Genomic DNA, 144,179 nt, shown 5'->3' with positions numbered 1-144,179 from the left:
GCCCTGAAGCCCCTACGATTTTTTGGGGGATGGCGCACAGTCATTTAACACCGTGGGCTGCAAGTGTGTCAAAGGAGAGTCTCTCTCTCTCATATAATGCTAGCCTGGGGGAGAGGGACCCAATGAAATCGAGGGGCAGTAGATGCAGAATAAGGAAATTTGGACACAGTATGGCATTTTTTTGTAGATTGCAAAAAGCATGATCTCACCAGAGACAAATGGATCACAATATACATTCAGACGTGGGGACCTGCCCTAAAACAAGATATAGTTGCAAAGTTATTGGCTGATACTGATCCAAATGTAACCCTCGCTGTGGCAACATTTTATCTATGGTTTTTAATGATACCTCCTTTTAACTGTACTGTTTAGATATTACATTTTTGTTTGTTTGGTTATTTATGTATTATGGAATGCACTGAATTTGTTTTGCTCATGACCTGTTGGTCCACGAACATAAAGGATGGAATGAAGGAAAGGCTAGATGCAGAAAAGACAAAAAGAGTATACTTTTTCACACAGCTCACCATTAACCTACTTAACAGGTTCTATACAGGCATAGTATAAAGGGTTCAGGAAGGCCCTTTGTGTGCTCTATATTATCAATTTGTTGGGTTTATAATCCTGCAGTTATTGCATTGTTTTGTACTTTTTATTTACTTGCTTCATTTATACCCCCTCAATTTTATCCTCACAATAACCCTGTGAGGTAGATTAGGCTGACAGTATGTGACTTGCCCAAGGTCTCCCAGTGAGCTTCCGTGACATAGTGAGGGTTTGGATCTGGGTCCCTCATATCCCAGTCCAACACTCTAATGACTACATCATGCTGGCTCTCATTTTCTTCCCTGTTTGGCATATCATGCCTGATACTTTTTTTTTGCCTTGTTTCTAATTTTTGTGACCCTAGTCCTATTGCATTGCTTATTAGATCTCTTATGTGATTTACTTACATTGTTTTATACCACGTAGTCTGCCTCGTGGACCAACGAGAAAGGGGGCATTATAAATACATAAATAAATAACTTGTGGAATTCACTGCTAAGCGATGTGGGGGATGGCCAGTGGTTTAGCTGGCTATGGGAAAGGATTCGTGGAGGAGAAGGGCTCTTTCAATAGCTGTTAGCCATGATAGCTAAATAGAGCCTTGAGATTCAGAGGCAGTATACCTGTGAATGTTAGATGCTTGGGGCCTAAACAGAAGTAGAGAGTTGTTCCCTATGTCTCCTGCTTGTGGACATCCCAGGGGAATCTGGCTGACCAGAGTCGGAAACCAGAAGCTGGCCTTGATGGACATTTGGTCTGACCCAGCAGGGCTCTTGTGTTCTTACCAGCTTTGAGATGTAAATGAAACCTTCAGGTTCAGAGGCAGTATACCTTGGAAGGTCAGATGCTAGGCACTCATCAGCACCTTCAGATTCTGTAAGTGAGCTTCCAGAGATATTTGGCTGACCACTGTTGGATACAGGATGCTGGACTAAATGGCCCTTTGGGCTCTTCTGATGTTCTTATTAGCCGTGATAAATGTTCAAAGGCTCTCTGTATGTTCTTAGCAATCAAACTTTGCTGAAAGTCATTCCAACAAGCCAGGGGAAAGCTTTATTGCTATCACTGAAAGGAAGAATTTGGTGGTTTCAGTTTTATTCAGTGGTCAAAAGGCACTCTGCTCATGCTCAGAGTCACTGTTATTGTTTCACACCCCTTGGGACAACCATCTGCTTTGGTTGGAGAGAACCTCTTTATCTAGGGGTAGTGTGTTGTCATGTTTGTTGGTACTGGACTGTCCTGCTTTTGCAGTTGTACATATCCTAGGAAAACAAATAGACTGTTCCAGCTCCAAGGTCTTGGTTAAGATCTGCAGAAGGCAGAAATCCTTTGTGACACCGTTAAACCTTCTGGGGTTCCCAAGCTGTCCAGAACTCGTGGCTGTGTCTCCCGACCACTTAGATATACTGACAGCTGATGCAGAGATGCTGGTAGGAGACTGAAACTCACATCTCTATTTCTGCCTGCGAGGCACCTTTCCTTTCCCCCTTCTTCCTGCAGCTTGGCTTTCTTTCTTGAGCTACCTGGAGCAATTTGCTCCACAAGTTACCTTGAGGAGGAGGATACCCTACCTCTGTCTGGGGACCCCTGCTAGAAGAGACAAGGCCGATTTCCGTCACACTCTCTGGCTGATTTCTCTGCTACTGGGTGGCCTTGGCCACGTCACTTAGCCTGACCTACCTTGCAGGGATAACGCGAGATAAGAACACGCAGCACCCTGCCCAGCGCCCTCAGGACAGGGTGGGAAAAGAATACTCGCTGCAAAGGTTCCAGATCATCTTCCCTGAAGGGGTTTTTGTTGCAGTTTCTTTCTGGAGTTTGCAGTGTGCAGGTTGTCATTCCTTCCCTCCAGCCTCTGTGTTTTTCTCCCTCCTCTGCAGGGACATGCTCCCTCCCAAGGGAAGCGTCTTCCCTGCCGTGCTGGAATGTTCCCATGAGGGAACCAACCTCAGAGTTGCGTGCCCAGGAGAGATGCTGCTGTGTGTTGTGTTCCGTGGCGATGCTATCTTCCTGAGCTGGCTGGGTTTCAGACACTTCCTGAGTTTCCTTGCTTTCCGTTTTGCCACTGTTGACATTCCAGTGAGCAAAAGCAGATGGCATCTTACCCACTGAACATACGAAACTACCCACAGCTAGGCGAGCCCACTGCCCATCTACCCAGGGTTATTTATTCTAACTGGCAGGGGTCCTCTCCAAGATCCTTTTAAGCAGGAGATGTTTGGTGTTGCAAGTTGGACTTCCATAAGAACATAAGAAAGGCCCTGCTGGATCAGCCCAAGGCCCATCAAGTCTAGGAGTCTGTTCACACAACGGCCAACCAGGTGCCTCTAGGAAGCCCACAAACAAGATGATTGTAGCAGCATTATCCTGCCTGTGTTCCACAGTTCCTAATATAAGGGGCATGCTCCTCTGATACTGGAGCGAATATGGATGCCTCATGACTAGTATTAATTTGGACTAGAAGCCATGGATAGCCCTCTCCTCCATAAACATGTCCACTTCCCTCTTAAAGCCATCCAAGTTGGCAGCCATCACAACATCCTGGAGCAGGGAGTTCCACCATTTAACTAAGTGTTGTGTGAAGAAGCACTTCCTTTTATCTGTTTTGAATCTCTCACCCTTCAGCTTCAGTGGATGACCCCATGTTCTAGTATTATGAGAGAGGGAGAAAAGTTTCTGCCTGTCCACTCTCTCCACACCATGCATAATTTTATAGACCTCTATCACATCTCCCCTTAACTGCCTTCTTTCTAAGCTAAGCAGGCCTAAGCGTTTTAACTGCTCCTCATAGGGCAGTTGCTCTAGCCCCCTGATCATTTTGGTTATTCTTTTCTGCACCTTCTCAAGCTCTGCAATATCCTTTTGTAGGTGTGGTGACCAGAACTGTACACAGTATTCCAAGTGTGGTCTCACCATAGATTTGTACAAGGGCTGTATGATAGCAGCAATTTTATTCTCTATTCCTCGTCTAATTATGGCCAGCATGGAATTTGCCTTTTTCACAGCAGTCGCACACTGGGTTGGCCTCTTGTGTCTTGCAAAGTCAACTCTCTACTTCTGAATGATGGGACCTCTCCTCAGGTGGGCGTCCAAAGATACCTGACAGATCACTGCCCAATGCTGTTACCTGCTCATGTCCTCTTCCATGACTTGAAATGGGTTCAGCATAATAGTCTTCCCGCATCCCTTAGTTACCAAAGGGAACAGTGTAGATCATTTTCTCGAAAGACTGTCTTACTTAAGGTTGCCACGTCCCCACTTTCCTTGAGATGGAGCTTCTTATGGCCGGGGCTGGGTGGAGGGATTCCTACGCGCTCCCGATTCCACTTCCGGTTTCCTAGCCCTGCTGTGCGCTCACTCCATAGAGTGCACACACAGCAAGTCTAGGAGGAAGGCTCCAGCCTCCCTTTCATTGCTGCAATCTTGATTGGGAATGATCGGGCTTGCAGCGAGGAACGGGAGGCTGGAGCGTTCCCGGGAGTGCATGGGGGGGATCGCTCCCTCCTTTCTGCTTCCGCCCGCCGACCATCAGCTGGTCAGTGGGCAACCCGGTTGATGGGTGGGCAGTTGCCTGCCACAACTGGGCAGTTGGCAGCCCTAGTCTTGCTGAGACAGGCAAAAGGTCCATTTACTGTAGCATTCTGTGGCTGACAGTGGCCAACTGAGGCCATTTACTCATGAGAGGTTTTGCCTTGGATTTGCTGCTCTCTAGATGCACATTTTTCCCATTCAGATTCTCAAAACTCTGCATGGGGGCTTATGGTTGAGTTCTGAGAATTTGGATGGGGACAATGTACTGTACATCTAGAAAGCAGTAAATCCCAAGCATAACCTCCTATGCATGAATGGCCTTTGATGACTCTAGAAGTAGGGCAAGAAGGCAATTCTGTGTTCAGTGCTTCTGAACACAGAGGCTCCATTTAGCTTTTATGGCTAACAGCTGTGCACCGATCTTGCCACCTCTGCAATCGATCTAATCCTTTAAAAACATACCATCTTTAGCCAATGGCCATTCCATGGCCACATTTTTGTGGCCCTGAATTCTATCCTTTAATTATGCTCTAGGTGAGGAAGCGCCAGGTGAGGAAGCACTTCCTGCAGCCTGTCCTGAATCTCCTGCCAACCATTTGCCCGGACAACTAATATTAGGAAACAGGGGAAAGAACTCATCTCTCTCCCAGACGTTGCTGCTAGTAAGAGGGGGCTACAGGGTCCAGTTCTGCGCAAGGCAGCTCCATGTGTTCCTATGCACCCCGGCCTCTGTTGCGCACTTGCCGGCTGCTTGAACAGCTCCCATTTGGGTGGTTGTGCTGATTAATTTTATTACGTTTGCCCTGTGGGCACTCCACTCACAAACATGCAGGGAGATCAGGGTAAGTGGTTCACGTTTTGCTGACATACGGAAGGCTTCTTTGGGAGCCAGTGGAACCTGTTTGGCTCTTATTTCCCCGCCCCCCGTTTCTTTAATTCCTTTCCGTTTTGTTTTTGCTTTTCACACCTCTTCCACCCCCTACCAGTAGCTGGCAGTCCAAAATGACATTTATGTGCCCAGCTACTAGACACTCTGCATCCAGAACCTTCTTGGAGTAGGAATACATTACTGGTTTTCCCTGATGCCAGTTATCTAAAACCTAAATCCTATAATCAGAGGGAGGAAAATCTCTTTCTGCCTACAACTGCACCTGTTTTTCTATACTTGTTTTCAGTAAATTGTTGTCTCTAGTTTTTACCTCGGGAGGATGCTTAGTTGATAGTGGAAAGTCACTCTTCAGGGTTCAGCTCCCTCCCCAGGGTCTCTAAAAGTTAAATCACCAAGTGGGGAATCGATGCACCCTGAGTCTAGAACTCATGTGTGTCATTGCTCATGCATGAACGCTAAAGCGCTGTGCAATGCACACCCTGCCATTTCACCCCTGGCAGCTGCAAAAATATATTTTTTTCATTCGTTGAGAGCATATTGTAGGCAATGAGATTTTTCTACTACATCACAACCAAGTAGGAATGCTCAAACACTTTCCTGTTTGGCTCACACCGTTTGCAGGTTGTGGATAGGGAACCAGTTTTTCGACGGACTGTTCGTCTGTTCGTCAATCCATTCGGGCTTTCAAGAGGATGCTTCATCCTGTTCCTTCCTAATTGTGCAGTACAGCACAATCGGCTTTTTGAGCATGCATATACTTACACAGCCCAGAAAAGAGCAAGAGTCCAGTAGCACCTTAAAGACTAACAAAATTTCTGGCAGGGTACGAGCTTTCGTGAGTCACAGCTCACTTCTTCAGGTGTGTGCTGTGACTCCCGGAAGCTCATACCCTGCCAGAAATTTTGTTAGTCCTTAAGGTGCTACTGGACTCTTGCTCTTTTCTACTGCTACAGACAAACGCAGCTACCCATCATGATCTATCTTACCCAGCTTAATTTGAGTTCTGCGCCTTCCACCCTTTCTATGCTGCCATTCTGCTTGCAGACAATTGTTTTAACAGGTGGTTAAATCAGTCACAAATCAAAGAAATCAATCATAAATAAATGCTGTGGTGGGTTTTTTTTGATAAGAATCTTAGGCCATTTTTGCATGGTCAATTTTGACGCTCGCTCAAAGCTCTTTTTAAAAAATGTGACTTTAAAAATGCCTTTTCACTGTCCTGACGCAAAAGAAAAAGTTCCACTCCCCCCACTCGCCTGCTCCTTTGTTCCTGTTTGCATAGCCATTAGCATATGCATAGCCAACGCGCCTCTGTTGTTTTGCATTGTCCTTGAGGGGGATTCTTCCAGGCAAGCACCAAAGGTAGGGTTAAATGGGCTCTTTAGTAATGCAAAGCAGGTATGCTCCGGCTTCGCAGTCACTTCCAGAATGACGGGTCAGCATGCAAAATTCAAAAAAATATGCGGGGCAATTCAGCCTGGAACGCGCTGCTAATTACCATGCAAAAATGGCCTTACTGTTCAGTGTTCATCTAAGTAGTCCTTAGCGATCAATTTTAAGGGATTCCAGTCTGTTCGGATTGGAAGCTGTTTTGCACATGCAGAATTTTGAAAAAACCTGATACAAATCTTTTTGGCAGTCATTCGAGTAGTTTGGTGCCGTGCCAAACAAACCCGCTGATTAGCTCACATCTGATCACCGCAGTCACAGGCGGTAAATTCAACTGTCTAATATGTTCCGTGTGAAATTCATGGCATCCCTATTGATCGCTTGACTTCATTTATCCCCCTGCCTTTCTCCCCAATAGGAACCCTACAATCATTCTCCTCTCCTCCATTTTATCCTCACAACAACCCTGTGAGGTAGGCTGGGCTGAGTATAATGACTGGCCCAAGGTCACCCAGCGATCTTCCATGGCAGAGTAGGAATTTGAACCTGGATGTCCCAGATCCTAGTTAAACACTCTGACCAGTACACCTCACTGGCTCTGTTATCAAGGGTAGCTTCCTGACTTTTAAATTCTTGGAGGACAGGTTATTGCAGAGCAACTGAATACAAAAGGCAGGATACTGCCTTCAGCAATATGTAATGGGGGTATAATGATAGGGAATAGGGTAGCAATCCTTGGTATGAACCTTAGAATTATAGAATCATAGAGTTGGAAGGGACCACCAGGGTCATCTAGTCCAACCCCCTGCACAATGCAGGAAATTCACAACTACCTTTCCCACATACCCCCAGCGACCCCTACTCCATGCCCAGAAGATGGCCAAGATGCCCTCCCTCTCATCATCAGCTTAAAGTCATAGAATCAGCATTGCTGACAGATGGCCGCCTAGCCTCTGCTTCAAAACCTCCAGGGAAGGAGAGCTCACCACTTCCCGAGGAAGCCTGTTCCACCGAGGAACTGCTCTAACTGTTAGGGGTAAATCAAACGTCCCTCATTTCTTCTGTCAAACGTATTAATTTCTTCATTTTTGCACTGGAACTTATATTAAGTATATAAATATAAATAACAAGTATATCAATGTTTGAGGAGGACCCTGCGGCCTTAAACCAGTTTTTCTCGTCGACTTGTCCTGGATCCCATGAATAATACTTAGCATTTTTACAGCATTTTCAAAAAGCTTCAATGTGTTATAATCTTTAAAGTCAGCTGATATTATGATCTCCATATGAGAAATGAGGTGCTGAAATAGACAGTAGTTTGGAAAATATTTATACTCCAATTGTCTTCTCAAATGGGGACTCCAAGTAGCTTACAACATTGTCCTTCCTCCATTTATCCTCACCAAAACCCTGTGAGGTAGGCTAGGCCGAGAGACAGCAAGCGGCTCAAGGTCTCCCAGCAAACTTCCATAGCAGAGGGGGCATTCAAACTTGGGTCTTCCAGACCCTAGAGACACATCAGGTTTCCTAAGGCTGACTTGGGGCAAGATTTGGTCAAGGAACCTCCTAGATCGCAGCTCAGTCTCTCAGCCACTATGGTCTACCAGATCTCAGTGATCTGCCACACTTTGCATTCTGCCAAGGACACACATGCATTATGAAGCACTTTGCAAATTAAAAGGGCAGTGTTGACGATAAAAAAGGTGGGGCAGAATGCATGGGGAGACCATTCCGTGAGCAGAGTTAATTCCCCTTAAGACTGGCATGACATTTGCCAGAAGGTATTGGGGTATGTGTGTGTGTCAGCCCTCCTCCCAGCTCCTATTGTTCCAGCCCGTGCATTTTTTAAAAACCACTCAAGATATTTGTGTGTGCGTGTGCGTGCGTGTGTGGGTGTGGGTGTGGGGGAGGCTTTCAGAAAGGGAAGTATTTGTGGAATCCCTTCCTGATATGGGTGCATTTAACTGTTCTTTGGATGGTGAGGCAGAGAGGATGCTGGGTAGGGTTGCCAACCCCCAGGTACTAACTGGAGTTCCCCTGCTATTACAACTGATCTCCAGCCCATAGAGATCAGTTCACCTGGAGAAAATGGCCGCTTTGGCAATTGGACTCTATGGCATGGAAGTAGGGTTGCCAGGTCCTACCTCTCCTCCGGCGGGAGACTTTTAAGGCACAGCTTGGAATCGCGCGGCAACGCGTGGACGCGCCGACGCGTGGGCTCTTCACTTCCGGTTGCCTAACCTTCCACTTGTTGCTATCTGTTTATTTTCTCTATCAAGGCAAATAACAACTAGGGGTGTATGTGTGTTATATAGGCAGGGAAATCAACCCAGGAGGAAAAATTTAAAAGTATGGTCCCAGTCCAATTCCGGAGTGGGTAGGGTTGCCAACTTCGGGTTCATAGAATCATAGAATCATAGTGTTGGAAGGGACAACCAGGGTCATCTAGTCCAACCCCCTGCACAATGCAGGAAATTCACAACTACCTCCTCCCCCACCCCCAGTGACCCCCAGGAATTCCTGGGGTACAACCTGGAGAGGACCAGGTTTGGGAAGGGGAGGGACCTCAGCAGGGTATAATGCCATAGAGTCTACGCTCCAAAACAACCACTTTCTCCAGAGGAGCTGATCTCTGGAATCTGGCGATTATTTGTAATTCTGGGGGACCTCCAGGCCCCGACTGGAGGCTGGCAACCCTACGGGTCTGCGATGGCTTTTAACTTTGAAATGCAGAACAGAAAATCCAGTTACAGATATCCCGCCATCTCATCTAGCTTTGTTCTTGGCCAGATCTCAGTCTTCTCATCTGCAATATGGGGATATGAGAAGAAGAAGAAGAAGAGTTGATTATTCAGGTATCCAGGATCACATCCAGGCTCTTGACAGTGGGGGTAGATGTTAATTGCACACCGTCAAGGGCCGGGAGGTGGGGCACCACCAATGGATTTAATGTTAGCCGGCTCTGTCTCAGCCAACCAGACATGGCCTCCAAGCACCTGGCCAGTGTGTCTGGGGCGGAGTTCAGATGGCCACCCATCAAGAGATAAGGCTGGGTGTCATCAGTGTACTGGTGACAACCCAACCCGAAACTCCGGACGAGCTGAGTGAGGGGGCGCATGTAGATGTTAAATAACGTAGGGGAGAGGATCGCTCCTTCTGGGACCCCACACACCAAAGGGTGCAGCTGCAATACCTCTTCCCCTAGTGCCACCCTCTGTCCCTGAACATGGAGAAAGGAGCGCAGCCATTGAAGGGCTTTGCTCCGAATTCCAGCATCGGTGTGATATGATTCTCTATGGCCATTTATGCAGCGTGTTGCAGGCTGAATTGCCCCGCATATTTATTTATTTTTTGTTTTTCACGCTGAACCGTCATTCAGGAAGTGACTGCAAAGCCGGTGCATACCTGCTTCACATTTCTTAAGAGCCCCTTAATGCGACCTTTTGTGTTTGCGCCGCCCCTGCTGCGAAGAATCCACTCAAGGAACCATGCAAAATCACAGCAGTGCGTTAGCTATGCACACGGCGGCTGCTAATGGCTATGCAAACAGGATCAAAGGAGCAGGCAAGTGGGGTGTGTGTGGAATGTCTCCTTTTGCATCAGGACCGTGAATAGCTATTTTAAAGGTCACATTTTTAAAAAGATCTTTGAGCGAGCATCAAAATTGACCCTGCATAAATGGCCTATGAGGTATCATTCTCTATGTGATATGATTCTCTAAAGGTGCTTTCCGGGGTACTGGGGAATATGTTACTTCTAACAGAATATTTTCTTAAAAGTGTTTAAAATTACCATCACTGGATCATATGGGATTCATAGGGTTGCCACACTCCAGGTGGGAGCTGGAGATCTCCTGGAATTACAATACATTTCCAGATTACGGAGATGAGTTCCCCTGGAGAAAATGGCTGCTTTGGAGGGTGGACTCTATGGCGTTATACTCTTCTGAGGCCCCTCCCCACAAAACCCCGCCCTGCTCAGCCTTCTCCCACCGAGGCTCCAGGAACTTCCCAACCCAGAGTCGGCAACTCCAGGGGAAAGACTATCGCTTCTGTCCTCCTGACCACCCTACTGTGCAATCTGCTGGCAACACAGCCCAGATGTCTGCACCACCACCCCACCAATCGTCTTGTGTTCCCCCTCCCCAGGATTTGGGGCAGGGGGAGGCAGGGGAAATGGCGAGCTCGGTTGAGAAAACCGATGAGTTCATTCTGAACCGCCCACCACCCACTGCGCCAACACCGGCTTTGTGCCCTCTGATGAGTCAATGCAATGGGGGATTTAGAGACTTAAGCCTCATAATTAATGTAAACTTTGCCTCAAACAGTTGGCGGCTAATGGGTCCCCTCCCCCAGGTATTTTATCTGTGTCGTATTGTTCTTTGGGCCTCCCCCCCCCCTTATTTTTCCACTCAAGGGCTCAGTGGGGGTGATATCAAAAGTACCTTTTCCTTTACCTTTTTAATGGCAGCTTTTCAGCCTCCGTGCTCTTCTGATTCCTGCTAGGCATGGAGACGTTGAACCCTGAGAAGCTTACAGCATACTCTCTGCCCGCACCTTAATACTATAGCGACAGTTAGGGTTGCCAACCTCCAGGTGGTGGCAGGAGATCTCCTGCCATTATGACTGATTTCCAGCCGATAGAGATCAGGTCATCTGGAGAAAATAGCCGCTTTGGCAATTGGACTCTATGGCATTGAAGTCCCTCCTCTCTCCAAACCCTGCCCTCCTCAGGCTCTGCCCCCAAAACCTCCTGTCGGTTATGAAGAGGGACCTGGCAACCCTAGCGACAGTCTTTCTTTTGTGGGGGTACCACTGCTATTTGGGGCGGCACTACTTCCTAGTAAATCACTGTGCCTGTTTTTGCCATTTGAGGATGTTTTAAGGTTGAGTGAGATTCTAGAGCCGGTATAATATAGGGCAAGGGTGTCAAACATGAGGCCTGCAGGTAAGGTTGCCAGGTGGGTGGTGCCGATCTACCCAGCCGCTCTGGAGCGGCAATCTTTTCCAGGGCCTTGAGAGGGTGGATGAACAGTAAGGCCTGCATTATACATTAGGTTGAGGATTCGTGATCGGCTCTCTCCTGATGGTTAGTTCAGAGGTAAAAAGCTGGCACAGGGAGATATATTTGGAATAAGGCTCTGGCAGAGGACCAGCAGATTTAACCTCCCCCCGCCCTGACATTTCCCACATAACCTCCCTCCAGCTACTATAATTCCTACTTGGGGGAAAAGACAGGTTCGTCTTGAATCTGCCTTTCCCCCCTACTAATTAATAGCAGCTAATCAGAGGGGATTTTCGATGGGTAAGCAGGCAAGAGGAACAAGTTAGGGTTGCCAACTCTGGGTTGGGGAAATTCCTGGAGATTTGGGGGTGGAGCCTGGGGGGAGGGAAGGGTATCAGGAGAGGAGAGACCTCAGCAGGGTATAAGGCCAAGGAATACACCAACCAAAGCATCCACAGCTCCGTAGTCTGGAGACCAGTGGGAATTCTGGGACTCCTCCAGGCCCCACCTGGATCTCTGTACCATCGCATTGATCCACCACCTACTGCCACGCAGCTGCTTTCTACCATTAAAGTAAACATCAGGTCTTGAGGATGGGCACAGAAAGATGCCCTGGCTTTGACTGTTCTGCGAGGACTTTACCGTCGTGTCGAGGCAAAGGTACTCGCTTGCTTTCACCCACTGCGGTTGCTGGATCCCCAATGTGATGTCTGGGATCAGCTAAACCCTTAAAACGACCAGCTTAGTTCTGGCAGGCCTAAGAAGCGCTGGCTAAGTCCAGGGATTTAGGCCCTGCAGGTAATGGCAGGTGCCGACTGCAACTTGCGTCTCTTTCCGCAGCCTGGTGGGTTTTCCCCCAGCACTGTGGTGAGCTTTGGCGGGTGCAAACAGGGGTGAGGAAGCGCGTCACCCTGTGGCTCTCGTATTCAGGTCTCCAGATGTCTATTCGAGCTGCAAAAAGCAGCTGCAAGGGGACCAGATGTGGATTGGGGCTATGGTGCTAGGGAAGAGGGCTACCTCATTGTCCCATACTGCTTTGCTGTTAGGAAACATCCTCTCCCAGGGTGCTTTAAGCCCCAGGAGGTGAACAAAAATACAAAATTGGTACTTGTATGTTTTCCCTTCCTGGGCAGCCCTGGGGAGACATTTCCCATCCAGAAAACAGCAGGGAAAGGAAGATGTACCCCCATTTCCCTTGTCCTGTGGCCCCGATCTGTATTGGGTCTCTCTATAGATACATTTTGCACTTCGGTTACTCATCTGGGGATCTTATACATCCCCAACATCATGTCTATGCTGGTGGTGGGGAGTGGTGTCAAGTTACTGTGGAACACAGGCAGGATGGTGCTGCTGCAGTTGTCTTGTTTGTGGGCTTCCTAGAGGCACCTGGTTGGCCACTGTGTGAACAGACCGCTGGACTTGATGGATACAGTTGCCAACCTCCAGGTACTGGCAATACAAGTAATCAGCTTGCTGTAATGTTGGTTATACTATATGAACACAGCAGTATTAGACCAAAATAGCGTTTCAAAAAAGTGCTATAATATATTTACAGTGAACAATTTAACACAAACAATTCTTATATACTATATTACTTATCTAAACAAACCAAAAACTTCAAACGTTTGGAATCATTGTTCATATATATTCAATTCAAAGTTATGAGTAATTCAACGCCTTGTTGTTAGATGTATACGTGGAACTGTATCCCGTTTGTTGCACTGTCTTGTCATACAAAGTTGGGATCTCTTGAACTATCCAGTCCGGGTGTATATTAAAGTTTGGGTCTCTCGAACTATCCAGTCTGGAGCGTATATTTACAGGGGTCCGGTTTCTCGCCCTGTTTCGACCCTTTGTCTTCATCAGAACGTGTCCAAGGCAGTTAGTATATCTGCTCTTGCAAAAGGAGGAACCCAGTGTTCTCCCCTGCTACAATTATCTTCATACCCCATATTGCTAGGGTTGCCAACTTCCAGGTACTAGCTGGAGAGCTCCTGCTACTACAACTGATCTCCAGCCGATAGAGATCAGTTGACCTGGAGAAAATGGCAGCTCTATGGCATTAAAGTCCCTCCCCTCCCCTCCTCAAACCCCACCCTCCTCAGGCTCCACCCCAGAAATCCCTCAAGGTACCCTGCGAGGTACCCCAAAATGCTTTTCTCCAAAGCGTTAGAAACAATATCCAACCCTTAATAACGCTGAACGCTGAAAAGGATTTCTGCTGGCCCTTTGCTACAGGGGCGGTCTTAGGTATGTGGCACCCACCAAGTATTTTTAGGAAGTGGGTGGGGCAAGGTAGGGTTTTTGCCCAGCAAGGCTTCTGATTGGCTATTGGATATTTGATCGGCTGTGCAGATTTTCTAAAATGTTGCTTTGGCACCAGCTGCCACCACAGCCCAAGGATCTACACTGTGTTACCAAAGTTAAGCTGTGGCAATCATTTTGTGGCCGGCTTCGCCTCCTGCAGCACCCATTTCGTGGTGGCCGTTTTGAGCCCTGCTTTTACATTACCAAACCAGCACACAAACACTAATGAAACACTGCACCAAAGCAATCTAGATGTTATGATTTTATGCAGATTTTTTGTATATGGTGGTATACTAATGCACACATGTCTCTCCAGTGCCTTAGTAAAAACCCCAAACCACAGAATTTTGATATGTAGACATGGATATGGATAATTGCATCAGGGTTGCGTTTTTGCAATGTTTTATCAATGCACATCAGGAATGTGTGTGGAAGGGACACAGGAAGGGACTGAAAGCTGTGGCAAGCATGCATGCTTTGTGACTTGTACAAAATTCAGTGAGAAAACAGAACTGAAAAATGGAAGATTCCTAATGCATCAGATCTACTTCAGAAACAAAGCCCAGGTAATCCAGAACACCAAAATGCAGTGCGAAATTCAGATTGGCAAGATTTGACAAGCGTCCCTAGTGGAGACATGGCAGCTAGCTAGACCAGGGGTGTCTAACTCAATTTTTATGAGGGCCAGATATGACATAAATGTCACTTGGTCGGATCAGGCTGGGCCATGCCTTGCCAGCCCAGATTGAGAGGCGGGGCGGGGGGGCTGCCTTGTCTGGCTTGCGGGGCCTTTTTGGATGATAGGTGTTGGGTTTTTGGATGATAGGTGTTGGGTTTTTTAACACATAGTTGCTATATAGTGGTTACATAGTTTCTCAGATATATTTTTTAAAATATATATTGAGTGCATATTATTGAGCCGATTTGCTGGTCATTCTCTTGTTATTACCTGGAGGTTGGTAACACTAGCCACGGCACCCAAGGACACCATGCTGGGGACCCCTGATGTAGAGGGAGGGGAAAGCTGAAAGTTAATTGGGGAGAAAGGACCATTCAGGAAGAGTGAAAAGGAATGCAGAGTGAAATCCTGGGATGATAAAGGCAAGGAATGGCAGGAATTGTTTCCCTCGCCGTGTTTCGTGGCAGCGAGTTCTGCAAGTCGATAATGCACTGCATAAAGCAGAAGGAGAAGGGGACATCGCCCTCCCCTTTGACCTCCCCATCGTTCTCCTGCATCTTCTGCCTGCATCCTCGGAGCCGCCGCAGCCCGGCGGAGCACCCTGCCCTGCCACCGCCTCTACGCACTGCATTCCCAAAGCCCTCGCCCCTTCCCTGCAGGGACGGCAAGCCGGTTTGGCTGGTGCCGCTAGTTCTTGGGCAATTTGTTATGAATCTGTCAGAAAGCTCAAAAACTGCCGAGTTGCTGATACTGGGCGTGTGTGCGAGACAGAGACAGCCAGTGTGTGTACCTGTATGTCTGCATGCAGCAGCCCAGGATGGTATGTGAGACACAGCGAGGTGTGTGTGTCTGGGGGTAAAACCCGACAGCAGGGGTAGCGGAGGTGTGTGCTTGAATTTATCACACGCTACAGTATGACAGGGTTCAGGGCGAGAGATAATAAGGGGGTGAACTAATAATAGCGTCAGATGAAAGGAGAGTATTCGTTTTTTGAAAAATGTAGGAATGTGAAAACGGCAGAAAGGGAGAGAAACTGAGAGAGGCGTCCAAGGTACAGTTGCCAGCCTCCAGAGGAGGGTCGATCAAACAAATAATTCCCCAGTGCTGTATATCGGCGATGCAACAAAAAGAAATCAGCACTGAGTTAAACCTCTCAACGTGTATTGTATAACGTCAATTATAAGGTGCAATAACGTGCAAACTACAAACATACTATACACATAAGTAGACCCACTCTTGCAGCAATATAAAACCGAAGAAATAAGTCCATATAAATCCTCTGGTTCCATAAACGTGAAAGACTTGCATTTCGTCAAGGTCACAATGGTAACAAATCAATTCTTTTGCTGACAAAGTACCGTAGCAGAGGATTTGTATGGACTTATTTCTTCAGCCTTTTATTGCTGTAAGAGTGGGTCTACTTATGTGTATAGCATGTTTATAGTTTGCACGTTGTAAGTTATTGCGCATTATAACTGAAGTTATAAAAGTTGAGAGGTTTAATTTAGTGCTGATTTATTTTTGTGGCATAACCTCCAGATAGGGTTGCCAGGTCCCTCTCTGTAACCGGCGGAGGGAGGTTTTTAGGGTGGAGCCTGAGGAGGGCGGGGTTTGAGGAGGGGAGGGACTTCAATGCCATAGAGTCCAATTGGCAAAGTGGCCATTTTCTCCAGGGGAACTGATCTCTGTTAGCTGGAGATCAGTTGTAATAGCAGGAGATCTCCAGCTACTACCTGGAGGTTGGCAACCTTACCTCCAGATGAGGCCTGGAGCTCTCCCAGAGTTAAAACTCAGGTCCAGAAGACAGAGATCAGTGCCCCTGGAGAAAATGGCTGCTTTGTAGGGCCTTATAACCCAGCTAAGGTCCCTCCCCTCCTCAAACCCTGCTAGGGTTGCCATGACCCTGGCCACCAGCACGGGAAGAGGGGTTGAAGTTGCCAGATCCAGGCTGGGAAATTCCTGGAGATTTGGGGATGGGGCTCAAGGAAGACAGGGACCTCAGTAGGGTACAGTGACACAGAGTCCACCCTCCAAAGCATCCATTTTCTCTAGGGGAACTGATGTCTGTCGTCTGGAGCGGAGGTGTAATTCCGTGGGATCCCCAGGTCCCAACTGGAAGCTGGCATCCCTAAACCCCGCCCTCCTCAGGCTCCACCACCAAATCTCCAGGAATTTCCCAACCTAGAGTTGGCAACCCTAACAAAGTGTTGTACCTGAGAGGAAAATTAGATGATAAATTATGGTGAATTGGAGGGAGTGGGACGGAGGAACGAGAAAACTTGGAGGAATGAAGTTTAAATGGGGCCGGGCAGTTTAAATGGGGAGAATCAGGTAGCCTCAAAGACAGCCCAAGAACAGCGAGGCCTGCGAGGCCCACAGGCAGGAGAGAATGGAAGCCTTGCCTATCAGACGGGCTTTGTTTTTGGGTTGCCAACCTCCAGGGGGTGGCTGGCGATCTCCCGCTATTACAACTGATCTCCAGGTGACAGAGATCAGTTCCCCTGGAGAAAATGGCTGCTTTGAAAGGTGAATCTATGGCGCTATGCCCCATTGAAGTCTCTTCCCTCCCCAAACCCTGCCCTGCTCAGGCTCCACCCCACAAATCTCCAGGTATTTCCCAACCCAGAGCTGGCAACCCTACTTGTTTTTGACCTCTGTAATACAAGGGAGAAACACTGGCTACAGTCCAAAATACACTGAAGTACACTTAAGTCTCCTGGAATCAAGCGAGATTTTATTGAGCTTAACGGCGCTGGATTGTGGCCTCGGCGTATATAGTCAAACAAGGGGCAGACAATGTAGGCAGAGGTTAGGGTCTATAGGGGTAATTCGTTTGATCTTGACAATGTACAAAAAATCCTGTTAAGGCAAGAGATGCGCTTTATTCACCTGTTCAAATCTTACTTCCCATTTGGGTTAAATAATGAAATAGATCTATCTTTCTTTTTATAATATTTTTTAATTTTTTTTATTAAGTTTACCCTTTAAGAGAAATAAACAGCTGTGGGGCATCAACCAGCTTGACATTCCTACTGAAGTAAGATAAATTACCTACACCTGTAGCTTAGATCCAAGCACTTGACAGCAGCACAGCCATACAGGCGCAATGTAAGATGGCAATTTGAAAAAGAATTTTTCTTCTTCTCTTAGGTATAGCATTGTTGTTTTGATTTATTGTTAAGTTTATTCCTTAATTAATTGAAAGAGACACATGCTTTGGAGACTAGAATGTTTATTGTGATTTATAGGAGCTTTGACTCTTGTGAGAACGAACGGCTGATGAAGCTGCCCTAGTGGGCGGTGAAAACGCTTTGGACATCCGGACCGCGTTCCGACCTTCTGTACGTTCGCTCAACTTGCAAAGAGAGACATACAAAAAAAAAAGACTTTGATCATTATAGAATTTATACTTACCTTGCAACCTCGCTGCTTTGTAGAATCTTGTAGCGTTTTTACAGCTACGTTTTGAAGCTTTGTATGTTGTACATAATTTTATAGTTATAAGTTTCATTTTGTCACTTTGTATGCTGTACAGCAATTTTCACTTGGTCACTTGTAGAATATAAGTTTCATATTGTAATTTTCAGAGCTTGGTATTATTTCTTTATACAACCTCCAGGTACTAGATGGACAGGGTTGCCAGGTGCCCGCTGGTGGCGGGCAAACCCCCAGTAATGTGCCCCTCTGTCCGCCGACCAGCTGAGTGCACGATTGCCCACTGGCCCTCAGCTGGTCGGCGGACAGAGGGGCACATTACTGGGGTTTACAACTGGTTTACAACCGGAAGTGCCATCTCGCGAAGAGCCTTAGACCAGTGGTCTAAGGCTCCTTGCGAGGCGACACGCGCGCACACAAGATCGGCACAGAAACCTCCCGCCGAAGGTGAGTGTGGCCTTGGCAACCCTATAGCTGGAGATCTCCTGCTATTACAACTGATCTCCAGCCGATAGAGATCAGTTCACCTGGAGAAAATTGCCGCTTGGGCAATTGGACTCTATGGCATTGAAGTCCCTCCCCAAACCCCGCCCTCCCCAGGCTCTGCCCCCAAAACCTCCCTCCGGCGGTGAAGAGGGACCTGGCAACCCTGTGAATGGTTCCAGGGAAATTATTCACAGTTACATTTTTGCACAGGTGTGACAGAGAAAAAGCCGTGGGGCCAGGGGCCCTGGCAGCAGGAAGCAGCCTGAGAACGGGGGCGTGCGGATGCTGTTCCCGCCCACTCCCTTGCCTGCTGCTGCCGCCGCTGTGGCCAGGGTGTGATTTCACTCCTGGGATCAGTCATCTCTGAATTAACGCAGTTCTTAATCAGCATTCTGGCCCCTATTTGCATTTTTGTCAACTGAGACTTCCAAATGAGACTGATTTTTTCAAAAAGAAAGTTAATTCCTAAGTCGCCATTGGCGTTGCGTTAATATGCTGGATCTCCGTTTTTAATTCACTATGTGGCTCGACGACGTGTTTACGAGTCCATGAATTTCCTCATTCCTTTGCCATGTGCTAAAGAAGGCGCTCGGGGAAGGCGTCTTGCAGCTGGAGTTCTGTGCGCTTTCTAATGCATGCTTGGTGCTCCTTTGGGCACTGACCGCCCATTTACTGTGGAGAGAGCTGATCTCACAGATATATAGGAATGCATGTTCAAAGCACCGTCCGCCAGACAATCCAGAACTCTAAAACAACCACATCTGTTAACAGCAGCTACATCAGAGTCCCTCCATTAAACTTCCCCTTTGGAACAGATAGATTCAGTTTTAGACCAAAGAGCACCAGCACAGATACGACTCCCCTGATCTCTTGGGCATATGTGTGTGTTAAGTGCCATCAAGTCATTTCTGACTCATGGCGACCCTATGAATCAATGTCCTCCAAAATGTCCTATCTTTGACAGCCTTGTTCAGTTCTTGCAAATTGAGGGTCGTGGTTTCCTTTATTGAGTCAATCCATCTCTTGTTGGGTCTTCCTCTTTTCCTTCTGACTTCAACTTATCCTAGCATGACTGTCTTTTCTAGTGACTCTTGTCTTCTCATAATGTAACCAAAATACAATAGCCTCAGTTTAGTCATTTTAGCTTCTACGGTCAGTTCAGGCTTGATTTGATCTATAACCCACTGATTAGTTTTGTTTTTTTTGCAGTCCGCAGTATCCACAACTCTTTCCTCCAACACCACATTTCAAAGGAATCTATTTTCTTCCTATCAGCTGTCTTCATTGTCCAGCTTTTACACCCATACGTAGTAATAGGGAATACGATAGCATGAATTAGCTTGATCTTGGTGGCCAGTGACGCATGTGTAATGCACCTTGAAACACTTGCAAATAAGCAAGATTAAGCACAATGTTCTCATTTCACCACCAGTGAGAAATTTCAAAGCAGAATTCAGAAGGGTTATGATGGTGAGACATGAGTACTTTTAGACTCCTTGGCATCTCCTTAATTACAGTTTTGGCAGGTCTTCAAGAATGATGTCTTAGCATACGTCAGCTGGACAAATGCGAATGACTGTTGCATATTTTTAAATTGAATATTGTAAGTTTTAGTATTGTGGGTGTCGGTTATTTATTGATCTGATATTTTTATAATCCTGCCTTTCCATCACTTGTGGCCAAGGCAAGTGAAAAAAAAATCAATTTTTTTTAAAAACCCAACCAAATTATAGTATAGGAATGAGCCAGTGAAAGGCCATTTATCCTACTAAAAGACTTGACATAAATGTACTCTTGGTCAACATCCCCTTTCATCTCTTTCTGTTGTGATGTGGTAGACAACAGGTCCTGTCCTGGTCAATGGCCTTTAATAGTGGGTAGCTATTGTAAGCTACTGGAATTTATCTCATAAACCCCCAGTGAATAAGAGTTGGCAGAAACAGTCATTGCAGCAGGAGGAAGCTGATTCTTCTAGGCAAAAGTTCATAAACATGTGAACCTTGCAAGTCTGACCAGCTGTCCACCTGGCATTTCTCTGAGGGTCTCAGGCAGAGAAAGTTCGGCCGCTTCCTGAGATCCTGTAACTGGAGATGTCAGGATCTGAACCTGAGGACTCCAGTATTCAAACCAGTGCTCTGCCAATGAACTAAAACCCTTCTCAGGGATTTGGCTGGCAGAAGTAGCCCCTAGCATATGGGGCAGTGCTGGATTTACGTATAAGTTAAACAAGCTATAGCTTAGGGCCGCACTCTCTTGCCCCCCACAAAATTGTGTTTCTAAAGTTTTTGCCAAATGCCAGCGTGTTTGCATTAAGTTTGTTATGAATAAAAATCATTTTAAGTCAGAGCTTAATAATTATTTCACTATTAATATACTTCTTCTTAATTGTATTTCAGTTCAACAATTACTTTGATAAAATACATATTTTGTTATGTGCAAGTGGCTTTAGATACCTATTAGGTCCATAAATTACCATATAGCATATATTCAACACAAAAAACAGCGACAATTTGTTGTTGACAAAGGACAGCTGGACATATAAAGGGCCCCATTACCTTCAATAGCTTAGGGCCTCATCAAACCTAAATCCGGCCCTGATATGGGGACACTGAACGTGGAATCGCATAGCTTTGAATCAAATACTGCCTGGTTGCCTAGTTGCTTTCTAGCCACCCAATATGTACATTTGCCTACCCTATGACATTTCCCAGATGAAAATGGGGGGAGGCTTCTAATCCTCCTTCTTTAAGAAAGATGTAGACAAGCTGGAACGTGTCCAGAGAAGGGCAACAAAGATGGTGAGGGGTCTGGAGACCAAGTCCTATGAGGAAAGGTTGAAGGAGCTGGGTATGTTTAGCCTGAAGAGGAGAAGACTGAGAGGGGATATGATAACCATGGTCAAGTACATGAAGGGCTGTCATATAGAGGAGGGTGCCGAGTTGTTTTCTGTTGCTCAAGCAGGTCGGACCAGAACCAACGGGTTGAAATTAAATCAAAAGAGCTTCCGTCTAGACGTTAGGAAGAATTTTCTAACAGTTAGAGCGGTTCCTCAGTGGAACAGGTTTCCTCGGGCAGATGATGAGAGGGAGGGCATCTTGGCCATCTTCTGGTCACTAGGGGTGTGTGTGGAGGGAAGGTAGTTGTGAATTTCCTGCATTGTGCAGGGGGTTGGACTTGATGGCCCTGGTGGTCCCTTCCAACTCTATGATTCTATGATTCTATATTAAGACTCAGTGACCGAAACCCACATTTCCCTTTACTATTCCCTCCATCTTTTCTGCTTCCGGAATGTTCTCATTCTAGTCGGTGGTTTTCCCTTGCCCATTTTATCCTCCCAACACCTCCGTGATGTAGATGAGCTGAGAGAGACTGGCTGGGCCAAGATCACCCACTGAGCTTCATGGCGGAGTGGAATTAAAAAAAAAAAAATCTCCATAGTCCTAGTCCAGCGCTCTAACCACTACATCTTACTAACCGTATTTATTCACTCTGCAATGACCTTTCCTCCAGTGATTTAAAAGGCAAGAAAGTGATTCTGATAATGATATGTTAAAAAGACATAATTGCTCTGCCATATATCATCAAGAGTTCCACAGGGCCCTTACTGCTCATGTGCAGGCATTTATATGGATGTGCACTAGAGACAAGATGAATCCATTTGCCACTAAGATTTTAACTTCTGCAGGCTTTGGGTTGGGAACGGAGTCCCGAAGGTTGGCAATGCTAGCAGCTCATACTAACAGAATGTACATGACGTCTTTAAAAAGGCAAAGAGAGGGACAGTAATTTACCAAGAGGGAACATAAGAAAGGCCATGCTGGATCAGACCAAGGCCTTTCAAGTCCAGCAGTCTGATCATACAGTGGCCAACCAGGTGCCTCTAAGAAGCCCACAAACAAGACGACTGCAGCAGCAGCCGCATCCTGCATGTATTCCACAGCACCTAATATATTATGCATGCTCCTCTGATCCTGGAGAGAATAGGTATGCATCATGACTAGTATCCATTTTTACTAGTAGCCATGAATAGCCCTCTCCTCCATGAACATGTCCACTGCCCTCTTAAAGCCTTCCAAGTTGGCAGCCATCACCGCATCCTGGGGAGGGAGTTCCACAAGTTAACTATGCATTGTGTGAAGAAATACTTCCTTTTATCTGTTTTGAATCTCTCACCCTCCAGCTTTAGCAGATGACCCCATGTTCTAGTATTATGAGAGAGGGAGAAAAGCTTTCCCCGTCCACTCTCTCCATACCATGCATAATTTTATAGACCTCTATCACTTTTCCTCTTAACCACCTTCTTTCCAAGCTAAACAGCCCTAAGCGTTTTAACCATTCCTCATAGGGCAGTTGCTCTAGCCCCCTGATCATTTTGGTTGGTCGTTTTGGTTGCTCTTTTCTGCACCTCTCAAGCTCTGGGAGCAGCAGCTACCAGCAAATCTAGGCTCCTCCTCTTGAGGATGCAAATAGTTTTATTACAAAAACACCATAAAACCTCAATATTCTTTCTTTACAAGGAAACAGATCCTGTCAAGGCTGTGTGTTTCTGATTGCTCGGGGAAGACTGTATGTTTCAAGTCCTCTCCTCGCCTTGTGTGGCTGTGGGTTGCCACAGAGGTTGGGCAACGCCACCAGGCGACCCTGCCTGCCCAGGTTTTCCAGTTTTAATCCCCACACCAGTGGCACCAGCGTTCCGGGCCTGTTGTTCTGTTTACAGAGGCTGTTGCTGCAGCAACAGCCCTGTAGGCTTCTTAGCAAGTGACACAGACAAATGCATCTCGATTTGCAACAGTAGCTGCAACCTGGAAAAAAAAAAAAAAGAATAATCCCGAAGCTGAGTTGCTTGTTGTGGGTTGGGCACACCCTTGGCTCCAGGCGCAGCTCCCCAGCCAGCTGGTACAAACTTGGAATCTTCCCGGTTCATTTTCCTGCTCATTACAGTGGGGAGACCGGACTAGGGTTGCCAACCTCCAGGTACTAGCTGGAGATCTCCTGCTATTACAACTGATCTCCAGCCGATAGAGATCAGTTCGCCTGAAGAAAAGGGCCGCTTTGTCAATTGGGCTCTAGGGCATTGATGTCCCTCCCCTCCCCAAACCCCGCCCTCTTCAGGCTCCATCCCAAAAACCTCCCGCCGGTGGCGAAGAGGGACCTGGCAACCCTAGACCAGACCCAGGGAGCATTTATCATGTCTGAGGAAAGCAAAATGAGGGTGAATGTAAAGGTAGTCCCCTGTGCAAGCACCGAGTCATTCCTGACCCATGGGGTGACGTCACATCACGACGTTTACTAGGCAGGCTATGTTTAGGGGGTGGTTTGCCAGTGCCTTCCCCAGTCATCTTCCCTTTACCCCCAGCAAGCTGGGTACTCGTTTTACCAACCTCGGAAGGATGGAAGGCTGAGTCAACCTTGAGCCGGCTACCTGAAACCGATGTCCGTCAGGATCAAACTCAGGTTGTGAGCAGAGCTTTTGACTGCAGTGCTGCAGCTTACAACTCTGCGCCAAGCCTTTAGCAAAGGGTTGCTTGGATCCCTCGATGTCCTCACCGTGGCTGGAGGCATATGCACGCCCATGTGGTGGTAGCAGATTGTGTATGTGTGCGTGTGACATTATGCATGGCTGTCCCCTGCAGGGCAGAAAGGGCCGGGCTGCTTGACAGCAAATAGGGAAGCAATTGGGGCGTCTGCGCACAATTTTATACCCAGTGTCCTTGTCATTCACTCATGCAACCAGGCTGCTGCCTGCTGTGCCGGTCTTTGCTCCCAAGGAGCCAGCATCTGTCTCAAAACCTGTTGACACAAAGCTGCCGAACCGCCAGCAAGAATTCGAGTGCCCTGCACAACCTTGCTGGTTTCTGAACCTCTTTGTGCATAAAGAACCTAAAAGTTGAACTGAAAATTCTAGCAAAATAGTGATATTATTTATTATGCAGTGTACACTAAATTAAAAACCCTGGGCCTTAAATGTACAGGCTGATCAATTAAAATAATATATAAAATAGTTTTTAATTTTCCAACATAGATGATGATAAAAAAAAATCAATGTAAATAACCAATCATTTATTGGTCATGTACATTGATTTTTTTTTTTAATCATCAGCTATGTTGGAAAATTAGCAACTGTTTTATATATTCTTTTAATTGATCAGCCTGTACATTTAAGGCCCAGTGTTTTTAATTTAGTGTACACTGCATAAGAAATAATATCAGCAATTTGTTATAAATTTCAGCTCAACTTTTAGGTTCTTTGTCTAGTTAAGGTTGAGGTTTTTTTTTTGTTCTTCCCTTTTCATTAACTCCCCCTTTTGTGCATGCCAGAATTTCAACTTCTAAGTGCCACTGTTTATTTTTATTTTTGATATCTATACCCTGTTTTCCCTCCCCAATGGGGACCTGTTCCGAAGCACCTTCCTATGGCATTCTTCCCTCATAACAACCCTGTGCGGGAGGTTAGGCTGAGACAGAATGACTGGCCCGAGGTCACCCAGACTTCTTCCTCTGCAGACTTGTGATCCGAACCTGAGTGATTGTTTAGCCAGCATCCAGAAAACACAGGGGGGAAATGCACGGAAATGTGTAGGGAGAGTGAGGCGATCTCTGAAGGTTGGGAAATGCGCGCATAATCGACACAAAGCCCCAAAACCGTCAGGAGTGTGTGTGAAAGGGATACAGCCATGCATAAATGGTCAATGTGTTGGAAATGTTGAGTAGCATTGAGCATATTTGATAAAGCATCCATTTGTTCTTTGCCCTGCATAGGATAATGAAGAAGGCTCTTCGCAACTTTGAGGTTTTCTTATTTCCCCCCATAGTTTGCACAATATCTGGCATTGCTCAGCCAGAATGTGGGAGGGAGGGGAGGGGAGGACTCAAAATTTAGGTGTGCAGTTTTAAATACGGATGTGATTTTGAAATGGTATCTTTGCATTTTGCGTCAAGCCGGTGCGGTGTAGTGGTTAGAGTGCCGAACTAGGACCTGGGAGGCCCAGGTTCCAATCCCTGCTCTGCCATGGAAGCTTGCTGAGTAACCTTGGGCAAGCCACACACTCTCAGCCTAACCTACCTCACAGGGTTGTTGTTAGGGTTGCCAGGTGAGTAGTTCCCGTGGGCAATTGCCCACCAACCCACACAGCTGCTCTGGAGCGGGGATCACCCACGTGGCTGCGAGTGACACAGTTACGTCACTTCCGGGTTTACTCCTGGAAGCGCCGCGTTAGCACTCAAACTCGTGGCGAAGCGGTGCTTCCAGGGGTAAACCCTGAATATCGCCCCAGCCCCGCCCCCTAAAACCTCCCGCCGATGGAGAGGGGAGACCTGGCAACCCTAGTTGTTCAGAGGACAAGGTGGAGGAGAGGAGAACAATGTAATCAGCTTTGGGTCCACCACCCAGGAAGAAAGGCGGGATGTAAATTAAGTAAATACATAAATTTTATGTGCTCAGAAAGTATGTAGGGGTCCAGTGGGGCCTCATAATGTGCCATGTTACTGGGACAGTTTCAGAAACAAAACCCTGATTATAGAAGGGCATGGGTAGCATAGGACTCAGCTGTGGGACCACATCAGCATCTAGAAAGTGGGGTTGAGGGTGGTGGTCTATCAACTAGGAACGGATGCTGTTGTCTGTGGATGCCCACCAGGGAAACAGGGAGGCTTCTGAAATTCTCCTCCAATTGTGCCCCGAAACAGGCACAAGGAAAAAGGCAACAGGAGGGACAAGGGTGAGAAATCGGTTGCTAACCTTCAGGTGGTGGCTGGAGCTCTCCTGGGATTACAACTGATCTCGAGATGACAGAGATCAATTCCCCTGGAGAAAATGGCCGCTTTGGGAGGTGGACTCTATGCTATTATACCCCATGTAAGTCCCTCCCCTCCCCAAACCCCACCCTCCTCAAGCTCCATCCCCAAAATCTCCAGGTCTTTCTCAACCTGAAGCTGGCAACCCTAGCCCCCATTATTGTTATACCGGAACAGCCCTGCTGCATTAAACTAAAGGTCCACTTATTCTAGTATCCCTCTTCCTCTGGTGTTGATAGATGCTGATGGTTCCATCAAGTTCCATCAAGTTGCAGCTGACTTAGGGAGATCCCACATGGTTTTCAAGGCAAGAGGCATACAGAGGTGGTTTGCTATTGTCTGCCTCTGCTCAGCAACCCTGGACTTCCTTGGTGGTCTCTCATCCATGTACTAACCCATCCAAGTACTAACCCTGCTTAGCTTCTGAGATCTGATCAGGTCAGGCTAGCCTGGGCCATCCAGGTCAGGGAGATGCTGATAGGCGATAGTTTTCCTCCACTGCTGCCCACCCCCCCAACAACAACTGATGCTGAGCTATACATAACCTCGGAGCATGGAAATTTCAGTAAGCCATCATGGCTAGTAGCTGCTCTCTGCTCCTCCATGAAAAGCACTCTAAGATAACTAATGACTGCCACTATATCCTGTGGCATTAGTTAATTGTGCACTGGGAGAATAGGTACTTTCTTTTGTTAGTCTTGAAGCTACTATCAATTTAATTGTAGTTTTTATAGCTCAGTTGGGTAGACTTTTGTTCCCTCCTCCCATGTATTTGCTTAAATTAGGGTTTTTGGTAAGCTGCTTTGGGTGCCCATCGGAGAGAAAGGGGGAGTTAAAAAGTGCCCAAATAAGTAAATAATTGGGTGTGGCTAAGTTCTTGTCAAGAGGCCACAGTTTTATAAACCTCTACCATGCCCCACTTTAGTTGTCTTTTCTCTGAACAAAAAAAGAAACAAAAAGAACATTAAAACATAAGAGGTGCCCTGCTGGATCAGAAAGTGGTCCATCTAATCCTGTATCCTGTTTCACATGGTGGCCAATCAGATGCCCTGGAGGGCTGACAAACTGGACATGACTAGGCCTCCCCCTGATGTTGCTTCCCAACTTGGTTATAGGTGCCGTTTGTGTGCATACTGCAAAACGCGAGTCTATCTACCCACGCCTCTACATGCCCCCATTCTTGTTTCCCCCTCTAATTCTCCCTCCAGCTGGACTGCAGAAAACCCCCTCAAATCCCAGGGAGCCATCTTGGGGTTTCTCCTATTTCCACCATTTTGTTCCATTTTGTTCCAATTTTCCTCCTCACCTGTCCTTTGTCCCCTTTTTCATTCCCCCATATTTATTGATAAATTGAAAAGTTGGCAATTGAATTAGCATGTCCATTGTCGCTTCTGCTGTCCCACCCCCACTCCAGCCAGGTTTCCACCAACCCCCCACCCAGGCCTGGAAACCATCTTCTGTCGCTTGGGGTTTCTCCATTTCCCCCCTTTTGGTTCCATTTGTCCTCCTCAGTGGGCCCGCTTCACCATTTTCATTATTATCATTATCATTATTATTATTGATGATGATGATGATAATAATAATATGAAACGTTGTGAATTGAATTGGTGTGTCTCGTTCTAATTTCACCTGCTTCGCGGCCGAGGTTGTTTTCGGAAGTGGATGGGTGCGGAGGTGGGGTGCTTATCCAGAACTGCTCCAAGAACATGGTAATTTGTGCTTGAGCAGCATGCATGATGTGTCCTGGTGAGAGCATTTTACCGGCATGTTGGTTTGTCTCCCCCCTTTTTTCGCAGTGCATTACTGTGCTATGCTAGTGGGGGATTAATGGGTGGATCGAAATAGTTCTGATGCCACTCTTCGGTTCTGCCATCTTCGATTGAGGAAAATTGAACAAACGGCTGTGGAATTTCTCGTGCAAAGTAAGAGAACTTTGACCGCCAACCACAATGCCTGAGAAAGGTTCATGGCTGTGGTCATTCTTACAAATTCTATGACCAGCTTGTGAATCTCCACTCTGCTCAGCTAGTAATAAAAATGGCTACTCAGGCAAGATCAAATTAAAGATTCCCACCATGGGGTTTGTGGGGGTGGCTTGTGATTGGCTTCCAACAACACAGTACAGCCAATCAAAACTAGCATTCAATGGGGGCAGGGCCAATTTACTGCCGAGGCACCAAAGGGTTTTTTTTTTTTGAAACTTAGAATCCATCCACTGTATGTTGAAATTAACTTTTTTCATAATGTTTTATCGTTCTGTCGATAAAATTGCACCATAAAACAACAATGAAAAAATAAATGGGTGGTCAGCTTAGCCCAAATTGAATTAAAGAATTGCCACAAAGGAGAACATCAGCCAATCACAAAGAGGTGTAAGGTGATTGGAAAGCACGCGTGCGCCGACGCAAAGAGGGTGTGTGTTGCGTGATATACAGGACAACGCACCTGACCACTCCCCCACTAGCTCGCATTTTCGCGAGGGCAGTATGCATGGGCAAATTTCTCAGTGATCATACACTGGATTTACATGGGGCAATAAGCCCACATGCATATCGTTTTGAGAATTCAGATTAGAAAAGTGTGAGCCAAGAGAGGGTTGAACCTGGGGCATACTTCCCAATACATAAATTGCCCAAGTTACTCTACATTCAGGCTAGCCCCCCGCCCTTATGCTGTTGTCTCCGATGAACAGCTAACCAGTTGCACCAGATTGTGATTCTATATGAGATCCTGGAGAGCCACTGCCAGTCTGAGTAGACAATACTGACTTTGATGGACCAAGGGTATCATTCAGTATGAGACAGCTTCATGTGTTCATGTATATTATTGGAAACAATACATTTCTCTCTTAACACCAGTCAGTGTTTTGTCTTACAAATAAAAAATGCACAGAAGAAATTGGTCGGCCAAGCACGATGGGTAGCATTAGATAGTGTGGCCTAGTGGTTAGCGTGTGGGACGAGGGAGATTAGGGTTCAAATCTCCCTTCTATCATGAGTCTCATTGAACTTCTAATACTCATTTGGAAACCATCATTCTCTGTTATTGTTTGTGGACTCCAAGAGGAATCTGTCTTTATAGTAAAACCCTTTGCTCTGGAAAAGCGAAGAGAACTGGCGTGTTCCAAGCAAGTCTTTTTAGAAATCTATGTGCAATGGAAAAGTATGCTGCTGGTGTCATATACTGTGATTGATTTTACTCTTAAACCCCTTCGAGAGCCAATCTGGCTGAAAAGTGGGGTATATATTACCTAGCGTGGTGTGGTGGTTAAGAGCGGTGGTTTGGAGCGGTGGGCTCTAATCTGGAGAACCGGGTTTGATTCCCCACTCCTCCTCATGAGTGGCGGAAGAGAATCTGGTGAACCGGGTTGGTTTCCTCACTCCTGTACATGCAGCCAGCTGGGTGACCGTGGGTCACACTCTCTTAGCCCCACCTCCCCCACAGGAAGGGGAAGGGAAGGTTGTGGGGAGGGGAAGGGAAGGTGATTGTAAGCTGGTTTGATTCTTCCTTAAGTGGTAGAGAAAGTCGGTATATAAAAAACCAACTCTTCGTTTTCTTCTAACATTGCAAAAATCCCATCCTTCTTGCAAGGAGTTCAAGGCAATGCCAGTGGTTCTGCAACAACCCTGTGAGGTAGGTTAGGTGCAGAGAGAAAGACTAGCCCAAGGTTAGCTTCTAAGCAAAGGAAGAAATTTGTTGAAAATCAGACCCCGAAGTTGACACAGAAAGAATAATTTAGGAGAACTATAACATTCAATCAATATGTATATATGTGGCTGTCTGTAACATTTTAAAATTGTTATTCATGTAACCCTGGGTGTTGTGGGTTATACATTTTGCATGGTTTTAATCTGAACATTGTTAAGGTCTGTGACTAAAACATTAATACACTGAGAATTGAGACTAGCCCAAGGTGTGCCTCATGGTGAGCGGGGATCTGAACCAGTCTTAGTCCAGCACTGTAACCACTTTGCCACGCTGCATTAAATTAATAATCGTGACAGGGACCCGGAACCGTTCCGAAACGTGGAGACTGAAATCTGTGAGTTTGCTCAAGCAGCCTTCCTTATCTGTCTCCGAGATGCAGGGCGTGACTCGCACAAAGGCTTCCTCCTTTCCTCTTTCTCTCTCTCCTCCCCTTCCATCTTTTTTGGCTCAGTCCCCTCAGGGAGCAGGTTTGACAAGGATGGGCCGGGTAGGCAGCACAGCTGATGAAGGGAGGGGAGATTAAGAGCAAAAAGAAATATGACCCAGGAAGAAATCCTGTTCTGCCGGCTTGGTGCCTTCCTTTCTCACACATACTCCTACTTGGAGGTGAGTTTCCGGAGCCGTTTTTCTTTCTCTGCCCCCCCCCCCCGGTTTTGGTGGAGACACCTCAAGGCCACGGGGCAGAGAGGGGAACCCGCTGGAAGGGTTGGTTTAACACCTGCCTGCACGCACAGGGGAGGGCTCTTCTCACAGAAGCACGGCGATTAGGAGAAGATTGATTGTTACAGGAACTGATGCTGTTGCCTGTGGATGCCCACCAGGGAAACAGTCTCATAGAAACCATCCTTCCTTGGCTGGTGGGGCTGCCACATTTCCAGGTGGGACTTCAAACAAATGAAAAAAATATTGAGGCTTCCTGATAATCAACAGACATGTCTGCAACCTAATTCCAAGCACAAGGATTTCTGTGATTTTAGTATCTATGAAATGGAAGTTAGATAAGATTGCTTATGCTCCAGAGCTTTTGCCTACTATAACACACATCATTTTGCATATCTATCTATCTATCTATCTATCTATCTATCTATCTATCTATCTATCTATCTATCTATCTATCTATCTATCTATCTATCTATCTGCAGATATATATCTATATCTATATATGCAGATATATCTATATATATCTAAATATGCAGATATATCTATCTGTCTGTCTGTCTGTCTGTCTGTCTGTCTGTCTATCTATCTATCTATCTATCTATCTATCTATCTATCTATCTATCTATCTATCTATCTATATCTGAATTCAAAATAATCATTTAAAGATCTCTCTCTCTCTCTCTCTCTCTCTCTCTCTCTCTCTCTCTCTCTCTGAATTCAAAATAATCATTTAACGTGTTAAGCAGAAAAAGAAGGGAAAGGGGGGGAAAACCCAACCACACAGGTATCCCAGTATAGTAGGGTTGCCAACCTCCAGGTACTATCTGGAGATCTGCTATTACGACTGATCTCCAGCCGATAGAGATCAGTTCCCCTGGAGAAAATGGCCGCTTTGGCAATTGGACTCTATGGCACTGAAGTCCCTCCCCTCCCCAAACCCCACCCTCCTCAGGCTCCGCCCCAAAACCTCCCGCCGGTAGCGAAGAGGGACAGGGCAACCCTACAGTATAGTGGTCCCCAATCTTTTTGAGCCTGTGGGCTCCTTGGGAGTTCTGGCACCCAGCAGTGGGCGCCATCACAAAATGGCTGCTGCAGGAGGTGGAGCCAGTCACAAAATGTCAGGAAGTGAGGTTCTATATGATTCGAATAGTAGCTCTTTCAACATCTCAGGCTAGGGATGCCAGTTCCGGGTTGGGAAGTATCTGGAGATTTTGGAGGTGGAGCTTGAGGAGGGCGGGATTGGGGGAGGGGAAGGACTGCAATGGGTTATAATACCATAGAGTCCACCTTGCAAAGTGGACATTTTCTCCCGGTGAACTGATCTCTGTTGCCTGATCAGATGTAATAGCAGGAGATCTCCAGGCACAACCTGGAGGTTGGCAACCCTAGCTTGGGCAGATGTTCTGTTTAATAGCGTACATTTTCATCTGCACAGACAATCACAAGCTCTGCTGGTCAAAAGCCCCACCTAGCCCCGCCCACTTTCTGAAAGCACTTGGTTGGCGCCAGAAAACATGTTGGTGGGCGCCGTGGTGCCCATGGGCAAAACGTTGGGGAAACCTTAGGACAGGTTTCTCCACTAGAAGTCCAGGGATAGTAATGTACACATACACGCAAAAGCACAATGATATGGATCAATCAAATCAACAAATGTTGATTTGCTAATAATCAAAGAACGCTTGCAGAGGGCTGTGGTTTCTTGACATCTCCATCCCAGATGGATAAGTTCAGTTAATTTTGTATGTTGTGTTACTGCCATACCCTGCAAATGTAAGATTTAATGAGTTTCTTGCACTCTTTCACTATTTAACAAAGAAAATCTTTGCTGCCACAAACAAATCAAGTGTCATGGTTTTATGGACTGTTGAGACAGATTCTCCTAACAGACTAAGCAAACAACGCTTTGGTTCCTGTGGTATTTCATAACCTGTCATATGCGGTATAGCAAGTAATTCTGTACACCTTTTGCCTACTTCCATTGAACACCTTCTTCAAATAAATAAAAACTTCCTTAAGTTGCTCTTTTATGTACCTTGCTGTGCTTGCAGGTAGCTAAGCAGAGTGTGGGGTGTTTCTCCAGGATAATTTAAGCATAGTAAGAATGGAACTGCTGGGTGGAGATACTGTATAGGCAGAGTGTTGAATGACTGGTATGGTTAGGGTGGCTGGCACCCAGTAGAAGATGGGGGGACGGGACATGACACCCAGTAGAAGATGGGGGGGAAACATGGGGCACCAAAGCTCCTGTTTGGGAATAAATTGGGTGTGAATAAATAAAGCCCCTGCTATGGGGGGAACACCCTGACCTGGATGGCCCAGGCTAGCCTGATCTCATCAGATCTCAGAAGCTAAGCAGGGTCAGCCCTGGTTAGTATTTGGATGGGAGACCACCAAGGAATACCAGGGTTGCTGTGCAGAGGAAGGAACTGGCAAACCACCTCTATTAGTCTCTTGCCATGAAAACCCCAAAAAAGGGGTCGCCATAAGTCTGGTGCGACTTGACGGCACTTTACACACACACACATGGGGGGGAGGAACATACAAATAGGCATTGTGTCAATGCTGCACCTTCTCTTCTGGTGTAAACCTGGAAGCAATGGCATTGTGTAGGGGTGATGTTCTAGGATTCCCTCAAAACTCTATAGCTTTACCACAGAGTTTCAGGGGATTCCTAGAGTGTCACGATAATGTCCCTTCCAGGATCACTCTGGAAGTGATATCATGGCATTGGTGCAATAACTTTTTGTCCCCAGTTTCCCCCCGCCAATCTACACAGTGGCAGTAAGTAATTAGGACTGCCAGCTGGGAGGTGTCCAAGAGACCTGGCACCCCTAGGATGGATAGACAGACAGACAGAGTCCAGATTTATGATGTCCTATAAACCTGGCAGGAGTAGATCTGTAGCCAGTCTGACTTGGAGGAAGATTTTCCCTAGACGTAAACCATACTAATTATATTTCTGTCTGAATCTTAATTTGAAATTGTCCTTTGACATTCATTAATCGGTAAACATTCCAGTCCACAAAAATCCATATATCAAATTGAAAAGTTCAAATGCATTCCAGTGGATGATGTGTTTAATTAAAAGTAGGTGGAAGGAATCATAAAATGAAATTTGAAATGAAAGTAGGTCGTAAAATGTAATTAGGGCAGGCCTGAATCACAGAGAATGAGGATGCCTATCTAATTGATAATTTGATGCATTTTCAATATGCAAATTTGCACTAATATTTATTCTCATTAAATGAAATATGGCATAACCCTACCTAAGTGAGTTGCTCGGGGGAAGATGAGCATTGAATTTTTTTTTTTATTCTCAGCTTCCAATTAAGACTTCTGGTTATGATGCCAGGGGGGTGAAACCCTGGACAGAGTCGTTTTAGATATTCCATCGAGATGTCTTCTGTACTAGCAGGAGTAACTATTTTATCAGTGTCTGTACAAGCAGTACAACAGGCAGACCAGACAGCAAAATTTTTCCCTTATGTAGAAGTGACGTCCTTAGGGCCAAACTGCATGATACATCCCCAACATGTGTCGGGTAACAGGTGTGCAACTACACTCGTGGTCAAATGTACATCAGGAGAACTCACCTTGGTATGTGGTCTTTCTTCAACCTTGTTTGAAGGGACAATGAGTGGGAGTAGTGATAATCTACTAAGAGCTGTTCTCCTTCTGTAGTGTAGGCAGTGGCTGATCTTGATGGTATGTTTCATGCGTTGAGCTCCAAGGAAAGATTAGGAATCTTACTAGTTGTACCATCCACCTATTTTGCCAGGGTGTGCCATGGCTGAGCTGGTGGAAAAGGTGGCCTTGAGCCTGGTGTTGGAGACCCTTTGGCTGATAGTCCTGGAGGATTTCAGTATCCATGCCTCCTTGTCTGGTCATGCTCAGGAATGATATCATAGCCTTCATTCCAACTGCAAAATTGTCCCTGGTTGTTTTGGTCCTACAAATGAAAAGCAATATACATTGAACATCTATTTGTCTAGTGCATTTTTATTTTGTCCTTCCTCCGAGGAACAGCCTACGTAGCCCACGCTAGGCCAGTCTCATTAGAGTTTGGAAGCTAAGCAGGGTCAGTCATCTTCTGTCCTTACAACAACCAGGTGAGATAGATTATACTGAAGGAAGGAGAGTGGCACAAGGTCACCCAGTGAGTATCAGGACAGAGTTGGTCATTTGCTTTCTACTGTTTTGTACCGAGCAGGTTTCTGGTGATCTGTTTAAGGAGCTGGATGTAAAGGCTTTGTCATGGTTAGATGAGAGCCAGTGTGGTGTAATGGTTAAGAGCGGTGGTTTGGAGAGGTGGACGCTGATCTGGAGAACCCGGTCCGATTCCCCACTCCTCCACATGAGCAGCGGTTTCTAATCTGGTGAACCGGGTTGGTTTCCCCACTCCTACACATGAAGCCAGCTGGGTGACCTTGGGCTAGTCACAGTTCTCTTAAGAGCTCTCTCAGCCCCACCTACCTCACAGGGAGTCTGTTGTGGGGAGGGGAAGGTGATTGTAAGCCGGTTTGATTCTGCCTTAAGTGGTAGAGAAAGTCGGCATATAATAACCAACCCTTCTTCTTCTCATGATCTGTTGACCTTCCATTCTTCAAGGGAAGCAGACTTATTAAACTGGTCTGCCCTTGGAGAGCCATGCATCTTAGCTGTTTTCCAGAAAGCTCTGGAGGATATGGGGAGTCTTAATGATGACTTTTTTGAGTCCTGTAGCAGAATATTGAACTGGCTGGGGCAATAGACCGGTCCTGTCCACTGCACTCTCCCTGCTCATCTTGTAGGGCCTTTGTTCTGTGATATTATAGGGAGCCTGTGCATCTGAAACAGGTTGGATGATGACTGTTGCATCATTGGCAGAAGATTTGTGCTGAACATGCCATGCAGCCCATTGAAAGGTGGTGGCAGCAATGGTGGTGATGCAGCATTCTTTTCTGTGACCTTTGTAGCATCTCATCCACCTATAGGCTTACCAGGTCCCTCTTCTTCTTCGGCGGGAGGTTTTTGGAGTGGAGGGGGGGGTCACGCACTCTCAACAGTGCTTCAGCACTTCTGGTTTTTGGGGTGGAGCCTGAGGAGGGAGGGGTTTGGGGAGGGACTTCAATGCCATAGAGTCTAATTGCCAAAGCGGCCATTTTCTCCAGGCAAACAGATCTCTACGGGCTGGAGATTAGTTGTAACAGCAGGAGATCTCCAGCTAGTACCTGGAGGTTGGCATCCCTAGCAGCAAAATCAGTCTGTAGCAGCAAAATGAAAGAGGCCCAGTGGCACCCTAAGTGTTACAACATTTCTTACCACAATTTATAAAAGTCACTGGACTCCTGTTAATTATCTTTATCTGATCCAGTAAAGAGTTTGGGAGTGCTCCAGGACCCAGCCTTGCTCTTTGAAACTCCAGGCTGGAGTATTTACCAGGAGTACTATCAACTATTAACATCTAATTAGGAAGCTTTCTCCCCATCTAGATTCAGTTGACCTGGCCACACTGATCCATGCTGCAGTTACCTCAAGGCTGGACTACTGTCGTACATTCTATGTGGAGCTGCCCTTGGAGCTAACTCAGAAAATTCAGTTGGGGCAAGGCAGTGTTAAGTGTGGGCTGCAGTGAGCACATACTGCCTACTTTGCACCAACCTATTTGTACCAAGGCACAGTTTAAGGTGCTGCTTCTTACTGATAAAACCCTTCATGACCTGGGAGCCGCCTCTCGGAAGGACTCTTCCTATATAAACTTATAAGCTTCTTTCTGTGCCCTCTGCCTAACAGGTACGAACATCCTCATTTAGACTAATTCCCTGTTATAACTCCTTCCCTTTGGAATGGGCTACCTCAAGAGGCTTACAATGAAATCTCTTTATTATCCTTCCACAAGCAAAATAAAAATCATTTCCTTTGGTCTGGCATATATGCCTTTTGGCCTGAGGCCAAACTTAGGACCATTGACAGTAAGTGGCTGAATCTGTTATCTTTTTAACAGTTTTTTTTAACAATTGCAGTTTTTATTTCTTTTATTTTGAATTGTTGGTTACCTGTAGTGTTCCCAGCTCTGGCTTGGGAAATACCTGGAGATTGGGGGGGGGTGGAGCCTGGGGAGGGCAGGGGTTAGGGAGGAGTGGGACCTCTGCAGGGCATAATGCCATAGAGTCCAGCCTCCAAAGCAGCCATTTTCTCCAGGGGAACTATCTTGGTCATCTGGAGATCAATTGTAAAAGCGGGAGATCTCCAGCCACCACCTGGAGGCTTTTCGCAGGATATGTTATCAGATCTTGGGAAAACTGAAGCTTTTGCCAAAATTAAAAAGCGCATTAAAGAGCTCGATTATAACAGCACTACTTTTCGTGCTCGTCGTGTCTGTTCATCCCAGTTCTTCGGAATACCCCCTCCACGTGGTCTGCCTGCCTATACATATTATCTAACAACTCCTCGTCCCTGTAGAGCTTTTTGCTTGGCTAGATTGAATGCTAACCCTTCTATGGTAATGCAGGGCAGAATTCTGAATATACCATACTCAGACAGGATCTGCCCTTGCTCTTCTGGCTCTATTGACTCATTAGCCCTTTTGGAATGCCACTTTTACAAGGAACTTCGATCGCACTATATTTCCCCACTTTTAACATACAAATCCAATGCCTCTGTGACTGACATAATGCCTTTTTTAATAAGTGATAGGGACCCTAAGGCTACATTGTCAGTGGCAAGATTTGTTTCAGTCCTTATATCCCTCCAACACTAGATATATGCTGCTCAAGATCAATTGATCAAGGAGCTTCTAAGGGATAAAAGGAAGGAAGGAAGGCTGGCAACCGTAGTTTTCTGCTTCAAAGGTCTAAGGAGGGATGGCAGCATTTGGATAAATAAGGATATTGGGTGCTGGGAAAGATTTTTCTCTGCCTGAGACCCTGGAGACCCACTGCCAGCCAGGGTAGACAATACTGAGCTTTATGCCAATAAAGGTCTATGAATGAATGAATGACAATACTGAGCTAGGTGGACCATTGCTCTGATTCAATAGAAAGCAGCAGCATATCTTCATGTCACTGCTTCTTCCCCAGTGGGATTCAAGTGCAGTCCTTCACAAAATTACACCATGCTGTCCATTGAAGTCAATGGGCTTAGAAGTGTGTTACCGTTTAGGACTGCACTGTAAATTTGGGTAACGGCTGAGCCCCACAATTTGTTTCCAGTCCTCAGATAGAGTCCTGGCACACAGTCAGAACTGGGACAGCCTCTTGTGCGCATACAGAGAGCCAGTGTGGTGTAGTGGTTAAGAGCGGTGGTTTGCAGCAGTGGACTCTGATCTGGAGAACCGGGTTTGATTCCCCACTCCTCCACATGAGCGGCGGCGGCTAACCTGGTGAACTGGATTTGTTTCCCCAATCCTACACACGAAGCCAGCTGGGTGACTTTGGGCAAGTTGCAGCTCTGTTAGAGCTCTCTCAGCCCCACCTACCTCACAGGGTGTCTGTTGTGGGGAGGGGAAGGGAAAGTAATTGTAAGCCAGTTTGAGTTTCCCTTAAGTGGTAGAGAAAGTCAGCATATAAAAACCAACTCTTCTTCTTCTTTCCCTCACCCTTAAGCATAGGGTTGCCAGGTCACTTGGATTAGCAGGCAATCGGCCAGTTCAGGAGAGGGGATTGCATGCGACGTATGTCACTTCTGATTTACACCTGGAAGCGCTGCATCGCGACTGGCTGCTTTACCACTCAAACCCCCAAAACGCTGGGGGAGGTTGAGTGGTAAAGCGGCCCGCCATGATGCACTGTTTCCGGGTGATCCCCGCCCCAGCTCCGCCAAAAAACACCTCCCACTGTAGGAAAGGGGGGACCTGGCAACCCTACTTAAACAACTGTATAACTGCAGCAGCTTGGCAGTAAGGTGTACAATGCCCACATGTATGTAATGCACACATGAAGGAGAATGGTGGCAGAGCTCTCAAGAGGTAGAATGGCTTGCAGCACTTCAGGTCGCAGCTTCCAGCTCTGATTATTCACCTGTATTTAAAAAAAAACCCTCCATGCAAGCAGAAAAGTAGCCCAGCAAGAAGAAGGATAATAGTTCCTCTCTTTGCTTGCGGGACGTTTTAAAACTCTTCTGCCCACAGTCCATTCTACTCTCTCAACATTTTGACACCTTCTTCTCCTGCATGTGAGGTGCCTATTGGTCCACCTAGGTCAGTAAGTGTCTCCTCAGACTGGCCATGGCTCTCCTTAAAAGGCTACAGCAGAAAGTCCCTTCCCTGTAGTTTAGATAAAAGACCACTAAGGGGGGGGGGGCATGAAAGAGGTTTCTAAAATTATGCCTGGGTTGGCAAATGTGGTTAAAGAGAGCTTCTCCCTCTCCCATAATACTTGTACATGCAAGCACCTAGTGAAGATTATGGGCAGGCTATATGGTTGCCAGACTGTTCTTTATTGTTCCAGAGGATATCTGCTCTGTGCTGAGTTCCTTTCCGCCTTGTAACTGCTAAAACTATTACCAGAGTTGCCGCCTGTCCAGCTTGCCACAGTTTCTGATGAGCACATGCACACCGGTGAAACACTGCATTCTTGATGTGACTGTTGGTAGGATTGCGTGGTGTTTCGCCAATGCGCACGCCCCACTCTTCTCGCGTACTAGTAAAGCACCACACAAAAAGAACCTTAACACTCTGTTTGCACTAGCAGTTGCGGCAATTGTATAATTACATGTCTAGCAGCGTTGCTCCATGTTTTATTAGTACATTCAGAGCTGGAAAAACAGATACGGTGAATACTCAACAGTGTGGTTTCAAAGTTCAGACTGAAAAGAAAACACTGCTAATTTTGACAAGGTGGGTTTTTTTTCTCAGAAAACACTGAGATTGATGAATAGTCACTTTTTTAAAATGTAACATTACACATGAACACATGAAGCTGCCCTATACTGAACCAGACCCTCGGTCCATCCAAGTCAGTATTGTCTACTCAGACCAGCAGTGTCTCTCCAGAGTCTCAGGCAGAGGTCTTTCACATCATCTCCTTGCCTAGTCCCTTTAACTGGAGATGCCGGGGATTGAACCTGGGACCTTCTGCATGCCAAGCAGATGCTCTACCACTGAGCCACAGCCCCTCCCCTCAGTGTTTTTTTCTTGGGTGCTCCAATTTCCCCACAGGATCTGATCCCTCTTTTTAAAGAGCCTTATTGCAACCACAGTACAATCAAGATAGGGGTGGATAACCCCCACTGCACTAGCCTCAAGCCACTGCAACGGCAATTTTGGGTATCTGGTAGCATTGCTTTAGTTCTATTACTGTGTTTGTGCCTGTGTTAAGTGCAGTCAAGTCGCTTACGGCTTATGGCAACCCTATGAATTAATGACCTCCAAAATGTGCTATTATTAACAGCCTTGCTCAGGTCTTGCAAACTGAGGGCCGTGGCTTCCTTGATTGAGTCAACCCATCTCATGCTGGGCCTTCCTCTTTTCCTGCTGCCTTCAATTTTTACTAGCATTATTGGCTTTTCCAGTGACTCCAGTCTTCTCATGGTGTGACCAAAGTACGATGGCCTCAGTTTAGTCATTTTAGCTTCTAGGGAGAGTTCAGGCTTGATTTGATCTAGAACCCACTGGTTTGTCTTTTTGGTGGTCTGTAAAGCTCTTCTTCAGCACCACATTTCAAATGAATCAATTTTTTTCCCTGTCAGCTTTCTTCATTTTCCAGCTTTCCCACCCATACATAGTAATGGGGGATACTATGGTATGAATTGTCTTGATCTTGGTCTCCAGCAACACATCTTTACACTTTTCTATCTCCTTCATGGCTGCCCTTTCCGGGCTCAGCCTCCTTCTGGTTTCTTGGTTGCAGTCAGAGCTGGAAAACAGAACTTGTGTTAGATGTCTTCAGAGGTGTTTCCAGCCGCTCAGAAAGAGTCAGGGGACAAGATGTTATCATGATGCCACATATGCTGTGATGACATCACTGAATGTCAGGAAATAAACTCACAACCCATCTGATTTGGGTGGGGTCACTGAGGGCAAATGAGGGCAATGGAGAGTGAGGGCTAATGTTTTCATATATTTTTAAAGTTTGAGTTTCTAATTATATATATATATGTTTTGTTGTGAGCTACCTTAGGTACAAGGTATCAAATATTAAATATTTTAAATATATTAGGAATAACAATGAATAACAAAATGCATGAATAAGGGATCTGTGAATAAGGAAACTGTTTCATGAATGAAATATTACTGAAAATGGGGTGCTTGAACATATGAAGGTTCCTTATACTTTTGGTCCATCGAAATCAAACTTATTGATTCTGACTGCCAGCAGTTCTCCAGGGTCTCAGACAGAGTTCTTTCACAACGCCTAATACTTGATCTTTTTAAGGGGAGATGCTCGTGATTGAACCTGGGACCAGATGCACTGCCACTGAGCCATGGCTTTCAATGGCTCCAACTCCCTTTTTTCTCTTTACCATAGCTGTGGAGGACTCAAAATTTGACTGTAGTAACAGTGAGATGGATGCTTACCCCTTTCCTCAAGGGCTATTGGTCTGGTAAGAATCACACCCTTCCCCAATTGTTTTCACACTGTGGGGGGAAATGGACAAGGTAGCCTTAGACCAAGTACGCTTTTTCAGTTTCAGCTCTACAACAGGGCTTTTCAGACATTACAGTAACCCATACTGGGAATCCACCAGCTGCACATATACTTCCCCATGATTCTCCATATACATGTGGTCACTGAGTTGTGTGAATAGGGGCAACGTGTGTATTTAATCTGCATGTACAGCTCAGTGGGAGTAACAGCAAACCCTGAAAAATCGAGCAATGAGTTAGCACAAACCGAAGCTGTTCGCATATAGTAAATAGTTGCATTGAATCACAGAATCATAGAGTTGGAAGTGACCACCAGGGTCATCTAGTCCAACCCCCTGCACAATGCAGGAAATTCACAGCTCTCTCCCCCCACACACACACACCCAGTGACCCCTACTCCATGCCCAGAAGATGGCCAAGATGCCCTCCCTCTCATCATCTGCTTAAGGTCATAGAATCAGCATTGCTGACAGACGGCCATCCAGCCTCTTCTTAAAAACCTCCAGGGAAGGAGAGCTTACCACCTCCCGAGGAAGCCTGTTCCACTGAGGAACCGCTTTAACTGTTAGAAAATTCTTCTTAATGTCTAGACGGAAACTCTTTTGATTTAATTTCAACCCGTTGGTTCTGGTCCGACCTTCAGGGACAACAGAAAACCACTCGGCACCATCCTCTATATGACAGCCCTTCAAGTACCTGAAGATGGTTATCATATTGCTCATGTTCACATAACATATCAGATGGGAGGAATAGGGGAAGCCTGCACTCCTATTGTTTGTGGTTATACAGTTCCCATTAACATCTCAAAAGGTTTAATATGGGGGTGAAAACCGCTGTCCCACCTTGCAAGGTGGTTGTTGTAAAGATCACAAGAAGTTAATAGACAGTACACATTTTCAACATTCCAGAGCATATGTGCTAAGAATTGTTAAGATGAGCCACCCATAAAAATGACAAACCTTTCATACCTGGTTCTGACAAAGTTCAAAGTCATGAATGTCAAAAACTAATTCCCAACTCAGATTTATGGAGTGATATAATGACTGATTTAGGGCTGGGAAATATTATTTTTTTTGCCTAGCTGTTTATTAAGTGGCTACTGAGCCTTGGGACTGAGCCTTGTAGGAGTTTTCCCACATTCTTTTTTCATGCCATAGTGTGGCTTGGCACAGCGTGTTCTGGGCCCTCCTGGTTAGAATGACAAGTGTATAATTTTGAATATCCTTTTTTTTTTTAAGTAGCAATCAGGATCGACTTAGCTGCATGCTCTGGCGTTATGCAATAATGATGCGTTTTGTACCGGAAAAGATCCCTTCAAATGGAAATAGGATCTATTTTTAGCACCCTGATTCACATGCCAAAGGTCACTGCCCAAGCCAACCCTCTGTCACGCATTGGTGAAAGCACTGGCCCATTTGATGCATCCTACAATAGTTTATCCTGCTGTTGCCTGTTCTCCGTTGATTTATAAGCGGAAATGGTGCTTGTACTTTTGTTGAAAGATAGATCAGAAAATTGGACTTCTCTGATGAGATACTGGTCATGGGAGTTTTACCTGGGGTTTGTTGCTTGCTGGACCCACACTTTTCTTTTGCGAATCCAAAATTTGTTATGCACCAGCAGCCACCAAGCTCTGGGTCCCCTCCCCTTGAAACGCTGCTTTGTAATTGGCTGTAGTGCTTACTGTGCTTACTGTGAGAGAAACGTCCAGCAGGAAGCATCTGCGTCCTGCCCCTTTAAACTCTGCTTTGTAATTGGCTGTGGTGCATGCTGGGAGAAAAACATCACACACACCCAGCTTCCCTGTCGCGTGATTGGGCTTATGCACGGACATTTCACCCGGGCTGATCTCAAGACAGATCGGAGAGTCAGGTTATAAGAGGGATAGGAAGATCCGAGATTTGCTGAGTGTAAGGTCATCTCGAATGGACAGAAAACTCTTGCATAACTCCAAGAAACAACCGAGACAGCCCGGGATGAATGTGGGTGGAAGTACTCATGCATAAATGGCCACTATCATCGTTCAGAAGAAATCTCAGTTTCTGCAGGGTATGAAATTGCAGCCTGCACACTGTATGGAGCCTTACCGTTCATGTGTATGCATTCATTAAGGCATGTATACATATGCACGTGAGTGTCATCAAGTTACAACCAACTTACGGTGACCCCAGCAAGAGACTTTCAAGGCGGGTGAGAAGCAGAGTTGGTTTGCCATTGCCTTCCTCTGCAGAGCCTTCCTTGGTGGTTTCCCCTCCAAGTACCAACCACCCTACTCAGCTGTCAAGATCTGATGAGATCGGGCTTTACCATGCCACCTTCCCTCCCCAAGGCATGCATACCCAAAGACAAAATTCTTAGAGATTTAACTTTTGAAGGTGCCATGGAAGGAGATGGATCTTAAAGAAGGGGATCACACTAACAAAATTTAAATAACCCCCCAAAGCAATTAATGGGACAAAATTAGAACAGGGGAGCTCTTTTATGCAAGGCTGTTTCACTCAACTGTCACTCCTCCAAGACCTCAGGTCTTCATTTTGATTATGCATGCCGTTTCCAACCGTCAGAAGTCGCCTTACTCCCCCCTGCGTTTCCCCGCGTTTTGCCTGCGATTTCAGAGACCTGTTTTATCTCGAATTTGAAAACACGGGCAAAATGCGGGTTGGAGGGGTGACTGCGTTGGAAACGGCCATGCATAAAAGGCCGGATTAATCAAGAAAAAAAAGTCAGGAAATAGGGGCAGCTGGAGCATATGAATCCTAAACCTGAGTTCTGTTTGTTTTTGTTGTCTGTCGTGGAGGCAGTCCTCTGTGGCAAGGACTGTGCTTTGAGCTAGAAGACTGACCCTTGTAACTCAGTGCGTGGAGAAGCAAGGTTTAGGGTCTAAACTAAGGTCCAACTGTGTGGGAAATTCCTGGAGATTTTAGAGTGGAGCCTGGGGAGGCGGCGTTTAGAGGAGGGGTGGGACCTCCGCAGGGTATAACACCCTGAGTCTGCCCCCTAAAGCTGCCATTTATTTCGGGGAAACTGATCTCCGTTGTCAGTTGTAATTCTGGGAGATCTCCTGGAGGTTGGCAACCCTAGTCCAAGCCATGGAAGATGGGACTGCCTTGAGGCATCAGGCCCCGTTCTGATGACCCCACACTCTGCTTGTGATTTCTGATATTTCTGGATTATGACAGAAGCTCGGAAATGTATAAGGGCCAGGGATCACTGGAAGTTTATTTATGAAAATGATCCAAGATGTGTTTGTTATTTCAAACGAATATGTGAAATTCTACTCCATCCTTTACTGCTTGTAGGTTTGTAAACTGAGATTCAATGAGGCAGGGCAGACAACAGAGTGCTTATGGCAATAAGGTGAGATACAAGAGCTACGTTCTTAGAAGTTAGTCTGTTTGGTAGGAGAAAAATCTGTTCAGTGATTAGAAGAAGAAGAGAAGAGTTGGTTTTTATACCTTGATTTTATCTACCTTTTAAGGAGTCTCAAGCTGGCTTACAATCGCCTTCCCTTCTTCACCCCGCAATAGACTTGTGAGGTAGGTGGGACTGAGAGTTCTGAGAGAAATGTGACTAGCTCAAGGTCACCCAGCAGGCTTCATGTGGAGGAGTGGGCAAACCAACCTGGTTCACCAGATTAGAGTCCACCGCTCTTGATTACTATACCATGCTGGCTCTCTGGTGGGACTCTGGTGAGACTCTGGTGAACTTAGTGACTAGCTTACAAAGGAGCCTGCCTGGTGTCTCTCTGCATGGTTTACTGTTCTGGCCTTTTCCTAGTATCCCTCTGTATGTAATTTTGCTGTATCTCTGCACTGGTTGACCCTTGTCCGACAGCAGTGCAATATTTGTCAAGATGCCAGTGTACACCCTCCTTGGTCAATGGAGTGTCAGACTCTATGACTCCGTTGCATCTCAGGAATAATAAACTTCACTCCAGGCGTTTGCAGAGAGTTTGAAAACTTTATTCAGAATGCAACTAGTACACTTACTCACCGGACGTGTAATCGCATCTTTTTCTTACAAAGTGACAAGTCAGGGCTCGTACAGCAAAGATGTCATGGTCACAAATCATTTTCAGGTGTACATGCCATAGATAATTCCTTGTTCTCACAGAGGAGATAAAGCCTGTGTCTGGGTTGAACTGCTTTAGACTGAAAGTGGGGAGCTCATAAAATGGAATGTTTTCTGTTCAAAATTGGCCCCTGAATGCTGAAATGCTGCTCCTGTAGATGGATGACCCCAAATTAGAGGTCTCCTGTGGAAAGGAGGAATCAACAAATGTCACGCATTCCTCGCACCCAAATCCTAGGCAGGATCCAAACCTTAGTGACAAGGCCTCAATCTGGAAGTCAAACAATAGTATTCAACTAGCCAACCGTTCGTTCATTCATTTATTCAGTCATTCATTCATGCTCCATTTTTCTCCCCAATGAGGACCCAAAGCAGTGTACACTGTTCTCCTCTTCTCCATTTTATCCTCACAACAACCCTATGAGGTAGGTTAGGCTGAGAGTGTGTGACTAGCCCAAAGTCACCCAGTGAGCTTCCATGGCTGTAGTCGGGATTTGAACCTGGGTCTTCCAGATACTCGTCCAACACTCTTAACCACTACATCACACTGGCTCTCCAAATAACTGGGGGCATGTCTCTGTAACCACATCATTGTACTTGCTATTAATTACTACAGCACCTCCTTCCATGCTCACAAACATTAATGTGGATTAAAATCTTCATCTTGTTCAGAAATAACATGAGGCTCAAACAGACAAGATGAAGATCACATGTCTTGGTCCATCCCTGAAACGCAAGTTTTAGGTGTATGCAGCCTCAATTTACCACAAGGCTATTCAGGCCTCAGCAGAGGAGCTCTGCGTGTGCACAGACAATGTTCCTCTGTTGGGGAGAGGGGAGTTTAATTCCTCAAGCTGTTAAAAAGTTTTCATATTTTCCTGAAAACTTTGGGGATTCCCCAAGTTTGTAAAAAAAGCTTGCTTATCTCTACCTGGCCCCAGTCTTCAGATTTAAGTATCTGCAAAGGGGGCGACGTTGAAAATTAGCTATATTGACTCTCACTGTTCTTAAACTCTGAAACAAAGGCATTTTTCTGTAAAAGTCCGTAACATAACAACAAAAATGAGTGCTGCTCCAAGTTTATGTCTGTTATTGCGGCCCAAAGAATTGTTTCCCCTCATATAAAGTCTGATGGAAGGCTTTTGGCTAGAGTGTTGGGCCAGGATCTGGGAGACCCCAGTTCGAATGGAAACATGCTGGGTGAACCTGGGCCAGTCACCCATTCTTAACCTAGCCAACCTCGCAGTGTTGTTGTGAGGATCAAATGGAGGAGAGGAGAATGATGTCAGCCACTTGGGGTCCTCATTGGGGAGAAAGGCGGGGTATAAATTAGTTAAATAAATAAATAAACTGTTTTGGAAATGCCAGTTGTACGCTCTGGTTTGACTTCCAGACTGAGGCCTTATCACAACATGAAGTAAATATAAAACAAAATGTAAATATATTGCTTCTCACTGGAATGGTCAACTTATGCCTAGGTTGTTCAACTTCATACCACAGGTGTGTGTGTGCGTGTGTAAGGGGTCTCACATGATTAAATGCTCCTTGATACCAACACATTTTCTATACCCAGAAAGCTAACATGTCAGGAAGACGATTGCTTCTAGTCAGGGCTCGTTCCTGACATGGTACTTTCCTTTGTTCAAGAAATATGTATGGAGTGTTTCGTCATGTAAGCCCCCCGCCTGAAAAGGTGCAGCCCACCAAAGCTTACTGCTTCAGTGAGAACGACTCCTGCGGCTATACATGCTCAGATGTCAAATTTTAAGGGTTGGAGATGAGTTCCATTGTGTTCGGAGTTGACTTTAATGCATACAAATTCCATGAGCATGGAATGCATTGTGCTCGAAGCAAGCCTGTTACCAGCCCTGGTCATCCAGAGGTGAGGGAGAAGGAATGTTTTACTCCTGAAATGAGAAAATGTAATGAGCAATTTGGCTGGCCAGTTTCTTGTACTGTCAAGTCGCCTCCAACTCATGGCGACCCTATGAATCAAAGTCCTCCAAAATGTCCTATCTTTGACAGCCTTGCTCAGATCTTGCAAACTGAGGGCTGTGGCTTCCTTTATAGAGTCAATCCATCTCTTGTTGGGTCTTCCTCTTTTCCTGGTGCCTTCAACTTTTCCTAGCATGATTGTCTTTTCCAGTGACTCTTGTCTTCTCATAATGTGACCAAAATACGACACCCTCAGTTTAATCATTTTAGCTTCTAGGGTCAGTTCAGGCTTGATTTGCACAAATTCAGCCCATAAAGCTTTCCCCCTGTTGATGCCCTGACAGGAACAGCTTTGCTTGCAGTTTTAAAGGTATATTTTGTTTGGTTTTTTTGCTGTCAAGTCACAGCTGACTTATGGCAACCCAGGAGGGTCTTCAAGGCAAGAGATGTCCAGAGGTGGTTTGCTATTGCCTGCCTCTGCGTCACGACCCTGGTATTCCTTGGAGGTCTCCCATCCAAAAACTAGCTGGGGTCAGGGCTGAGAGAGTGTGACCGGCCCAAGGTCAACCAGCAAGCTTTCATGACGCAAGTGGGGATTTAAACCTGGGTTCCTCAGGTCCTAGTCCAACACCTTAACCACTATACCATGCCAGCTCTCTTTCAAAGTATGTGTGTGGGTTAAGTGCCGTCAAGTCGCTTCTGACTCATGGCGACCCTATGAAGCAATGTCCTCCAAAACGTCCTATCTTTGACAGCCTTACTCAGATCTTGCAAATTTAGAGCTGTGGCTTCCTTTATAGAGTCAATCCATCTCTTGTTGGGTCTTCCTCTTTTCCTGCTGCCCTCAACTTTTACTAGCATGATAGTCTTTTCCAGTTACTCTTGTCTTCTCATAATGTGACCAAAATACAACACCCTCAGTTTAATCATTTTAGCTTCTAGGGTCAGTTCAGGCTTGATTTGATCTATAACGCACTGATTTGGTTTTTTTGGCTGCCCAACCTTTTTAAGTCTGTGGGCACATTTGGAATTCTGTCACGGTGTGATGGGCGCAGCAACAAAATGGCTGCCACAAAATGGCTGCCGCAGGAGGCAGAGCCAGCCACAAAATGACCACTGAAATTCAGTAATGCGTATATCCTTGTGCTGTGCTGACAGCTGCTGTCAAAGCAACATTTTTAAAAATCTGCACTGCCAGTCAAATCTCCAATCGTCCATCAGAAGCCTTGCTGGATAAAAGCCCTACATGGCTCCACCAGCTTCCTAAAAATACTTGGTGGCAACCAGAAAAGGTGCCAGTGGGTGCCATGGCACCCATAGGCACCATGCTGGGGACTCCTGCAGTAGCACCTTAGAGACCAACAAGAGTTTCAGGGTTTAAGCTTTCAACTTGAGTCAAAGCTTCCCTTGCCAGATTATGAGTTGTGTTTCAGGGCAATGAGGGTGTGTTCAAATATTCTCCACCACAGCTGGTCATATCAGTCTCCACCCTTGTTCTCTTTTGGACATCCAGCATGCCTCCCTTTCCTGCCAATCTGTCCGGTCCTGTCCAAGAGGTGACGGAGAAGGCCAAACGACATGACACGGTTAAAAGTCACCACTCGCCGTTGCCACTTTTTGGTGTGGTGATACCTCCTCTCGTGACCAATGCCTCATGTTTGAGACCACCCCCAACTGCGGCACATCTTGGAGCATTCATAAGATGTGGCTCATCACAGGTGTGCAGCAGAGGTCACAAGATGAGACACCACCCTGCCCAAAAAGGTCACCCTAGTTGTTTATGCATGGGAGTTTTACCTAGGGTTCGATGCTCGCTCGACCCACACTTTTCTCTAGTGAATTCAAAAATTGCTATGTACCAGCAAAGGTCACCAAGCTCAAATCTGGAAGTGTCTCCTCGCCCCTTGAGAATGCTTCTTTGTAACTGGCTGTAGCGCTTACTATGAGAAAAACACCCAGTTTCCCCCCCTCCCGCCATGGAAACTCAAGTGCCGTGGTAAAACCCATTTCACAAAAGGAGCTCTTTTAAAGGAACAGAATGGGGGGGGGGAAGAAACCCAAGCCTAGTTTTTAAACCCATTTTTATGTGACAAAGAACTTCGGCTGGGAGACAAAAAACCCAGGGAGCATTTGAGTCCCCACCCCCTGAAACACTGCTTTGTAATTGGCAGTAGTGCTTACTGTCAAATGTAGGATCTGGGAGACCCAGATTCGAATCTCCCCTCTACCATGGAAGCTTGCTTCATGGCCTTGGGCCAGTCACACGCTCTCAGCCTAACCTACCTCACTGGGTTGTTGTGAGGAGAAAATGGAAGGGAGGAAAACTATGTAAGCCACTTTGGGTCCCCACTGGAGAGAAAGGCAGCGTATAAATGAAGAAAATAAATAAATACTATGGAATCCTTATGTTACTACTGTGTCAAAAGGTATTGTTAGATAGGGTTGTCAGATCAAGACTGGGAAACTCCTGGAGATTTGGGGATGGAGCCTGGGGAGGACAGGAACCTCAGCGGGGGACAATGCCATAGAGTCCACTCTCCAAAGCATCCAATTTCCCCAGGGGAACTGATTTCCGTAATCTGGAGAGGAGCTGTAATTCTGGGGGACCCCCAGGTCCTACCTGGAGGTTGACATCTCTATTGCTAGACCAACCAGTAAGTCCTCCTACCTAGTTGGCTTTGATGGAGTGACAAGGTCTTTGTTTCTCAATGGAGTTTAGGTTTCCCTTAGCTCCAACCAGTAGGCATGCTGGTTGTGGCAGCCCCCATGTTGGTGGTTCTACATCCATTTCAGTCGGGCTTCCGCCCTGGCCATGAGTCGGAGACGGCTCTGGTCGCCCTCACGGACAACCTCCTTCGACAGCTGGATTGAGGCGGGTCAGGGCTGCTTATACTTTGAGATCTCTCGGCAGCCTTCAACATGGTTGACCACAACCTCTTAGACCACCACCTTGCCAACATTGGGATTCGGGGTTCAGCCCTCCAGTGGCTGCGCTCCTTAATCCAGGGTCAGGGACAGTGTATGGCACTGAAGGAGGAATTATCGCTGTGGAGCCCTTTGGTGTGTGGGGTGCCGCAAGGAGCGATTCTCTCCCCTATGTTGTTCAACATCTATATGCGCCCTCTCGCTCAGCTCGTACGGCGTTTCGGGATGGGTTGTCATCAGTACACTGATGATACCCAGCTTTATCTGTTGATGGACGGCCATCTGAACTCTACCCTGGACACAATGGCCAGGTGCTTGGATGCTGTGACTGAATGGTTAAGTCAAAGCCAGCTGAAATTGAATCCATCGAAGACGGAGGTCCTGTGGTTCAGCCGGGGTGGCTCTGTGGTGGGGTACCGGCTCCTGGCTCTTGACGGCATGCAGTTAACATCTGTGCCCGCTGTCAAGAGCCTGGGTGTGCCCTGTAATGCCTCCTTATCAATGGAGGCACAGGTCACAGCAGCGGACTGGACAGCTTTCTACCATCTCTGTCGGGTCCGGCAGTTGGTGCTTTACCTCTCCAGCCCCAACTTAGCCACAGTGATCCACGGTGATCTGGTCACCTCCAGATTAGATTACTGCAACTCACTCTGCATAGGGCTGCCCTCAAAACTGATCCGGAAACTCCGGCTGGTCCAGAATACTGCGGCGAGGCTCCTTACGGGGACCCCGCTGAGGCCCCATATTAAGCCAGTGCTCTGCCATCTGCACTGGCCCCAGCTGGAATACCGGATCAGGTTTAAGCTGATGGTTATGACCTTTAAAGCATTACACGGTCTGGGACCCTCGTATCTGTGGGACTGCCTCTCCTGGTATACTCTCCAGAGAAGGTTAAGATGATCCAATACCAACTTAATGGTGGTCCTTGGCCCGAAGAGTGTCTTGCTGGCCTCGACCAGGGCCAGGGCCTTTTCTGCCCTGGCCCCGGCCTGGTGGAATAGTCTTTCCAGTGAGACCAGGGCCCTGTGGGACCTTATGGAGTTCCACAGGGCCTGTAAAACAGAACTGTTCCACCAGGCCTATGGCTGAGGTCAGCTACGGTTTTCCTGTAAATGCTGGCCTCCCTACCTTACTCCACCATTGCCAAGTGCTATTTTAGTGCAGGCTATATGTTTGTTTAGAACTGCCTGCTGGCCATACTATGGCCTTATATCACAACTTTATGCACCATTTAGTAAATGTGATTTTAATCTGTTAGTAGGGTTGCCAACCTCCAGGTAATAGCTGGAGATCTGCTATTACAACTGATCTCCAGCTGATAGAGATCAGTTTACCTGGAGAAAACGGCTGCTTTGGCAATTGGACTCTATGGCATTGAAGTCCCCTCCCCAAACCCAGCCCCCCTCAGGCTCGGCCACAAAAATCTCCAGGTATTTCCCAACCTGGAGCTCGCAACCCTATCTGTTAGGGCTGTTTTAACCTATTGTTTTATGTGGTTTTATAGCTTTATTGTATTTTTTTCTGGTTAATGGGAGCTGCTCTGAGCCCAGCTTTGCTGGGGTAGAGTGGGTTATAAGAACGTTAAAATAAATAAATAATGTTGTTTACCGCCCAGGTATCTCTTGGCAAGCTGCCCGTTCCTTGGGTGTGAGGCCTGATTCAGAAAGGTGGCATGGGAAGGAACGGGAAGCAAAATTCTGTCTCGGATGCAGTTGGGTTGCAAAGGCGGCTTTGCTCCTTCACAATGGTGTTTTCTTTACCAACTGAGTGCGGAACCCTAAGCAAACACAGTTTACCGACACCACCTAATAAGCACATATCAGGTTTGTTACGTGGCTCCTGGTGAGGCGGCACTTGGACTTAAAGAAAAGGCCCGGTGATTGGCACAAAGTCCTGTCTCCTCTCCCTGTGCCATGGTTTCCTCTTCTATGCAAACAAGATGGTGCTAGAAAGGCTGTTTTGATTGAGGGTTGCCAGGTCTCAAGGTCTGACCCGTTTGAGGGGTTAGATTCCTTCCCAGGGTTTCTGAGGCAAAACGTTAGCATTTCATGATGAAGTGAATCTAGCTCTTTCCACACAAGTGTGGTTTTTTCTCTCTGCATGGAGAACAAGAAGCCGCTGTATTTAAGAGGAACTTCCCCATGGGCTAAAGAAGCATCTGGAAAACAAAGGCATAACAGGCAGAAATGCGCAGGGAGAGCGAGGCGACCTCTGATGGGCGGGAAAGGCATACTTAATCAAAAGGAAGCCCCAAAGCCGTTGGTGGGGGTGACCACAGGGAAATTTCCCTGCATAAATGGCCAAAGTAAAATTGCTTCCATTCCATGAGTATTTCTAAAACAAACAAAGAAGGAACGGTTCCTTGAAATAAACTGATTAAGCATCAGGAAAAGATCCCTATTTTGAGCTGACATTGGAAAGTATAATTGATTAGATAGGGAGAATAAAGTGATCCTAGGATTTTCTAGGTCTAAAATTGGGGAATGCAATATTCAGAAGTCTTTATTATAGTTCCAGGGTAGCAGAATCTGGAGCAGTTCCCTGGGCAATCTGCTATGAAGGACTCTGGTGGATCTTACTCCCATTTCCATCAGCTTATTCTGGATAAAGTTCTGCTTTGTTCACCTGAGACCCTCTCTGCACATGAACACATGAACCTGCCTTATACTGAGTCAGACCCAGTTGGGGTCCGTATTGTCTACTGTTACTGCCAGCGGTTCTCTAGGATCTCAGGCGGAGGTCTTTCGCATCTCCCGCTACCTGAACCTTTTAGCTGGAGATGCCGGGGATTGAACCTGGGAACTTTCCGCATGCAAAGCAGATGCTCTGCCATGGATCCATGGCCTCTCTCCACGGCTCCTGCATATTCTTGAGTGACAACATCTTACAGGGAGGGACAGGGAGAAAAAACAAAACAAATTCTACCGGACCTACATGTAAATTCAAATCAATCAATATTCTTCTGCTTCCTGGAAATCTGCAGTGGAGTTCATTTGCCTATGAGTAATACAATGGAAAGTCTGGAGGGAGGAGATGGAATCATAACTGAAATAAGGAAAAATAGTTCAAGTCTAGTAATGACTACAGGAGAATTACATAACTTTAAGGTTGACAATGAGGAAATTGAAATTGTTCAAGACTTTCTATTCCTTGGCTCCACCATCAACCAAAAGGGAGACTGCAGCCAAGAAATCAGAAGGAGATTGAGACTAGGAAGGGCAGCCATGAAGGAGCTAGAAAAGATTTTGAAGTGTAAGGATGTGTCACTGGCCACCAAGACTAGATTAATTCATGCCATCGTGTTCCCTATTACTATGTATGGGTGTGAAAGCTGGACAGTGAAAAAAGCTAACAGGAAGAAAATAGATTCCTTTGAAATGTGATGTTGGAGGAGAGTGTTACGGATTCCGTGGACTGCCCAAAAAAACAAATCAGTAGGTTGTAGATCAAATCAAGCCTGAACTGACCCTAGAAGCTAAAATGACTAAACTGAGGCTATCGTATTTTGGTCACACCCGCCATGAGACGACAAAAGTCACTGGAAAAGACAGTCATGCTAGGAAAAGTTGAGGGCAGCAGGAAAAGAGGAAGACCCAACAAGAGATGGATTGACTCAATAAAGGAAGCCACGCCCTTCAATTTGCAAGATCTGAGCAAGGCTGTCAAAGATAGGACATTTTGGAGGACTTTGATTCATAGGGTCGCCATGAGTCGGAAGCGACTTGACGGCATTTAACACACACACACACACACACACAGTTTAAGGTTGGTCCAAGTGCAGGAGTAAGCCAAACAGTTGTTTATATTGGCAATATTTTCAATATTGTACCAATGCACAGTCGCATAGTCTGAAAGAATCTCAGTCATGGTGGATTGTTTATTTTATACCTCAGCTTTTGATCAAGTGTTCTTCAAGGCAGCTTATAGTGCATTAAAGCAATAAACAAATGGTTTCAGGTTGAGTGGGACTCCAGTCTTAGTGGCAGCGTGGTTAAAATTTTTTTTTTTTTTTTAAGATCATGCATCTCGGTTCACCTGCAGCCTCAATTTGTCTCGGGCTGCACAGGAAAAGGAGAGAGGCTTTAAGCCTTCAATCTGCATTCGTTTTGCTGTTCAAATCCCAACTCCCTGCTGTCATTAGCATTTTTTAAAGGAGGTATGTTTTTAAACACATGCCTATTCTTCTTTAAATTCCTAACAGCAGGATACATTTTATGGATAGAATCAGAACATAAGAACATCAGAGGAGCTGCTGGATCAGACCAGTGGTCCATCAAGTCCAGCATTCTGTTTCACCTAGTGGTCAGCCAGTTGCCCCTGGAGGGCCAACCAACAGAGCCGAGGCCTAGGGCTTCCCCTGATGCTGCCTCCTAGCAGTGATATTAAGAGGATTACTTCCTCTGCATCTGGAGGCTCCCTTCAGTAACTCTGGCTAGTGGCCATTGATGGACTTATCCTCCATGAATCTGTCTAATCCCCTCTGTGCTTGTGGCCATCGTTATGTCCACTGGCAGTGAGTTCTACAATTTAATTACTTATTTAGTAAAGACGTATTTCCTTTTCTGTGTCCTAAATCAATTGTCCATCAGTTTCATTGGGTGCCCTCGAGTTTAGTATTATGGGAGAAGGAGAAAAAGCTTTCTCTATCTACTTTCTTCAACCCGTCCATAATTTTATAAACCTCTGTCATGTCCCCACTTAGCCTTAAAAATCCAAAAGACCTAGATTCTCCAGCCTTTCCTCATAGGAAACAAAATCCGGGTCCAGTAGCACCATAAAAACCAACACAATTTCCCAAGACTTTGTTGTATCTGACAAAGTGAATTTTCACTCATGAAAGCTTATATCATGGAAAATTTCGTTTTGGAAAATTTCGTTTCGGAAATTTAGAAATCCGTTGAAAATTGGATGGAAATTTGTTCTGCTACAACAGACTAACATGGCTACCCACCTGAAATTATCCTCATATGGAAGACACCACTACCCCTTAATCATCTTGGTTGCCTTTTATTGTACTTTTTCTTTCTTGTTCTGCTATACCTTTTTGGAGTTAAGGCAATCACAGTATTCCAAATGTGGACATACCATATATAGATCTCTACAGGGGCATTACAATATTGGTTGTGTTATTTTCAATCATTTTCCTAATAATCCCTGGCATGGAATTTGCCTGTTTCACTTCTGCTGTACATTGAGTCGACATTTTCATTGAGCTGTCCACTACAACCCCAAGATCTCTTTCTATCTCAGTCAGTTCATACCCAATCAGCATATATTTAGTTAGAATTTTTTTTCTTTCAACACGTATCACCTTACACTTACCAACACTGAACTTCATTTGCCACACTGTTGCTGATGTCACCAGGTTAAGAACTTTCCCAGAGAAGAAACCCTGTGCATCAAAAACATTTTGCTTACAGGGCGGCATTGGAGAAGATACGCAGAGTGCTTGAAGCCTGCTCGTCATCTGATTTATGAAGGGCAGATTCTTGCACTATCCTCCCCCCTCTCTCTGCTAACACGCAATGTTACCGTCAGCATCTTCAGGACTGGGAGGGAATCTTTTCGCAAGGCTATGGGGCCAGGATGCCTGTTTTCTCTCCCTGCATGTAAAAGAGCCCTTTGTTAAATAATGAGGTAGCAACGCTGTTTGCAGGAGCCTCCCCGTTCCCATCCCTGCCTCCACCTGCTCTTCTGAGAGCTTGCAAATATTCTTGGCCATAGCTCCATAGCAGAAGGCATGCTTTGTTTGTATGCAGAAGGTCCTAGATGCAAAACCCAGCATCAGGTCTAGGAAAGACCTGGGGGGTCACTGCTAGTCAAAGTAGGAGGTATTGTACGAGATTAACCAAGGTCTCGTGCTGGTATAAACTGTGACGTCTTGGGAGGGGATGCAGCTCAGCGGTAGAGCATCTGCTTTGCATGCAGAATTTCTCAGTTTCAGTTCTCAGCTTCTCCAGTTAAAGGATCTCAAGTGGCAGATGCTAAGGAAAAGGGGGAAAGGATCTCAAGTGGCAGAAGTTAAGGACACGTGTCCACCAAGTGGACTTAGAGTCAAATGTGCTATATGTGGTTCGTGCTGGGAGCCAGGCATGAGCAGTCCCCATTCAGATTGGGACCATGGAACACAAGAAGAAGGGCTTCATCCTCCCTCCCACTGCCATTTTCCCAACCTGAAACAGCCCCAGGGAGCTGCTGCTTGCCCTGTAGGGGAAAAGGTATATGAAGAAGAATTGGTTTTTATATGCCGACGTTGGCAACCCTAATTACCAGGTTGCTGCTCCAAGGTGGGTAGTGGCAGACTTGCATTTTTGGGACCCTGAAGCTTGAACTGTTATGGGGGCCCCTTTGCAACCAGCAACAATAGGGCAACATCCAACAAGGTCCAAAGGGCCTTGCTGCCTTTGCAAGGATCTCGAGGCCCAAATGGCGGAGAACAGGGTGGTGGGGTGGAGTCCCTGAAAATGGGCCATACAATGAACCTCTTCCCACTAGCAACAAGGTCAGAGTAACCACTGTTATCTTCTTCAATAGGGTTGTTCTATGGCTAGGGTTGCCAACCTCCAGGTACTAGCTGGAGATCTCCTGATATTACAACTGATCTCCAGCCAATAGAGATTTGTTCACCTGGAGAAAATGGCCACTTTGGCAATTGGATTCTATGGCACTGAAGCCCCTCCCCTCCCCAAACCCACCCTCCTCAGGCTCTGCCCTAAAAACCTCCCGCCGGTGGCAAAGAGGGACCTGGCAACTCTATCTATGGCAGATATATTGGTTCATTCTCTAATAGAGAGGTAGAAGGTAATCAGAGAGGGCTCGTTAGGATAAAAAGGTAAAAATCTGATTTTTGGTGTTGAAATACACGTGAGAAAAGTGCAGCCTGAATTGAGAATTCAGATGTCTCTTTATGTTTCTGATTGATTGTAGCCTAAGGGTTGAGCTTAGGGTTCCCAGGTCCCTCTTAGCCACCGGCAGGAGATTTTTGGAGTGTAGCCTGAGGGAGGCGGGGTTTGGGGAGGGGAGGGACTTCAATGCCATAGAGTTCAATTGCCAAAGTGGCCATTTTTCTTCAGGTGATCTGATCTCTATCGGCTGGAGATCAGTTGAATTAGCAGGAGATCTCCTGCTACTACCTGGCAGTTGGCAACCCTAGTTGAGCTATAGAACTATTAACCGCGCACCAACAAAGGATTCTAGGTACCAATACTGATATTAATGGCGCCATTGGATTTCTGGTCTTAGTTTGTTAAATTGTGAGGATTTAATATAGGTTTTAATGGAATTTTAGTGATATGACATTTGTACTTTGTATTTTAATTGAATGTTATTTTGCTCAGATGTAAGCCACTTTCCCTTAGTCGGGAAAGGGCAGGATAAAAATCTAATTAAAAAAATAGATAAAATAAACTAAATAAATACAAGAAAAAGAAGAGTTGGTTTTCATATGCCGATTCTCTCTACCTTTTATGGAGAATTAAACTGGCTTACAATCTCCTTCCCTTCCTATCCCCACAACAGACACCTTGTGAGGTAGGTGGGGCTGAGAGAGTTCGGAGAAAACTGACTGGCCCAAGGTCACCTGGCAGGCTTCATGTGGAGGAGTGGGGAAACCAACCCAGTTCACCAGATTAGAGTCCACCACTACTAACCGTTACACCACACTGGCTCTCTATAACAGCAGCGGACAGGAAAAACCTGTGACTGCTCTCCTATTGATGTTAGGCCTACCCAGGGGGCACTGGCCAGGGGGCAACTGCCCCCCCTTGCCCTATGGATACTAAACCATTGCTCCCCTCCTTCGACCTACTGCTCCACTCAAATTTTCAGATTGCATTGTTTCAGCAATAAAAAATAAATAGCCTCAGATGTTCTCCATGCATCTCAAGTAAGCTGTCGTTTGTTATATTTTTACCCAGCTTTTCACACACACACCTCAAACTGGTGCCCAAAGTACAGCATTTACAAATACTAATATTATTTATAATATTGATGTTGCCTCCCTGGCAACACATCTGAGGCATCTTGCAAGAGTTCAAGCCAACGCAAAGTCAAATACGACTTTAAAAAGAAAACAATTTGAAAATAACTATCACAATGACTGGGACAGAGAAATCCCAATTTAAATAGCAGCTGATCCCTTGATAACCATAGCAAGAATGATTTTACAAAATGCTGTCCAAACAGCAAATGCACAAAGCATCTTTTTAAAAAAGTTTTTCTAACACTAACTCTTAGCAGCAGTTGATAAAGCACAATTATTTCAGGAAGCCATCAAAGGAAAATATCCAAACATCAGCAAAAACATTTTTGAAATGAAAATGTCTTCAGCAGTTGGCAAAAGACCATCACTTGACATGCCTCGCTTCCCCAGTGATCCCCACACACCGCCCCACCTTGCACAAGGGACATACGACAGGGCGATTTGCGAGCGGAGGGAGGGAGGGAGTGGATCTCTTGCAAGCCATGGCAAAGCCCAGGTATCTGTGCCGGCAGGTTTATCTGGACTCTCTGGCCCAGCCGCTTCCTCCAGAGACAGGAGCGTTCCTCAGCCGGCAGCCCAAGCTGCAAAAGAGGCCGGGGAGGATTGTGAAGCGGAACGCAAAATTGGAAAGGCAGGGTGTGTGCCGAGTGTGGTTGCCAACCTCCAGAATTACGACTCCTCTCTAGACTACAGCAATCAGCTCCCATGGAGGAAATGGCAGCTTTGGAGAGTGGACTCTAATGAGTTTAGGGTTGCCAACCTTCAGCTGGTGGCTGGAGATCGGCTATTACAATTGATCTCCGGCCGACAGAGATCAGTTCACCTGGAGAAAATGGCCACTTTGGAAAGTGGACTCTATGGCATTATGCTCCATTGAAGCCCCTCCCCTCCCCAAACCCTGCCCCCCTCAGGCTCCACCCCTAAAGTCTCCAGGTATTTCCCATCCCGGAGCTGGTAACCCTAAATGAGTTCCCTCCCCTCCCCAAACTCTACCCTCCCTGGCTCCACCCCAAAATTTCCAGGAATATCCCATCTGAGAGTTGGCGATGTTACATTGCTGAGAGGAAAGAGGGATAGAGAGATGTTCTTTTGACACGCCTGAAAAAATGAAGTCAGACGAAACTTCCGTAGAGCAATAGCTATCTGGTCAAACCCAGCATGGTCCGTTTCTTAGGAGACTTCCACACAGGTTATTTGCCTCAAGTCTGATGCTGTTGGGAAGTGTTTTTCCACCCTGCTTCCCACAGGGCCATACTTGTATCCCATTGGGAACCTGTTGACATCACTGCTGCAGAATGTTGAACTGAAATAGACTATTTTTCTATGTAATTGATTTACTACAAAATGGATGATATACTATGGGGCTGAAAAAACTTATGTGAAATGGGCGTCCCCCATTTTCTTGGATTTATACCTATATTGGATATCCTTTGGAACTGATTACCTTTGAAATTCAGAAGAGGACTTTTACCTCCAAATGTATACCACAAGACTTTTCCATACTTCCCTGTAAATTTGTATATATTTAGCTACTTAGTTGTTAAGTTTTCATGTTGTACACTTGTCTTGTCCTTTCTAGCTTCATCACTTATTATACATTTGCTGTTTTGCAACCTGTTTATGTGCATTTTTGTACCAAATTCCCGTGCTAAGTACCTGGAGGTAGGCAACCCTACTCCTAGGTAACCCTGGCAGTTGATGGGGGAAATGTACTGGCAGCTGGGGAGGCCTACACCTGTGTCTCAGCACAACTGTAGTAATGCCATCGCGTCGCCAGCAACACAGGGCCACTGGTATTTGGGCAAAATCTTTATGGCAGAAGCCATTTTTTTTACCATGGAGTTTTTGCTAAAATACCAGAGTGTCCCCACATTGCTGGCAATATGATGATGTCACTTCCGGTGCATGCTTAAAGTGACATCGCTGCGTTGCCGGTAATGACGCTTAGATACTGGTGTAGGCCTCCCCTGCTGCTGATGTTCCCTCACTGGCCAGCTGATTAGGTAGGTACGGTGGCCAACCTCCAGGTGGTGGCTAGAGATCTCCTGCTATTACAACTGATCAGTTCACCTGGAGAAAATGGCTGCTTTGGCCATTGGACTCTATGGCATCGAAGTCCCTCCCCTCCCCAAACCCTGCCCTCCTCAGGCTCCGCCCCAAAAACCTCCTACTGGTGGCGAAGAGGGACCTGGCAACCCTATAGATAGGGGATGGCCTTCTGCATAGCAGCCATTTTTCCCCCAACGGTTATTTCCTCCTTCCCGCCACCAGAGGTGGTTTTTGTTTTCTTAATCAGCAGTTGAATATTGTTATATTGATATATTGAGGCAGCAGACCTGTAAGAGTTAAAAATTGAGAAATATTATTAAAAAGCTCCAAAATTAGAGGGCCTCTAGCCTTGCAGTTTGGCTCCCGCCAGCAGCCTGGGTTGCCTGCTGCTGCTTGGTAGAATGGCAGAGGAAAAAATGGGGGAAATACACCGTGTTCCAAAACCAATAAAGTTTTTAAGAATCCTAGAGTGTCATGATGAAGCTATGATGTCTCTTCCAGGTAGGGTTGCCAGGTCCCTCTTCACCACTGGTGGGAGGTTTTTTTGGCGGAGCCTGAGTAGGGTGGGGTTTGGGGAGGGGAGGGACTTCAATGCCATAGAGCAGGGGTCGGCAAACTCATTAGTCAAAAGAGCCAAATATCAATAGTACAACGATTGAGATTTCTTTTGAGAGCCAAATTTCTTAAACTTAAACTATATAGGTAGGTACACTGTTTATTAACTTAATAATCTTTAATTAAAGTTTTAAGTCTTAATTAAACTATAGGTACACTGAATAAAACTTGATATCATACTTAATAGTGATCTTATTTATTGATAAAAATTAAATTGTAAGTCTCTGCCATTTCCCCCTCCCCGTCTGCAGTCCTCGTCTGGAGGTCTGGTCTACCGCCATAAAAGCCTATTGGTAGACCTGGCCTCCGGCTGAGTCCCATTGGGAGGCCAGGTGTACCCATTGGCTTTCTTGGCAGTAGACCTGGCCTCCGGAGGCCCATAAAAGCCAATTGGTAGACCTGGCCTCTGAAGGGGGACTTTTTCCCCTCCTCGGAGTCCAGGTCTACTGCCAAGAAAGCCAGTGTGTTGACATGGCCTCCCAATGGGACTCGGAGGCCAGGTCTACCAAAGGAAGCCCGCCCCGCCCAACAGCTGATAGGTGGGGGGGCAGGAACCACCGAGCTGCCCGCCCAGCAATCGCGAGGCTAGAGGGGAGGGGAGGCTTTAGCCTCCCAACCATTGAGGGCAAGGGAAAGGGGGACCTGGCCATTCTCCATGGCGGGGGCGGGGGGAGAGACAGCGCACCCGCTCGCATGCTCTCTCTCTCTCGCTCGCTCGCTTTCTCTCTCAGGCGCGCCGGCTCCGCAGCCCGGCTGCCGGCGTGAGCAGGTGCGAGAGCAGGGGCTCCGAACCAAGTTCGGAGAGCCGCACTCAACGGGCCAAAGAGCTGCATGCAGCTCAGGAGCCACAGTTTGCAGACCCCTGCCATAGAGTCCAGTTGCCAAAGCGGCCATTTTCTCCAGGGGAACTTATTGGCTGGAGATCAGTTGTAATAGCAAGTAATCTCAAGCTAGTACCTGGAGGTTGGCAACCCTACTTCCAGGGTTGTGATATTGGACCACCGTGTATTTATATGCCCCTGCCCCTGTCCACCTGCCAGTTGCCAGCCCTTGGTTGACAACCTTATATAGCAGGAAGCTTCAGAATGAATTTGGTAGACAAACAAAAAACCAATGGGAAGTGTTTCAGTGTTTTTGCTTGCCTCCCCCCCTCTCTCTCTGTCATTGCTCTGCAAGCAGGCTAGGACGGTTCCATCAGCTGAGAAAAAATATGTCCCTCCTGTGCTGCTTTTAATTAATTGTACTTTTGAATTGTTGTGCCTCTATTTTCATTGTTTTTTATGCATTTGCGTCTAAGCTTTCAGCATACACCACTTGGGGAATATTTGCTGGAAAGTGCCATATAATGTCCATAAATAAGCAGAATAAAATATTCAAGCTGGAACAAAGGATAGCATAGTCTGGAAGGGAACAATCATGTTTAAAAATTTACTACATGTGTGTACATGGCTGAGGGCATATCTGCACTGCAAACAGAAACCAGCTTCTCCTTTCTCCCCAAGGTGCACTGGAAACTGCACTTAATGAAAATGCGCAACAACAGAAAAGTGCAAACATGGATAGCTGTCTGTTGTATCTCAGGGATTGCACAGGCTTTGACCATCCCTGTTTACCAGGGCAGGCTCTATTTTTTGGCATAACCTCTATTAATTCACTGTCCCAAGTTTTGCCTTTGAGGAATGCCTTATTAAAATTGTTTTAGTGTGGGTTGCTAGCACCATCCTTGATAGATCAGCTCTAGGCTTGCCTGCGGCAGGCAAGCCTTCATCCCCACCCTCTATCCCCCCACCCTTGAGAGTTTGAGGAGCAGAAGAAAAAGGGGGGTTGGCGGCATTGATGGTGACACTCTAAGCACTTTTCCGAGTCTCTGTGGTCTTTACCATAGAGGTTAGCGGAACTTCCTAGAGCATCACCTGAGATGCCATAATTTCTACTCTCCCCAGGCACCACTCCCAAAATCTCCAAGTATGCCTGGTACAGAGCTGGAAACCCTAACCAGGTCCTTTCCGAAGATCTCTAGAAGTAAAATCTGTTGTTGGAGGTATAAATGCTTCTTGTCTGTAGAGTGCATGCACTATGCAGTTCACAGCTTGCCATATCCTGCCCTGTGCAGAGATAGATCTTGATTTCATTTCTATATTTATCTGTTAAACGTTTTACATCCTGCCTTTTCCACTTTCCACACGGGCTCATAGTAGTTTATGAAAGCCAGCTAAGCAAGGTGCAAAGACATTAAAACCACAGAATGTGTAAGAATAAACCACCAGTGTACGTTTTACAGCATAAAAACCTCACTGCTTTTAGTCACTCCCCAAAAGTTCATCTGAACAAATAATACAGCTTTAAATTGTTTACAGAACCAAGCCAGTAACTTGGGTCCCTCTTTCTTTATTTCCTCAAGGACAGCATTCTGAAGGTCCAGGAGCACTGCCCCCCTCCCCAAATAATAAACCCTAGCATTGGCTGACAGGATAACTTTAAGAAAGATTTGGGAGGAAGAGGAAGAGTTGGTTTTTATATGCTGACTTTCTCTACCACTTAAGGGGGAATCAAACCGGCTTACAATCACCTTTCCTTCCCCTCCCCACAACAGACACCCTGTGAGGTAGGTGGGGATGAGAGAGCTCTAAAAGAGCTGTGACGTGCCCAAGCTCACCCAGCTGGCTTCGTGTGTAGGAGGGGGGGAACCAATCCAGTTCACCAGATTAGCCTCCGCCGCTCATGTGGAGGAGTGGGGGAATCAAACCCGGTTCTCCAGATCAGAGGCCACTGCTCCAAACCACCACTCTTAACCACCACTCCATGCTGGCTCTGAATTGGAAGCTAATGACGCATTTCTTACGTATCGTCAACCAAAAGAGTAAATACGTTCTGGCTTTTATGTCTCAGGCAATTGCGGAGTTCTTATTTAAATAGTTATACCTTGCTTTCCTCCTAATTAGGGACCCGAAGTGACTTAAATTTATCCTTACTACTACTACAACCCTGTGAGGTAGGATAGACTGACTGGCCCAAGGTCACTGAGTAGGTTGCCAGCACCGGGTTGGGAAATACTTGGAGATTTTGGAGGTGGAGCCTGAGGAAGGTGGGGTTTGAGGAGGGGCGGGACCTCAGTGGGGTTTAATGCCATAGAATCCAATTTCTAAAGCGGGTGTTTTTGTAATAGTGGGAGATCTCCAGCTGTCACCAGGGGGTTGTGTAAGGTCTGAGTTCACCTGTCTGAGTTCACCTCCCAAGCATGGCTCTCGCAGGTTGGCAACCCTATCACCGAGTGAGCTTCCAAGACATAGCGGGGATCATGAACCTGGATCTCCCAAATACTAATCTGACATGTTAACTACTACACCTTAAATGCGGTATTTAGGACACAGTAAGAGCTTTCGACAGTGTTACAATAGTTGGCGGAGTCATCCCTGAAGAATTAATTGTTGTTGGTATTCCAAGCATGTCTTTTGATCTAGGTGACACTGGAGTTTATGCGATTGGCATTTGGTTGCCAGGTCTGGGTTAGGAATTCCTGGAATTTGTGGGGGGTGGAACCTGGGGAGGGCGGGATTTGGGGAGGGACCTCACCAGGGTATAATGCCCTACAGTCCACCCTCCACAGCAGCCATTTGCTTCAGGAGAACTGAACTATGTCATTTGGAGATCAGTTGTAATTTGGGGAGATCTCTAGGCTCCACCAGGAAGTTATATAGACTATCCAAAATACACAGCAACTATGGCCAAGCTACCATATTCATACAAGAATAAAGATTAGCCTGAAGAGGAGAAGGCTGAGAGGGAATATGATAACCATCTTCAAGTACTTGAAGGGTTGTCATATAGAGGAGGGTGCTGAGTTGTTTTCTGTTGCTCCAGAAGGTCGGACCAGAACCAATGGGTTGAAATTAAATCAAAAGAGTTTCCATCTAGACATTAGGAAGAATTTTCTAACAATTAGAGCTGTTCCTCAGTGGAACAGGCCTCCTCGGGAGGTGGCAAGCCCTCCTTCCCTGGAAGTTTTTAAGAAGAGGTTAGATGGCCATCTGTCAACAATGCTGATTCTAGGACCTTAAGCAGATGATCTTGGCCATCTTCTGGACATAGAGTGGGGGTCACTGTGGGTATAGGGGGAGGTGGTTGTGGGTTTCCTGCATTGTGCAGGGGGTTGGACTAGATGACCCTGGTAGTCCCTTCCAACTCTATGATTCTATGATTCTATTCTATGATTACAAATTTAATGTGCAGTGCTACAATGTGATGTGATGCTCATTAGTCCGATCCACGGAAGGCGAGCTAATGTGCACCTCCAGGTGCTATACTAAGAGATATGAAATACAATTGAAAGCTGGAATGCAATAAGTGACCTTGAAATAGGATTCACCGGGAGACCTATCTCGTTACATGTATGGTTGGCACTGAAATTGATTTGTGAAGTATGCTCTTCTCATCCTGAGGATGAAATGAGAACTGTTGCTTTAAAAAGACTATAGGATGCCGCTGCAGAATACTGTACTCTCCACTTTGCTACATGCAGGACTGGCATTGCAATTGATTTGTGAATTATACCTTCATCATCCCAAGGATGAAAATGTGGACTGTTGCTTTAAATCGATCATAGAATGTCGCTGTAGAACTCTGTATTGATTGTAATGTATTTGTGTCTATAGACGAGTAGGTAGATATTGTATTTTCGATAGCATCACATCACATTGTAGCATTGCACATTGAATTTTTAATCTTTATTCTTGTATGAATATGGTAGCTTGGCCATAGTTGCTATGTATTTTGGATAGTCTGTATAACTTACAGCACGATTGTAATTGTTGTATTTTTGTCCCACCTGGAAGTAGGCAACCCTATCCTTTACTGTCCAAGACTCCAGTGTGGTGTAGTGGTTAAGAGCAGTGGTTTGGAGTGGTGGACTCTAATCTGGAGAACCGGGTTTTATTCTCCACTCCACCACATGAGTGGCGGTTGCCTATCTGGAGAACTGGTTTCCCCACTGCTACACATGAAGCCTACAGGGTGACCCTGGGCAAGTCACAGCTCTCTTAGAGCTCTCCCCTCCCCACCTACCTCACAGGGTGTCTGTTGTGGGGAGAGGAAGGGAAAGTGATTGTAAGCCGGTTTGATTCTTCTTTAAGTGGTAGAGAAAGTTGGCATATACATTGTTCTTGGACTTCCATCTGGGTGCCCAAGGATAACCACTTCATGTGTTTTGCCCTCTTCTTCTGTCTCCTCAGGTTCACCGGCAAGAGTGCTGGAGCCCCGGCAAAGCGTCACAGCTGTGCTCGGCAAAGATGTGGTGCTGCCTTGCTCCTACCAGGCCACGGCGGATGAGACGGTGTTCCAGGTGACGTGGCTGAAGCGAGGAGATGACGGGCAGAGCGTGGAGCTGGCCGTTCTGCATTCGGAGCACGGGGAGCACATCCAGGATGCCTATGCGGGGAGAGTGTCTTGGCAGTCACAAGGGTCCCTGAAGAACGGCTCCATTGTGTTGAGGAATGCGGTGCAGGCCGACGAGGGGAACTACGAATGCCACCTCATCACCTTCCCGCTGGGCAACTTTGAGTCCCACCTCACCCTCAAGGTCCTAGGTAAAGGCACTTTGAAAGCCCTCAAAGTGAGGCCTCGTTCTCTGTGATATGGTCATCCTGTGTCTGGGCCATAGGTAGAGTTGCCAACCTCCAGGTACTAGCTGGAGATCTCCTACTATTACAACTGATCTCCATCCAATAGAGATCAGTTCACCTGGAGAAAAATGGCCACTTTGGCCCCCAAACCTCGCCCTTCTCAGGCTCTGCCCCACAACCTCCCGCCAGTGGCAAAGAGGGACCTGGCAGCCCTAGCTCTAGGTAGAGTTGCCAACTTCCACGTGGTGGCTGGACATCTCCAGGGATTACAACTGATCTCCAGGTGACAAAGGTCAGTTCACCTGGAGAAAACGTCTGCTTTGGAAGGTGGATTCCATGGCATTATCCTCCGGCTCCACCGCCCAAAATATCCAGGTATTTTCCAACCGGTAGTTGGCAACCCTAGCTATAGGACTTAACATACATGAATATTCTTCTGAACACAAGGAAGTCTCCAACATGTCAAGGAGAAAAGGCCTAGACCAGGGGTTTCCAACATGGTGCCCACAGCTTCCATGGTGCCCACCGACACCTTTTCTGGCACCCACCAAGTGTCTTTAGAAAGTGGGGTGGCCAGGTGGGGCTACTGCCCAGCTGTCAGAATTCCTAAAGTGCCCACAGGCTCAAAAAGGTTACCGACCCCTGGTCTAGTCCAAACCCCCCAACATGCCAGTATTGTCTTCCAGGGAACGTTGTTGTATGGGGGAACGTTCAATCACATCAGCTCCCACCTGAAGTGGAACAACTAAATGTTCAGTCACCTCAGTATGGCCCAAATACGCATCACAATTTGTAGTGTCTGACTTCCCCCTACCTGAATTTGACTCAGAGAGTTACGTATCAGATGTAGGGAAACCTGTTCCCCAAGAGGCCAGCCCTGATTTGGATGAGGGCCATAGCCATGACATGTCTGGAGATTTTGGGGGTGAAGCCTGGGGAGGGTGGGGTTTGGGGAGGGGAAGGACTTCAGCTGGTACAATGCCATGGAGTTCACCCTCCAAAGCAGCCATTTTCTCCAGGGCAACTGATCTCTATCACCCGGAGATCACTTGTAATTCTGGGAGATCTCCAAGCACCACCTGGAGGTTGGCAACCTTAGCACCAGACGAGACTTGCCTCTCCTCTCCCAGGACTGCGGTTGGCAAGCTGACACTCCCCTCCCCTTGTGCTGGCCTGTATCGGACAAGACGAGAAGAGTACATGTAGTTATCATGGGAGAAGAGTATCATGTAGTTATCATGTCGGACTAGGATCTGGGAGAGACAGATCCAGGTCCCCGCTCTGCCATGGAAACTCACTGGGTGACCTTGGGCCAGTCACACACTCTCAGGTCTAACTATCTCACAGGGTTGTCGTGAGGACAAAATGGAGGAGAGGGGGTGAGGCATTTTGGGTCCCCACTGGGGAGAAAGGCAGGGTATCAATGAAGGAAGTAAATAAATGAATACAATTGCATATCCCATAGGGTAAATATTGGCTCCTTAGCTTGATTTCAGATTGGGAAAAGCAGGATGGGGAAAACCAAAGCCCCACTTCCGCAGCGCCATTGTCAAAATCTAAATTGGGCCCAGCTGATATGTGATTCAAACTCCACATAGTAATGTGTGAATTGGCCTCTCTCTCTCTGAGAGCCAGTGTGGTTGTAGTGGTTAAGAGCTGTGGTTTGTAGCGGTGGACTCTGATCTGGAGATAGGGTTGCCAACCTCCAGGTACTTAGCACGGGAAAATGGCCGCTTTGGTGATTGGACTCTATGGCATTGAAGTACCTCCCCTCCCCAAACCCCACCCCCCACCCTCCTCAGGCTCTGCCCCAAAAACCTCCCACCGGTGGTGAGGAGGGACCTGGCAACCCTATCTGGAGAACCGGGTTTGATTCCCCACTCCTCCACATGAGCAGCGGAGGCTAATCTGGTGAACCGGGTTGGTTTCCCCACTCCTGCACGTGAAGCCAGCTGGGTGACCTTGAGCCAGTCACAGCTCTCCTACAGCTCTCTCACAGGGTGTCTGTTGTGGGGAGGGGAAAGGGAAGGCGATTGTAAGCCGGTTTGATTCTTCCTTAAGTGGTACAGAAAGTCGGCATATAAAAACCAACTCCTCTTCTTCTCTCTGTTCCCCCTCCCCCTGGAACTCCCTAGCCCCTCATAATACTTGTGTCAGCTTTGTGGTTCACCACAGCTCGGTTGCTTCTTCCTACAGTGCCCCCGCTGCCAACTCTGAACCCTGGCCCCCCTTTGGAGGAAGGGCAGGGCCGTACCCTGGCTGCCTCATGCACGGCAGAAGGGAACCCCGTGCCCAACGTGACCTGGGAGACGGAAGTGGCAGGCAAGACCGACGTTCGCCACTCTTCCCATCCCCGCTCGGCGTCTGTCACCATCGAGTACTACGTGGTCCCTGGGCGGAATATGCACGGCAAGCTGCTGACCTGCGTCGTCTCCCACCCGGGACTGCAGCACCAGAAACGGATCACACACAGACTCAACGTGTCGTGTAGGTACCCGCCCTCTGCTCTGAGTTGGGTACTGCCGTTTCCCTCTGCAGCCTTTGCAGCTGGGGTCGTTTATGTGTGGGAGTTTTACCTGAGGTTCGTTGCTCACTGGACCCACCCTTTCCTGTTGGGAATCTATGCACCAGCAGTCTCCAAGCTCAAATCAAGTCCCCGCCCCTTTAAATGCTTCTTTGTAATTGGCTTACTTTGTAGTGCTCACTGTGAGAGAAAAGTCCCTCCTCCCAGCCCAATTGATGGATAAAAAAGCATTTTAACAACAACAAAAAACAAAAAATGGAGCAATCTGAAGGGGAGGGGGAGGAGAAATCCAAGCCTCAGTTTTAAAAAGCCTTTCTTCTGCTCTGAAAGAGCTCTGAAGAAGCAGGAAGCATCTGAATCCCCGCCTCTTTACACACTGCTTTGTAATTTGCTGTGAGAGAAACCAAGCTTGCGTTTCCAGCGCTTTGCCTTATGCATGGAAATTTCAAGCAGGCTGAGCTCAAGGGAGAGGGAAGAATCGGGTTAACAGAGGAGCGGGATGTCCCGGGATTTGTGAGGGCTGGCAGCGAGGATGGAAAACTCCTGCATAACTCCAAGGAACAACCGAGACAGACAGCGGGCGAATGTGAATGAAAGTACCTATGCTTAAACAACCTATGTTTCTCAAGCTGTTGGCAGCTGAACCATTATGTCCAGGTTTCTTGACCCTTCTTATTTCACCAGATTCTCAAAACTTTTCTCACTGGTCCTTGCTCCATCAGGTTTGGACTCTAGGCTATTTTTTGGGCAGGGGGGTGAGGGGGGTGAGTCCCAGCTCAATATTGGCGTGGAGTGCATGTCTGGTGTGGTGCAACTATTCTTTGATTAATGCATGGGCTAGACAAACATGATGGAAAGAGGCTTGAGGAACCATGACTCAGGCATGGATGTATTCACCTGTTGTCATCCTCACAGCATTCTCCGTTTTGCATTCATTCCCACAATGAATACACAATGAACACATGAAGCTGCCTTGTACTGTATCAGACCCTTGGTCCACCAAAGTCATTCCTGACCTTCTTCTTCTTCTTCAAAGACTGGGAAAGGATAATAAGAGCTTGATTTGAGCATGGTGTCACGTGGAGGCTCCTCCATCCAGGAAGATGCTCCCTTGGAAGTGAAAGCATAGGGGAAAAAACTCCCCGTAGAAGCAGCCAGTGCAGAGAGCACCTGCTTCACATGCGAAAGGCTCCATGATTTGTCATGGTTTTATATCCACCATCTCTAGATGATGGGTATTGGGCATTTGCAGAGCCCTTTCTGTTCCTGAGACTTTGTAGTCAGAATAGACCATACTGAGCTAGATGGACTGATGGAGTAAAGAAATATATATGGTGCTGTATATATTATGTTGGTTAGGAGTCCCGTGGCGCAGAGTGGTAAGCTGCAGTACTGCAGTCCAAGCTCTGCTCACGACCTGAGTTTGATCCCAACGGAAGTCGGTTTCAGGTAGCTGGCTCAAGGTTGACTCAGCCTTCCATCCTTCCGAGGTCGATAAAATGAGTACCCAGCTTGCTGGGGGTATGGGGAAGATGACTGTGGAAGGCACTGGCAAACCACCCCGTAAAAGTCTGCCTAGTAAACGACGGGATGTGACGTCACCCCATGGGTCAGGAATGACCTGGTGCTTGCACAGGGGACCTTTACCTTTTATATATTATGCTATGATGTGACTAGCCTGATCTTGTCAGAAGCTAAGCAGCATCAGCCCTGGTTAGGACTTGGATGGGAGACCACCAAGGAAGTCCATGTTTGGTACACAGAGGCTGGCAATGGCAAACCGCCTCTGAACGTCTCTTGCTTTGAAAACCCTATGGGGACGCCATAAGTTGGCTGCAACTTGACAGCACTTTCCGCCACCATATATTATGTTGAGTAGGTGGGAAGCAAGCAGACACTCAGGCAGTCTGAACCCCTAAGCAACATCTGTCTAACTTCGGTATCTCCTAGGAGCTGCTTCTGCCAGCCAGAAACCTGGGAGGGGCTTTGGCTCAGCGGTAGAGCACCTTCATTTACATGCAGAAGATCACAAGTTCAGTCCCTGGCATCTCTAGTTAAAAAAAAACTCAGGCATCGAGTTGGGAAAGATTTGTTCTCTGGCAGAGAGCCTGAAGATCTGCTGCCAGTCAAAGGTTTGATAATATTGAGCTAGATGGTTTGATAATGTTGAGCTACATGGACCAAAGGTCTGACTCAGCACAGCGCAAGTGCTTAAATTATTGGGCAGGGAGTTATGGCTCCATATTTGCTTTGTGGGCAGAAAGTCCCAATTTCAGGGACTAACCAGATGTGATGTTTCCCACGTGGAAGCAAGTGGAAGCTCTTTGTTTCTTTGTTTTTATCTTGCTATCGCAGACAGTTTTATGCCCTGAAAGAGTCCTGCAACCAATCCACTGCCACCAACCTTTATCCCTTTGCAAGGAAGTGTACCTGGAAGCAGGTGACCTCTTTTTCACTTGGATTCACAGCAGCACCTGTCTTCCAGACAGATTCAACATTGGCCAGCTAGTTGGCTTAGCAGTGTCGCCGTGGGCCAAACTGAAAACAAAAGAGCTGGGGAGGTGGATCTTGTCTGTGCTGGGGAACCAACTTAGTGAGCAAAGAAAGGGAGCTGATAAGGACCTGGCTAGAAACCTCCCTCCCATTTCCTGTTTCCATCTCCCCAGCAGATGAGTAAAAGGAGAAACATCTGAACTAGGGTTGCCAGGTCCTCCTTCGCTACCGGCAGGAGATTTTGGGGGCAGAGCTTGAAGAGGGTGGGAATTTGAGGAGGGGAAGGACTTCAATGCCATAGAGTCCAGTTGTCAAAACTGGCCATTTTCTCCAGGTGAACTGATCTCTATTGGCTGGAGATCAGTTGTAATAGCAGGAGATCTCCAGCTATTACCTGGTGGTTGGCAACCCCAGTCTAAACACAGAGGCAAGTGGATTAGATTTGGGAGGCATCAAACTTTGAAGTTGTGAGGGGAAAAGACAGGTCACTTTCCTACTTCCAGGTATACTAAAAGATTGACACAACATTGACAGGGCAAAACTACACATCACAGTTTTTTTTTTTGCTGAGTTTCCCCATCTGCTTTTGACTCAGATGGTCGCATGTCAGCTGTGAGGGAACCTGCCAGGGAAATGAGTTCCCTCATAGATGTTGTGTTACCCTATGAGTCAGTCAGTTCAGGGAAACCCAGTCACTACGTGTTAAAAGCTGTAACATGTAGTTTAGCCTTAACAAGAACCTGTAAGAATACACGTGGAAAATGTCCCATCTGGTTATGCCCTCAGCTCCTAGAATCTCTGCTTAAAATAATTTCAAGTAGCAGTGTTGGGAAAGACTTTTTTTGCCTGAGACATTGGAAATCAGTTGCCATTTTGTTTATTTATTTGTTTGTTTGTTAGATTTATAACCTGCCCTCCCCAGCCAAGGCCAGGCTCAGGGCGGGTTATAAATTTATCGTAGACTGAGCTAGATGGACCAGTGTTCTAACTCAGGGGTCCCCAACCCTGTTGACCCTGTAGGCACATTTGGAAACCTGACATAGCATTGTGGGTACAGCCAAAAAATTTTTTTGTGCCATCAAATCACAGCTGACCTATGGTGACCCCATAGGGTTTTCAAGGCAAGAGACATTTGGAGGTGGTTTGCCATTGCCTGCCTCCATGTCACGACCCTGGTATTCCTTGGAGGTTGCCCATCCAAATACTAACTAGGGCCAACCCTGCTTAGCTTCTGAGATCTGGCTAGCCTGGGGCTATCTGCCACAAAATGGCTGCCTCAGAAGGCAGAACCAGCCACAAGATGTCTGCTGCAACTTTCCTTCAGACACACAGTACAGGTCCTTGTACAGCTGCTGCCAAAGCAACATTTTTAAGGATCTGCCAAGCCAATCAAATCTCCAATGGCCAATCATGAGCCTTGTTAGGCAAAATCCCCACCTAGCCTCGCCCACTTTCTAAGGACAATTGGGAGGTGCGGGGACCCCTGCTCTAATTCATTGTTAAGTAGCTTCATCTGTCTCTTTCACAGGAAACGTTCAAGAACAAAGCAGGGTCCAAAGCCTTACCAACTGCATTTGCAGCTGGGGGGGGGGGGGCTGAAATGAAGGTGTCTCCCCTCCTCCCCCCACTTAATCTTTTCTTCCTCTCACAGATTTGTCGGATGCTTCAGTCCTGGGTCATGAGACAGAGGACGATTGGGTCGCAGGAATGGAGGGGGCCTCCCTGAAATGCCTTGGGGATGGGAACCCTCCCCCTACATATAACTGGACAAGGTGAGCATTCATCCTTTGCATGGCAGTGCAGTCTCAGAGGCCTCTTTCTAAGTGTGGGAAGGGGCCTAAAGGTTCATTTATGACATCATATATGACATCACAGGCTTTAAGAGGGGAGTGGACTTGTTCATCAAGGAGAGGGCTACCCATGGCTACTAGTCAAAATGGATGCTAGTCATGATGCATACCTATTCTCTCCAGGATCAGAGGAGCATGCCTATTATATTTGGTGCCGTGGAACACAGGCAGGATGCTGCTGCAGTCATTGTCTTGTTTGTGGGCTTCCTAGAGGCTGCTGGTTGGCCGCTGTGTGAACAGACTGCTGGACTTGATGGGCCTTGGTCTGATCCAGCGTGGTTTTTCTTATGTTCTCTTCAGCTGCTCAGTTTTTCTGATCATTGACCCTAATAAATTACTGCCCAGTTTTCTCTATCTTCGCATTTGGGAGATGGCTTATTACATTTTTCTTAGGCTGAACGGTTGTCAGTTCCCTTTCCAGAGTCTCTAGAAGTTAAATCTCTAAGCAAGGGAGGGAGGCACCAAATCTCTAATGCATATAAATGTAAAATGTGCACACTTTGGGGGGGGGGCTTTATGAGAGTTTTACCCCATCTTTCCTCCTAAAACCTCAGGGCAGCATATATGCCTCCCCCATTTTACCCTCACAACCACTGCAAGCTGGGTAGAGATAACTGTCCCAAGGTTAATCATAGTGGTTTGTGGCTGAGGGGGGACCCACTAGTCCGACAGTCTACACACTATAATCCACAAACAACTTCTTAAGATGACGAGATGAAGATTATGCATCTTGTTCCATTAAAATAATATTTTCTCCTTTAAAATGCTAATAACTTAGTGGGGAAGCTGGTTTCAGACAGTGGAACCAGTTGCAAGTTGAAGGGTTAAACCTCCCCTTCCCTGCACAGCCCTGAGGCAAACTGAGGCTCCATAACCCTGCGATTTGCAGTTTATGGACTGAATGAGGTTTGTTTTGAAATATTGATTTTAAAAAGTAGGATAAAAACAGCATGGTAAAGCCTGAAACATCATCTTCAAATGCAGTTATACAGTGAGGGGAAAAAGTATTTGATCCCCTGCTAAATTTTCCCGTTTGCCCTCTGACGAAGAAATGACCAGTCCATAATTTTAATGGTAGGTTTATTGTAGCTGTGAGAGTCAGAATAACAACAGGAAACGCCCCAGAAACCCAGAAGACAAAAGTCAGAGATTGATGTGCATTATAATGAGTGAAATAAGTATTTGATCCCCTATCAGCCAGCCAGATTAGGGTTAGGGTTAGGGTTCTGCTGTCGACAGAAGCAATCAATCCATCAGATTCCAAACTAGCCACCATGACCAAGACCAAAGAGCTGTCCAAGGATGTCAGGGACAAGATTGTAGACCTGCACAAGGCTGGACTGGGCTACAAGACTATTGCCAAGCAGCTTGGCGAGAAGGTGACAACCCTAACCCATTGTCAGCCTCCCTCGGTCTGGGGCTCCATGCAAGATCTCATCTCGTGGAGTTGCAATGATCATGAGAATGGTGATGAAGCAGCCCAAAATTACACGGGGGGAACTTGTCAATGATCTCAGGGCAGCTGGGACCATAGTCAGCATGAAAACAGTTGGTAACACACTACGCCGTGAAGGACTGAGATCTTGCAGAGCCCGCAAGGTCCCCTTGCTCAAGACAGCACATGTACAGGCCCGTCTGCAGTTTGCCAATGCACATCTGAATGACCCAGAGGAGAACTGGGTGAAAGTGTTGTGGTCAGATGAGACCAAAATCGAGCTCTTTGGCATCAACTCAACTCGCCGTGTTTGGAGGAGGAGGAATGCTGCCTACAACCCCAAGAACACCATCCCCGCCGTCAAACATGGAGGGGGACATATTATGCTTTGGGGGTGTTTTTCTGCTAAGGGGACGGGACACCTTCACCGCATCGAAGGGACGATGGATGGGACCATGTATCGTCAAATCTTGGGTGAGCACCTCCTTCCCTCAGCCAGGGCATTGAAAATGGGTCGAGGATGGGTATTCCAGCATGACAATGACCCAAAACACACGGCCAAGGCAACAAAGGGCTGGCTCAAGGAGAAGCACATTAAGGTCCTGGAGTGGCCTAGCCAGTCTCCAGACCTTAATCCCATCGAAAATCTGTGGAGGGAGCTGAAGGTTCGAGTAGCTACACATCAGCCTCGAAATCTTACTGACTTGGAGAGGATCTGCAAAGAGGAGTGGGACAAAATACCTCCTGAGATGTGTGCAAACCTGGAGGCCACCTACAAGAAACGTCTGACCTCTGTAATTGCCAACAAGGGTTTTGCCACCAAGTACTAAGTCATCTTTGCAAAGGGATCAAATACTTATTTCACTCATTATAATGCACATCAATCTCTGACTTTTGTCTTCTGGTTTTCTGGGGGTTTTCTTGTTGTTATTCTGTCTCTCACAGCTACAATAAACCTACCATTAAAATTATGGACTGGTCATTTCTTCGTCAGAGGGCAAATGGGCAAATTCAGCAGGGGATCAAATACTTCCCCCCCTCACTGTAGCTCAAGGTATAGAGGGGAAAAGTGTAAAAGGTAGAAGCCAGGGGCAATGAAATACTAGTGATACAATCTCCGATATTTCTAGGCAGTGCTCAAATTATACAGGACCAGTAAAGTGACCGTTCACAAGAGCCCTAAGTGGTAATTACACTCTCTTCCTAATCAGAAATTGTAGTCGCCAAGCTAGTTAGGGCTGTTGAAAAAAAAATTCAGTAAAATTTGGATTCGGCAAAATTCAGCCCGTTTAGGTTCGGGAAATGCCGAAGTCCGAGCTCCCCTGATTCGGATCTGTGGAATTCGGCGTGAGATTTGAGTTCGGGGAAAATCTGGTCGAATAAAGCCATTAAAAACACATTCGCGCCTTTCCGCAGTTCTGGGGGGGCATTTTTGGGGTTTGAGGTCCAAAACTTTCAGGGTAGCTTGAGGGGGCCCTTCTTGCAAGAACCCCCAAGTTTGGTGACGATTGGGGCAGGGGCCTTCGATTTATGGGACCCGAAGGGGTCCCCCCCCCCACCTATTTGCCCATTGGAATGAATAGAAATAGACCGTTTGGAGTGGACTCGGAATTTTCAAAACCATGCAAAGCAAAAGTGGCGCACTTGCCACTTGCCAAGCGGCGGGAGACTGAAGCAAGTCTCACCCCCCCCACCTCTCCAACCAATACGGCGCCACGCCGCACCCCAAACGGGGGAAAAAATCCAAAGCACCCGAGGTGCGCTTGCTGCTTGCAAAGCCGGCGGAGAGACTCACGCAAGTCTCACCCCCCACCTCTCCAACCAATACGGCGCCGCGCTGCACCCCAAACGGGGGGAAAAATCCAAAGCGTCCGAGGCATGTTTGCAAAGCGGACGGAGAGACTCACGCAAGGCGCACCGCCACTCTCGCCCCCAAACGGGGAAGAAAACCCGCAGTCAATTCCAGGTGAGGGTGGCCAGGGCAAAACACCGCTGTGCCGTCGCACTCAACCCCAGGCCAGGGGCACAAAACAGAGGCGAGCAGGCACACAACCCCCTCGGCAGAACGGGCAAAAGCCCCCCTTTGGCTTCTCCCCCCCACCTGCAGAAACTGCTCCCCTCACCCACATACACACACAGCCTCTGCTCCCCTCCCCACACACACACACGAGAAAAGGTATAGAGGAAAACCCCAAAAATCAAACTGTGTGATGTCTTCTTCAAGCAAGAGCACGGAGGACAAGTAAATCCAATCCTATTCCGGTAAGCAGCAGCCGCTCGGCCCAATCAGGAATCGGAGTCTCAGCAGCAGCAGCACCAAAATGGAAGGCAATGAATACAGTTGGGACGGGAGGGGAGGGATGGGAGTTTTTAGACTTTTCTCCTGGCCATTTCAAAAGAGAGAATCCCTGCTCTGATTGGCCAGGGGAAGACCCAGCTTGGCCACCATTGGACGTGGGAGAACGCTGCTTACAAAGTGACGGTTATGCTTCTGCTTCGGAGCCCCTGAATTCACCGAATTTATTCGGCGATTGCCCGAACTTGCCGAATTCGGCACGTTGTTTTCCTGCCTTTTTTGAGTTCGGTTCCATCCGAACTAAAAAACCCCGAATCAGGGGAAATTAGGCTGTTTTTCAGTTCAGATGGAACCGAATCAACAGCCCTAAAGCTAGTCCATTAGATTTTTTAAAAAATCAACGATAGGGCTATAATACTTTTATTCACTCCCACTTTCCCCTGGCAGTGAGAAATTGTAAGGGCAGCGCCTCCTGGGTTTTTTGTGTGGAATAAAAGCTTTGTCCCTCTCATGCTGGCTGAGTACAGGGTGTTGGTGCTGACACCATTGTGTCAGCAAATCGATCTGGGGAAATAATTTTGCCTTCCTTGATCTGACCTTTGCCCTGACCTAGATGGCCCAGGTCAGATCTGATCAGATCTCAGAAACTAAGCAGAGTTGTCATAGAATGATAGAACAGAGTCATAGAATCATAGAATAGAATCATAGAATCATAGAGTTGGAAGGGACCACCAGGGTCATCTAGTCCAACCCCCTGCACAATGCAGGAAATTCACAACTAACTCCCCCACACACACACACACAGTGACCCCTACTCCATGCCTAGAAGATGGCCCTCCTTCTCATCATCTGCTTAAGGTCATAGAATCAGCATTGCTGACAGATGGCCATCTAGCCTCTACTTAAAAACCTCCAGGGAAGGAGAGCTCATCACCTCCCTAGGAAGCCTGTTCCACTGAGGAACCACTCTAACTGTTAGAAAATTCTTCCTAATGTCTAGATGGAAACTCTTTTGATTTAATTGCAACCCGTTGGTTCTGGTCCGACCTTCTGGAGCAACAGAAAACAACTCGGCACCCTCCTCTATATGACAGCCCTTCAAGTACTTGAAGATGGTTATCATATCCCCTCTCAGTCTTCTCTTCAGGCTAAACATACCCTGCTTCAGTACTTAGAAGGGAGACCACCGAGCAGTTCCAGGGCAGGCAATGGCAACCCCCCCTCGCCTTGGTTTGTCTGTTGCCTTGAAAAATCCAAGGGATCGCCAGAGGTCGGCTGCAACTTGGCAGCATTTCCCACCACCTGTGTGGCCTTCGGAACAGTCCGATCTGGAGCACACAGTTGTAGAGACAGTGGTTTTGATCCAACAGAGCACTTCTGCACACTGAGGACAGGCTTGTCAACGTCCATGTGGGACCTGGAGATCTCCTGGAATTACAATTTATTTTATTTATTACAATTTATGAGAGCCAGCATGGTGTAGTGGTTAAGAGCAGTGGTTTGGAGCGCTGAACTCTGATCTGGAGAACCGGGTTTGATTCCCCACTCTTCCACATGAGCGGCTTGAGGCTAATCTGGTGGACTGGATTTGTTTCCCCGCGCCTACACACGTGAAACCAGCTGGGTGACCTTGGGATAGACACAGCTCTGTTAGAGCTCTCTCAGCCCCACCTACCTCACAGGGTGTCTCTTGTGGGGAGGGGAAGGGAAGGTGATTGTAAGCCGGTTTGATTCTGCCTTAAGTGGTAAAGAATGTCGGCATATAAAAACCAACTCTTCTTCTATTTCCGGATTACAGAGATCAGTTCCTCTGGAGAAAATGGCTGCTTTGGAGGGGTGGACTCTATGGCATTATACTTTGCTGAAGTCCCTCCCCTCCCCAAACCCTCCCCTCCCCAGGCTCCACCCCCAGGCTCCAGGAATTTTCTAACCTGGAGTTGGCGACCCTGGAGCATGGCTTCCTTGCCTCCTCTCTTTCTCTGCAGCCCAAAATATCCCCCAAATCAGTTTTTCAAGGGGGTCTGCAGAGGGAGATGGGATGGAGAAAAGGCCTCTCCTTGGTCTCGCAGGCAGTCCCTAAGCGATGTGACAGTTTCACAGCTTGCAAATTCAGGATTGCACCATTGGAGTCTGCGACAGCCCGATATCCTCCTGCATCAGCCTTGGGTGCCTGCCTGGTCCCCCCAGACATTGTCTTGGAGCCAGTTGTCATTTTCTTCCCCTGATGTACTAATAATGGTTTGTGGGACATTTTCTCACAGTGCCATTCTTCCTGACTTCCTCATGCCCCAGGGACCTGCACTTCTTCTGGGTTGTTTTGTGTCCCCCCTTCTTTCCTCAAGACCCCCAGCCATGACAACGTCAGACCCTCCGTGCCGTTCCCAGACAGCCCTGCACCTGATCTGGGTCAGCCACTGCAGAGAGCTGCCGTGGAGCCCATTCAAGGAGAAGGAGGTTTATCTTCCTCAAACACTTATTCATCATCACCCGGCAATTCCTGGCTGGCTCTCAAGCCGTTCCGCACTCCGAGGGACCAGCTGGGACTTGCTGTGGGTTTCGGGGAAGCAGCCCGGGGCCAAAAATGCACCTCAGAGCCTTTCTTGACTTTTGTGGTGAGCAAGAAAAAACAGCCAGCTCAGCAGGGCTGTGGGACTGGATTGGTGAAGCTTTGCGTGCCAACTAGTGTTGCCAATCTCCAGGTGGTGGCTGGAGATCTCCTGCTTTTACAACTGATCTCCAGGTAGGGTTGACATGTCCCTCTTCAACACCAGTGGGAGGTTTTTGGGGTGGAGCCTGAGGAGGGCGGGGTTTGGGGAGGGGAGGGACTTCAATGCCATAGAGTCCAATTACCAAAGCGGCCGTTTTCTCCAGGTGAACTGATCTCTATCGGCTGGAGATCAGTTGTAATAGCAGTAATAGCTACTACCTGGAGATTGGCAACCTTATCTCCAGGCGATCAGTTCCCCTGGAGAAAATGGCCACTTGGGCAATTGGCCTCCATGGCATTAATGTCCTTCTCCTTTCCAAACCCCACCCTCCTCAGGATCCACCCCCCCAAAAAAATCTCCAGGTATTTCCCAACCCAGAGCTGGCAACCCTAGTTCCAGCCTCCAGGTGGCGTCTGGGGATCTCCTGGAATGGAAGCTCATCTCCATAGAGACCTTGACAAACCACTGACGGTGAGATGGGACGGTAGTGACCTGGGTGCTCTCAAGGTTGCCAACTCCAGTTTGGGAAATTCTTGGAAATTTGGGAGTGGAACGTGGGGAGGGTGGGGTTCAGGGAAGAGAGGGACCTCAGTGGGGTACAGTGACATAGAGCCTGCCCTCCAAAGCAGCCATTTTCTCCAGGGGAACTGATCTCTATAGTCTGAAGATCAGTTGAAATTCTAGGAGAACACCAGGTCCCACCTGGAGGTTGGCAACCCTAGCCTGACTTGGAATAAAGACTTCTGTTATGTCCAGTTGCAAGGCCCATAAGTGGTTTTTCTGTCACTCTTTTCCTCTGGGTTTTGTAGTTCTGCCAACTGAATTAAGGGTCTTTAGCAATTTTCCTAAGGAAAGCTGCTTACCAGTTGCCACGAACCTTGATAACAAGCACACAACGCAATAACCGCACGGCAAGTCAACTTCGGTTGACTTCCCAACATCAAAAGTGAGCCGAGGATGGTTGTGTGAATCTGCTCTGAGGGCATGGGGGAGAGGGGAGCGCTACGCCCAGCTGGATGACAAAGCTTTGCCGCAGAACAGAGAGTAAGCCAGTACCTTTGTTGATCTTGGATTCTCTCCAGCCCACCGCCGGCTCTCACCTGAAGTGCAGACCTAGCAAAACCGGCAATGGGTTGGTGACAGGTTAGCGTACGGACAGGCCCCGCAAAGACAGGCGGGTTTTTGAAGCTTGGGCAGAGGCCTGAAATGAGCAGAGGGGCCATGGCTCAGTGGCAGTACGCATGCTTTGTGCATTGAGAGCCAATGTGATGCAGCGGGTAGAGTGTTGGGTCAGGGCCCACGGAGACCTGGGTTCAAATGCCTGCTGGCAGTGAAACTCACTGGGTGGCCTTGGGCAAGTTGCTTTCTCTCAGCCTAGCATACCTCGCAGGGTTGTTGTGAGGGTAAAATGGGAGGGGGCCTGCCCACCTACTGCACAAGTTGTCTGTTGTGGGGAGAGGGAGGGAAGGAGATTGTAAGGCGGTTTGATTCTCCTTTAAAGGTAGAGAAAGTCGGCATATAAAAACCAACTCTTCTTCTTCTGCCTTGTATGCCACACTGAGCTCCTAGGAGGGAGGGTGCTTTAAAAACAATCATTCAGAACATTCCACTTTCTTTTTTTTTTAATCTTTTTTGTGCAGAAAAAACGTATATTAGTACGCTATGGTATATACATAGGCATAGACACTATATTTTTACAAGAAATATTTCCCAAATGCTTTGCAGTTGTGACACATCAAATCCTTTAAATTCATCAGTTTTATTAGGAGAAAGATTTCCTTACTTTTCAGAATGCTGCCGGTCTGGGTAGACAATACTGACTTTGATGGACCAAGGGTCTAATTCATTATGAGGCAGCTTCATGTGTTCAATCCACTCGCCAACTGTAGGACTTAGGTCTGATTTCCAGTATCTTGCAAATGCTAGTCCAGCAACTGTCAACAGATGTGAAATTAAATTCCGTTTGTCTTTTGGAAAAACGGCTGTGTAGCTTAGTAGCATGACCTCAGCAGAAAAGGGGAAATCTATAACAAAGCTTTTTATTTTATTTTAGATAAGCTATAATAGAGGACCAATAGGTTTGTGCACTACAACATGTCCACCACATCTGCAGATAATCTGCATTTGGTAATTTATAGAGCAAAAATTTATCCTGCCTATTCCCATAGATTTTAGCTCATTCAAGTGGCAACGGGGTGCCATTAATATAACACTTTTATCGAATATTCAGTACGTTCCAGTTTCATTTCCTGGCATCTCCAGCAAACTGGAACACTCTGATCGACTACATTTTTTTTTAACCCACCCCAAGGTCATCCAGTGAGCTTCCTGGCCCAAGGGGGAATTTGAAACTGAGTCTACGCTGTCCCAAGTCGAACCAGTACTCTATACTGACTCTGCATGATAACACCTGCCTTCCTTGCAGGGCTGTTGTAATGATTATCGAGCAGTTATGAAGCACTTGGAGGGAATAATTGTGAATGTAAATATTTTTAAATTATTTTGTATATTATGGTTAGGGTTACCAATCTCCAGGTACTAGCTGGAGATCTCCTGCTATTATGGCTGATAGAGATCAGTTCCCCTGGAGAAAATGGCCACTTTGGCAATTGGACTCTGTGGCATTGAAGTCCCTTCCCTCCCCAAACCCCACCCTCCTTATTCTCCACCCCAAAAACCTCCAGGTATTTCCTAACCCGGAGCTGGCATTCTGGTGCATATATGAGGTATATGTTTATATAGCACATTATACCATTAGGCACAGCAGTGTGTTTCCAATAAGAGTATTTGGACATGTTTCGCCATCTGATTGTGCATCTATATATGTTAGTTGCGTGAGTGTCTGGGGTGGGGGGGGGGAGAAGAGGATACCATTTTCCTTGCTGAGCCACGCTAACCGGCTCAGATGCTGGCTGATGCTGTGCAGAATTTGGGGTGGTGTCTGAACATGCTCTGGCGCTGGTTCAAACCATGCAAGACACCGTGGGAAAAAGGAAGGAATCCCTTTGATTTCAGCACCTATTGTTCATGATGTCATGGCTGACCCCGCCCTCCTGTCTCCCCCCTTTTTTCCCTTCCCCACACCTCCCATTACGAGTCTGGACACGTTGGGGTGGGGAGGCAGCAGAAAGGGCAGAAGAGCAACCTTTGAGAAAGAGACTCGTCTGCATCTGGTCCGGGAGTCTTTTCTTTTTGCAAAGCTGTTTTCTGAGCAGTGCCTTCCCCTTCAGCCAAGTATGTGCTCCATTCCTATCTGCCACAGGCAATCCCTGTTTTTGGATCCCAGATGAGGGTTGCCATCCTCCAGGTACTAGCTAGAGATCTCCTGCTATTACAACTGATCTCTAGCCAATAGAGATCAGTTCAAAATATTGTTGAAGGCTTTCACGGTCAGAGTTCATTGGTTCTTGTAGGTTATCCGGGCTGGGTGACCGTGGTCTTGGTTTTTTCTTTCCTGACGTTTCGCCAGCAGCTGTGGCCGGCATCTTCAGAGGAGTAACACTGAAGGACAGTGTCAGAGACAGTGTCAGTGTGACTCCTCTGAAGATGCCTGCCACAGCTCCTGGCGAAACTTCAGGAAAGAAAATACCAAGACCACGGTCACACAGCCCGGATAACCTACAAGAACCAAAGAGATCAGTTCACTTGGCGGAAATGGCCACTTTGAAATTGGACTCTATGGCACTGAAGTCCTTCCCCTCCCCAAATCCTGCCCATTGGTGGTGAAGAGGAACTTGGCAATTCTATCCCAGATTTCTGTGAGGTAGCTATGTTAGCTCCTCGCGGCCCCAAAACCAGAGGAGCCTTGTACCAACCTGAAGCCCAACAGATTTATTGTGATGTAATCACAATGAAGTGGTTAAGAGTGGTGGACTCTAATCTGGCGAACTAGGTTTGATTCCCCGCTCCTTCACATGAGCAGCTGACTGTGGTGAACCAAGTTGGTTTCCTCATTCCTCCACATAAGGCCTGCTGGGTGACCTTGGGCTAGTCACACTTCTCTCTCTCAGACTTACCTACCTCACAAGGTGTCCGTTGTGGGGAGAGGAAGGGAAGGAGATTGTAAGCTGGTTTGATTCTCCTTAAAAGGTAGAGAAAGTCGGCATATAGAAAACCAACTCTTCTTCTTTTTCTTCTTTTTCTTCTTCTTCTTCGTCGTCGTCTTCGTCATCGTCTTCGTCGTCGTCTTAGTCTTCGTCGTCTTCTTCTTTCAAAGTGGCGCTCTAGCCCAGAAAAGCTTCTTTTCTGGCCCCTGTTCCTGGTACATCGCTGTCTGTCTTTTGTCCTGGTTTTTGCTTTCCGAGATGAATTGTGAAAATAGTGTGAGTAGATAGCGTGGCCCAAGGGTCTTGGGAAGCTAACCGTGCAATCCTGGGCTTCACGGAACTTAGAAGGTAGATCACGATGGGTAGCCGTTTCAGTCTGTCTGTAGCAGAAGCAAAGAGCAAGAGTCCAGTAGCACCTTAAAGACTAACAAAATTTCTGACAGGGTGTGAGCTTTCATGAGTCACAGCTGAAGAAGTGAGCTGTGACTCACAAAAGCTCGTACCCTGCCAGAAATTTTGTTAGTCTTTAAGGTGCTACTGGACTCTTGCTCTTTTCTACTGAATTTAAAAGGGTATAACTCTCCCTAGGATTATACTGCAAATCTCTGAGTGGGGAATGGATGTGATTGAGTGGTAACTTGTTGCATTCCAGTGTTTCCCCTGTTGTTCTTCTGTTGATTTTTTTCCCCTCCAGACTTCATTTGTGGCACTTAAAATGCAATCACAGCACCTGGCGGTTTGGTGTGAACATTCAAAAAGCTATTGAGGTTTTTCAGGGCTACTGTTCTTTTCTCTCATGGTTGACTGTGGCATTCCTGAATCAATTATTAATTATTGCTTCTGGTTTTGGGAAGGGGGAGAGAGTAAACGTACTGCTTTCCACTTTGCAGCCAAAGCTGTTCCTCATTCTAGGTTTTTTTAGTTGACTTTTTATTATTTTAATTTTGCAATCGTGCTATTATTGTATTATCAAATTAAAATAACGACCAATTGGGTTTATTGGAAATAGAATAGTAGTACTTAACCCTCCCCAAACAATAATTCCCAGTTGATGCACAAATTCCATAGCCAGCCATACAGAGAACAGGAAGTTACTAATTAGGCTATAAAACAAAGGGAGGGAATTACAGAGAGAAGCAGAACCTGGAGAGCCAGTGTGGTGTAGTGGTTAAGAGTGGTGGTTTGGAGTGGTAGACTCTAATCTGGAGAACCAGGTTTGATTCCCCACTCCTCCACATGAGTGGCAGACGCTAATCTGGTGAACCGGGTTGGTTTCCCCACTCCTACACATGAGGCCAACTGGGTGACCTTGGGCTAGTCACGGTTCTCTCAGCCTCACCTACCTCACAAGGTGTCTCTTTTGGGGAAGGGAAGGTGATTGTAAGCCGGTTTGATTCTCCCTTAAGTGGCAGAGAAAGTCAGCATATAAAAACCAACTCTTCTTCTTTTCTGAACGGGACTTACTTCCAAGTAAACATAGCAATAGGATCTTGCCTGTGGGGACGGGCACTGTTGGATTTTTATGAAGAATACAGTCCTATATTCAGTGCTGTGGAAACCTTAGACGTGATTCTTTTTGCAGCTTGTTGTGGGAAAGGAATGAGCGGTACGGCATCCACAAAAGTGAAACACAGGGACAGTGATTCACCAGAAACAGACCTCAGAAAATGGGATAATCCCTGGGAAATAGGGATAGTTGGCATGTGTGTTGAACCTGCAGGGGCCAAGGGGCGCAGGACTGCATGGAGGAAGGAGGTTTGGGGAGGTCAGAGGTCTTCGCGCAGTTGTTCCAGAACTGTTACCATTAGAGCAGCCAGGTTCCACAGCCTGGCAAAATAGCAGGTGCCCGCACCAGCAAGTTATCCGCCCTCTGGTTTCCGTCCTGACCTGACCTGCTCTCTTTCCAGGCAAAATGATGCTCTCCCTAGTGGGGTGAAAATAAAGGGGGAAACTCTGCTGTTCCAGAGACCACTCGGCTTAGACGACGGAGGGGTCTACATCTGCCGAGTGGCCAACAGTTTTGCCACCAAGGAGGCCCAGGCGACTATCAACATAAGAGGTATCGTTTGGGGAAGGGTTTATTTATAGGGTTGCCAGCTCCAGGTTGGGAAATACCCAGAGAATTTGGGGGATGGAGCCTGAGGAAGGCGGGGTTTGGGGAGGGGAGGGACTTCCATGCCATAGAGTCCAATTGCCAAAGCGGCCATTTTCTCCAGGTGAACTGATCTCTATCGACTGGAGATCAGTTGTAATAGCAGGAGATCTCCAGCTAGTACCTGGAGGTTGGCAATTCTATTTATTTATATCTGCAGGGGGTTGGACTAAATGACCTTTCAGGTCCCTTCCAGCTTTATGTTTTTCCCCACTTTAATTGTCTTTTCCTCTAGAATCAAAAGCTCCCTATGTTTTAGCATTTCTTCCAGCGTGGTGTAGTGGTTAAGAGTGGTGGTTTGGAGCGGTGGACACTAATCCGGAGAACCGGGCTTTATTCCCCATTCCTCCACATGAGCGGCGGATGCTAATCTGGTGGACTGGGTTGGTTTCCCCACTTTTACACGTGAAGCCTGCTGGGTGACCTTGGGCTAGTCTCAGCTCTCTTAGAGCTCTCTCATCCCCACCTACCTCACAGGGTGTCTGTTGTGTGGAGGGGAAGGGATGGTGATTGTAAGCCGGTTTGATTCTTCCTTAAGTGGTAGAGAAAGTTGGCATATAAAAACCAATTCTTCTGCTTCTGCTTCTGCTTCTTCTTTTGCTTCTGCTTCTTCTTATGTTTATGCTTCTTCTTATTCTTCTTATTCTTCTTCCATGCTGAATCTGTATGCGAATGGAGGAAGTGCTATAACTATTTATATAACTACCTCTTGCCAAAAGTGTTTTGAAGGCTCTTTCCAGGCCCATGTAGCAAAACCCAAGGTGGTCCTGGCGTCTTGTCGCTGCACCCAGCCAGCTTCTTCTTCCCTCTTTCCAACAGAGAACAAGGCCAAGCAAGTGAACGTTCTCTCCGTCTCCATGATAGGAGCGGGCGTCATCGCCTTCCTGCTCCTTGGGTTACTTGTCCTGGTGGTCGTCCTCATGAGCTGCTACCACCGAAGGAAAACCAAACGGATCACCGAGAAATAGTAAGCAATGGGAGTCGGGCGTGGGAAGGCAAGAGTCCTGGTCTTGTGCCCGTCCCACACACAACTAAAATCTCGTATATATTTATTGGTATGTCATCTCACTGTGGTGGGAAGGAGTGGGTCATAGTGGTACCTACTGGGTGAAGAGAATGGAACCTAGCAGGTTGGTGAAGGAGTCTTCCTAGGGGCTGTGCCTCATGGGTCACAGGGGGGAGCCTGTTGAAGGAAGTAGAGGATGACACAGGGCAGGGCAGGAAAGAACCTGGTTCCCAGCAGTGTAAACTGATAAGACTCTGGCCATTTATGTAGGGATGTTTCCTCGCAGTCCCCCCCCCCCCCGACTACTTCGAGGCTTTGCATTTTCTGTCAGGGGTCGCCTCGCTCTCCCCGTGTGTTTCTGCGTGTCCCCCCCGCATTTTCTGGATGCTGGATGCTGGCTAAACACAAATCCAGAAAACGCTGGCAAAACGCGTGGAAATGTAGGGGGAGAGTGAGGCAACCTCTGATGGTAAGAAATTGCATGCATAATCAAAGCAAAGCCCCAATGAAGGCAGCGGGGTGACTGCAAGGAAACAGCCATGCATAAATGGCCTCTGTGTATGTATGTTCATGTAGGTAATGAATCACAAAAGCTCTTGAGCCAATGCTTGCTCCCCTGAGAGTTTTTTCCCTCCTGGAGACCCTGAGAAGGAGAATAAACCTGAATTTTCAGGTCAAGCCCTAAGATCAGGATACCACCGCTAGCCAACGTCCGGTATAAATGGTTCGGTGCCACTCAAAGTGTTCCCACTAAGCATGGGAGGAAAGTCTTATAGTTTTTCCCCTCCTTGTCCTTGGCAGTGAAGAGGAGCTGACTTTAACGCGGGAAAATTCGATCCGGCGGCTCCATTCAAGCCACAGCACTGACACGCGAAACCAGGTGAGGACCCGAGTAGGATTGCCTACTCCGGGTAGGGAAATACCTGAATGTTTAGGGATGGTGCCTGGGGAGGGTGGGGTTTGGGGCGACTGCAGCGGGGTACAGTGCCATAGAGTCTGCCCTCTCTGTGGAACTCCCTGCCCCAGGATGTGGCAACGGCTGCCAACCTGGAAGGCTTTAAGACTGGAATGGAAATGTTCGTGGAGGAGAGGCCTATCTATGGCTCCTAGTCAAAATGAACACTAGTCAATACCTATTCTCTCTAGGATCAGAGGAGCATGCCTATTATGTTAGGTGCTGTGGAACATGGGCAGGACAATGCTGCTGCAGTCGTCTTGTTTGGGGGCTTCCTAGAGGCCTCTGGTTGGCTGCTGTGTGAACAGACTGCTGGACTTGATGGGCCTTGGTCTGATCCAGCGTGGTTTTTCTTATGTTCTTATGTTCTCTGAAGCGGCCATTTTCTCTGGGGGCTGTAGTCTGTAGATCAGTTGTAATTTGGGGAGATCTCTAGCTCCCACCTTGGTGTTGGCAACAGACTGAGGGGGGTAGGAAGGAAGGGGAGAAGTGAATTTTACATTGGGGAGATAAAGGCAAGAGGGAGGTGTTGCTTCTGCCTAGCAGATTAAGAATGTAAGGACTGCCTTCCTGTCAGACCCAGAGTTCTGTTCTCATTAATCTCTCTGAGTGAAGTATCCTAGTGTTTGCCTCCAACATCTAGAACTTGGAGGTAAACTGCCTCTGAACATGGAAGTTCCATTGGCCCATCATAGCTCATATCTATCAATAGGTCACATCTCCACAACTGTGTTTGCTTCTCCTGCCTACCCCCTTCATGAGTTATGGCACTCCTGTAGCACCCCCTGGAGGGAGGAAGTGGAAAAACAGGAATGAACAAGTCACATTCTCTGACTGTAGAGACCAACCCTGATGCCAGACAGATGTGTGTCGGGTCTAGCTTGGGTTTCTCTGGCTTCCAGAGTTTGAGAACCCTGGAGCTTTTGAAAGAAGGGCTGAATAAATATCTGCAGAAGGGGTCCATAGCTTAGTGACAAAACACCTGTTTTGTACTCAGAAGGTCTCAGGTTCAGTTCTTGGCCTCTCCAGTTGTGTACGGACAGGGTTGCCAGGTCCCTCCTGGCAACCAGTGGGAGCTTTTGGGAGGTAGGTACAGGGGCGGTGATCTGCGCCCCCGCACAATGAGGTCACTTCCGGCGCTATGCGGAAGCAGCGGCATTGCACTGGGGGGACGCTCTAGCACTTGCCTCAAAACTTTATGGTTTCCACAGGATCCGCATTGTGCCAGAAGTGGCATCATCGTACGGGGACCCAGATTGCTCCCCACCCTTTCCGCCGGCCTGCTTCCACTCACCAACCAGCTGAGTGTCGGTGGGCAACGGCAGGAATTGGCGGGCAATTGCCCGCCATTAGCAGACACCTGGGAACCCTATGTACATACGTAAGTGCCATCAAGTTGCAACCGACTTATGGCGACCTCACCGAGAGACTTTCAAGGCAGGTGAGAAGCAGAAGTGGTTCGCCATTGCCTTCCTCTGCAGAGTGGTCTCCCATCCAAGTACGGACCCCTGCTAAGATTCCAAGATCTGACGAGACTGGGCTATGTCATGCCACCTTCCCTGGCCTCCTCTCTACTTAAAGGATCTCAGATATCAGGTTCTAGGAAAGATCTCTCTCTGACTGAGATCATAGAGATGTGGCTGCCAGTCAGTGTAAACAATCCTGGGCTAGATGTCAGTATTGTGTACTCAGACCGGCAGCAGCTCTCCAGGGTCTCAGGCAGGGGTCTTTCACATCACCTACTTGCCTAATCCCTTTAACTGGAGATGTTGGGGATTGAACCTGGGGCCTTCTGCATATCAAGCAGATGCTCTACCACTGAGCCACAGCTCAGGTCTTAGAGAGCTGTTGCCTGTCCGCACAGAGGCCCCTGGGTGAGATGGACCAGTGGTCTGATTCATTATAATCATTTGTCGTTAGTTGGCGGACATAATCACATGCCATTAAGTCACATCTTGTATCTCTATGGAGGCATGGGGCGAACTTTGCAAAGATACATTGCAAAGATCACACTAAAGATTCTGAACACAGCCACTTTTCCAATGCATTTCAATGGAGGAGGATGGGGCGACCCCTTCCAGACCCCATAACTCCGGACCCCCTGGCCAAATCTTCACCAAACCTGGGGGTTCTTGCAAGGAGCATCCCTTCTAGCTACCCTGAAAATTTGGGACCTCTACCTGCAAAAATGCCCCCGCAGGAGCTGCGGAAAGACATTCCTGATAATGCTGAATTTTCGGGAATGGCAAATTCGACTTTGCCAACCTCCTGGATTTTGCTGATTTGGCAAACCCGAACCAGAAATTTACCGAAATGGCATTTATTCAGTATTTTTTCAGTTCAGTTTTTACCGAATCAACAGCCCTAGTCTCCAGTTAACGGATCTCTAGTAGCAGGGGCTGGGAAAGACCTGTAGTGAGAATTTGGAGAGCCACTGCCAATCAGAAGAGATGTTACCGAGCTACGTTGCCTGACTCAGAAGAAAGCAATATGTTCCCTTACAAGCATTCTGCATGCTGCAGGAAAATGAACTGATTTTGGTTTCTTGTTATTGTCTCTTTCTGCCACCACCCTTTTCTGTTGTTTAGATGGAAGAAAATCTTCCCCTGCGGTCAGAGAGCCGGCAGGGCAGCTTTCGTGGGGATAGCTTGTGTCGAGAGAGCCTGCGGGGGGACAGCTTGTGCCGGGACAGCTTATGCCGGGACAGTCGGCAAGGCAGCTTCCGGGCAGAAAGTATGCGGGAAACCAGCCTCTGCTCAATCATGGTGAGTGGGGGATGCCATGATGGGTCGGTCTGGGCAGGGAAGGGGCCCTTTTGGCTGGGACAGGGCTGTATCAAGGGTCAGAGGGAATGTTGGATATCCCAAGGCCCTTCCCTGAAATTCCAGTTTACCATATAAGCAAATAAGTATTATATGAATATACAAGTATTATATGAATGACTATGGTAGGGTTGCCAGGTCCCTCTTGGCCACCGGTGGGAGGTTTTTGGGGCTGAGCCTGAGGAGGGTGGGGTTTGGGGAGGGGAGGGACTTAAAATATCATAGAGTCCAATTGCCAAAGTGGCAATTTTCTCCAGGTGATCTGATCTCTATTGGCTGGAGATCAGTTGTAATAGCAGGAGATCTCCAACTGTTACCTGGACATTGGCGACACTAGACCATGGGACAGTCACTTTCTTTCATCCTAACCTACCTCAGAGGGTTGTTGCAATTACCAAATGGAGAAGGGGAGGCTGAAGTTGTAAGTTGTTTTGGGTCCTCACTGAGGAGAAAAATGGGATATAAATATCTAAATAAATAAATCAAAACCCACTGCTGCCTTTGATTGACACTAAAAGAAGGCAGTGTGGTATAGTGGTGAAGTATCGGACTGGTGGGTTTGAATCCCCACTCGTGCCATGGAAGCTCACTGGATGACCTTGAGCCAGTCACACTTTTTCAGCCTAACCTCACAGGGTTGTTGTGAGGATAAAATGGAGAGGGAACCAATGTGAGCTGCTTTGGGTCCCCATTGGAGCACCTGTTTTGTGAGTGTACCTTACACAATAAAATTCGTAGCAAAACTATCAGACTGTTGCTGGAAAAGTTTCCTGGAAGAGCTAACAAAATCAAACTTGAATTTCTTCTGTCATATAAGAACCACCAAACGACATGATTGGTTGTCCAGTTTTGCACCCAGGTCCGTAATCACAGAAAAATTGAACAGGGCCTTTAATCCTGAAGAGTGGCAGAGATTTTAGTTCCTGAAATGACTTTATCTCTAATATTTGCCCAGGAAAATGTCGAAGTGTTAAATTGCTGACAGATATGTGTAGTTTTAGCTGGTATCTATTAGGACTATCCTGTGTTTATCAAGATCATTTGTATATAAATTTTATTCTTTTTGTAATTAATGTTTCCTTTATATAACTACTGGTCGTGGACTGTAGTAAAGAACTGAACTGAGTCCCCACTGGGGTGAAAGGCAGGGTATAAATGAATTAAATAAATAAATCAAAATTAAATAACAACTCAACAGGGCCCTCATTTTAATGTTAGAACTTGAATTAATATTTAATAATGTTTGCATATTTGGCTAGATCATGCTCTATTGTAGGTTTAGGTTCTGCCTGATCTATACTGATTCTCTCCCAGCCAGGTTCTCCTTATCACAAATTTCCTGACAGTAGGGTAGCTTTCTAGTCTAGCTATACAGAATCCCCACCAATATAGTTGGCCCTTTCAGAAATCCTTCCCGTCTCTTTCAAAATTGCTGGTAATGGTAGGATATAGACATCTGCTGGAAGTAAATGGTATAACAAACAACCACATGTTTTGCTATGGGGCCCATACATGAGGCTCTAAGTTTCCCTTTTTTTAACTTCTGGCATTGTTATCCTACCTTTCCTCCAAGGAGCTTGGAGCAGCATACACAGATCTCTCCGTCGTCCCCTTTATCCTCACAACAAGTCTGTGAGTAGAAAATAGCAGTAGAAATAGCAGTAGCAGTAGAAAATAGCAAGAGTGCAGTAGCACCTTAAGGACTAACATTTCTGGCAGGGCATAAGCTTTTGCGAGTCACAGCTAGGGTTGCCAGGTCACTCTTTGCCACTGGTGGGAGGGTCCCAAAGCAGCCATTTTTTCCAGGTGAACTGATCTCTATCGGCTGGAGATCAACTGTAATAGCAGGAGATCTCCAGCTACTACCTGGAGGTTGGCAACCCTAACTGCTTACAAAGCAACCAGGTTCACGCTATGTCTTTCCCTGCTCAGGGTGAGGAAGAGGGAGGACGCAGCTACTCCACCTTGTCAACCGTGCGGGAAATCGAGACTCAGACAGAGATGCCACCGCCGCCACCTACCCCTATCCAGGAGAACGGGATGGAGAAGGAGAAGGAGAAAGAGGAGGAGGAAGAGCGGGACGGTGAAAATAACATCAAGCAGGCCATGACTCACTTTGTCCAAGAGAACGGCACCCTCAGAGCCAAACCCACCACCAACGGCATTTACATCAACGGCCGGGGACACTTGGTGTGACGCTTGTCCTTGCTGAGGAATTCCGGGACCTGGCAACGCACTGAACCCTCCCATTGCGACTTGCCTCCTATTGCCTGCTGGGGGTCTCCCCTTGGCAAGGGAGCAAGGAGTCCTTAAGACTGAGGAAAATCTTCTTCTGAGCCACTCGCCAGCTTGCCTGCAACACCAAGACTCTGCAGTTTCTTCATAGGCCTAAACACCCTTCCTTCTCCCTCCCCCCCTCCCCGGACTCCCTCTCCAAAGCCCTTGCTTGCAGTGCGCGATGGCCGACCGAAACCGCTGCCGGGTTTTTACTGACTCCCGTGGAACAATTACAGTGCCTGGTTGCTGTCTGAAAAGAAATCCGAACTTTCAAGATGAGTGATTCTAAGCAGGCCGCCAGGCAGGGGTGCCCCACTTGGTTATGTTGCAAGGTAGTTTTTTTCTGGGCTCAGGGATGGGAATCGTGAAACTTTGGTGTCTGTTTTTTTTTTTTTAATTATTATGGTTATTATTAGGTAACTTTCATAGCTCTCCACAGTTACGGACAACAGCTACGAAGCGAGAAGGCAATTTTTAAAAAAGAAAAAAAAACTTTAAAGGAAAAAGAGACCTGATTTAGGGTGTTTTAAGAACACAGAAATCATGGGTGTAAGTCACCGTTGCTCCCTCTGAGCTACAAATCAACTGCTCGAGGAGGGGGAGGCTTCAATATGGCTTGATTTTGTAGTGTGGGAGATCACTGTGGGCAGGATCCCTGACTCCCGCGGTTCAGTGCCCTTCCTGTCCTTGTCACGATTCCTACCTGGATGATGCCGTGATGGCGTCTTTTGCCTGCTTGATGAAAAAACGAAGCATGCCCGATCGTTTAGATGGCCAAAGTCCCAGCAGCTATGCCCCCCGGCTGGTAAATAAAAGTCCCGATTGGCCCATGTCATAGAAGTGACACAGGTAAATTTATGATGGAGAGGGCAGATTTGTGCCATCATCTCAAACCAAACAACAGAAGTTCAGATTCACTGGCAGGTGTGTTTGTTTGGTTTTTTTGCCATGTAAATTAAAGCCATCGGCTGTATCAAATTAATTCTAACGATCAAGTTAAAAATACAGTAGGGAGGGAGTGCTGATAATATAGAGGATGGGGAAACCACCTAGACAGATTTTTTTCCTGCATGAATTTCCAGGGCCAGATGACAGAAATGAATTCCAACACATTGTGTTAAAAGATGGGATGCTGAAGGAAAAGAGAGATTGTCGCATCTCTGCCCTTGATATGACACATACAGAATGTCGGAGGTTTTTTGTGCCGTGTTTGTTTCATCTCTCTGTCCCAAGGAGATTGATTTTAGACCTGGTTCACAAATACAGGGAATCTCGGTTGTGACACACTTTTTAGATTATAGCTGAACTTAGGAAAGGACTGCTTTGAGAAGCTTTTGTGGTGTTTACGCTGACGTGGGATGTAGCACAATGTTTTTGTGGTGCTCGATCTGCGATGGCTAATTTGCTGGCGCAAATACTCCCTTGAAGCTGCTACGGCAGGAACTGCTTGTATAGACACCTGCCCCAAAGGAAAGGGTGTGGCGAGTCTGTAGCTCAGAATACACATTTTGCATGCAGAAGGCATCAGATCCTCCAGTTAAAGGTCTCCAGAGCATCACGGCCAAGAATGGATCTGCCAATCAGACTAGACACTGAATTAGGTGGACCAAAGGTATGAGGTTACAGGCATAGGTTTCTGGGAAGGGGCCATAGGGTTAGAGCACCGGCTTTGCATGGACAAGGTTGAGTCCCTGGTATCTGGAGATAAAGGATATCAAGTCACAGGTGCTTATGAAAAACTTTTCTCTGCCTTGAAATCTGGAGAACTGCTGTCTATCAGAGAGAACAACCCTGGGCCAGATGAACCAGTGGTTCGACTAGTAATGTAGCAGCTTCATAAGTGTGTGGGGTGACTGTGGGAACACAGTGCTTGCTTTTAAAGAAGAGTGTTGCCCACACATGCACATGTGTTGTCTGATGTCCCGTCGTCCCTCAGTGACTCAAGCCGGATGTGTGAAGGGCCACCATTGAAAATGTATGATATACGTAGGGATGCCTGACTTGGATGGCCCAGGCTAGCCTGATCTTGTAAAGCTAAGCAGGGTTGGCCCTGCTTGGTGTTTGGATGGGAGACCACTGAGGAAGTCGAGGGCGGCAGCGCAGAGGCAGGCAATGGCAAACCGCCTCTGAACATCTCTTGCCTTGAAAACCCTACGGGGTCACCATAAGTTGGCTGCAACTTGATGGCCAAAAAATAAAAAAAAAGCAGGGATATGAAGTCTGGTTTGTGATCGCTCATCCGCATATGCAGATTGTCACTTGATAATTGACTCATGTAATTGACAGCTGATGTTGTGTAATGGGTAAAGCGAGTCAGGGAGCCCTTGATTTGGATCTCGCCTCTGCAGTGAACTACCTGGGTGGTCTGAGGCAAGCCTTTCTCTTTCTCTCAGGCTCGGCAGTAGTATGGGGATAATAATACTGGCCTACCTTACAGGGTTGTTGTAAGGGTTACAAGATAATGTATGCGAAATGATGAAATGTATGTTCGGACTGCCTGTTAGTCCTTCTCAATCAAGCTGACCCCCACCACACACACACATCTCACAATTCATTGTTACCACTCCCACTCAGAAATATATCCCACTTCTACATTCAAAATGTTCTTTCAAAAAATGGGGAAACTTTGAGAGTTGAAATAGCACCAGATCGGCAAGGCTTTGCGCTTGATGCAGTCCTTTTTTTCTGCTTGTAAACGAGGCAATAATAGCTGGTGTTTTCAAGCACAACCCCAGGCACTTATCAATCAGACTGTGTGGGCGAGTTCAAAAATTCAGCCATTTTTACAGCTTCATCAACAAAAAGCATTTCCAGGTGACTGGGGGAAGAGCTCTGTCAAAAGTTTGTAGCAGGGGGTCGAAGGGTACGCTCACACAGTTAAAGGCTTGTTCCAAATGGTTCCCCCAGCCTCGGTTCCCATGAAACCCTGGGACTTCCACCAACAGAGAGGCTGGTGTGAGCTCCGTTAACATGATGGTGTGGGTCCTCCCATGACGATGCTCAAGATGGCCACTGGTTGTACCACCAAAGGTTTCTCCCTGTCTTCTGTTCACGGTGTCCAGGGATGGACCTGTTCTGGAACAACGTGAGAGCTGGGAGCTCCTCCACCAAGTCCATCTCTGTGGTGTTCTCTATGAAAGCTCTTCTCACACTCCTTTGGGGCCTGCAAGTGTTAGCAATGTGTGTGTGTGTTTTTTTTTAAAAAATGTGTAACATTTGTCACTATGCTATGTTTTATTTGTGTATTATTTGCAGCTATTCTTGGTATCCTGAAGGGCAGCTCTTACTTGAAAAGTCAATGAAAGCTGGTGGGGTTGCCAGGTCTCCTCAGAAGGAGCTTGGTGGCACTTATGTGGGGCAGAGGATGGCACCTGGCCGATCAAGGGAAGAGCCTGGCTGTGCTTGGGGAATGAACATAGGGCTGAGTGAACAGCAAAAGCAATCATGCCAAGCAGAAATTAGCCTGCCCCCTTATTCTGAGCCTGGAGATTTCACTCCCCATGAGAAGGTTAAAACCCTGAAACTTCAGCGTCTTGAGGCCTAGCAATCCTACAACCTGGGGAAGGGGGTGGGAGTTTTCTTCAAGAATGCAAAACTGGCCTAGATGTGGCCATCTTGATATGATAGCTTGTCAGTCGTGAAGGAAGGGAGTCCTATGGAGACACATGACCCAAAGCAGAATTTTTAAATCTTCGCCATCCACACACTGCAACCGAGGAACCTCCATGTCCTTAAAAGGGTATAACTGGGCATCTAGTTTATCACTAGAAGGACAGAGGACAGCCCAAAACATTCCTGTTACAGTTTCTTCATAAAAACATGTGAGCACTTATTTACAGCAAATTTATTGATCCATAGCTCATCCACTTCTGAAGTCTCTGGGTGGGCCAACTCTAGAGTTAGGGCCAGAGTCTGGCATGGTGTGGCTTGGAGAGGGACCTTAGCAGGATACAATGCCATAGAGTCCACCCTCCAAAGCAGCCACTTTCTTAGGGTTGCCAAACTCCAGGTACTAGCTGGAGATCTCCCGCTGTTACAACTGATCTCCAACTGATAGAGATCAGTTCACCTGGAGAAATTGGCTGCTTTGACAATTGGGCTCTATAGCATTGAAGTCCCTCCCCAAACCCCGCCTTCCTCAGGCTGCGCCCCACGTTCCAGGAGCTCTGCAGACCCTACCAGAAGGTTGGCAACCCTACTCATCCTTCTTAAATGCAGTTTCCCCAAAATTGTGGGCAGAAGATTGAATTTGAGCCAGAAGCTGACTGTGGAATGGATTTCCTTCTAAAATGAGTGTATTATCATTGAATGAACTTTACCAAAAACTAAAGAACAAAATTAAGTGGCTTAGAAATGCTGCGATGAGATGCCTCCATCTTTTGCTGTCTCCAGAATTATGTAATGCAGTCTGTGCCTCGGTTCCCCTTTTAATTTTTTATCTTGTGTAGAATTTTATATCTACCTATCTACCTGCCTGCCTGCCTAATCTGTTTAAATTTATTCATCTGATTTTGTTTTTAAATCTCTTTCTCATTTAAAAAAATTATGTATTTCCTCCCTCCACTGTCAGTCCAAGGTAGCAAACTCCAATAATATTGAAAATGAAATAAACCAGCTGATAAAAATAACAGCAGCAACTGAAGAAACTGCAACTTCATAAAACTAAATAATGCAAATACAGATCATCCAAATTTCACGATAGCGATAAAAGATCATTTCAAGAACAACTGATAAAATTAGTCTTACCATCCCCCCCTCCCCGGTAGGGGCAGGGTATCCAGTTTAACCACCCCAAAAAATCTTGGGAGTTGTAGTTTGGTGAGGATCTTGAGAATTTTCTGCTACAGATACTTAGCGTGCGCGCACAGGCACATACCATTAATACCAAGTACAGTTCCATGAGAAGACCGAAAGACTATTATTTATAGGCGTTTATCTTTGTGAGGAAGACGTAACTTAGTTGTTTTGTAATCGATGCAACAATTAAAGATTTCCATGCCAGCAGCCTCATTTGGTCCAGTTATTAAGTATCATTTTAATGATTTAAATTCCTATCTTGTTTAACCTTCATAGCAATCAAGGTGGCATTTAGCCAACTAATCAGAGTAATTACCTGATTACGATCTTTTTGATCAATCAAAAAGTTGCCCCTGGTTAATGTTTTTAAAATTATTTTTGCCACAACAGGCTCCATCTTAGAAGAGGCATGCTCCTTCTCTTACACATAGGAAAGAATGCTTATTCTAAACAGTATTGTCCCTTCTCTCAGGCCTAGACTACTACACAATAAAATAACTTGCCACATTCCTAACTGGTCTTGCAAGACTGCTCTTTACAAGTTTTGATTGTTGCAAATGATGTGTTTCGTGGGGAAAGGATTTTTAAAACCCTATCCCATCACAATCTGTTTCTCCTCTTTCCTTCTCTTGGAGCTTCAAAGGTTCCACTCCCATGAGTGATTGCTTTACCTATCTAAAGGAAGTTGTAGAAACCATTATTTTGAAGGAGCACTATAGACACACAGATAGCTAGAAAGTCTACAGTCTTTAAGATGTTTTGGAACATAGATACTAAAAGCCTCTTTCCCAGGATCACAATGCAAACATTTGAATTGCCACAGACTAAAAAGATCACATAAAATCATCATGGAATTCTTCAGGTGGCAAACTAACAACACACCAAATATAACACGTTTAAACAGAAACCTCCCCGTGCCAACTGCATCATGTAAACTAGACTTCACACAAAAGATGGAATGCCACTGTTATAAAAAGCACCAACTCTCATGCAGAAAGGGACAGCTCTTTTAAGACGTTGTCTGGTATGACGTGCCTGCATCATCTACAAACAAAGAAAGTTTTCTTATTTAATCTAAATTATAATTTTACTCCTGTACAAGCTTATCTATGTTTAATTGATTGAGGATGCCGTCCTAAGCAATAGAGAGCAAGTCTCATTGAACTCAATTATTTTTACTTCTGAGTAAACATGCTCAGGCGTACACTGTAAGGCTGAGATCCTACATACACTTACCTGTGAGTGAGCCCTTTTGAATAAAGATGCCTAAAATTGCATTCCAGAACACTTAAGAAGCATTGATTTCTGTAATGAGATGGCGGCGATAATTACAACACAGTGAGACGCAACTAGATAACCACAGTGAGACGCAACTAGATAACCACAACACAGTGAGACGCCAGACGCAACAAGATCTACTGGACTTAGGGCAATATCATACAAGCCAAATAATGCACTTTCAATCCACGTTCAGTGCACTTTAATGATCGTTTGCAAGTGGATTCTGCCAGTTCACACAGTAAAATCCAGCTTCAAAGTGCATTGAAAGTGGACTGAAAACGCATTATTCAGCATGTGTGAAAGTGCCCTTAGAAGGAATGCAGGCGCCCCAAAGACTTTGTTGTGATTTCTTCTCCTCCAGACATCAGGGCCATTCCCACTCTTCCCAAGGGTGCATTTCTTCTGCTTACATCAAGACGGAGGGGCTTTGGAAGTGAACGTCTTCTAGCTCATCTGTGCTTTTAACTGTATTATCATGGTTTGTTATTGTCTTTTTTTTTGTATTCCAAGACGTTTGTAAACAGTTGGTGTAGACGGCTCCTGGACCCCTCCCACCCAGGTCCTTGTACGGTCTGTAAATGTCCATGTACATAGAATTCCTACCCATGTGTTTGTCCATGCTTATGTGTTTGTGTCCTGTTAACGTGTCTTTCTGTGTATAGGAAGGGACTGGGGGAGCCTCGTCTGGTGTTACCTGCACTGCTGGTTTTTGTAAATAAATTGCACCTTTGGCACCCCAAGACTTTGTTTTTGGATGGATTTGTAAGTCTCCTTAATGAATTCTTTCCATGCCTTAAGTCTAGATAGTAATTTTACAAATTCTGGATTGCTTTGTGGCTTTCCCACTTTCCCAAACGAATGGAGAGTCCCAGGGACAGCTCAAACAGGGTCAGCTTTCCTTGGAAACATATTCTCGTCTAAATGTTTCTCTGGATTTTGGAATTATGTGCTTTTGTTTCCATTGTGGAGCTGATGAATTAGGAATCCCTCATTGTTCCTTTTTAAAATTTCTGGGTTTGGTACAGAGCACCACACATATGTAGTTGGTCTCATCTGTCTGTTCATTTGCATATTTCTCCCACGTTGTGTCTCCATGTTCAATGATAAAACCCTGCAAAGAAGCAATTTTGATCCAACTGTACATATAGTTATATCAAAAAATTTCTGTCCTGTGGTATGTTCACTGTTGTACATGTGATGGGCAAAACAACCACAATCTTCTTGAGCTTAAAACAAGATTTTATGGACAAACGCATCACTTAGGAATTACCAGCAGAAATCCCCCCCAAACCCAATTGCTGCATAAAAAAGCATTTTAAGAAAACAAAACAAAACAAAAAACCGAGCAATCTGAAAGAAGTGGGGGAATCCAAGCCTTGGTTTTTACAGGCCTTTCTTCTGCTCAGAAAGAGCTTCCAGGAAGCAGGAAGCATTTGAATTCCCACCTCTTTACCCTCTGCTTTGCAATTGGCAATTGTCCCACACTTTGCCTTATGCATGGGGATTTCACCTGGATTGAGCTCAGGGGAGAAGGAAGAATTGGATTAACAGAGGAACGGGAAGTCCTGGGAGGGCTGGCAGTGAGGTCATCCCTAATGGACAGAAAACTCATGCATACTCCAAGGAACAACCAAGACAGACCGGGGGAAACGTGAGTGAAAGTACCCATGCATAAACGACCCTAGAGACAAGGGAGTTGAATCCTGAAGACTAATAATGCTAGCAACCCACACTAATACTGTTTTAACATGGCATTCCCAAAGGGCAGAACTATGGAAAATAAAAACACAGGGAAAGATATTATGAAAGGGACTGTTGCTAGGAAATAGGAACAGCTGGAGTGTAGAACTCATGACCATATTTTGTTCAGACAGACAAAACCAAGAAAATTGAAAGCATTAAAAAAGAATGATTTATATCATGTGACTTAGCCCTAAATCCATACGAAATGTGTGTGTATTTGTGTGTGCACGCATGTAAGAGAGAGAGAGAGAGAGGAACAAAGGGATGTGTGCGCAAGACTTCACTTGCTCTTTGTGGTTTCAAAGATGCTCAGTACGGGAAGTTGGGTTTGGAGGCTGCTGAACTCACTTCCTGTTGGGCTCTGACTGAGAACAGAAGTGTAACGATTTCTTTTTCGCTTGAGGCCTTGGGGCCTCATAACTTTTCACTCACCAACTGACACTTCCATCGCAGCAACGCTGGTCAAGGGTCTCCCCGAAAGAACCTGGAAACACCGGAGCTGTTCCACTCATCCGTTGACCAGCCAACTCATCTCAAAGCCAACCCCAATGAGGATCTTGACTATGAAGAGTTAAGGCCACAGAGACTAGCCATGGATTTAAGGAAGCCAAAAGTCTCCGCAACTGGCCTGGGTTGCATGTTTTGAAGGAGTCGTGGGCTGTCAGCGCCACAACTGAAAATCTATCTCTGAGGCCCAATGAACCCAAAGAAGCCTCAGGGGCAGAAGGAGCAAGGCCTTGAGTGTTGAGAAGTTGTTACGGCACCACCCTGGCATCTGCACACATGTCGCTGGCCATGAAAGCTCGGCAGAAAGTGAGGAGGAAGGCAGCGCCTAAAGACCGGGTCTTTGGGTGTGACCTGGTGGAGCATCTCCAATTATCTGGTCAGGATGGTAAGTGATTTCCTCTCTCGGGCTCAACCTTTCTTCTCTCAGCCTCAAACATTCATTACCCCCACACAGGAAATGCTACAAGAAGGGCCTCCATCGAACTAACGTTGCTTGTGGTGCTGTGTGGGACTTATTTTGTAGGCTTTGCTTAGACCCCTGGAGGGCCTCCATCACCTCCCTTGTGGACTACAGTGTTTATTGCAAAGCTACTAGCACCTTTAAGAGAAGGTGAGAATGTCTTGTTGGTGGATGAAGTTCTTGAAGACTCCAAATGAATCTAGTTATTACCACCAAATGATTATGGATAGCTCTTTATTGCGGGCATCTTTCTTCTAGCCCAATAGCAAGTACCAAAAGCCAGCATCAAGGGGCAGAGACGGTACCATTAGAGGTAACATAGATCTGCTTAGACATGGTAGGATGAATGCCAGGATACAGGAAATTAATTAGAGCGACAGGGGAATTCAAAACCGGATGAAGCTGCCAAATGTTGATGCTGAAATCAAAAATAGTGACAGTCAACCCGGGTTTTTGAGCAGAACGTTTGGTTTTTGAATCTAGGTTTGGAGGAGAGAATGTGGGGTTTAAATGCAGGTTTTTCTGTTAGATTTTTTTTTAATTTTTCACACTACATACTACACAGTAGACAAACAACACATTCAGTACCATATTTACATACAATTCATTCAGTACCACATATACTACCTACCATAATACAAACATAACCGCTAACAGTGCACTAAAATGTAACCTTACATATTTTACCAGGGTGTAATAAAAACATGTATTTTCATTATGAATTCATCTAACAAAATTCATTATGAATTCATCTAACATAAAAAATCTAATATACTGATCATTACTAACAGCCTTATTATAATAATTATAGTATTCTTACAATCATAATATGGTCTACTTTTTCATATATTTTACCACCCCGTACCTCAATAATTTTTATCATATTATATGTTATCCCCAGGGGTGATTAACTATTTCATAGATCTACACATAGTCGTCCTCTCTAATAACTTGCTTATACAATACAAGATCCTTAAAGGAAAAAAAGAAAAACTACTAAATTTTCTTGCTTTTAAACATGCCATTAAATGTAGGTTTTGAGCTTCAGATATAAACTTTTGAATACATATTTTGATCTTAATTTTTTTGGGGGGTCACATCCGATTGAGTGAATTGAGTATAAAAGCAAGAGTTTAACGCATGCTCTTGCCGGCCCACTATTACATAGTGTCAGATACTGATTGGGTCTGCACGCCAGCCTTCAAATTCCGGCTATTGATAGATGTCATTTATGTCAGCCATCAAAATCTGAAATGCACATTTCTGTTCTCATTCTTTCTAGCACAAAAGGTTAGGGAGAAACTCAAGAGGTACTTTTCAGTGTCATGTGAAAATAGATTACAAGAAAAAAAATGCTGTCTATATGGAACAATGATATGGAAATAACTATAATCAGAGATCTTCACAGATCCTACCAGTTCTGTGCTAAAATTCAGCCCAGCCCAACCCAACACAAAACACTTGATGGTGCTCACTCTGTGGAAATCTAAAACTGTCATTTGCATCCAAAACAAATTTTCTTCCTGCATCCAAATTCTCTGTGCCAGATATTCAGCAAATATACAAATATAATCTAAAACTGTGCTGAGTATTCTATATTCAGCATCAGGATTTGACATCTGATAATGTGTTGGCTCCTGCACATATGTTCCATTGAGACAGTCGACAGCAAATAGCATTGAAATTGGGGTTTCACATGGCATTTAATACAATGTTGTGTGAGTGTGTAGGGCCATCAAGTCACAGCCAACTTATGGCAACCCAATAGGGGTTTCGAGGCAAGAGACTAACAGAAGTGGTATGCCATTTTCTTCCTCTGCATAACAACCCTGGTATTTCTTGGTGGTCTCCCATCCAAGTACTAACCAGGGCTGACCCTGCTTAGCTTCTGAGATCTGACGAGATCAGGCTTGCCTGGGTCAACGTTGTTGTTATTTTTTTTGCCATCAAGTCACAGCTGACTTATGGCAACCCCGTAGGGTTTTCAAGGCAAGAGACGTTTGGAGGTCTCTTGCCTGCCTCCGTGCCATGATGCTGGTGTTCCTTGGAGGTCTCCCATCCAAATACTAGCCAGGGCTGACCCTGCTTAGCTTCTGAGATCTGATGAGATCAGGTTAGCCTGGGGCTGTCCAGGTCAGAGTGGGCCAATGTTACATTCCACAAAAAGATTCAGAAGCACCTGTCCTTACTATATGTTTATCCAAAAGTAAATTCTATTCAGCAAAGGTTACACCTCTCTCCAATTTTCCTTTTCTTTCTTTATTTTACACATAATTAATCAATTATTGTTCTCTCATGGTCACAGCATTCCTGAATCAGTTGTTAATTAGCAGGATGGGGGTTGCTTTTCACATTGCCACCAAACTCTCTGCTCATTATTTTAATTTATTTTTGATGACCATAAAACAGCAATTACAAAAGTATGATCGTAAGGGCGGGGCACAAATCCAATGAATAAACAAAACAACAAACAAAATTAAATAATGAGCAACACTTTTGGCTGCAAAATAAAAGGCCAAGGATAGCAAGGATATTTCTCTTATTAAATAAAACAAAACCGATTCATCAATGACAAACCAGGCTACAAGAATTCAGAGAGTAATTAATTAAGCTGGAAGAAGAAGCAAAGGAGAAAAATTTAAAGGATCAAGAGCCCTGGGAAACTTGAACAGAACTTTGACAGTTCACAATCCCTACAAACCACATATGAAACAGGATAGGTGAACATAAGCCTCAAAACAGGGACAATGGCCTGCTGTAGTGAGTTATCTGCTCACAGCTATATTTAAGTCCAACAAGAACACATGAAGCTGCCTTATACTGAATCAGATCCTGGGTCCATCCAAGTCAGTATTGTCTACTCAGACCGGCAGCGGCTCTCCAGGGTCTCAGGCAGAGGTCTTTCACATCACCTACTTGCCAGGTCCCTTTAACTGGAGATGCCAGGGATTGAACCTGGGACCTTCTGCATACCAAGCAGAGGCTCTACCACTGAGCCACAGCCCCTCATCAGATATGAAGGGAGCTTTGACTCATGAAAGCTTATACCCTGAAAATCTTGTTGGTCTCTAAGGTGCTGCTGGACTTGAAATCGAATTAAGCTGTACTACTGCAGACCAATGCATCTACCCTCTGAAAGTATGTGCTCACAATCACTATTAACACTAGGGTTGCCAACCTCCAGGTGGTGGCTGGAGATCTCCAACTATTATAACTGATCTCCAGGTGACAGAGATCAGTTCCCCTAGAGAAAATGGCCGCTTTGACAATTGGACTCTCTGGCATTGAAATTCCTCCCCTCTCCAAACCATGCCCTCCTCAGGCTCCACCCCCAAAATCTCCAGGTATTTCTCAACCCGGAGCTGGCAACCCTATATAAGCCCAAGTCTGATAACATCAGACATCTCTGAATTCCAACTCAACCACTCCAACGATGCCATCACAATCATAGAGGTTTGCTTCTGAGCCTGTGCAAGCTATCCACCATAAATAACCTCAGCCAATCCCACCTTGCTATGGGTATCCTGCCCTTGTTACACCACACAGAGTGAGATTTTACATGCAAGGTAATGGCCATGCAATGTCTAACTCCACTACGCTGTCTGAGTATGCATTTTTCTTTTGCAACCGTTTGAGACCCTTGAGCTACTGAATCAAGAATCGGCTGGCTTAGCTGGTTGAGCTGCGTTCAAGGCACGCAGGAAATGAGCCGTGCAGTATGAAGGAAGGCAAGCAGGGCGGGTTTGCATTTGCAGTGGGAAAGGGAGGGGAAGGCAGATCATGTCGCTTCCTTGTTTGGCTGGTCTTGGGCCTTGCCAATCTGTGCATTACATCAACTAGGGTAATTGAGCAACCAAAAGAAGCTCAAATAGAAATGGGAGGGCTTGGTAAACAAGCTGGGGGTTAAGTAGGGTTGCCAGCCTCCAGGTACTAGCTGGAGATCTCCTGCTATTACAGCTGATCTCCAGCAGATAGAGATCAGTTCACGTGGAGAAAATGGCTGCTTTGGCAATTGGATCCTATGGCAGTGAAGTCCCTCCCCTCCCCAAACCCCGCCCTCCTCAAGCTCCACCCCAAAAACCTCCCGCCGGTGGTGAAGAGGGACCTGGCAGCCCTAGGGTTAAGGCAGGACTCTACCCTGGCCTATCCAACAGCCACACAGCACGGATATAAAATTGAGCAACCACTGAACATGGCCGAAATTAGGGTTGCCAGATCCCCCGTGGACACTGGGGAGGGGTAGGCGTAGGGTTGCCATATCCAGGTTGGGAAACTCTGGAGATTTGGGGATTGGGCCTGGGGAGGACAGGGACCTCAGAGGAGTACAATGACTTAAAGTCCACCCTCCAAAGCATCCCTTTTCTCCGGGGGGACTGATCTCTGTAGTCTCAAGATGAGCTGTAACTCCAGGGGATCTCCAGATCCCACCTGGAGGCTGGCATTCCTAGCTGTTATTGGTATTGCTCTGTATTGCTTAATGTTAGGCATTTTTCTGCCTCTGCTCTTTGTCTTTGACTGCAACCTGCCACATACAGTGACATCTTTCAAGCGCCTAATTGTATTTCAAACTCTAACATATACTTAGAGGCGTCTTGGCTCCATCTCCCTCTTAGCATGGAAAGCTGTGGTGAAATTCAGACTTTTTTCCTATTGATCAGGATTTTCTTCCTGATCGTTTAAAATGGATTGAGCTTGACCCTTTTTTGTCTTCTTGGACAAAGACAGTAGACGAAAGACTTTCAAGTTTACAGATTTCCTGTCCAAGTTTTCCCTCAGACCTCTCTTTAGTAATTCATAAGATACTCACAGATTTAGAACAAAGGTACCATCTTGAACTATGCGGTGATGCCAAAAGGAAATGCACGCCTTCTTTCAGGGGACAGAGCACACCATCTTTTCCAGTGCTTCCAGAATATCTAGAATTCTTAACCATTCCAACCTTTTGAAGACCTTTCTTCTTGGCCAGATACGTCTTACCCCTCAACGAATTATTTGGCAGATTCTTAACTACTCCAATCGAACAGAGTCTGCCCGTGTGGAAAGGCAAAGACAGAAACACTTACCCATTTTTTCTTCAGCTGTGATTTATATTTTTCCGTTGTTACTCTATTGATTCTTTTGTAACTCCATTGATTTCACACTTTCCTGTATGTTCTCACGGCTGCCACTTAATCTACCTGCTGTCTGGTAAAGGTAAGGCCATTACTCTATCTGTAGTTTATTATTTAACGGCCACTTTGAAGATTCGCCGAAAGTTATAATCAAATTACGCCTTGCATACTCTCATTTGCATACAGGCGCTCTTTTTGCCCTGGAACAGGAATTTCGGGGTTGTTATGCAGAGACAAGCAATGGCAAACATCTCTGTAGGTCTCTTGTCTTGACAACCCTATGGGGTCACCATAAGTTAGCTGTGACTTGATGGCACTTTACACACACACACACACACACACACACACACACACACACACACACGCCATAGTAGTGGGGTTGCCAACCTCCACATTTCTCCATCTGGTTGTCCATCTCAGGTTGTCCATCTGGTTCTTTCAACATATAAAACTGCTTCAATATCCTGGCAGTGCCCTCGTTCCCTACAAGATATTGCAATCTCAGTCCAGTGCAACTTAATCACCAGGGGGAACTTGGGCTTTGATGCATTTCATCGCAACTAGTGAAACACTTGTGCTTTTAAACGTCCGATAGCCTGTGGCTAATAGAAGCCAACACATCAATCTAGCCAGCTACTTTCTCCGCTCAAGGATTAGGGCAGGAGCCGGTACAGCTTTTACCAGCCAGGACAATTCATGGTTCTGCCTCTCAGGAAGAGAAGTACAGGCATGAATGTAAAAATGCTGAGGGGGGACTTTTGTTGTGATCTTTCCCGTTGTGGTCACGACTAGCCCAGGTGAAGAGGAATCAGGGGCAAATTAAGCCCGTAGGTCCTTCTTGCATGCCTGGCAGGTAGTGGGGAGTATATTGCCCTCCAGGAAATTTCAGTGGGACTCAAGCATTGCTGCCCTGAGCTGGATGACCTAGGCTAGCCTAATCTTGTTAGATCTCAGAAGCTAAGCAGGGTCAGCCCTGGTTAGGTCTTAAATGGGAGACCACCAAGGAAGTCCAGGGTCCCTATGCAGAGGCAGGCAATGGCAATCCACCTGTGAACATCTCTTGCTTTGAAAATCCCAAGGGGTCGCCATAAATCAGCACATGCACCAACTATCCCATCTACCATAGTTGATTCCACAATATGATCCCTTTTCGTTGCTGCAGGATTCCTTTTCCACCATCAGCTGCAAGCAAAATAGAGTGATTCCCACAATATTTTGATATCATTTAATATTGTGCTACATTCTCCCATGAAAATCCAGCAATGCCCATTCATATTGGTCAGAATCAACATGTTTGGTGGTGGAAACTGCTGTCAACTTATGGCAACCCCATGCGGCTTTCAAAGCAAGTGACATTCTAAGGAGGTTTGCCATTCTAAGGTGTCTTTGCATCACGACCCTGGATTTCATTGGTGATCTCCATCCAAATACTAGCCACGGCCAACCCTGCTTAGCTTCCGAGATCTGATGAGATCGGACTAGCCTGAGCTATCCAGGTCAGGGCACTACAGGCTTACTTAGAAGTAAATACTGTTCAGCAAATGTCCTGCTTCTCCAAACAGTTGCCCCTTTAATTTTTTTTTTACTTTACAGCCCCTTCTGCCTACTTCATTAATTACTTCCTGTTCTCTTTGTGCATTCACAAATGGGTTATTAATCAGCTCCTTTACCAGAGAGAAGGGGGGGGGAGGTTTTGTTACTACTTTTCTCTTTGGCTGCAATGCGACTGCTCACTATTTTTAATTTGTCATGATTTTATAATGGCATAATTATGACAACAAAAAATACGGCAAATGTACATTTGTTCTTGCTGCTCGCGAGAAAGCAATAATTAACTCCCCCCAAAGAAATGTCACCAGAAGAGGGAGTAATTAACTGAGCACAATGGAAGCAAAATGGGTTTGAAAAAACAGAGAGAAATGTAACAGGATTAGGGCGGTATCGATATACCCGAACCAAAAATAAACCTGAAATTAGCTGTTTCAGCAATATTTGGGTTTCAGGCTGACTGAATACCAAAACCTGGGAATCTACCGAAGCCGAATAGGCGGTTCCCGAAAAATCCAAATAACTATTCAGCTTTTTTGGGTTCAGCTATTCGCCTTTGCTCAGATGCACGGCTCTGTGCTTTCCCCAATTTTCCTATCTTTTTTTTAAATTGGTTTTTGTTAGAGTAAACCTGGCAGTGACGTCATCGTGTTGCACACAGGATTGTTGCCCCAGCCCCACCCAAAAAAATTCCTGCCAGAGGAGAGGGGGAAACCTGCCAACCCTACCCATTTCCACCCTCTCAAACCAGATGTGCGCTGCAAGTTATGTGTTCAGAACTCCCAGAGATTTTTGAAACTTAATTCTCAGGCACATGGGAACTGGATTCAGTTTGGGATTGTGGCATGCAGGAGAAGGGACTTCAATCTTCCCCACTAGGACCATTTTGCTTACCTAAAACAGCCCCAGGGAGCTACTATTTCCCCATTGGGAAACTTAAGTGTAGCCTATCAGTACATTTCAGTTTCCCATGTGGGACAAATAGTGACTCCCTATAGCCATTTTAGTTCAGGGAAATAGCACAGGGGGAAGGCTTAAGCCCCTCTCCCCGCAGGCTGTGCTCCTATTAGGGTTGCCAGGTCCCTCTTTTCCACCGGTGGGAGGTTTTGGGGTGGAGCCTGAGGAGGGCGGGGTTTGGGGAGGGGAGGGACTTCAATGCCATAGAATCCAATTGCCAATGCGGCCATTTTCTCCAGGGGAACTGATTTCTATCGCCTGAAGATCAGTTGTAATAACGGGAGATCTCCAGCCAGCCACCACCTGGAGATTGGCAACCTTAGGTCCTATCCAAATTGAGGCCCCCAGGTACCCAAGAATTCGGTTTCAGCATGGAACTCCCAGAGCACACCTGGTTTGACAGAATGTGAAATGGCCAGGGAGTGGACCTATAAATTGTGTGACCTGTACTTCGGCCCTCAGTGGGCGAATGGAAGCTCTGTGTCTGCACATGTGCATCAACGCACACGTTGAACACTATGTTTGGAATTATTGATCATGTATCATATGACAATAATGTTTTGCAATGATATCTTTAGCGCAAAGTGCAAACACCCTTTTTTGGTTGAAAAGTAGCGGAGGTAGGGTTGCAAACTCCATCTTTGGAAATACCTGGAAATTCGAGGGTGGAGCCTGGGAGGTTGGGGTTTAGGGATAGGACGAAACTTGGTAGGATATAAGGTCATTCAGTCCTTCTTCTAAAGCAGCCATTTTCTCCAGGAGAAGCAGAATAAATGCTTTAAACAAATATTAAATAAATAGGTGATTTATGTCGCCTGGAGATCAGTTGTAATTCTGGGAGAGAAGGCGGGCTGAATCCAATCAATGTTGTAGTGGTTAAGAGCGGTGGACTCTAATCTGGAGAACCAGGTTTGATTCTCTGCTCCTCCACATGAGCAGCAGACTCTAATCTGGTGAACCGGGTTGGTTTCCCCACTCCTACAAATGAAGCCAGCTGGGTGACCTTGGGCTAGTCACAGTTCTCTCCAAAATCTCTTAGCCCCACCTACCTCACAAGTGGGAAGAGGAAGGGAAGGCAATTGTAACCCAGTTTGAGTTTCCTTAAAGGTAGAGAAAATTGGGGTATAAAAACCAACTCTTCTGCTGCTGCTGCTGCTGGGGCTCCGGTGATGCTTAGGGTTGCCAACCTCCAGGTACTAGCTGGAGATCTCCTGCTATTACAACCGATCTCCAGCCGATAGAGATCAGTTCACCTGGAGAAAAGGGCTGCTTTGGCAATTGGACTCTATGGCATCGAAGTCCCTCCCCTCCCCAAACCCCGCCCTCCTCAGGCTCCACCCCAAAAACCTCCCACCGGTGGCGAAGAGGGACCTGGCAACCCTCGTGATGCGAGAGACTGCTGCTTGCCAGATAAAAGCCTCTTTTTGTGTAATTTATTTATTGAAATCGTTTTTAATGCCCAAGGTGGCAAATAATAAAAATACACATAAATATATAAGAATGGCAAAAAAACCACACACACAATTAAAGCGAAACACATAAACACATGAACGGGAAGAAGGGTCAATCACAATCAGCAGTCCCTCGTCCTCTAGCACCCTAGGCGATTGCCTCGGTTTACCTAATGGGCAGGGCCGGATCAGTCAGCAGAACAATTGAGAGACAGAGGAGAGCCTTCATCTGTGTGTAGTGAGTGATGGGGGGGGTAGCAGCAGCCAGTTTTGGTATGAGAATTGAGGCGTTATGGGCACATCTCTATTTTATCTACGAAAGGTTGCAGGATATGCAACAGCAAGCGAGAGCACATAGAAAATCCTCCCCGAGGGAGAAATCAAGTCTCAGGAAAGGCCCTCGACGCCCTGGCGTGCTGTAATCCCGTTCCCCTGGAGAAGCGTGTGGGCGGCTGTTGGGAGTTTATACAGCAGCACCGTTTGGGGGTGAAAGTGTTCAGGGAACAGCACTAAGAGGTGTGTAATGAGCGCAATTAGATGCTATCTGTTGATGAATGAGTTGCTTGGCTCGGCTGCCTGCTGCTTTTGGGCACATAATTGGAGGATGATCAATGGAAGCAAATCCCCCAAAGAGGTGTTCTCAGCTTCTCTCGGCACGCATACCTGACAGAGTTCATGAAAGTTACACTTATTAGGTGCAGCTGCCAGGGTTTATTCTTCCCAATAATGAATTTAGCAGGGACTACCCCTGGTTTTACAGAGCCCCGTGGCGCAGAGTGGTAAGCTGCAGTCCTGCAGTCAAAAGCTCTGCTCACGACCTGAGTTTAATCCCAATGGGAATCGGTTTCAGGTAGCCGGCTCAAGGTTGACTCAGCCTTCCATCCTTCCGAGGGCGGTAAAATGAGTACCCAGCTTGCTGGGGGTAAAGGGAAGATGACTGGGGAAGGCACTGGCAAACCACCCCGTAAACAAAGTCTGCCTAGGAAACGTCGAGATGTGACGTCACCCCATGGGTCAGGAATGAGCCGGTGCTTGCACAGGGGACCTTTACCTCTACTTTTACCCCTGTTTTTGGAACCAGTCCCTGGGCAGCACTGTCCCTATTTTGCCTGCTGGGGTGAAGGAAACCCACTGAGCAAAATAGGGCTTACACCAGAGTAAGTGTGCATAAGATTGCTGCCATGGGTAACAGTCCCTTTTGAAGAGTCCATGAGGTCAAACAGGTAACATGATGAGCAGGTGTCTAGTGGTAATTGCAGCTCATATAGCCTCAGTTTTTCCTTGGGACCATGCAGGAAAGAGAAAGGGGCTCTAAATCCCCACTTGCTGTGAAGTTCACTGGGTAGCCCTTGATAGGGTTGCCAACCTCCAGGTGGGGGCTGGAGATCTCCCACTATTATAACTGCTATCAGTTCCCCTGGAGAAAATGGCTGTGTTGGAAGGTGGACTGTATGACACTGAAGCCCCTCCCCTCTCCAAACCCAGCTCTCCTCAGTCTCCACCCCCCAAAATCTCCAGGTATTTTCCAACCCGGAGCTGGCAACCCTGCACCTTGGGCCAATCATTCTCTCTCGGCCTCATCTACCTCACGGGGTTTTGTGAGGATAAACTTGAAAGAGGTCAGTTGGAACTGGCGGAGAGGGCAAAACTTACTGCATTGATAAATCAAGAAGACAATGTACAATTTATGGGTAAATAGGAGGCATGGTTTATTGTGAAAATGCAAATGGGGAAACTCAAGGATTATTCATTGATCTAATCCATTTTTTATAACTATAAATAATGTTTAACATTTAAAAAATATAATTATTATCATACTATGGTTGATTTAAAACAATAAATAGGTGTTTATGGTATGGAAGTAGTAAGTAATTACAAGTTAACTGATATTAAATAATGAAAATATGTTTAAATATTTAAAATAATATTAGGATTAGAATTTCTATACAAAAGAGTAAAAAAATTATTACAAGATGGAGGGAGATGAAGGGGAAGTTGTTATATATTATTATTTCATCATTTCACTTAATGATGAAAATGTACTTTCAACACCAATATGCTGTTTTCTCTTTTTTTTGAAAAAAATTCTTTATTGTTGAAATACTTGTTTATAATATTATTCAAAAATAATAATAAAAAATTTAAAAAAAAAATTGAAAGAGGGGAGAGCCACGTAAGCCACCCAGAACTCACACAGTTCTTCTACTTCCCCCTCCTTTTGGTGCGCTGCTGCTCCACTTGGCAGGCAATAGTTTAAATCAGTAGAGTTGCCAACCTCCAGGTAGTGACTTGGAAAAGGAAACTGTACTCGACTATATTCAAAAATATCAAAAGTGTATTACGTTACAGTGAAGACAATAGTAAAGTGCAAACAGAAACTTATAAACAACCTAAACACAAATAAACATGAAACATAACATTCTTCAATTGAGTCCAAATGACTTCTAGGAAGAAGAAAAGAAAAAAAACATTGACAAGGAAAGCAGCAGCCCTTAGCTCGGCGCCTTTGAACCTTAATATCACAGGCTGAAAAAGCATCATTTGCGAAAAACGTTTTTTAAAAAAATTCCGGAAGACGTTTCCCATCATCCATTTCTTCCAATGAATCAAGACTCCACTTGATCTCTTGAAAAATAAGCATCAAGATACATTCAAGTTCTAACGGACTTTAAGCAAGATTTTACAACTTCTAGAAGTCATTTGGACTCAATTGAAGAATGTTATGTTTCATATTTATTTGTGTTTAGGTTGTTTATAAGTTTCTGTTTGCACTTCACTATTGTCTTCACTGTAACGTAATACACTTTTGATATTTTTGCATATAGTCGAGTACTGCTTCCTTTTCCAATTCACTACTGTACAGTACAGGTGAACTTTTGTATTAAACCTCCAGGTAGTGGCTGGAGATCTCCTGCTATTACAACTGATGTCCAGGCAACAGAGATCAGTTAGCCTGGAGAAAATGACTGCTTCAGAAGGTGCACTCTATAGCATTATACTCCATTGAAATTCCTCCCTTCCTCCTCAGGCTCCACCCCCAAAATCTCCAGGTATTTCCCAACTTGGAGCTGGCAATCCTCTAAATCAGTCATAAATCTTATAAATAAGTCATAATCATCCCGTCGCAATGTGGCACTTCTGGGATAAACCCAGATGTGACGTAATTGCGTTGCGTGCAGCCACACACGGGGGATCATTGCCCCAGCCCCGCCCCAAAAACCTCCCGCCGGAGGAGGGGGGGACCTGGCAACCCCACTCAGCAGCCATGTTAGCTAAGTGGAACCTCCATGTTCAGAGGCAGTCTGCCGCTGAGTACCAGCTACTGGGGGCAAATAAAAGAGCTGCCGCTTCCATATCTTGCTGCAAGCTTTCAAGAAGCTTGTGGCTGGCCATTGCTGGAAAGGGAAACTAGACTTGCTGGAACTTTGGCCTCATCATCTCTCAGTGTATACTTATAAATACAGCTGTATCCACCAACAGTCTCACGATGCAGCATGTGATGGATTGGCACAGAGCTTCAGCTCTCCGATTTCCTGCCTGGCTGTCTTTCGCTTCCTGCCCTGGGTACGGAAACGCATGAAATCACTCAGGGACTCCACCCAGTTTAACCACCCTTGATGAGAAAAACTGTGTGTGTGTGTGTGTGTGTAAATGAGGTTTGCGCACACATTGTACATCAAATCCTTTTTCTCGTGTAATGTGGTATAGCGGGGCACATTAACTTGATTTCAGGTTTTGCCAAATCTTACATGCACAGCGGTGTTGTTGATTTGGACTTCAGAGTCAAGCCTTGCATTTTCAGTTCTACTTCAAATGTTTTTAAGTGCTTGAGGAGAGAACCGGGCTGTAGTTCAGTGGTAAACCACTTGCTTTGCAAGAGAATGTATTGAGTTCATTTCCCAGCATCTACTTAAAGGAGTTCAGACACCTGGCAAGGGTGGGGGGGACTCTCTGCCTGAGACCCAGGAGAGCTGCTACCAGTCAACATAACACAATTCTAAGTTTAGAACAGTTTATTTATTTAAAATATTTCTGTCTTGCCTTTCCACTGAACTAGGGTCGCCAACCTCCAGGTACTAGCTGGAGATCTCCTGCTATTACAACTGATCTCCAGCCGATAGGGATCAGTTCACCTGGAGATATGGTTGCCAGGTCCCTCTTTGCCACCGGCGGGAGATTTTGAGGGCGGAGCCTGAGGAAGGCGGAGTTTGGGGAGGGGGGGACTTCAATGCCATAGAGTCCAATTGCCAAAGCGGCCACTTTCTCCATTGGCTGGAGATCAGTTGTAAGAGCAAGAGGTTGGCAGCCCTACCTGGAGAAAAGGGCCGCTTTGACAACTGGACTCTGCGGCATTGAAGTCCCTCCCCTCCCTAAACCTCACCATCCTCAGGCTCTGCCCCAAAAACCTCCCGCAGGTGGGAAAGCAGGAAGAAGGAAGCTTTCCCCTGAGAGTAGCACTCTACACATCAAAGGGATAGTGTCAGAGCAATAGAGAAAGGATGCCCAGTGCCTTGATCCCTCTATCTCTGACTCTCTAGTCAAGTCCCCCTCTGAAGTCTGAGGTGAGAGGCAACGCAAAGTCCTTCACTTCCAACAACAGCACCTTGAGCTCCTTGGAGAAAGGGAGAATCTCTGGCTCAGTGGCAGAGCATCTGCTTAGCATTGCAGAAGGTCTCAGGTTCAATCCCTGGAATCTCCAGTTGAAAGGATCGGGTAGCAAGGGATGTGAAAGACCCCTGCTTCAAAGCCGGGAGAGCTGCTGCCAGTCAGAGTAGACAATACTGACCTTGATAGACGAAGGGTCTGACTCAGTATGGCAGCTTCATGGGTTCAACTTTCTTTTGGGTGGGGGGAAGGCATTTTTAGAGCTCATCCTATCCTAACCCCCTTCTCTCTGGCTCTCGAACAGCAGCTGTATTCTAGGTGGAAACTGCCTTTCATCTATCAGCTTGTTCAGAGACATGGGCCTTTTACGCATGGCTGTTTCACTCGCTGTCACCCCTCCAACGACTTTGGGGCTGTGTGTTGTTTATGCATGCCGTTTCCAACCGTCAGAGGTCGCCTCGCTCTACCCCCGCATTTTCCCGCATTTTCAAATTTGAGATAAAACGGGTCTCTGAAAACGCGGGCAAAACGTGGGGAAATGAAGAGGGAGAGCAAGGCGACCTCTGAGAGTTGGAAACGGCATGCATAATCAATACAAAACCCTGACCGAAGTAATCGGAGGGGTGACGGCGAGTGAAAAAGTCATGCATAGAAGACCTTTATCATTTTCCAAATTTGTCCTCTTGTTTCCTAGTCCCCCAGGTCCTGAAGAGCTGCACAGAGTTTGTAGAAAAGCATGGGATAGTGGATGGCATCTACCGGCTGTCAGGAGTCTCATCAAACATCCAGAAACTAAGGTAAGGGCTGCTAGTAGAAACACTGCCCCTGCTTCTTTCCTAGTAATGCAACAGAGCAGTTCTGGGTTTGGACCAGTAACTCACCAATACAAAATAATAATAATAATAATAATACCAATACAAAAATAATAATAAAAAAAAACCAATAACTCACCTACAAAAAAAAAGTTGTATTGAGTATATAATAAGCAAACCGGTTTAAAAACACAGGTTACAAGGTCAGTGGCTACATACAACAATAAAACAAGAGATCTGTCTAGCTGTCTACTTACTTAAAGACGTTACATAGTAAATCTGGTTCTTCAGGCATGAGGTCTATGAAGCAAAGGGGAGGGGCTGTGGCTCAGTGGTAGAGCCTCTGCTTGGCATGCAGAAGGTCCCAGGTTCCATCCCCAGCATCTCCAGTTAAAGGGACCAGGCAGGTAGGTGATGTGAAAGACCTCTGCCTGAGACCCTGGAGAGTCACTGCTGGTCTAAGAAGACAATACTGACTTTGATGGACTGAGGGTCTGATTCAGTATAAAGCAGCTTCATGTGTTCAAAGCATAGTTCTGAGACAGTGTAACGGGAAGCAAAGGTGAATAGAAGAGAGAGTGGGCAACTTCTGGGTACTGAAAAGCTGACCAAGAACAGGTGACGCTTAGCCTCCAGCCACAGGGGTAGTTGGCTGGAACCTCCTAGACACTCTGGGCTGGTTCAAACTGGAAACAGGTTCCCAGAGGAAGATGAGCAAATTTCCCCCTCTTATCTTGTTACCTCAGATGTTTCTCAGGAACTCATTTACGCTGGTCTGGGAAGGAACCTTGAACAGGTCTCATCCCGATAACATGCACCTGATGTTTGTGAGAAGCTTAGGCCTAAGAGTGGAAAATTACGAGCTGACCAGCCAGAGAAATAGGGTTGCCAACCTCCAGGTACTAGATCAAAAACATGGGCACCTCTGCGCCTATACCGTGAGGTTTGGAAATTAGCACAGGAATAAAGGTACACAAAAGCACAAACAACGGGATGCAAAATAGAAAAAAATCTAATATGTGGCTATAACATGTAAGACAAAATACAAAAAGTGCACAGCAGCAATTCTAAATATACTATCCCACAAAATATATACAAATATACAAGGTAAGTATAATGCAGACTTTGTGCACAGCAAAAAGGTAAGTGTCCTCTTCTGGGTTTCAATACAAGTCAATTTCTGTAGAATATCCAAATATTGGTGTAGTCCAAAAGAACAAGATGGGGGACAGCCGTTTCACATTCTTTTCTTCAGCCCCATATTCACTCCTAAATATGCATCTTATGTTCCCCAGGGAATATGTATGAGCGCGTAGCCAGTTGATAAGCAAGCCAACAGACCATCCTTTAGGTAAAATTTATCGGCTATTGTTGACATACGATACGGAAGACGAACAAATAAAATCATGTCAAATTAAATAACAACGGACGAATGGGAACAGCTATTTCGTGGAAATCTCAAATTTACTCTCTGTCAAGGAATTCAAGAAAATTGGCTGAAAATGTTGCACAGATGGTACATTACGCCGAGCGACATCCAGAACATGAACAGCTCGACATCTGGTTTGTGTTGGAAGTGTGGTAAAGCTAGAGGCACTTTCTATCACTGCTGGTGGACATGTACATCAGTACAAAAATTTTGGAAGAAAATTCATAAGAACATAGAAACTATAATTGGTCAACCTATCACATATGATCCTAAATTTTTCCTCCTGAGTAAAATACCAGACGAATGCAGTAAAGATCAACAGATCATATTAAAATACCTAATAACAGCGGCAAGAATAGTCTTAGCATTACTGTGGAAAACAGACAAAATACCAAAAATTGAAATCTGGATTGACAAAGCGTATGAATTTATAACAATGGCACACTTAACAGAACTATTACAAACAGACACTCAAAGATCAAATAAAGACAAATGGCACGCCTTCTATAAATATATTAAAACCAAAAAGCAACAATAAAACCTTATAAATGTTATGAAAGTGAAGTTGACGATTAAATATATCATGTTAACAAATGATGACAATTTGAACCTTGTTAAGGGGGTAAAAATATGTATTTTCTTGCTAATGTTTTCCCCTACCCTTTTTTCTCTTCCTGTATTCCCATTTAATATTAGAAATCAATAAAAAATATTTATAAAAAAGGGAAAAAAAATAGAGCCGAAGCTGAGTATGTCTTCTAAATTTGTATGTGTGACCAAAATGGCATACTATTAAAAAGATTTGACAATGAAAAAAAAAAGGGGGGGTGGTCCAGCAAAGATTGTTAGACATAATAGCTAAATGAAACCTTCATGTTCAGAGACAGCCTGACTTTAAGTCCATTTATGCAGGGTCAGTTTTGATGCTCGCTCAAAGCTCTTTTTTTAAATGCGACCTTTAAATGCCTATTCACAGTCTCGAAGAAAAAGGAGAAATTCCACCTCCCCCCATTCACCTGCTCCTTTGTTCGTTTGCATAGCCATTAGCAATGGCTGTTTGCATAGCTAACTCTTGGCTGGGATTTCGCATGCTTCCTTGAGGGGATTCTTCAAGGCGGGGGCAAACACAAAAGGTCGTATTAAAGGGGCTCTTAAGAAATGCGAAGCAGGTATGCGCCGGCTTTGCAGTTACTTCCTGAATGACAGTTCAGTGTGAAAAACTCAAAAAATATGTGGGGCACTTCAGCCTGGAACATGCTGCTAATTACCAAGCATAAATGGCTGAAAGTACCAGATGCTGTTGCATTCCTGCCCGTTTTGGAGCCTCCTGGTTATTCAGGAAACTGAACGTTGGATCAGGCCTGACTCTGATGCAGCCATTGCAGCTCTTAGGCTCTGATGCTTTGTCCACACAGTCGCCTCTGCCAATTTCTTCTTCCCGCCTTGGCTTTGTCCTCAGGCTCGAATTTGACACCGACCGCCTCCCTGATCTCAACAAAGACATCTATCTGCAGGACATCCACTGCGTGAGCTCCCTCTGCAAGGCCTACTTCCGGGAGCTGCCCAACCCTCTCCTCACATACCAGCTGTACGACAAGTTTGCGGTAAGTATGGCAGACAGCAGACAGGACAGTCTTAATACTGTTCAGAACTCCCCCTCCCTGCGAGCTGGACCGACCAGAAGGCAGACCTAAGTGATTGCCTAGGGTGCCGGGGGAAGGAGGCCTGATATTGCCCGGCCACAGTGCCACCACTAGGGTTGCCAACCTCTAGCTACTAACTGGAGATCTGCTATTACAACTGATCTCCAGCCCATAGAGATCAGTTCACCTGGAGAAAATGGCCGCTTTGGCAATTGGATTCTATGGCATTGAAGTCCCTCCCCTTTCCAAACTCTACCCTCCTTAGGCTGTTCCCCAAAAACCTCCCGCTGGTGACGAAGAGGGACCTGGCAACCCTAGCCACCACCCAGGTGCACCACATGATCCATAGCACTGATCATGGCACTGGTGGCCAGACCATGCTGTCCTGGCCACAGTATAAATGAAGTAAACAAATATAATAAATGACTCAGATCCAGTTAGCGATACAGGAATTCATGGCATTTAGATATTTCCGAGCTAAATTAGAGTCCAGTAACACCTCGGAGACCAACAGGATTTTCGGGGTAGGAGCTTTTGAGAGTCAGAGCTTGTGTGTGAAACCAGCAGTCAGAAATGGAAGTGTCTACTTTGGGATGGAAGCAGATTTAACTGACATTTCAGTTGCTTCATTTATACCCCACCTTTCTCTCCAATGGGGATCCAAAGCAGCTTACAACACTACACTATACCACATTAGCCCTCTTCACAAATTACAATGAACACATGATGCACTTGATTTTTCTTTATACATGTGTTGAGTAATCCTCACATTACATTCAATGCATGTACCGCTGAACACGTGGTTTAAACCCCACATTTATCCAGGTACTGGTCCTCAGTAAAGCAAACTTATGTTTGCTATTTCTTACCAATATATGCATGTATGTGCCGAAACTTCGCTGAACAGATGATGTCTGCATCTGATGCTATTTGATTTCAAAGTTAAGGGTTTCCAAAGTGGGACACAGGGATGGGAAAACAGAGCTGAGCAAATAAACCCATAAACTGAGCATCTCCATCTTGCCTCGCCCAGGATGCTGTGGCCATTCAGCTGGAAGAGGGGCGGCTGGTAAAGATCAAGGAAGTGCTGAAGGAGCTGCCACCACAACACTACAGGTACTTCCAAGGGACACAGAGATCCCCCTGGCAGCTTCTAGCCATTTGCAAATTCTGGATCAGCTTGGGTTGTGCCTCCTTTCACTGTCCCAAAGGACTATGGGCTCCTCTGGCCAACTGATTGACCTGTGTGTCCTACTTACTCATAATATGCAGAAAGTCTAAAGATGACTTTAAATGACTCACTGAAGTGAACAACACAAGGCAATGGAAGGGAACAATGGGGTTTGTAGTTCAGTGGTATCCGAAGGTCCAGGGTCCTCAGGTCTCTAGTTGGAAGGATCTCCATAGCAGGGCTGGGAAAGGAAGATTCTGGCCAGACAGAGTTTCATACGAACATAAGAATGGCCCTGCTGGATCAGACAAAGGCCCATCAAGTCCAGCAGTCTGTTCACACAGTGGCCAAAGAGGTGCCTCTAGGAAGCCCACAAACAAGACAACTGCAGCAGCAGTATGCCCTGATTTGTATGAAGTGACTTCCTATATTCATTTAACGATACGAGCACCATATCGGATCTATTCATTATCATTTGTTAACAATGGTAATTATTATTACTGGAGATTGTGAAACAAATTATGATTTCCTTATAAATTATCATTATTCATTAGTTCTGTATATTAATTTTAATAACTGAGTACTGGCCCCATTAGTAGGCTCGTAATCTAAAAATACTCCCAGAAAATAGGGGAAGATGACATAAAAAGATGGGAAGAGGGGAACAGAAAGAGAAGAAGATCCATCAGGCACTGACCTCTGGCATGGATCTTGCGCCCCTTATGACGGGGAACTGTAGTTCTAGCCAGTTGATGTTCACAGACCTTCATATGTTTTTCTTCCCCCATCCCTCTCTTTCCTTGTCCACCTTTGTTTTGGTGACTTGCTGCTAGGACCTTGGAGTTCCTGATGAGGCATCTGGTCCACATGGCATCCTTCAGCGCCCAGACCAGCATGCATGTGAGGAACCTGGCAATCGTTTGGGCTCCCAACCTGCTCAGGTGAGCTGTTATTCTGCTTGGGGCTACTTTGGGGCTTCCAGTCTAGGCTTGTAGAGCAGGGGTCCCCTAACCTTTCTAAAACTGTGAGCGCAGCTGGAATTCTGACATGGGGTGGCCAGCACCACCACAAAATGGCTGCTGCAAGAGGCAGGGCCACATAGACAGTGGAAGCCCAAGGGCAGGGCAGAAGAGGAGTAATTTAAAAATACACCGGGAATGAGAGGTAATAGGAGGCCTCACTTCTAAAAGGATGTAGACAGAACGGAGCGGGTGCAGAGGAGAACAACGAGGGTGATCAGGGGCCTGGAGACCAAACTTTATGAAGGAAGGCTGAGGGAGTTGGGGATGTTTAATCTGGAGAGGAGGAGGTTGAGAGGGGACATGATGGCTCTCTTCAAGTATCTGAAGGGCTGTCATTTAGAGGAGGGCAGGGAGCTGTTCTTGTTGGCAGCAGGGGATGGGACACGCAATAATGGGTTTAAATTACAGGAGGAAAGGTACCAGCTGGATATTAGGATTTTTTTTACTATTACAGTAAGAGTTGTTCGACCGTGGAATCAGCTACCTAAGGAGGTGGTGAGCTCCCCCTGACTGGCAGTCTTTAAGCAGAGGCTGGACAAGCACTTGTCAGGGATGCTCTAGGCTGATCCTGCTCTAGGCTGATCCTGCATTGAGCAGGGAGGGTGGACCAGATGGCCTGTATGGCCCCTTCCAACTCTATGTTTCTATGATTACCAACATTGTGGTGGCAACCTCCCCTGAAAAATATTTTAACCTACATAGCCAATCAGATCTTCAGTGGCAAATAAGAAGCACTACTGAGCAAGAGCCCCACCGGGCCCTGACTACTTCTAAAAACACTTGATGGGCTCCAAGAAAGGTGTTGGCGGTCTCCCATGGGCATCACATTGGGGCTGTGCTCTTGCTTCCAAGACACCCAGGGTTGGAAAACATCAGGGGTCTGACTGTACCAGTGGTTCTCAACCTTTTTTGCTCCATTCCCCCCTTTCACCATTGTTCAGAATATAATTCCCCCCCTTCCCAAGATAGTCATAAACTTTATTGAATGTCGCAGATTAAATTAAAAACAAACTACAATTTTACAGATTGTACATAATCTACAGGACATCACACTTCACTGAATAGTGGCCCCAGTTCCCCCCCTGGAACCCTAAAATTCCCACCAGGGGGGAATTTTCCCCTTGTTGAGAACCCATAGACTATACAGTCATATGCATTCAGTGCCATCTTAAGAACACTTTCCTAGGAGGAATGGACTCGAGTAGGATTCTGAGTAGATGTGCTTAGGATTGCTATCAGTTACCGAGTAAAGTGGGCTTGGACTGGAGTATTTCATCATAGGATAGCTCTGTGAGACTCACAGTATAGGAAACCGTTGAGCGTGGAGCAGTCTGCATTGCTCTCTTTGGGCGAATTCAGTGCCCAAAGTGAGAATCCAACCCATGCTAGGGGACGACTGGCCTTGGAAATCAGGAGTCCCCTTTTCTTGCAGTTTAAGGTTTTTTTTTATTGTAATCATTGCATACATTATGCAACCCAATCACTTAATACAAAGCATGTTGACAACAATTCATAACTAGCAAAAGGACATGTCTTAACTGTACCTTTTTCATTCCAGTATGTAATAAAAAAAAATTGCTCAGAGTTCACAAAGCCTGTCTTGTACATTGTGAATTATTTATTTGCATCCTTTGGTAGTATGTATAGTTAATAAGGTTTTGTTCCAGATATGTTTAAACCAGCGGTTGCTGACCTTTTTTCTCTTGCGTACCCCTTGGCAGCCCATTTCCATAAATTGTACCCCTCATATTACCAAAATGTTTGTAATATAGTTGCTGTTATTTCAAATGCCTTTCCCTGCCATTATTCAATATTTTTTTCAAGTACCCCTAAATGTCCTGGTTTGTACCCCTGGGGGTACATGTACCCCAGGTTGGGAACCACTGGTTTAACCCAATCTTTTATAGAAGGGGATGCTCTCTCTCCCAGTATGCCGCAATAACCATTTCAGCAGTTGGAGTCTCCTTTTTGAGGAATGAGATAAGGCAAGCCCAACAGAGGCTCATCTAGGGTTGCCAGGTCCCTTTGCCACCGGCCGGAGGTTTTTGGGGCGGAGCCTGAAGAGGGCAGGGTTTGGGGAGGGACTTTGATGGCATAGAGTCCAATTGCCAAAGCGGCCATTTTCTCCAGGTGAACTGATCTCTATCAGCTGGAGATCAGTTGTAATAGCAGATCTCCAGCTGTTACCTGGAGGTTGGAAACCCTAGACGCATCCAGCATCTGTTCCTGACTCCCCACCCCCACCCCATCTTTCTAATTTCAGGTCCAAGGACATTGAGGCATCCGGCTTTAATGGCACCGCGGCCTTCATGGAGGTCCGCATCCAGTCCATTGTGGTGGAGTTCATCCTCACCCATGTGGAACAGCTTTTTGGAGACGCTCCTCTCTGCGGTTGGTCCTCCTGTGCCTTGTACTTCCTCCTTTCAGCTGTAGAGAGGTTCCATATTCCAGCTTCCCAAATCTGGGAAGCCCATATTTTCAAATCGCCCTGACCTGAACGACCCAGGCTAGCTGATCTCACCTGATCTCGGAAGCTAAGCAGGGTCAGTTCTGGTTAGTATTTGGATGGGCCTTGGTCTGATCCAGCATGGCCTTTCTTATGTTCTTATGACTGGTTCCAAGGCTCTTTACATATCCCAAGCTGCCCCTGCATTATGCAAACCAAGCACATGAAATTGCTGCATTGTCTACAAAAGGGGGGAATTCAGTAACAGCCATGGGTGAAGCTGCTAGCTTATGATTCCAAATATTCTGGTTCTTTGGTGAGGTCGGAGGGAGAAGCCAGGTAGAGCACACTGGGTCAAAAAACAGAGGGAGCAGCATCAAGCTTTCTCTTCAGTCTTATGACAGCCATTGCCATGCCAGAACGGCTTGTGTTCTGGCATGGGGGTGAACGAGGAATGCAGGGAAGCTGGTATGAGAACAGTGACCACGTCTGCCACTCCCACACTAGCATGCTGTTAGGTTGCCATGTCCACATTTTCCTTCAGGCTTTTTGCTATTCTTCTTAACGATTGCCATATTCTAGCTCCACAAACCTGGGCAACCTAATTTACATATTATGTAAATGGCTACTTATTCCAAATAATTATTTTAAATAATTAATAGAAGCCAGTGTGGTGTAGTGGTTAAGAGCGGTGGACTCTAATCTGGAGAACAGGGTTTGATTCCCTGCTCCTCCACATGAAGCCCTGCTGGGTGACCTTGGGCTAGTCACAGTTCTCTCAGAACTCTCTCAGCCTCACCTATCTCACAAGGTGCCTGTTGTGGGGAGAGGAAGGGAAGGTGATTGTAAGCTGGTTTGAGACTTCTTAAGGTAGAGAAAAGCAGGGTATAAAAACCAACTCTTCTTCAAATCAAGCAAACATGAACTGTCATGTTGCCTACCAATTGTTTGGTGTTTGTTTGGAGAAACTTCTGCCAAAAGTTGGGGATAGATTAAATATCCTCCATCTTAATCATGCCATGATTTGCTCACATTTCCTTCTTGAACAAAGCTTCTCAAGGGGAGGACTGACGTATTAGATTTTTAATCCACTTTGTGCCACAGCTAACAGCCCAAAATGGCACTGGAGGGCATTCCCAGAACCCAGACCCAATACAGACATCCAGGCCATATAGCAACCAGAACTTGCTAGTATGGAACAACCCTTGGTGGGGGCATAGAATGGATACAGTTGGTGCTCTGGCTTTGTCATCATGCTCAATAACACACATTGGTTCTCTTTCACTCGTCTGCAGCAGGTAGCCGTGAATCTCTCAGGAAATCCCTCCTTTTGGGGTCACCGACAGCCCTCTTCGATGACAAATACTACTTTCCCTGCAATGTCCCAACTATGCTGAACCAGGGGGATGGTCCTCCACAGATGCGCCCATACCACACCATTATTGATCTCAACGACAATAAGTACGCACTTCATTCCTTCTCTTTCCCCTTCCTTTCACTCGTGAATTTCCCTGTCCACAATAGCGAGATTGAATCCAGTAGATGCCAGGGTCTGAACGTAGGGCTTCCTGTATTAAGCAAAGGTCAATATTAATATGAGGAGCCCTGCGGCACAGAGTGGTAAGCTGCAGTACAAGCTCTGCTCACAACCTGAGTTCAATCCCGACACAAGTCAGGTTCAGGTAGCCGACTCAAGGTTTACTCAGCCTTCCATCCTTCCAAGGTCAGTAAAATGAGTACCCAGCTTGCTGGGGGTAAAGTGCAGACAACTGGGGAAGGCAATGGCAAACCACCCCGTAAACACAGGTCATTTATGCATGGGTACTTTCACTCATGTTCGTCCCTCGCCTGAATCAGTTGTTCCTTGGAGTTATGCATGAGTTTCCCATCCATTAGAGATGACCTCATGCTGAGCCCTCGCAATGTCCAGGTCTCCCCATTCCTTCTGCTGACTCTTCCATTTTCCCTGAGCAAAGCCTGGGTGAAACCCCTGTGCATTAGGCAAAGTGTGGGACACACAAGCTTGGTTTCTGTCACAGCCAATTACAAAGCAGAGTGTAAAGAGGCGGGAATTCAAATACTTCCTGCTTCCTGGGAGCTCTTTCTAAGCAGAAGAAAAGCTTTTTAAAACCAAGGGTTGGATCCCCCCCCCCCACTTCCTTTCAGATTGCTCCTTTGTTGTTGTTCTTAAAATGCTTTTTATGTGGCAATTGGGTTGGGGGGGATTTCTCTCACAGTAAGCTCTACAAGTAAGCCAACTACAAAGCAGCATTTAAAGGGGTGGGAACTTGATTTGAGATTGGGGACTGCTGGTGCATAGATTCCCAACAGGAAAGTGTGGGTCTGATGAGCAACAAACCTCAGGTTAAACTCCCATGCATAAACAACCACAGTCTGCCTAGTAAATGTCGTGATGTGATGTCACCCCATAGGTCAGTAATGACCCGGTACTTGCACCTTTACCTAATATTAACATAATCAGATATCTGATGAAGGGAGCTTTGACTCTTGAAGCTTATACCCCGGAAATCTTGTTGGTTTCTCAGGAGCTACTGGAACACAGCTACCCTCTGAAACTACCTGTCAAAAATGTCACTAGATTCTGATTACAAAGCAGCCCTTTTCTGGATGTAGAAATCCCCCATTCTTTCATCAGTTCTCTAAGCGCTGACAATAAGAGCTTAAAGAAGTCATGAAAAGGCACTTGGCTTGAAACACGGAAACATTCCAGCGTTTGCTTGAGTGTAGATGGGCTAGGGTTGCTACAGCCTTTCCTGTGAAATGAAATTCCTAGGTGCATTCTCTTGGGTAAACCACCCAACAGTGTTCAGGGGAAGAAATAGATTTTCATAAAACCAAGGCTAGTTTGAGGTATTACACTCATGAACTTTCCCTGCACCGCCACCATCAACATCTGAGCAGGTAGTGCCAGTCAAGGCAATGCACATTGCCTATCATGCTGCCAGTGCTTGGGAGCTTAGCCCCTGCAGATCATTGGGCCCCTCCGCGTCATGCCACCCCAGCACTTCTTGCATGGCCTGGCCAGGGAACCAGCCCGAAACAGAACTGGCAGTGTTATTCAGAAATACGCATTGGGTTTTTTTGTTTCGTAACCTGAAGTTAGCAGAGTGCACAAAAGCCAATATGAATTTTGTGCTGTGCTGAAACAAACTTATACACGGAGCCAGATTGGCCAGAGATCCTGGAGGATTTTTTTTGGCATCTTCTGGGCAGGGGGCAGGGGTCACTCAGGGTAGGGGAAGAGAGTTGTGGATTTCCTGCGTTGTGCAGGGGAGTTGGACTAGATGGTCCTGGTGGTCCCTTCCAACTCTGTGATTCTATCTTTGCAAACTAATATGCTTCCTTCATTGTAGGAACTCCATTCTAAACAGGGTAAGGTAGATAGGTTTCTAATCTAGTCTAGCTAACTAGGATGGATGGAGATGCAGGATAGATGTCCTGCTCTCATGGTGCCAAGATGGAGAAGAGAGAGTGTGGGCACGTGAAGAGAAGGTGTGAAAGAGGAAGGAAGGAAATTTCTCCCTGACAGTAGCACTCTGCACATCAAAGGGATAGCATCAGAGCAATAAAGGATGCCCAGTGTCTTGACCCATCTATCTGTCATAGTCTCTTTCTGAAGTCTGAGGTTAAGAGACAGAGCCAAGTCCTTCACCTCCAGCAGTATGCTCCCCAAGCATATATCCACACTGCTACGTGTGTAGGCCATCAGTACACAAAGGTTTCCCCAGTGGGGCAAACAGTGGTTCCCTGGGACCCTTTATGTCAGGCAAATGGCACAAGAAGGAAATCTGAACCCCCATTTCCCCATGCATTGTCCCAATCTGAAGCTGAGCCCAGCCCAGCTGTGAGTTAAACACAATACTCCCAGTGCACAACTGGTTGACAGGACCAGGATGGACTTGAGGGGGGATTGGGGGACACAAGGACAAAACAATGTATATCTAGGCCTTTAGGTGCCACCTAGCCCCAGCAAAACTCAATATTGACCTTAGCTTAATACTGAAAGGCCTATTTTCAGACCCTGGCATCTCCAGTTAAAGGATCTCAAGCAGCTTGTGATGGCAGAGATCCCTCTATGTCTGAAACCCCAGAGACACTGTCAATAGGCGAAGATCCATAGCTGAGGGGCAGAGGACCTGCTCTACATCCAGATGGTCCCTGGTTCATGCCCTGACATCTCCTACTAAAAGATCTCAGGAAGCAAGAGTTGGGAAGGATCAATCTTTCTCATGGAGAGCTGCTGCCAATCACAGCCAACCATATGAGCTAGATAGATCAATAGGGTTGCCAACCTCCAGGTACTAGCTGGTGATCTCCTGCTATTATAACTGATCTCCAGGCAACAGAGATCAGTTCACTTGGAGAAAGGGGCCGCTTTGGCAATTGGACTCTATGGCATAGAAGTCCCTCCCCTTCCCAAAGCCCACCCTCCTCAGGCTCCGCCCCAAAAACCTCCAGGTATTTCCCAACCCGGAGCTGGCAACCCTATAGATTAATGATCTACCTCATTATAAAGCTGACTGATTTATTCATACCCACAAAGTGGGAAATGAGTCGGTGGGATGCGCACTAATGAAGGCCCGAGGGAAGACCAGATGGGTGGCTGGTGGTGGCGGTACATGTTTTGCAAGCAGAATGTCCCAGGCAGGACAGACTGGCCACTGCCAGTTGCAATACTTATCCTGTTGGACCAGCGGTCTGACTCAGTATAAGATGGGTGAGATACACCGTGAAATTGTGAGGTGACCCACAAGGGGTAAGAAACAAAAGGACGGTGGCTTGGAGTTTTGCCGGTAAGAGGCAAAAGAAGGCACAGCCAAGGAGGAAGGAGCTCTAGCGTTTCTCTCAGCAAGGAACCCCCAAGAGTTGAGGAAGAGAATTAATCTCCTTCTTCGCTGCTTCTGGGGCCAGTTTGGATGATGATGAAGGAAAATTGTCAGGATCCTACGTAGCGTCGTGGTGGTGTGAGATGCGCTATACACACATCTTGCACAATTTCTAAACCCAATTTCAATTGTTCACAGAAGAAAGGGCTCCCTTAAGGCAAAGAGATGGAGGTCCATCTTCAACCTTGGCCGATCCAGTAATGACTCAAAGCGCAAGTTGAACAAGTCAGAGGAAAAAGGTAAAGGGCTTCAATGGCGGATACTTCTTGAGTGTTTAATTTGTGTGCATAAGGACTGGGCTGCCTGTTCATGCAGCAACTGTAGACTCCAAGTCCCATGTCTCAGTGCAAACAGGACCCAAATCCACACGCAGATACAACATTCAGGGCTGGCAAGAAAGGGGAAACTTTATGCAGCTATTCCCACAATATTCCTCTCAAGCTGCAACTCCCAGAGACATCGAGAGTGGGAAGGTTTTGATTGCTTATACAAGGTGGCTCAATCTTGCCTTTCTTTTCCAGAGGACAAAGTAGACAAAATGCGACTGCGACCAGCCAAAAGCATGGATTCCCTGAGCTCTATGCCATGTGTGAGTGATGGTAGGTGCAGAAATCATTGTTATTTAGATTCACTCCTGGGAGGTCCGCTCCCAGTCTTCTCAAGGACGGCTCCATGTTTCGTACCCTCAAATTCCTCTTCATCAAGTGTATCGCTGCATTGTGAGATCTCGTGCATATGAACTCGCTCCTGGAGGAGAGAGCAGAGTATGAATATTTCATGCTTCTTTTAAGCCCTGTTAATACCTGAGTTCAATCCCGAGGGAAGTTGGTTTCAGGTAGCCAGCACAAGGTTGACTCAGCCTTCCATCCTTCCGAGGTCGGTAAAATGAGTACCCAGCTTGCTGGGGGTAAAGGGAAGATGACTGGGGAAGGCACTAGCAAACCACCTCGCAAACAAAGTCTGCCTAGGAAACGTCGGGATGTGACGTCACCCCATGGGTCAGGAATGACCCGGTGCTTGCATAGGGGACCTTTACCTTAATACTGGCATAGAAACTCAGGAGCATGAGGGGTCCATTCACTGCATGAAATTAGAGATCACCCTAGAAATCCCTGTAACATCGCATGAGCTTGTGGGAATGATTACCCATTCCTGATGGGAGCACATGGGCCAAGCATCTCTGGTCAGCGGTGGGCCCTCCTCTGGGCCATGGGTCTTGGAAGATGCCCCACTCCTGGCACCAGCCCTGGCTGCTATTTAGGAACCTCCTGGGGCATTGAGATGGAAAGGCTAGAAGGACTGTGGCTACCGAATGATGTTATGTGTGGTCTTCATCTTCTCTGTGTTCCTTTTCTTCTCTGTGACCACATATTATGTGTCTAAAGGTACCAGGCAGATGAAACTTGAAAATCAGCCTTACACAAGACCATGGCTGTGTACTCTCTGCTTTCCAGCATGGAAAGCCAGCGTGGAGTAGTGGTTAAGAGCGGTGGACTCTAATCTAAAGAACCAGGTTCGATTACCCACTCCTCCACATGAGCGGCAGACTCGAATCTGGTGAACTGGGTTGGTTTCCCCACTCCTGCATTTGAAGACTGCTGGGTGACCTTGGGCTAGACAGAGTTCTCTCCGAACTCTCTCAGCCCTACCTACCTCACAAGGTGTCTGTTGTGGGGAGAGGAAGGGAAGGAGATTGTAAACTGGTTTGATTCTCCTTGAAAGGTAGAGAAAATTGGCATATAAAAACCAACTCTTCTTCTCCTTCTTCCTGAGCTATGAGAAATTCTGGAAGGGATGTCATTCCTAATCTAGAAACAGTGAATTCCCTCTTCTGTAGCACTGCAGTATCAATCCAGAGTGGGGGTCGAGGGCTAGATTTTAGAGCTCATGGAACTTCAGCATTTGGTTTGCCTAAGTTTTTGTTTTGGTCAAATCCCTGACTTTAGTGACAGACCTATTCAGGGTAATCAGTCAGCAATTTCACAACAATTTTGAGGCTTTGAGAAGGCACCTTGAAAGAGGTTGGGCCACCGATAGGTTGCAGTCTTTCAGGACCTCTTGTTGACCTGACCATCTTCTCTGCATCCAGATGTTGCTCAGCTGGGGAGAAAGAGGTCCCAGATGCAGCTCCTTCAAGGCCGTGAGAGTTTTAACAGCCATTTGTCGCAGGACAGCAGCTTCCTGGAGTCGGAGAAGATCAAAGCTGAGGAAGGGACGGGCGAATCCGAGGGGGAAGCCACCGCCAAGTCAGAGCCCACCACCCCAAAAGCCAGCAGGTCCAGCCTCGTTGGAGTGGCCCCTCAAGGGCGATCACCCCAGTCTGCACGGAGCCGAGCAGAGAAGTGCGCTGGGGTTCACATCTCGGGGCCTTTCTCTGTCATGGTCCCTTTCCACATAACTTCAAACCTCACTTTGTCCCGATTGACTCGGGGGCTGGAGTGCCCTGCCCTGAGCCACTGCTCCTTGGACAAGGAGGCTCCTGAGACTTCTTTGGCCACAGAGGAAATACTTTCTTCGAAGCAGAAAGAAGACATGCCCAAGCTGACGTCTGAGATCAGCATCGACAAGAGAGATCCTTCAGGTAAGTCAGCCGGTTTCCCCAGGCAGCTTGGTCCCATTTGAGAGCAGATACAGATAAGAGCACGGTATCCAAGTGCGTTTTGACACTCACCAGCTTCACTTGGATTTTAAAGCTGACATTGGCCAGAATGCTCATTCACATTACAAACGTCTCTCTTCTGTTTTCTCCAGATGTCCACATGCAAAGCTAGGAAGGTCCCCGGTTCAAATTTCACCTTAGCCAAAAACTTAATGGAGAAGTCATAATACCTTCATTAAGAAATGGAGAAATGTGGGCAGGGAGAATTCAGGAAGCATCCCTAGAGTCCATCCAGCTTCATTCGAAAGGATTATCTTTTGACACTAGGTTGAAGTTCCCTTGTAGCCTTTCCCACGCCTCCTCTGAGAGAATATGGCAAGCCATCCTTCCTTTAGAGATTGGGGATTTGTTTTGCACCACCGTGTGAGCCTTTTGCTACACAGGAAATGAGGCAGCGATGCTGTTAATATCTGACCAGTGGTGGCAGCGGGAATAGAAACAGCAGGACGAAACTGTAGTGATCCACCCCCTCCCCTTGCCCTCAAGTTTCCAATTGGTGTGGGGGGGGGTTGTGCATATGAAAAGATTGCACCCACCTGCCCCTTTCCCACCTATTATACGGGACAATTACCTGCCACCTTTCAAACTCTTCTGCCCTTCCTGTAATGTCAGCAGTTCGAGTAGGGTTGCCAGGTCCCTCTTCGCCATTGGCGGGAGGTTTGGGGGGGCGGAGCCTGAGGAGGGTGGGGTTTAGGGAGGGGAAGGACTTCAATGCCATAGAGTCCAATTGGCAAAGCGCCCATTTTCTCCAGGTGAACTGATCTCTATCAGCTGGAGATCAGTTGTAATAGCAGGAGATCTCCAGCCGATACCTAGAGGTTGGCAACCCTAAGTTCACTTCTACATCCCCCCCCTCTCCTGCCTGCTAACTCTCTCGCCTGCTCAGGCGTTTCGTCTATACATCTCTATTTTCTAGGTGTACAGGAAACTAGTATCAGAGCGTTAACAGACGTTTCACAGAAAGCTTAATAACAAGAAACAAAATAAAGAAGCTAACTAGTTTGTACTGGTCACCGGTTTTACCTTGATACTCCTTCCTGAGGAATGGACACAAGCAAAGCTGGAAGACTGAATCAGAGGTTGGCCAAGGCAGGCTTCACCCCGTTTCTCCCTGTTCCCAGGTTCTTGGCTTGCGCACTTTCAGAGCGTATTAAACCTTTTAACTTTTTCTGTCCCTACCAGGAGGGTTTCTCTCTGACCTATCCTGAACTGGGGGATTTCTCCCCAAGCTTCCCACCATTCCTTTACCCAATTGTAATCAAGAGCACATCCTCAATGTTTATGGTTCAAACTTAGGATATACAAAAAGTGATCTGTTTTGCCGCTTCCTGGCAGGTGGGCAAATGGTTATCGTTGTCATGCCTATTTGTCTCCATAAAGGGAGACCAGTTCTTCAGCCTTCAACCCAAAAATTTTACTGCTTGGTTCCCAGGCCAGGGCATTTTCTCTGAGGCCAAGGCCTCTCAGGGTGTACATCAAGGCATCTTGGATTTCCCTGTTACAACAGAGACTAATCAAGGCACTAGTCCCTGCCACAACGACCCCACTTATTCTTTGGTTTTTGTGCACTGCAGAACCAGATGCAATAGTGGAAAGCTCGCTGGACTTGGAGGAGAACCAGTTGTCCCTGGAAGTCCAGGATTCCTTTGCCTTCCTTGACAGCCAGGATGCTTGGCTGGTCGACAGCCTTGAGAGCGACCAGCCCTGGAAGAGTCCGTACACGGCCCCCGATTTTGCAGGCGGAGAGAAGGATGGCTTCCCAGCCATGGATGATGATATGGGTAGCGGATTCATGAATGAGATGATGGGAGAAAGCTGGCAGGTTAGTTATGCTGGGGGGGAAATTGCGTAGTACAGAAGACAACTGATATGCCTGGCTAGAATTAGCAGTGGCTGTCTGTACATTTATCCAGAATGGATAGTTATCTAAGGAAGCCGTGCCCTCTTTGGTTTATCACTCGTAGATGACCTCTTCCATTTCATTGTTCAATGATGTCGCATTGCCCACAGTTCTTTGTCCCATCTGCAGTCTCTGCCATAGTTGTTGCTGTTCTACAGCTACCAGCTAATTGAACGTCCCAGAACAAGAAGGGAGGGACAGAAATATTTTGAGGTTGCCCAGATTTCAGAAGCTTCTTGAAGCCAGGTTTTCCTGAATGCTGGTATTTTTGTACCAAGAAAGGGAAGGAGGGAAGAATATGGAGTCTTAGATAAGTAGGTTATTACCAGTGTCGGCAAGAAAGGCTGTGGAAGGAGGTGTACCTCAGTGGGCAGAGGACAAACTTTGCATGCAGAAGGTCCCCAGTTCAATTCCTGGCATCTCCAGTGAAGTGTGTGTGTAAAGTGCCGTCAAGTCGCAGCTGACTTATGGCGACCCCTTTTTGGGGGTTTCATGGCAAGAGACTAACAGAGGTGGTTTGCCAGTGCCTTCCTCTGCACAGCAACCCTGGTATTCCTTGCTGATCTCCCATCCAAATACTAACCAGGGCTGACCCTGCTTAGCTTCTGAGATCTGACGAGATCAGGCTAGCCTGGGCCATCCAGGTCAGGGCAAAGAACCTCAGTAGCAGATGCTAAAAAGACTTTTCTCTTACTGAGACCTTGGAGCTTCACTGCCACACAGCAGAGATAATACTGAATAGGGTAGATCAGTGGTCTGACTCAGTGTAAGGTAGTGTCTTATAACTGTGTCATTTTGAAAAAGTCTGTATCTCAGTAGTAGAGCATACAGAGAGTCCCAGGCTAAAGTCCCTGGCAGCTCCAGTTAGAAAGGATCTCAGATCATAGGTATCAGGAATGATTTTTCTTTGCCTGAGAACCTAGGGACTTGCTGCCAGTCAACTCAGACACATGCTAAGCTAGATGTAACGATGGTCTGACTCCATTTGAGTCAACTTGGTTCAAATGAAAATACAAACAGTGTCCATATAACTCCTATAATACTTTGTTCCATGTTAAATTATTTACACATCAGAACTGACACGATCTCATAATATAAAACTGTGCTTTTAATGCACAGCTTAACATTTTACTTTAACTGTATTAAATTCAGTACCTTTCATCAATGGCTCACTTCCTTAATTGACGCCCTACAAAACTAGATTTTGCATCTCGAAGCAAGTTAAACAAACAATTTTTTGGGCATAATATTGTCGAAGGCTTTCACGGTCAGAATTCATTGGTTCTTGTAGGTTATCCAGGTTGTGTGACCGGATACCAAGACCACAGTCACACAGCCCGGATAACCTACAAGAACCAATTTTTTGGACAATTTTCTCCAGACAAACCATTTCTAATATTTATAGCTTCAGCGCATTTATTCCAGAGCACTGGGCAAGTAGTGCATCAGCAGAGAAAGTTATGAGAGAGGTGGTAAATTTATAGTAAGAAATACACAGTAACAGCTAACAGAAAATGTGAGAAAGAATTAAGCTTGAGTATGAGTTAGGATGGTGTCTATTTTAAACCTTTTTTTCCTCTTTGTCTGCCTTCTTATTCCATCATTTCTAGATGGAGACATTTTCTGCTGCTCCATCACTGAATTATCTGTCCATCGAGGAGTGTATGAATGAGCATTCAGATGAGGAAGATGACCAGTACTATCTGGCCACAAGCTGTTTGGATAAGGAGCACTCCAAGGAGGCGGACTCTGAAGAAGTCTACCTGAGCGCCTATGATGATCTCAGCCCTTTAGCTGATGAACTAAAACATTTTCAGCATCTTCAAGAAGCTCCTGATGCCCCTCTCATAGGACATTTGACAGAAAATCAACCCATCAGTCTGGCTGGAGAGACTTCACCTGGAGACCCACCAGTATTTGAAGCAGAGATGGAACTTTTGCCAGGCAGCCCTCCTGCAAATGACCCACAATTAGATGATTCGCATCTAGGTTCAGAACTAAAAAGCCTGATAGAGGAAGAGGATGGGGTCTCCCTGAGTTCCAAAAGTGATTCCCATGAGTTGGAAACATCTGAGAAGAATGGAACCAAAGCCGCCAAGGTAAAGCCCAGTTTGCCTTTGTCTCTGCAAGCAGAAGATGCAAATACAGGAGAAGAAGATGACCTCCTTCTTAAAAAGGGCTGTTTGCTTCAAGCAGAATACCCTATCAGAGTTTCAGAAGAAAACCAGGAAAAAACTCTGGCTCCAGATCACAGAACTGAGGCAACTCAACCCAGCCTCAAGAATGAGCAGCAACTACATGCTCAGGTGGCATCAGAAACTGAGCAGGTTCAGAGGCCTCCTTGCATGTCCAGCTTAGAGGCTGATGGACCAACTCCAGAGGTTGTTGGAACATCTGATGAGCATGTGGACTGTGAGTTCCTACTTCAAGAGGCCCAGCAGCTCCTGAGCAGAGAGATTGCCCAACTGGAGATTTCCCAAGCTGCTTCATCACTGGAAGATCAAAGTTTGACTGGGACTCACATCCAGGTTGCTCCCTCATCAGGCAGTACATCTGAAATGCCATGTTCTGAGACATACCCTCTGTCTGCCCCTTTGCTCGACTTGAGTCTTGAACAAGCTGCTTGGTCCCACACATCCCTTCCCTATGTCCCTTTATCTGACGATTGCACTGAATCTTCTTCCTTGTTGCTCGTGACTTCTTCCCGTAAGAGCTGCCCAGAAGGTCTTCTGCAGAAACCTTTTTATGCACCACCAGAAGAAGCTTCAGCTGTCCCCAAGCACAATGTTCAACCGGATGGAAGTGTCTCCATGAGAAAGACCTCCAGCACCGTCAGAGTCCAGCAGGCGAAATCTTTCCCGGTTGTGCCTCCGAAGCCACAGTTTGCCATGATCCCTCCTTCTTTAATGCCAATCTCTCCTTCCAAGGAAGCATTCATCCTGTGGCCTGACCCACCAATATCAGATAGAAGTGATGGAAATGAGAAAAAGAATGGGTCCAATGAGGACACTACGCACAAACCACCTTGCCCCATCAGCTTGACCACCAATAGCAATGAATCTGTAGAAACTCTTCTTGCATCTTCTGAGATGCCCACCTCTCCAGGTAACCACCTCAGTGGTTCGGGGACCCTTCAGAAGCAGCGGAATTCTATGCCGGTGTGTCTAGAGAAATATGACAGGGATGATGAGAGCAGAGGGAACACCCTCCAAAATTTGCAGTGCTCCTCGCCTCTAAGTTTGGATAAATGCAGCCATTGGTCCAAGTATGAGCTCAGTGGAGATGACCTCCAGAATATGAAGTGCTCCCTTCCAGTGAATTCAGATAAATGTTGTGGAAATTCTAAGAGAGACGACAGGAAGGGGGAGCCACCCCAGAAGCATCAGCTGAAGAAGCACGAGGAAAGCAGCCAGGCTGCCTCTCAGAAGCAGAGGTGGACCAGCTGGCGCAATGGGGGGAGCATGTCCTTTGATGAGGCTGTTGCCCTTGCCAAAGAGAGGCACGTGGCTCAAGCGCCAGTGAGGAGGATGCAGACCTATTGCTATGGAGATATCGAAGGTCCACAGGGCCTCCCCAGATCAGAAAAGCCTCCCCCTTTTCCAAAACCTGCCCTGAAACCCTTAGGGCAGCGCCTACTGAGACCTCTGAGCTCCACAGGCACAGCTGCGTCCCCAGAGGCTCTTCTTTCGGGGAAACCATTTCTCGCTCAAGCATCATCGGACGTCACCTTGGAAGGTCAACTTTCACCTAACCAGGAAGCTCCTTTAGTTACTTGTGACCTTCTGCCCAGGAGCAGGCTGAGCTTGCCAAGGATAGGAAGGCGCTTATCGATGTCAGAAGAGATACCGGGTGCAGGGCGATAGCAACTGAGGTGACTGGCCTTGGAAGCGAAATCATGGAACTGGGGCTTTAGCCATGCCTAATTCCATGTCGGACTGTGGCCGAAAAAATGTATTTGTTCATACTGCAGCAGAATTCAGCTTAGAATCATACAGTTGGAAGGGACCTCCAGGGTCATCTAGTCCAAAGCTTCTTAAACTGTGGGTCGCGACTCCATACGGGATTGCATAACTGAATATGGGGGTTGTGAAAAATTTGGCAACAGTAAAAGGTTTATGATTTATTATCAGTAAATGTTTGATTTGTATACCTATTTTATATACCTATGTACCCGGGGTCACGTAAAAAGGTTTCGAGCAAAAACGGGTCGCAAGTGGAAAAGTTTAAGAAGTCCTGATCTAGTCCAGTCCCCTGTACAATGCAGGAAATTCACAACTACCTCACCCCCCCACCCCAGTGACCCCTGCTCCATGCCCAGAAGATGGCAAAAAAAAAAAAGAAAAAGAAAGAAACCTTCAGGATCCTTGGCCAAACTAGCCTGGAAGAAAATTGCTTCCTGACCCCCAAGTGGCAATTGGCTTTTCCCTGGGCATGTCAGAAAGGGCCACAAGAGCCAAGCACTGGCACAACCCTTCCTGCCCCTCTTTCATGATCCACCAAAGTTCACAAAATAAGCCTTGCTGTCAGATGGCCACCTAGCCTCTGCCTAAAAACTTCCAAAGGAGAGCCCACCACCTCCTCAGGAAGCCTGTTCCACTGAGGAACCGCTCTGTCAGGAAGTTCTTCCTAATGTTTAGCTGTAAACTCTTTTGATTTAATTCCAACCCGTCGGTTCTGGTCCGACCTTCTGGGACAACGGAAAACACCATCCCCTATATGAAAGCCCTTCAAGTACTTGAAGATGGTTATCATCCAACGGGTTTCAACCAATGGGTTGAAATTAAATCAAAAGAGTTTCCATCTAGTTATTAGGAAGAATTTTCTAACAGTTAGAGTGGTTCCTCAGTGGGACAGGCTTCCTCGGGAGGTGTAAGTGCTCCTTCCCTGGAGGTTTTTAAGCAGAGGCTAATGGCCATCTGTCAGCAATGCTGATTCTATGACCTTAGGCAGTTCATGAGAGGGAGGGCATCTTGGCCATCTTCTGGGCATGGAGTAGGGGTCACTGGGTGTGTGTGGGGAAGGTAGTTGTGAAATTCCTGCATTGTGCAGGGGATTGGACTAGATGACCCTGGTGGTCCCTTCCAACTCTATGATTCTATGACTCTATGATTCTATCATATCACCTCTCAGTCATCTCCTCTCCAGTCTAAACATACCCAGCTCCTTCAACAATGTCTCATAGGACCTGGTTTCCAAACCTCTCACTATTTTTGTTGCCCTCCTCTGGACACATTCCAGCTTGCCCATATCCTTCTTAAAATGTGGCGCCACAAACTGAACATAGTACTCTAGGTGAGGTCTAGCCAGAGCAAAGTGATACCATCACTTCGCGTGATCTGGACAGTATACTTCTGTTGATATAGCCCAAAATCGCATTTGCCTTTCTAGCTACCACATCTGCCTGTGGCAGCCTTACACAGTTCAAGGCTCACCAAGCAGAGGACAGGGCCAGCAGTCAGTCCCAGACAAACAGACCCTCCAGCACAGCACAGACAAATCAGCACTCCAGAAGCTCTCTTTTCACCAAGCTGACTGTGGTCCGCCCATAGTGAGGTATTTTCTCCAACAGTTCTTTTACATAGCAAAGTAAACTTTTAACAATGTGTCTGATTGTTGTAGCTCAGTTTTAAATTATGTGTTTGCTTAAATATATGTATTCAGTTTTATTGTAAAAGCAAAACTTGCTCAAAATAAAACCGTTATAACATTTAAAATTAGACAATTTTTTTTCAAAATCACCATTTACCATCATCATCTTCCCTTAACTGAGTATTTAAAAGTGAATTGGGGGAGGGGGTAGTGAGCTCCAGTAGCTTTTGAGTGATTCCTCCCAGGCTTACTGGTGGTATTTGATATTCAAAGATTCAGATTGTTTTAGAAAGCTGACCCTTTAGATTCAGCAACAGAGTTTTTCACCATCACAGATTAATAAAAAGTTTGCAGTAAATCTCTGCAATGCTGTAACATCTTTCTAAGCTGGGCCTGAAAGGTTTGAGATCCACCAATATGAGCCAAATCTCTGTGGTTCAGAGCTGCTGAACAACAGAAGCCTGGGCAAGGCCAGCATCAGCATCTTGGCAAGGCATTTTGTGATTCATAGGTTGTATCTTAGGTAGTTAGGGGAGGGGCTGTGGCTCAGTTTGTAGAGCACCTGCTTGGCATGCAGAAGGTCCCAGGTTCAATCCCCGGCATCTCCAGTTAAACGGACTAGGCAAGTAGATGATGTGAAAGACCTCTGCCTGAGACCCTGGAGAGCCACTGCTGGTCTGAGTAGACAATACTGACTTTGATGGACCAAGGGTCTGATTCAGTAGAAGGCAGCTTCATGTGTGACTACCATTCTGCTTCTTTGATGTAATGCTTTTGCTAGAAGAAACGAGAATAAAATTGTTAAGACTGCAACACTCCCTCAGTTCTAGGGTTGCCAACCTCCAGGTGCCACCTGGAGATCTCCCACTATTACAGTTGATCTCCAGACAATCAATATCAGTTTCCCTAGAGAAAATGGCTGCTCTGGTAGATGGATTCCATGGCATCATACTCCTCTACCCAAAATAAGCTGCAGCTCCTTCCCAGCCCAGAGCTGGTAACTCTACTCCGTTCACGAGCTCACAACTTGCCAACCTCCATAGGCGTCCATCCTAGGGTTGCCAACCTCCAGGTAGTAGCTGGAGATCTCCTGCTATTACAACTGATCTCCAGCCAATAGAGATCAGTTCACCTGGAGAAAATGGCCACTTTGGCAATTGGACTCTATGGCATTGAAGTCCCTCCCCCTCCCCAAACCCCGCCCTCCTTAGGCTCCGGTCCAAAAATCTCCAGGTATTTCCCAACCCAGAGCTGGCAACCGTATACTTTACAGGGTGGGGTGTGTGTAACGTGCCATCAAGTCGCAGCTGACTTATAGTGACCCAGTAGGGTTTTTCCAGGCAAGAGACATTCAGAGATGGTTTGCCACTGCCTTCCTCTGCACCAGTTGTTCCCAACCTGAGGTACCCCAGGGGTGAAGTGCCCACAATAAAGGTATTTTACCTGTGACACTATTAACTGCCTCTGTGTACATAAGCAGGTGCAGGAATCCTCCCTTTAGACGTGACACCATGTAGATAAATGCGTGTCAAGAACCTGCCCCTCTCTGACTTCTCTTGCTTTCAAATTCACTGTCTGCAAAAGCGCACAAACATTCCTGAGTTTGCAACATTCCAAAATGCTGCCGACCTTCGCGAGAGAACTGCTTTGCACTAGCTTTACAGAGACTGTTTGTTTTCATAATGACAGCTTGTGGGGTGATTCAAGAAAGTATCTTTATAGTTACAAATCTATAAAGCTTGATGCCTGGAAAACAGAAATGTGATTCTTTCTGCAGTGTGACTCTCTGGGGTCTCGGCTGGAGGGATTTGATCCCAGCTTGTATTGTTTAAAGCTTGGTACCATTAAATAGTAAGCTGTTAAAATACTTCCTGATCTCCAGTGCGCTATCTTTGATCTGACCTATCTGGATAGCGTTTTTCTAGGCACAACAGGGGTACAAGGCAGGATATATAGGGGTATGCGGGGGGGGGGGAATATGTGTGTGTGTGTTAAGTGCCATCAAGTCGCTTCCGACTCATGGTGACCTTATGAATGAAAGTCCTCCAAAATGTCCTATCTTTGACAGCCTTGCTCAGATCTTGCAAACTTAAGGCTGTGGCTTCCTTTATTGAGTCAATCCATCACTTGTTGGGTCTTCTTCTTTTCCTGCTGCCCTCAACTTTTCCTAGCATGACTGTCTTTTCCAGTGACTCTTGTCGTCTCATGACATGACCAAAATACGATAGCCTCAGTTTAGTCATTTTAGCTTCTAGGGTCAGTTCAGGCCTGATTTGATCTAGAACCCACTGATTTGTTTTTTTTTGGCAGTCCACGGAATTCGTACCACTCTCCTCCAACACCACTTTTCAAAGGAATCTATTTTCTTCCTATCAGCTTTCTTCACTGTCCAGCTTTCACACCCATACATAGTAATAGGGAACACAATGGCATGAATTAATCTAGTCTTGGTGGCCAGTGACACATCCTTACACTCCAAAATCTTTTCTCGCTCCTTCATGGCTGCCCTTCCCAGTCTCAATCTCCTTCTGATCTCTTGGCTGCAGTCTCCCTTTCGGTTGATGGTGGAGCCCAGGAATAGAAAGTCTTGAACAATTTCAATTTCCTCATTGTCAACCTTAAAGCTGTGTAATTCTCCTGTAGTCATTACTTTTGTTTTCTTGGTGTTCATAATAATAATAATAATAATAATAATAATAATAATAATGGCGGGAAAAGGCATTTGAAACAACAGCAGCGCTATTAATTACAAACATTTTGGTAACATGAGAGGTACAACCTCCAGGGTCCTGGCAACCCTAGCCCATCCGGAAATAGATCACCTCCGTAACGGAAGTGACGCGCGACGCCAGCAACTAGAGGACAAATCCCGCCCCCTCAACCCGGGCGGGCCCTCGGAGGTCGGCCGTCCGCTCCCAAGGCCTGGCCGGAAGTAAACATACTTGGGCCGGAAGTGACGGGACGCGCCGCAGCGGATCCCACCCTCTCGCCACAGGCGGAGCGCTTTCGTCGAAGGCCGGGCCCCAACGGCGCCTTTTCTCCCCCCCCCCGGGGAAACAACCAGCCGGAGAGGGGGGAGAGGCCCGGCGCCGCGGCCTCCCCCGCCCGCCTGCATGCCGGAGGGTCCGGAGGTCTGAAGGGCTGCGGGCGAGGCTGGCTTCCCCGGAAGAGGTGAGGCTCGGTGAGTGGTGCGACTTCGCCCCCCCCCCCGGCGGCGGCTTCGGCCTGGCGCCTCCCACCCGCTCTGAAGGAGGCGCGGCGGGTTTGCCCGAGGGGGTGTCCGGGCGGCCTGGTCTCGCCCCCCGCCCCTCCTCCGCAGCGCCGCTTTTGCTTGCGTGGGGGCTGCTTCCGGGCCCGTTCCGGTGGCGAACGGGAGCGGTTGCGGCGGGCCCAATGCGACCCGACTCGAGGGCCCGCGGCGGGCGTGAGCAGGCCGCTTCCTCGGGCGCGACGAGGCGGCGGCGTCCGTGCCCGTTTATGCACGAGAGGCTTGGGCCGTTTGCGCCTGGGAGGTTTTGCCTCGGGTTTGCTCCTCTCTCGGTGCGCGTTTCGCCCCTCCGAATTCGCAGAACTCTGCATGGGGGGGCTTACTGTTGAGTTTTGAGAATTTGGATGAAGAAAATGTACACGCCCAAAGAGCGGCAAACCCAAGGCAAAACCTCCCATGCATAAATGGCCTTTTGTCTTGGGTTTGCCGCTCTCTAGAGGCACATTTCCCCCCATCTGAATCCTCAGAACTCCTTTTTCCTTTTATCCCTTAGAAGCTCCTTGATCAATTGATCTTGAGCAGCATATCCCTCAGAACTCAAAAATGAACCTCCATGCAGAGTTCTAAGAATTTGAATGGGGGAAATGTGCCTCTAGAGAGCAGCAAATCCAAGGGAAAACCTCCCATGCAGAAATGGCCTAGGCCGTTTGAAGCACGCTTGGTCTTCGTGCGTTCTGGGAGAGAGGAGACCTGGCCTCGGTCTACGTATTTGTTTTATCCCCTGCTTTCCACGTTGGGACACAATAACTTCATTGTGGAAGGGCTGTGGCTCAGTGGCAGAGCATCTGCTTGGCATGCAGAAGGTCGCAGGTTCAATCCCTGGCATCTCCAGTTAAAGGGACTAGGCAAGTAGGTGATGTGAAAGACCTCAGCCTGAGACCCTGGAGAGCCGCTGCTGGTCTGAGTAGACAATACTGACTTTGATGGACCAAGGGTCTGATTCAGTACAAGGCAGCTTCATGTGTTCATGCTTTCATAGCATCAAGAGGTGGGGCCCTGGCTCATCGGAAGAGCATTGGCTTTGGATATAGAAAGTCCCAGCTTCAGTCTCCAGTTAAAAGCATCATAGGATTGCAAAAGCCCCCCGGAGAGCATCTGCTTTGGAGGGAGCCTGATTCCAATCCCTGGCAGCTTGAGTTAAAAGAGTCTTGGGTAGCAGGGCTGGAGTCAACCCTGGAGACTTGCTGTCATTCAGAACAGGCTGTATTAACCTGAGTAGTCTGGTCGCCTCTCTGAGGAGACTTCATAGCATGCCTTTTGCACACAGAAGGCCCCAGAAGTTGAGTTCCTGATATCTCAAAGGATTTAAGGGAGCAGGTGTTGGGAAAGCCTCTGCGTGAGACTTTGGAGAGCAGCTGCTGGTCAGAGCGGGCTGTGCTGAACTAGGCAGACCATTGGATATGAGGAGAAATTGTTAGAGGCTATTGCAGTGAAACTGTTAGCAAATGCACAGGTTGGATGGGTGGCAGGCAACTGGGCATCCTGGCACTTGCTTTATATGCTGAGGGTTCCAAGATCATTCTCTGGCATAGTATTGGGTGCTGGGCAAGAACCTGGAGGGTTGCTGACAGTGAGAGTAGAGAGTACTGAGCTAGATGGACCAATCCCTTGACTTGGCCCAAGGTGGCTTCTTAGGTTTGGAGCCTGTATCTTCTTCCCACTTGTATGCCTCTTTGTTCACTGTGGGAGCGGTCCTTTGCTGCACAGCACATTTCTCTTGCTCTATAATCTTTTCAAGGAGTTGAAAAGATGCTGGTCTAGCATGAATGTATGTGCCTAGCACCACAGGAAAAATGTGCTCTACATTGGAGGACCGCTTCTGCAACAGAGGAAGAGGAATGCAAGCAGAAAGAAAGTGTGGCATTCAAGCCTTTGGGCCATGGCTCAGTGGTAGAGCAGCTGTTTTGCATGCAGAAGATTCCAGGTTCAATCCCTGGCACTTCCAGTAAAAAAGATAAGGTTGTAAGTGATGTGAAAGACCACCTTCTGAGACCTTGGAGAGCTCCCGTCAGTCAGCGTAGATAGCAGTGGCCTTAGTAGACTGCTGGTCTGACTCAAGATAAGGCAGCTTCAAGTGTGGGCAGGTCACTCACAGCCTCTGAAAAGCATTCAGCTGGCACAGA

General features: G+C 46.6%; 2 protein-coding genes and 1 non-coding gene across 3 annotated transcripts; 2 read left to right on the top strand and 1 right to left on the bottom strand.

Moving 5' to 3' along the window:
* Positions 1 to 50,226: 50,226 nt before the first annotated feature.
* On the top strand, positions 50,227 to 92,710 carry NECTIN4 (nectin cell adhesion molecule 4). The gene is made up of 9 exons (XM_056853450.1): positions 50,227 to 50,533; positions 65,797 to 66,150; positions 68,383 to 68,673; positions 72,855 to 72,975; positions 85,446 to 85,597; positions 86,510 to 86,657; positions 87,498 to 87,576; positions 90,240 to 90,416; positions 92,406 to 92,710. The coding sequence occupies exons 1-9, from the start codon at positions 50,227 to 50,229 to the stop codon at positions 92,667 to 92,669; spliced, it is 1,893 nt and encodes a 630-aa protein (XP_056709428.1). The 3' UTR covers positions 92,670 to 92,710.
* Positions 92,711 to 101,354: 8,644 nt separating this feature from the next.
* On the top strand, positions 101,355 to 137,062 carry ARHGAP30 (Rho GTPase activating protein 30). Its single transcript, XM_056853449.1, has 12 exons — positions 101,355 to 101,463; positions 115,905 to 116,007; positions 118,911 to 119,055; positions 120,128 to 120,210; positions 121,099 to 121,206; positions 123,551 to 123,678; positions 125,029 to 125,194; positions 128,779 to 128,879; positions 129,171 to 129,239; positions 130,730 to 131,233; positions 132,889 to 133,121; positions 134,810 to 137,062. Exons 1-12 carry the CDS (start codon positions 101,355 to 101,357, stop codon positions 137,060 to 137,062), a joined length of 4,002 nt encoding a protein of 1,333 aa, XP_056709427.1.
* TRNAT-GGU (transfer RNA threonine (anticodon GGU)) lies at positions 104,473 to 104,544 on the bottom strand. Its single transcript has one exon. It is a non-coding gene; the product is annotated as a tRNA-Thr (tRNA).
* Positions 137,063 to 144,179: the final 7,117 nt, after the last annotated feature.

This window comes from Euleptes europaea, chromosome 7 (assembly GCF_029931775.1).
Source record: "Euleptes europaea isolate rEulEur1 chromosome 7, rEulEur1.hap1, whole genome shotgun sequence".
Lineage (NCBI taxonomy): Eukaryota > Metazoa > Chordata > Lepidosauria > Squamata > Sphaerodactylidae > Euleptes > Euleptes europaea.
Note: the sequence above shows the minus strand (reverse complement) of the source record. Positions and strands in the feature narration are given on the sequence as shown.

Bases quoted from the DNA above. Each gene is read 5' to 3' on its own strand.
- NECTIN4 (XM_056853450.1), top strand. From the start codon at position 50,227: ATGGCCAGGTGCTTGGATGCTGTGACTGAATGGTTAAGTCAAAGCCAG. The intron at 85,598-86,509 runs GTATCGTTTGGG...TCTTTCCAACAG, and splicing joins GGCGACTATCAACATAAGAG to AGAACAAGGCCAAGCAAGTG. The intron at 90,417-92,405 runs GTGAGTGGGGGA...TTCCCTGCTCAG, and splicing joins CCAGCCTCTGCTCAATCATG to GGTGAGGAAGAGGGAGGACG.
- ARHGAP30 (XM_056853449.1), top strand. From the start codon at position 101,355: ATGTCGCTGGCCATGAAAGCTCGGCAGAAAGTGAGGAGGAAGGCAGCG. The intron at 101,464-115,904 runs GTAAGTGATTTC...CTTGTTTCCTAG, and splicing joins CCAATTATCTGGTCAGGATG to TCCCCCAGGTCCTGAAGAGC. The intron at 121,207-123,550 runs GTGAGCTGTTAT...TTCTAATTTCAG, and splicing joins TGGGCTCCCAACCTGCTCAG to GTCCAAGGACATTGAGGCAT.